Genomic DNA, 144,179 nt, shown 5'->3' with positions numbered 1-144,179 from the left:
GGCTCCTCCCTTGTTTATTATTTGATGAGACCTACTGCATTTTGAGACCTAGGCTTGTTGCACACTATACAGGACTCCCAAATATAGGTGTAGCCGCCATCTTTTTTTACCATATGTCTAAACCAACTGCACTGTGAAACATAGGCCTTTCTCTCACTGTACAGGATTCTCAAATCTAGGTGTAGCCTCCATCTCTGTTTAATATATACGGATACCTGCTACAGTATGAAAGCTAGGCCCACTGGTATAGGACTCTGAATTTTAGACCTGGACATATATCGCCCCAACACAGCAATCTCGAAGCCTACGGTATGTATATCTGCACACCACTAGTGTGGGCACAGGCCACAGGCATGGCCAAACATCCATGCACGATAGAATACTGCTATGGCCAAGCACATCCGGTCTAGTGCACACATAGCCATCCAGACTGAAACACCAGACATACCTCAACACCTCTGCCACTAACATGCAGCGACCACTCTCCGAAAGGAAACCAGTTTAGCTGGCCTCACATAGACTCTCTCAACAATAGCAATCTATCTCTAATGATCAACAGCACCCATCCATGTGTCTGACCTCTCTTGGGCTGCTTAGTTGAGCCTTGCCAGCCACCCAAGTCCTAGAACGGCAAACATGCACACATGCATCTCCTAAGCTAAACTCCCTAGAATTTCCAACCACATTGACTACGGCCACCAAGTGCATTCAACCGAGGAAAAAGCGCATCGAGGCCACACAAGTGGGGAAAAAGTGCTATATAAATAACCAAATAAAATACAATACAATACAATGATGCTTCTTTTTAATCGGTCATTGTCACTTATAATGATAGTAGGACATATATTTATCTGATAATGTAGAAATTGATCACATATACTCCATTATTTGATCTGTTGTGATTCTAAACAAGTATTATGGCTTTATACATTATATGTATTTCATTTATTTGATTATTTAATACAAATTATAGACACAATAATTTTTTGCAGTATATTTTTATTAGCATTTTCAAAAATTAACATAAACAACAATAACCCCTCCCTCCCATCCCTCCCCCCTGGATCTGGATCTGGAGCAGTTTGTTCGAGTTATTAGGGGTAAATAGGGTTGGGCCACTCAATTGACTTCTCTCCCCCTTGTGACATTGGGTCTCTCGATCCTTGTGCCTTTTACGAGTCCTCGTCTTCCTGGTTAGGTACGATGCCCAGGAGAGACATAGCTTTTGGACACCAGGCTCGTTGTGCGCTGTCTTTCAGATACCTCAGGAATGTGGCCCATTCTGTACTGAATTTCGAGTGGGTGTCCTGAAGCTAGTATGTGAGCCATTCCATGGCTAGGAGGGACCAGATTTTCACAATCCATTGGTGGTCCTGGGGAGGTTGCACTTTTTTCCAGTTGTGTGCTATTACTAGCACAGCCACTATCATCATTATGATGTAGAGCTTCCGGTGAGCCTTGGTATGTATGTCTCTCAGGGTTCCGTTCAACCCTATCATGGCCAGTCCCTTATTTCCTCCGCATTGTACACTGAGCATCTGCTCAATCGCTGTATGCATGGTCTCCCAGAATTGGTCCAGTTTTGGGCAGCCCCACCATATATGCGCCCACGAGCCAGTTTGCCCACAGTTGCTCCAAATTCCTTGGAACACCTTTGGATAGATCTTGTGGAGCCTGAGTGGGGTTAGGTGCCACTGCACCATTAGTTTTGTCTAGATATCTCGGCCATTTCTATCGTAGGTTCTGTGTCCGCTTCCCATTTCCCCACGTACAGGCCTGTTCAGGGGCTCTTCTCCCTCCTTAATGCGGTTGTACACTGTTGCTACCACCCTCTTCACCCCTGAGTTGGTATTTAAGCATTTCTCAAAGGGTGTGAGGGCCCGGTCCCTGCACTTTTCATGGGTTAGTCAGCCAGTGCCTCAGTTGAGCGTAGGAGAATCTCTGGTTTTCACCTATGCCAAAGTCTGCTTTACACTCTTCAAAGGTTTTGATTTGTGGCCCGGCAAACATTTCCCTTACCCTATGGCACCCCTGCCCCCCAGCTGCCACTTATAAAATGTTCCTGTCTTGAAGCCCGGGGTGAACTGTGGGTTGTCGAAGAGCGGAGTAACATTTTTTTCACTACAATGCTTACAAAACATTTTAACATTGATGTACTGGGCGGAGGACCAGTATCGATAACAATGGGTGAGAGGATGCGGATATAAGACCTTATGATGCAGGGGAGGTAGAAACATGATCCAGGGACAAAGAGAGGAGAGCATGATATAGAACAGGATAGCAGAGGAAGTGATACATTTTTGGATGAAGGGGTGAGGGATACATGTTGTGAGGATGCCGTTGTATAGGAAGGGGGAGAGGAGAACAAGGAGTTGTTGTGGCATAGAATGCTGTGCAAGTGGTTCTTCAGTAAGGAGGAGAGTTAGAAGGTTGGATTTACATAGAGATAGTGTGTAAATAGAGAGAGGAATAGCATTCCAGTGTAAGAGAGCTAGGAGAGGCTGAAAGCAAAAATGAGAGGGTCTGCAAGAGGTATGAGAGGAGGCAAGGAGGTGAGCCGAAGGTGATCTTAGGGAGTGAGGGGGAGAGTAGGAGTGACATGAGCTGATAGGTATGGTGCGGCAAGTTTGTGCAAAGTATTGAATATGATGAGAATTCGTTTATACTTTGCCCTCTGTCTCAGAGATAACCAACCTAACTGGAGTGCGGGGTCCGTTATCAATTCCATCTGCTTTGAGGCACCAGTGATCCTGCTGGGCTGCTGTAGCCTCCCCTAGGAGGTAGGTGTGTTTGCCCTTAACCATGGCACCTCCTGGGCACATGAGAAGAATTTTGGGGTGATTTGGAAAAGAAAAAAAGAAAAATTACTTTCGAGCGGTGAATGCTTTTAAATTCAGGGCTTTTCACCACGCTTCCTGGCAGTCTCTCCCATCTTCACACATTGACTGCTGCATGAAGGGGCCTTCCTTTTCTGACTTTGCCTGCAATATGAAACTACATAAATTTGGTTCTTTTTAAATGGCCACTCTATTTTTCTAATGTGCTTTTGGCATTGTGATTTTGCTGCCTTCCTACATCCTGCAGCTTCATTGGCTGCTGAGTGGCTTCAATGGACAATTGGGGACCGGCAGGCTTCAGCCTGCCCCCTCTCCAAAGGCCCACTTCTAAAGCCCCTTTCAGCTTCCCTGTCCGGTCTATATGTCTATATGAGACTTCCACCATGGCCCAAACCCTTCCTGATGTTGCAACCCCAGGACTACTGGACTACTATGACTCTCCTACCTCACCCTACATGGGTTAGTTACTTCCTCTTAACTGCCCTTGTACTCCCTTCTCTGCCAGTTACTTACTAATTGAAGTCTTTTCTGTACTCTTCCCTTACCATCTTACCCCCACTTTCGTTTCCTCTAGGGCAGTGCCTTGCATTTGAATTAAAATCAAACTTGGGTGTGTTTTGCATTTGAATTGAAAATGAAACGTGGGTGTATTCTGCATTTGAATTGAAAATCAAACTTGGGTGTATTCTGCATTTGAATTGAAAATCAAACTTGGGTGTATTTTGCATTTGGATTGAAAATCAAACTTCGGTGTATTTTGCATTTAACTTTGCCCATTGATTGTAACCCACTAGCCCGGTGACTGTTCTATACTGCTGTACTTGCTTACTCCTCCCTCTGCCTCTTATCTCTTCCCACTCCTGGCACTTTCTGTTTCTCCCATCTATTCCAATTGCTTCTCTATCAACTATCCTTCCCTTCTCACTAAGTCTGGAAAGAAGTGGTTTAAAAAGGATATCCTGGCCTCCAACCCAGGTCTCCCTGTCGTTGACACCTATTCCAGAGCCTCTTCCAGACAGACCCTCACTGACATCCTCTTTGTCGTTCCTTCGCCGGATCTATGGAACCCACACATGATCTCTGTGCTTTGCCCTGTCTCCTCCTCTCCCATTAATGGTGGCACTCGTTGGGATGTCCTCATGGCTTCCTTTGACTCCTCCAGAGTCATCCTCAATGTCTACCTAAATGGCACTGTCATGGTCCAAGGTCTTCAGGACAATCTCCTCTTTCATAGGAGGTTCCCTTGCCTCATCCACTTCCTTTCATCTCTGGCTGTCCCCTACTCTCATTCCTCTGCTACCTTGCCCACTCCTCCCTCCTCCTCTGCCCCACTTCAGGTTACCTCCACCCCTAGGCAGGGTGCACCTCTTATTTGTACCCCTTCCGGAAGATCTTTAAGGCTGGCAACCTTCGTCATCTTAGCATTCTCAACTCCGGCTATGCTGTCAAACACTCCTCTGACATCTGCCACTGATGGCTACAAGATCCTCTCCACACCCAGATCCACCTGGCCCAGAGACAGTGTAGCCCTGATCTTTCTGGAGTGGATTCCTGCCACTATCATTCCATCACAGACCTACTCCGCTTTCGAATGCCTTGTATGCAGGCTCTCTCTCTCTTGCCTAGCCACACTCTTACTGTTGCTACTCTATACTGGTCCCCTGGTCAAATCTCCTATTTTATCTCCGAGTGGGCTGACCTCGCCTCCTCCCTCCAGGCCTCTACCACTCAAATCCTCTTCCTTGGGGACCTCATCATCCACCTTGATTCTCCCTCTCCCTCATAATTGCTTTGTGACCTCTGCGATTTCCTCACTCTCTCTGTCCTCCCGTCTGGCCCGACACACTCTGCAGGTCACACACTTGATGTCTTGATCTCTACTGGCCTCCCCCTCTCTATCCCTCTGACTACTACTCTCTCCTGGAGTGACCACTGCCTACTCTCCTCTCATCTCTCACTCTCTTCCCCCCCAAGCCAAGCCCACCCCAACACTGCCACCTACCTTCTCGGATATCCGACCTATGAAGCGTGTGTCAGTTGAGGCTTTTGCTGCAACCTTCTCTCCACCCTCTCCTCCTCTGGCTGACTCACACCCTGACACAGCCCTATCCCTTGTTTACTCTTCTATTTCTGATACTCTTGATGCTCTTGCCCCTGTCATGAGGATCTGCTTGAAGTCTAAAGCCAAGTGCAATTCCTGGTTTGGCTCCGACCTAGCTACTCTTAAACATAAGTTTAGGGTGACTGAGAGGAAATGGAAGGCTTCTTGTTCAAAATCCTCTGACAAACTGGCCTGTCTCCTGCTCCAAAGGCAATACCGACTCTCTGCCTTCACCAAGAAGAGAGTCCACATTCAAGCCTGTTAAACTGTGGCATCTAGCAACTCGGCCAAACACTTTAAAATCTGCAAGGAGCTGGCCAACCCTGCTGCAGTCTCTACCCCTCCTGTTGCCTCCCAGGCTCTCTGCAATACCCTTGCCTCTCACTTTATCTAAAAAACCCAGGACATCCTGTCCACCCTCACTTCGCCTTCCCTTCCCCGCCCCTCTCTGTATATGCCTGCTGACCCTCCTCAGCCACCTACATCCCACTTCTCGTCCTATCCTCATTTTTCCCCTGATGAGGTTACTAGACAAGTCTGATCTATGAAAACCTCATCACAACAGGTTCATCCGTGTTCCTCTAAAACCATCAAGGACCGCATTGACACCCTTGCTCCAGCCCTTGCTGACTTTTGCAACCACTCTTTTGCCTCTGGATCCTTCCCCTCCCCCCTGAAGCACTACATTGTGCATCCTCTTATCAACAAACCCACAGCTGATACTACCTGTCCGGCTAACTATCGCCCAATGTCCATTACTCCCTTTCTGGGTAAACTCCTGGAAAAGCTGGCCATCCCTCAGCTTAACCTTCACTCCGACTCTGTCTCCATGACCACCAATCTGGCTTCAGAGCTGCCAGAAGCACGGAAACTGCTATCCTGAACATGAGTGAGGATGTGCTCTCCAACCTTGATGCTAACATTCCCTCTGTCCTCATCCTACTCGATATTCATCTGCCTTTGACACGGTCAAACATTCTAATCCCCTTAACCGTCTCCATGATAACGTAGGTATCACTAATCAGGCTCTGGCCTGGCTGACCTCTTTCCTCTCTTATCGACCCTCCCAGGTCAAATTTAGGTCCTTCCTTTCATCTATCTCCTTCTCTACGTGTGGTGTTCCCCAGGGATCTAACCTCTCGCCCTGGCTTTTCAACCAATACTTGGCAAATCTCGCCCACTGCATTGTCATTCTCTGCTCAAATTTCCATTGCTACGCTGATGATACTCAGCTCATCTTCAGGCTGCCCTCGGTTACCTCCTCTCCTTCTCTCATCTCTGATTGCTTTACTGCCATTCAAGATTGGTGTTCCGCTAACGATCTCTTTCTGAACGCCAGTAAGACTGAAATCCTCCTCATCGGGACACCTTCTCCATCTTTTCCCCTCACTCTCTGGCCGACCTCCCTTGGCCCTCCTCCTACCTCCAACTGCAAGGCTAAGAACCTCAGAGTCACCTTTGATCTATACTTTCCTTCTATGCCCACATCTCTGAGGTCTCTAAAAAGTCAAACTTCCTACTGCACCTCCTCAGAGATACTCTACCTTTCTTCTCCTTCCCCCAGATGCGCACTGTCTCCCAAGCTCTGGTTCTCTCTAGGTTGGACTATTGTAACAGCCTCTTTCTAAATCTACCTGCCTCTTCTCTCCGCCCTCTGCAACTAATCGAGAACAGGACTGAAAGACTTGTCCTTGGCCTCAAGCCCTGGGATCGTATCTCTTCAACTCTGAAATCTCTCCATTGGCTCCCAGTGGATGTAAGGGTTAAATTTAAAACCCTCTGCATTGTCCACAAAGTTTTCTGGAGCATGGGTCCAAAATACCTTCAGCTATCCCTCCGTAAGTACCTCCCCTCTCGAACTCTTCGCTCCTCTTCCTATAACTCCCTCAGGGTCAGCCATTTTTCTAAGAAACGAGCTGGGATAGATCTCTGTCTTCGGCTGGGACCTCCCTCTGGACTAGCCTCCTGGCCACTCTAAAACTTGAGGAAACCTATCTCTGGTTTTGGAAGCACCTTAAGAACTTCCTCTTTGCTACTGCTTTTGCCCACCCTCCCACCTGCTGATCTGTTCTCTCTTGGCACCGTTCATCTGGACACCCATGTCCTCTGGTCCCAGGTTCCTGCTCACCCTGCCACCCTACCACACTGCCTCCGGGCCACCCCTTGCACTGGGGTCTTTATCTGTACCCATACAGTTCCCCCTTTTTTTGCCTCCTGCACTTAACAGACCCACCGTCTGCTGCCGTAAACCCAGCACTTGCCACTTGGTTGCACTACCACTTTTGCTGATTTTATTAGGTATTTATTTTATTATTATTTATCCTGTTTCTCCTTTGCTCTGCACTTTCCACTTTCTCCCCCCTTCCATGCACTTTACCACTCCCCTCTCCCATACACTTGCACATTCTCAATGTCATTGGGCCTAGTAAGATCGTTGGTTTTGTTCTCCCCTGTTCCCCTCCCTTGGCTTGTCGCGCTCTGAAACACCTATGTATGAGCACGATATAAATAAAATATCATATCATATCATAATGGCAGATTTGGAGATGAAGAGTGAGAAGTTGTGAGATGGTTCGAGACAACACCAAGGGTGTGAGCAGAAACACAGTAAGGAAAGTAGTCCGGAGAGAAGAATAGAAGAGGTGGAGAGGAATGGTAGAGAAATTCAGTCTTAGTGGAGTTGAGCATGAGCATAGTGATATCCCATCCAGTATTTGATGGTGGAGTGACAGTTAAACATTTATGACAATAGATCATCAGTTTAGGAGGGAAAGGAGAAGAATATATGAGTGTCATCTACAAAGAGGAGATAGGAGAAGCCATAGGAGGAGATCAAGATGCCAAGAGCAGAGGTATAGAGAGTGAAGAGAAGTGGTACCAGGACTGACCCTTGGGGGACACCAACAGTAAGGAGGGGTCTGGGGGTTAGGCTATTCCAGGACACCTGAAAGTGTCTGGTAGTGGGATATGAAGCAAACCAAGCGAGGGCCTTGTCCCTGATGCCTAGCACAGATAGCGTTGAGAGAACGTCAGAATGGTTGAAATGTTCCCTGCAAACTCTGACAAGGTGAGTCTCTTGTGGCCCCCATCACCATAAACAGCATTCAAAAATTCCATGTATTGCTTTAAAAAGCAGGTTGAGTGCGCTGAAGCGTGTTTTCACCCCATGGCCAGCCTGCTTCCTGGTTTCACAATATCCCGCCTCCAGGACCTCCCCCCGCCCTGGTTGGTGGTTTCCTTCCAGCCACAACACAGACCTAAAGACATGGTTGCTAGCGCTGCATCCGTGCCATTTCCCTGCAAACCCTGGCAAGGTGGGTCTCTCATGGCCCCCATCGCCATAGTCAGCATTGAAAAATTCTATTTAGTGCTTTAAAAAGCATGTAGAGCGCGCTGAAGCATGTTTTCACCCCGTGGCCTGCCCGTTTCCTAGTTTCACCCTATCCCACCTCCCAGACCTCCCACTCCCTGATTGGTGCATTGCACCCTCATTAAGGACACCCCAGCACAGCCCTTGGCCCGTGCAGCCCCTGCAGCTAAGGGCCCCAAGGCAAAGGGCTCCTCCTACAGAGGCAACTCCATATCTTGTCTGCCGGTGTCAGCAGGGGAAGCCAGTGGCCAGCCGTCAACCAGCAGCTACAGCCAGGGTAGGTGTGGCTAGGGTGGGGGTAGAGCACAAATTCTACCATGGAAGCACTACCATGTTACAAACTATCCTAGCACTGTAAATGTTAGTCTGTATCGTACCTTAGCGCACCTCGCAACAATTCACATCTAGTAAAGTGCCCATTGAGATAATACTGTAATCTGGTTGCCTGTCCCACACACGTAGAATTTGTCCCGTTAGCTTGATTCGCATCTATAAAGTGCCCACTGAGATAGTACGTAATCTCTTTTGCCTGTCTCGCACACTTAGACATTGTTCCTGTTAGCCTGATTTGCATCTAGAAAGTGTCCACTGAAATAGTACTGTAATCTGTTTGCCTGTCCCGCACACTTAGAAATTGTTCCTGCTGGCTTAATTCACATCTAGAAAATGTCCACTGGGATCGTACTGTAATCTGTTTTACCTGTCCCGCACACTTAAAAACTGTTTGTGTGAGCCTGATTCGCTTCTTGAAAGTGCCTGCTGAGAAATTACTGTAATCTGTTTACCTGTCCCACACACTTAGAAATTGTTCCTGCTAGCTTATTTCTCATCTAGAGAGTGCCCACTGAGAAAGTACTGTAATCTGTTTTGCCTGTGCCGCACACTTAGAAATTGTTCCTGTTAGCTTTATTCGCTTCTTGAAAGTGCCGACTGAGAAATTACTATGATCTGTTTTCCCTGTCCCGCACACTTAGAAATTGTTTCGGTTAGCTTGATTCTCTTCTTGAAGGTGTCCCTCTGAGATAATACTTTGATTTCCTTGTGCGGCACTCTTGTTCTTGTTTCATTGATTCACAACTATAAAGTGCTCACTTCGAATTGTTAGCTTGATTTGCATCTAGAAAGTGCCCACTGAGATAGTACTGTAATCTGTTTTGCCTGACCCGAACACTTAGAAATTGTTCCTGTTAGCTAGATTTGCATCTTGAATGCGCCCTCTGAGATAATACTGTGATTTACTTGCCTATCGCACACACTTAAACATTGTTCCTGCTAGCTTGATCCGCATCTAGAAAGCGCCCTCTGAGATAGTTCTGTAATTTAATTTACTGGTCCCGCACACTTAGAATTTGTTTGTTTCAGCTTGATTCATATCTAGAAAGTTCACACTGAGATAGTACTGTAATTTACTTACCTGTGCCGCTCAAACTTTGAAACTGTTCTTGCTGCATTGATGCAAATCTATAAAGTGCTGCTCCTGGGAATTAATTCCTGTTAGATCGATTTGCATCTAGAGCATGCGCATTGTGACTTAGAAATTGTTCTTGTTAAACTGACTTGCACCTAGAAAGTGTGATTTACTTGGTTGTGCCCACTGAGATAATACTGTGTTTACTTGCCTGCCTGGCACACCTAGAATTGCTCCTGCTGGTCTGATTCACATGTAAGGGGTGCCCACAGAGATAGTACTGTGGTTTGTTTACCTGTGCTGCACACTTAGAAATTGTTCTTATTTTATTGATTCTCATCTACGGGGTGCCCACTGTGATAGTGCTGTGATTTGCCTGCCTGTGCCACTCACTGAGAATTTGTCTTGTTAGATTGATTCAAATTGGGAGGGTGTCCGCTGCGATGGTACTGTGATTTGTTTTCCGGTCCCACACTCCTAGGAATGGTTCTTGTTAGATTGATTCACATCTAGAAAGTGGCATTGATTCGCCTTTGTGAGAGTGCACCCAGAGATGGCACTGTGATTTTCTTGCCTGCGCTGCACATCTAGAATTGCTCTTACTGTCTCTCAATTCACAACTAGAAGGTGCCATCTGAGACAGTACTATGTTTTACTTGCCTATGATTTAGGCGCCACTACTGCATCTAGACTTCCATCCTAATGCTATCCTCTTTGGCCCTCTCCCACTGCCCTGGTGTCCCGAATCTAGACACAGGTTGTACATCTAGGGCCAATACATCAACTGTCACTATTGCATCAATCTCTAGGTGCTACCCTTGACCTCCCCCCGGAATGGAGATCCCTGCTCATCAAATACCCCCTCTCCAAACCATCCTGATCCCTAGCCTCCCTGCCCCATACCCCCCCAATGACTCACCCCTCGTGGTGCACAGCCCGTGCTCTAGCACCCAACTTCACAACCCCCCTCTATCTCCCTCCTGATCGCAAACCACAATCCTCCCTCCTGTACATCAATACACCCCGATGCCACCTGCCCACTCTCCTACCACCATTCCTCATCCAACTCTAAGATCAGAGGACCAATCTGGTGCATGGAAATCATGCCTCCACAAGCTCTCAAACCCTGTTCCCCAGCCCACACTTACATCATCGACTTCCACTCTCCCCCTGACATCTATTGAGAACATCCTGATACCCCCGCCCATACACCCCAACCATTATCTAACTCCCAAGCCAGGGGAGCCCTCTGGCACTCAAAACAGCACACAGCCTCCCTCTGAAACAGCCTTCCTGACTCCCTGAAAGTTGAGGAGAACCATCTCCGGTTCCGAAAGTACCTTAAAACCTTCCTCTTTGCTTCTGTTTTCTCTCCCCTTCTCCCCTGTTGAATTCCTGACAGAAACTGCACTGGTTACCTGGTCACCCTTTCTGATCTCGGCCCAGGCCCGCCAGGTGCCCACCTGCACTGCCTACCTGGCAACCCCTGCACCTGGGGACTGTTTTCTGTATCCCTACAGTCCCCCTACCAGAACCTATGTCTGCACTTACCTTACACCTGCCACCAGCTAGCCGTTTTTATTTATCTTATTTATTCTATTATCCCTTGTACTGCACTTTCCCCTCTCCCTTTCCCCAAGCACTTTTCCCTTTCCCCCTTCCCATGCACTTGCACGATCTGAATGACACCTGGCCTAGTAGGATTGTTGTCTGTCTTCCCTTTGTTCCCCCTCCCTTGCCTCATCACGCCTTGAAACACTTGTGTAAAGGTGTGTTATAAATGCCATATCATTTCATATTAAATCATATCACTTCCACACACCCTTGTGCCCCCTGAGGAACTCTGATCCCTCTCATCTGACCTCCCATGCCACCCTCCCACTCCCCCTTAGCCCACTGGAGAACTCACCACCCCCTCGACCAACCTCCCTTACAACTCGCTCCCTCCCCCTTAACCCCTACTCGACCCTAACCAACAACCCCCCTTCATATCCTTTCCCTTCTCTGAAAGTAGCTTGTCTCATCCTTGCTACCTTGCTAGAACGGTATCCTCATCCCTCTCCCCCAATACTCCCCCCACCCCTCTCAACCCATATGGCACCAAAACTCACCAAATTCAGAAAACTTGACTGGTCCTCTCCATCGACCCTCCACTCCTCACCACTTCTGCTTCAGCCCAACCCCCAGCTTTTCCCTCTCCCATCCCCAATCACTCCCCTCTCACAGTTTCCACCCACTTTCTCTTGACTTCTCACCCAGTCGACCTTAACCCCCAGCAACCTCTAGTCTCATTCCAAAATCAACCCGCCCAAATGATCCATTCACCACCCTCCCAACCCCCTCTTGACCCTCTCCTTGTCTCTCACATACCTACCTCTGCCTGCCTACTCTTCCCGCCCCACAGCAATGTAACCCTCAAACCCGAAACTCAAAGTCCTCAGGCACCCAGCCCCTACCGTACCCTACCTCAACCAATCTTATTCACCCTGAATGTTCCTACCACCACCTCCACCCCACCTGGCACCCATGCCCACCAAGCTCCCACTGCGATGAGCACCTCGAAAACCACCTCCCCCCACAAAGTCACATGCATCCTTTTTAATGGCCGTTCTGCAGCAAAAAACAGACACAGCATCTTCAACCTCCTCTCCTCTGACAAGTCCGACCTCATTTTTATCCCTGAAACCTGGTTCTCTGACGACTTTGCCCCAGTAGCACACAAAGCATCCCCCCCCCAGGCTACTGGCTCATTGCCCACAATAGACCCTCCAGAGGTGGTGGAGTAGCAGTCCTCTTCAATCATTGCTTCTCCGTCTCACTCATTGAAACCCGGACATGCATTGCCTCCTGTGAATCCGTTCTAGTAAAACTCACTCTACCACTGACTTTCACCCGCAGGTTCCTCCTCATATACAGACCCCTAGATATGACAGACATTTTGCCAAAAACCTCTGTGACTCAATGGCTACCATTCAAGTAAATCACCCTTCACTTACACTCCTGGGTGACTTCAATAACTGGCTCGATATCCCCAACAACCCCATGACGCATCCACTGGTTGACAGTCTTGATGCGCTCATCCTCTCGCATCATACCACTGGTCGAACACACTCAGGGGGGCACAACCTTGATGCAATTTTCAGCTCCCATGACCTAGTTTATATATCCTGTCCCAAACCACTCATCTGGACAGACCACTATGCCATCCCTTTCCCTATCCACACACCTACCCCTCCTTCTCCAGCTCCCCTGGCCTCCACCCCTGATGTCAAATGCTGGAACAAAGTCAAGATCCTTCCTCACCTAGCCGAAGCCCTGCCTCTTTGTCCACCTGCAACTCTGCCCCCCGATAGACCCTTAACCATTGATTCCTTCAACTCCTGGCTTAAAGACTCACTAATTCATCTCACCCCCTCGCACCCTGTATCCTCATGCAAAGGACCGTCCCCCAAATAGTTCTGCCCCGGGAATGACAAAAAAACAAAATAACTCTCTGCAACGCAAATGGCGAGCATCTAAAACCGATCTCAGCAGAGCACTGCACCACCGTAACTACAAATCCGAAATCCGAAAAATCTACTACAATAAACAAATTCTCAACTCTGGTAACCACAGCAAAGAGCTCCACATGAACATATCAGAATTTGTGAAACCCACGTGCACCTCTACCCAATCCACCCCCATGCAATCACTCTGCGACTCCCTCTCCCTACATTTCTACAACACTGCACTGGATAAGAAGGCAACCTTCAACTCCAAAGTATCCTTCCTCTCCCCCTTGCCATCACGGACCCCCCTGATCTTATTGCCCCGAAGCCCAATTTTCCTACATTCGACTACTTCAAACCCATCTCCAGTGATGAGTTCCTTGACCTACTATCAGGCAGCAAACCGTCCGGATCGCCCCTCAACCCCTTCCCAGCCTCTGTCCTGAAAGAAATATTCTCGTCTACCTGCGCAGGAGATCATGCGAGAGCCATACTAAATTACTCCCTCACCTCTGTCATCTTCCCTGATGCTTTTAAAAGAGCACTCATCAAGCCACTTCTAAAAAAGCCTTCCCTTGACCCGCTTTAGCCCAGGAATTACAGACCAATCTCCAACACCAGATTGCTCACAAAACTCATTGACCGTACATTATACTCATGACTCAACTACTTTGTAGTATCCAACTATCTCCTCAACCCTGCACAATGAGGCTTCAGACCGCGACATGGAACAGAAACGACTCTAATCTCGATCTGGGATCATCTCAAGGTCACTGCAGACTCTGAAGGCTCTGCAGCACTGATTCTCCTCAATCTCTCTGCAGCCTTTGACACGGTTAACCACTCAATCCTCCTTGACCGCCTTCACTCCCTAGGAATCTGTTGTACTGCTCTCAAATGAATTGCCTCCTTCCTCAGCAACAGGAAACAAATAACCCTCCTCTCCCCATTTGTCTCAACTGCTCGATCTGTGAACACTGGAGTACCCCAAGGCGCATGCCTATCTGCTCTCCTGTGCACCCTCTATATGACCACTCTAACAGCAATCATCCGTATGCACAACATCTCCTGTTACAACCACGCTGACGATACCCAATTTATCCTTAAAATTCCAAAGTCAGACACTAACCCACATCCCAACCTTGAATCTTGTCTCTGCGATATTGACCGATGAATGACAATAAACGTACTCCTTTTGAACCCTGACAAAACTGAAATCATGGTGCGCAGCAATACTTCACTTCTGCCACATCTGCTCTCACGCCCCGTCCCTCGCCCACCTCCACCACCCTCCAATATAGTGAAAAACCTCGGCGGCACTATGGGCTCAGGACTAACCCTCTCCCGTCAGATCAACAACATGGCAAAATGCTTTCACTACCACCTGAAACTTCCCAGACGCATTTTTCCCTACCTCTTCTACCCGCAGTTATGTCTATTGAGATGTTGACTATGCCAACTCCCTATACCTATGCCAACTCCCTATACCTCGGAGCTCTGGCATAAAACTCAACAAACTCTGAAGAGCCCAAAACGCTGCCACAAAACTGCTCCTCACCCTGGGTTAAAGAGACCACATCTCAGCAGCTCTCCAAACCCTCCACTGGCTCCCAGTCAGAGGAAGGGCCACCTTCAAGAGCATAAGCCTCACTCACCAAGCAGTGCACAAGACCAGACCAATGTACCTACAAGATAGTTAAAACCATACCTCCCATCTCACACCCTAGGATCAAGCACTGCCCTCCTTCTACTTATTCATACCTCTAACTCTGTCAGGATCGGAGGATCCACTTTCTCAACCTTGGCCCCAACTCTGTGGAATTCACTCCCCTCACATATTCGACACACCCAAGACTATATGACCTTCTGCAAAGCTCTAAAAACGTGTCTCTTTCCGTAATGCCGAACACAACCATATGAGGTGGATGAATCCTTGCAACCCGATGACAAATGCTCAATGAGATCCCGAGCAATTACGCCATTGAATACGTTTATTAAGTCACTACTAAGCAAACACACGCTTGAAATCCGGAAAAGCGAACTCCTTAGATCATAGCTCCACCCAAACACTCACTCTTAGGCAGAATTATATGCAGTATCCTTTGGGGACACCACACACAATTAAGACTACAAGTGACAGTACAAATTCACCTTTGGTACAAGCCTGTACTACACAGTAGAGTGGTTGCAATGGCTGAGCAGCCAGACTTATCTCAAGAGTAAGTGAGCAATATCAATAGTTACACAAAGGACAGCTATTACTATGATTCAAACAAACACTGACTCAAGGTTTAAGAGTAAAAGAATATACATTTATTTACACATCAATTGTAAAACATTTCACTAAAGCAGAGCAATTGAAAAATCACACTCTTAATACACCACACCACACAAAATAGACTTTGGACAAGTTAGGCTCAAAATGAAGTGTGAGCAAAATGGCACTTCAGCAATTTAAAAGGGAGGGAAAGACAAAGTTAGGCAAGAATTGAACAACACCAACAAGTAAGTAAGCAGGGTAATCTAGAAAAAGGAACTACAGTGAGGAAAACAGATTCAAGGGGGCCTGGCCCAAAGTCAATGAACCAAAGTCTTTGCTCAAGAGCACGCAGTTCAGGGTAGTTCACGGTTAAGTCTTTGCCAAGAGTTCAAGTAAAAAAGTTAGTTTAAAGAATGGAGAAGGACAAGCTCTCAGATTGGCAAAAGGTTTCACACACTTTCAACGCGGCTCAATGAAACGGACAACCAGATTTGAACAGTACCTTCAATGGAGACGAAGGCTGTAGCAGAGTCGGACGTTCCTGGCAGGTCCTGCAGGCTCATGGTTCCTGAAGCGACTGTCGGACTGACATGAAGTAGGAAGACTGGAGGGTCCTTCAATGCCCAGGGAAGAAACCAGCAGCAGAGCAAAGCAACAAATAAAAGGTGCGCTCCTTAAAACACAAGCAGGGTCCGTTCCTCCTGGTTATCCAGTTCACTGTAGCTCTGTACAGCAAATTTGACCAGAGAAGGGAGACCTGGCGAGCAGTTTGGTAAACTGGTTGTTCCCACCAGCTCAAGGAGAGAAGATTACTTGAAGATCTTCACTGTCGTTGAACTAAGAAGATTCAGACATGAAGCAGAGCTTCACTGGGCGGTTCAGTCATTGTAGGGGTCCTCTTCTGTCAGCTCCTCTTTGGTTCATTCGTTCTAGTGGCGACTTTGCCTTTCCAGCCTCAGAGACCTGCTTTTTATGCAGTTTTCCCCCATTCACACAGCCTGGCTGTCAATCACAGAGCAGGGTGGCTGTCCGGCCAGGACAGTCACCACAACCAATCAGATCAGAGTGCGACATGGGTCTCCAAGGAGACCCTGTGCACGGAGTCCTAAAACCCTCCTTCACATCCTGTCCCCCACAGACATAGAGGCACCAACGGAGGGCTCTTGTGTAGAAGCCCACGAAAGGACGGGGAACAAAGGAACCAAACCTGATTTGGTGCGCATAGAAAAACACAAAAATACTTTTACAAAAAGAAATGGCGAATAAACCCAATCGGAACCCTATAAAAATGTATATGGCCTTCAGGTTTAAGTTCGAGGCTACCAAGATAGCCTAAAACAATAACAGAGCTATGTAAGATAACCGCGGTAGGAAAAATAGGGTAGTTACCACTGCCGCCAGCCGAGTCTTAATGAAAAGGGAGCGAAACAATGCTCCAAGAGAAACAGATACAAATGGATAAGTATTAACCGTTTCCAGAGCTCTATTTAAGATAGTTTGTACTGGGTCTGTGAGTTTTTAAAAGAGACTAATAAAGTCAATGGCAACTTTACATGTTCTGGGAGACAGTAGTCAGCCCAGAAAATGGAGTCGGAGTTGGGAAGCCAAAAAGACAACCCTGTGTCACTGCACTGAAGGTGCTATGTAACACACAGTAAAAAGATAATGCCTATGGAGTAGGTGAGGCTCCACAGTCTATGAACACAAGAAAATGTTAAACACCATTTAAGAGTGGGGAAAAAGGCTCGCAGTCTTGCCAGGTGAAAAGAATACATCCTAGAAATCCAGCAAAGCTGCTGAGGGACTCAGTAGGTAAAGGAAATGATCAATTCTGGAGAATTCTCCCTAACACTCACTCCCTCCCCCCAGACTAAGGGACAGGAGGATTTAATCCACTCCTGGATGAATCTCTACCTCTACTCAGTTAAAAACATCCCAGAGAGACTTTCTGCATTTTGGTGGTGACATCCTGCTCTCTGCTCAGTGGTGAAATCAAACCCTTGCAGGCAGATTGACCATCTCAGAAGTTTTGGGTTCTCCCCTTTCAATTGCATTAACCATCTCAAGGGTTGGTGGTCAGTTTGAATCACAATAGTAGATTCATACAAGTATGGTCTAGTCTTCTTCAAAGACCACACAATGGCAAAACATTCACGCTCTAAGATTGCCCACCTTGTTTCTGGTTCCTTCAGTTTCCTACTGATGAAGCAAATGGGGTGCTCCCTACCTTTCTCATCCAGTTGACTAAGGACTGCATCTATACCTGTATTGGAAGCATCTGTCTGCACAATGAAGGGTTGGTGATAATCAGGAGCTCTTAGGACTGGAGCTTGATAAAGGACTTTCTTCAGGTTTTCATAAGCTTGAGTGCACTCCTCATTCCATCTAACCTTTTTAGGGAATTCTGGAGAATAGATCACATTCAAGGGAGAAGCTATGGCCCCATACTTCTCTATGAAATTCCTGTAGTACCCAGTGAGACCTAGAAAGCTCTCACCTGGGTTTGAGTAGTAGGGGCGGCCCAGTTGTGTACAGCTTGTACTTTGCTAAGCAATGACCTTATCTCACTTCCTCCTACCTCATGACCAAAGTAGACCACTTTGCTCTGACCAATTTGACATTTGCTTGCCTATATGGTCAGATGGGCCTGCTCAAGAGCCTGCAAAACATATCCTAAGTGATCAATATGTTCTTTCCATGTAGGGCTGAACACTGCAATGTCATCCAAGTATGCAATGCAGAAGTCGTCATCCCATTCAGAACTTGATTGACCATCCTTTGGAATGAAGCAGGTGCATTCTTTAATTCAAAAGGCATAACCTTAAACTGGTAGAGGTCGGCTGGGGTTGAGAATGCAGTTTTCTCCTTGGCATGGTCTGTCAGGGCTATTTGCCAATAGCCTGACGTTAGATCAAATGTGCTGACGTACTTGGCTGAACCAAGTCTATCCACCAGTTCATCTGTCCTTGGCAAAGGATGGGCATCAGACTTGGTGACTGCATTTAGAGCTCTATACTCCACACAGAATCTCAGCTCCTTGGATCCTGCCTTTGGTACTACCGGAACATCTGGACTAGACCATGAACTTGTAGAGGGCTCTATAACCCACGAGAGCAAGCATCTTGTTGACCTCTCCTTAGATGTGGGATCTCACATGTTCTGACATTCTGTAACCTCTGCTTTTTACAGGTAGACAGTCACCAGTGAGGATATCATGCTGGCCCCAAGGGGCCAGGCCTGGTGTAAGTGAAAACAGGGAGGCAAACTAATTTAAGAGAACTTTGCACTCCTCCTGTTGTTCAGGTGTCAGTTGAGAAGAGAGATTGACTCCTTCTATTTTCTTATCCAAAGGTTTGCCTCTGAGGAGGTCAGGTAGAGGTTCACTCTCCTCCTCATCTTGAGCTGAAGCTAGAAGCAAAGCTCCCACTTCTGGTCTCCAGACATATGCCTTCAAACGGTTGCTGTGAAAGACTCTGGAAACCTCCTTAGGTCTGCCTAAGTCCACCAAATAGTTCACCTCTCCAAGTTTGCCCAAAACCTTGAAGGGTCCTATCCATTTGTCCTGCAAGGCTCTCTGCCTTGTTGGCACCATAACTAATACAAGCTGGTCTTGAGTAAACTCAACCATGCTGGCCTTCTGGTCATGCCGATGTTTGACCAGAGCCTGACCTGCGTTTAAGTTATCACTAGCTTCTTCCATCATGTGTGACATTCTCCTCCGGAGACCTATCACATAGTCAGTCACTCTGACTGGCTTGGGGGAAGGAGCACTCTCCAACCCCTTTTTAATCAGGGCAAATGGGCCTCTGACTGGATGGCCATAAAGAAGTTTAAAGGGACTGTAACCAGCTCCCTCCTGAGGGACTTCTCTATAAGCAAAGAGAAAGCATGGCAGTAGAAGGTCCCACTTTCTTTTAAGGGGTTCCTCTAAAGCACCTATCATGCTCTTCATAGTTCGATTAAACCTCTCTACCAGTCCATTTGTCTGTGGATGGTAGGCTAGAGAGAACTTGTAAGTGACACCACTGTTTTTCCACTTGGATTGCAAGTAGTGGGACATAAAATTGGATCCCCTGACGGATATCACTTCCTTAGGAAAACCTTCTCTGGTAAAAATACCAAGTAGAGCCTTAGCCACAGCCTGAGCTGTAACAGTCCTCATAGGTATTGCTTCTGGGTATCTTGTAGCATGGTCTACTGCAACCAGGATAAACCTGTTACCTGAAGATGTGGGAGGGTCAAGGGGACCAACAATGTTGATGCCCACCCTCTCAAAAGGAACTCCCAATACTAGGAGAGGCACCAGGGGTGCCACATTCTTGGCTCATCTCTTGCAAGAGGTTTGTAAAGTCCAACAAAAACGCCGCTTAATGCACTTCCTCTCTGCTTGCCTCTGTTGACCACCTGTAACCCGGTCTACTACACCGTTGTTGTTTTATCACAATCTGTACTGTATATTTTTGCCATGCTGTAACTGTTTTTAAGTCTCCGGCGCCCAGCTACCCCAGGGTTCGGTGCGCGGTACAAATAAATAAACTAAACTAAACTAAACTATGACAGCTCCTACAGAATTTGCCAACTTCTGAGCCCATTTTAGGCCAGTAGAGTATAAGGAGAGCCTTTCCTTGGTCTTTTTGAAACTCAAATGACCAGCCAAAGGTATCTCATGGGCCAACTGTATGAACTGAAGTCTGTTGGCAATGGGCACTACAATTCTTTTGTAGTCCCCAGGGATAGACTCTTCCAACTTCTTGTCCATCAAGTTGTTAAGCAGCCTGTTGTCAAAGACCTTTGAGAGTAGGACACTTTCCTTGTCCTCTGCTGAAGTCTGCCCTGTTGAGTCCACCTTCTGCCAGTAAAGACTGCAGCTCAGGATGGTCAACAGGGTCAAGATTTTCAACCAAAACAGTGTCTTCCTCCAGATCTGGTTCCTCAGAAACTGGATGAACCACACATGGTGGCACCTCACACTCTGCCTCAGCAGTTGGAGGAGTGACAGGTGTGACTTTGGACAATCTTGGGGATATCCTTGTTGGTAGCACAGGGGTGCTGTCTGACTTTTTCCTTGAGTTCTTGGGTTTCCCCTTTGCCTCCTTCTTTCCAAAAATAGCAGTGAGCAACTCCTGTGGAGTGGGAGTGATAGTTTCCTCTACCAACTCCTCTGGAGAGCCTCTTAAGGTCCTCTCCCTCTCATGCCCAGTGAGCTCCTGTTTCCTTTTACTTTGAGGCCCGGGGGTGCTTGACACAACTCCAAGAGTTTTCAGGTCATTACCCAACAGGACCCTCCAAGGCACCTCACTCTGCACACTAACAGGTATTTTGGCAGTCATATCATTACACTGGATGAGAGGTGGTAACTGGGAAGCATTTGCACAGGGCCTCCAGCTAACTTGGTGAGGCGTTTGGGTGCCTTAACAACATCCTCCACCTTGAAAAATGATTCATCCACCACAGTTATGCTGGCTCCACTGTCTCTGATGGCAGGGGTCTCCTGGCCACTCACAAGAACACTATCTTTATAATTCTCTTTATTATTATCTGGGATGGAATTAAAGACATCTAAATTCTGTTGTTTCCACAAACCCAGGGACACTAAAGAAACACTAGCTGAGACTCTCATTGGTTCATCAGCCAGTAGGTGAAAGTTTCCACTTGCCATTGGTACTTCTTCCTCTGCGGAGAAGGCTAAGGAGACAGCTTGGACCCCTGAGGGTTTACCCTTACATCTGGGATCCCCTTTCACATGGTCAGTTGACCCACAAACATAACATTTCCCAAATATTTTGATGAATGGGGGTTCGTTCTGACCTCCACCTGGTTTGGGCCCAGATGGTGCACTAGCCTGATTCGGTGTCCCTTGTGGTTTACACTTATCTTGCTGTTTGTGGCCATTTTTTGGATTGGAGGTATCAGAATTCTCCTTGTTATCTTTCTTTGGCTGCTTTCCCTCATCCTTCTTCTAAGTTTCCCCAGAATCCTCGTGAGTAGCCCTGTTGGCAATCCACACGTCAGCAGCTTTATCTAACTTCTTTTGATCTATCTCCTTTGAATCAGCCAAGTGCTGTCTGAGCTCAGGAGAGCAGGCATCATCCATTGACTCCAACATAACAAGATTTCCCATACCTTCATAAGTGTTTACTCTGTAACCCTTAACCCAACCATCTAAGTTTTTCAAACTTTCACATAACCAGGTAGCCCAAGGGGTACCATCATGCTTTTTGAGGGTCCTAAATCTCTTAAGGTACTGGGAAGGGGTCTTCCCAAATCTAGCAATTAAAGCTAGCTTCACACACTCACAATCTACCATATCCACCTCCCCCAACTCCATCACAGCATCAGATGCAACAGTGGGTAGCCTAGAGAAGAGCCAGGAACAACTGAATCCCTGTAAGGCCTTGAATCCCATGGTTATATTCAAACAATTCCAACCAATCCAAAATATCAAGCTTAACCTCATACATACCCACAATTTCTTTAGGCATACAGGGTCTCTTAGGACTGGCAGACCTAGAAGACTCTGGGAGAGAAGCATTTTCAATAGACAACCTTTTCATTTCTAAGCCATGGTTCATCTCCATTTCTCTGAGCTTAAGTTTTTGATGTTTTTGTTCAGTTTTAGCAATTAAATGTTTAAATTCCAATTCAAGCCTCATCTTTTCTAGAGCAATGAATTCAGGACTGAGTGTAGGACCTGTAGGGGACCCAGCGGACAAAGGTTGAGGTGACTGAGCAGGTAAGGGAGCAGTGAGGCCTATATTATGAGACAAATCTACTTCCTCTAACTCATCAATAATAGACACATTATCATCCTCATTATTTTCCACATTTGCTGAGTGTTAGGGAGAATTCTCATTTTATGGCTCATTTCCCTTACATATAGAGTCCCCCAGCAGCTTTGCTGGACTTGAAGGGTTTGTTTCTTTTTACCTGCTAAGAGTGAGACTCTTTTTCCCACTCTTAGGCATATTTGCTATGTGTTTTCTAGGCTATTTTTGTGTTTAATGCCTATGGGATCTTTTCTCTCACCCATAGGAACCATCTTTATGCACATGTGTTACACCTCACCCTCCGTGCAGTGACACAGGGGTGTCGTAGCGACCCCGAAACATAGACTCCATACCCTGGGACTGACTACTGTCTCCCAGGGCATGTAAAGTCCCCATTGACTCTACTAGTCGGTCTCTATGAACTAAACCAGTACACCCCATCTTAATATGGAAGTACTGGAAGGGGTTAACAGTTTTTCCCCTATGTTCATTTTCGAGAGGGTACCCTAAAGTCCCCCTCTACAAAGTTTCTGGCTGGTGGCAGTGGTTACTACCTTTTATATTCGACCGTGAATATTTCCCTATGGGATTTTCCCATTGTTCGAGGCTAACACTTTTACTGACAGCCTCTAACATACTGCCGGTTTATTTTATTATTAACTTTACTCCGGTAGGTTTTATTTGCCAGAAGTGTGATATAATTTCTTTCTCGTGTCTTACTCTAAACTCCTAACCCAGGTTGGGGATCCTTTGTTCGCTCTTTTGGCAGGCTTCTGCTAAGAAGCCCTCCTTTTGGTGCCTCTGAGTCTGGGGTGGGTTTGTTGTTTGGGAGGGGGAGTAGAACCCCTGGACAGAGTTGCAGCAGCAACTCAGATCGCACTCTAGCCTGATAGGCTGGAGGGTCTCCTGCCAAGAAGACCACTCCACTGTGTGAGTGACAGCCAGGCTGTATGAATGGGTCTCTTTCTGCATAAAAGCAGGGTCCTGAGGACTGGAAGAGCAAGACGTTGCCACTGGAACTACGGAACCGAAGGGGAGAGAAGCCACAGACATCTTCAGCATCTACACCACCGGTGAAGCCCTGCCCGATCGTCTCATCACTTTTCTTCCACACGGCAAGAGGAGATCTTCAGCGAAAGAACCTCCTTCCCTTGAGCTGCTGGGGTCAATCAGTTCACCTATCGCTTCCTCGGACCTGTCTTGGTCGAATCGACAGTGTCCAGCACTTGGAGACCGGATAGCCAGGCAGCTATCGACCCGGACCGCGATTAAAAGGAGCTTACCTTTTAAACTTCGTTTGGCAGCACCGCGGCTAGTTTCATCGATGGGTAGTGCAGCGACTCGAACCTTCCTCCACGTCGAGAGCCTCTCTTCTTCTGCTGGACCCCTCGACCTGCAGGAACTACCAGGAACAACCGCAACTACAGGAGCCACTTCTTCACGTTTCAGGTACATTGTTCCGCCAGGCCGTCCTTTCTCCCCGGTAGCCCTAAAGGTGTTTAAATCCTTTATCTACTTGTGGGGTTGGCCGCCCTCTCTCTTAACATTGTCTTTCGCCTCGCATCTACCTCTTCAATATTTTTCTACTAAAGACTTGACTGCAGCTACAAGAACATTTTGCTCCTATGCTCTTGGTCCTGTACCACCGACTCTGGCTCAGGCCTATTGACTCTGGCCGATTTGTTAGATCTGCTATCACTAGATTGGTTTTCAATGAGAAATGTGTTGATGCACCTAAACCTTCTAAACCCCTCTTCCTTCCTACTGTTTTAACTTGTGGAGTGGCATTTTGCTCAGTTTTCATTCACTTATCTTTCTGCTAAAGTGTTACTGTGCATTCCTTGTTCACAAAACATCAGGGAAGTGTTGCTAGGGGGTGTCTGAAGATATTTCGGTCTAACTTGTGCTTTCCCTCCCTTTCGTTAAATTGTTACAGTGCCATTTGTAGTTGGTTTTCACTGTGTCGTTTTGCTCAGTTTTCACTCTACCGCAAACTTGTCTACAATTTAATAGGGAGTTGTATTTACTTTTCCTACTGATGAAGCAAATGGGGTGCTCCCTACCTTTCTTATCCAGTTGACTGAATTTTAACTTACTTTACCAATTGTGATTATGTGTTGACTTAGAAGTGTATAAAATAAATATATATTCTCTTTTTGATACACAGCTTTGGTCAGTGTTTCCTTGCTCCGTAGTGCTGTATTACCTATTGTGTAAACCCGGAATACTGCTCACCTCCCTCTTGAGATAAGTCTGACTGCTCAGCCACAGCTACCAACTAAATCTTTGTGGTACAGACTGATACCAAAGGGGATTTATTGCTCTCACCTGTAGTCCTAATCTGGTGTAGTGGTCCCCAAGGGAACTGCACTGGATTCTGCCTAACACTGAGGGGTCAGGTATTTCCGACCTACCCTCCAGACTTTGCTTCTCTAACAACCTTTCAATCAATTCAGCCTTTTTGCCTTTGGCAGAGAGATTCTTTTCTCTACAGAGATATTTTAGATAATCCACAGAGTAATTAAGGAGGGTCTCCTGACTGTAGCTTTCCATATCAGACATGATTAATATTGCTTTTTTAGTGATGTTTAGCCTTGTGGTTAGTTGATCCAAGGTAATAGCAGCACTCTAAGTGTAATCACTATACTTGATCCTCACCACTGACACCAGTGTTAGGCAGAATTATATGGGAACACCACACACAATTAAGATTACAAGTGACAGTACAAATTCACCTTTGGTACACGCCTGTACTACACAGTAAAGTGGTAGCGATGGCTGAGCAGCCAGACTTATCTCAAGAGTAAGTGAGCAGTATCAATAGTTACACAAAGGACATCAATTACTATGATTCAAACAAACACTGACTCAAGGTTTCTGAGTAAAAGAATATACATTTATTTACACATCAGTTGTAAAACATTTCACTAAAGTAAAGCAGTTGAAAAAAATCACACTCTTAATACACTACACCACACCCAATAGATTCTGGACACGTTGGGCTCAAAATGAAGTGTGAGCAAAATGGCATTCCAGCAATTTAAAAGGCAGGGAAAGACAAAGTTAGGCAAGAATTTAACAACACCAACAAGTAAGTAAGCAGGGCAATCTAGAAAAAGGAACTACAGTGAGGAAATCAGATTCAAGGGGGCCTGGCCAAAGTCAATGGACCAAAGTCTTTGCTCAAGATCACACAGTTCAGGGTAGTTTGCGGTTAAGTCTTTGCCAAGAGTTCAAGATGAAGTTGGTCGGCAAAAAAGTTAGTTTAAAGAATGGAGAAGGACAAGCCCTCAGATTGGCAAAATGTTTCACACACTTTCACCGCGGCTGAACGAAACGGACAACCGGATCTGAACAGTACCTTAAATGGAGAAGAAGGCTGTAGCTGAGGCGGACGTTCCTGGCAGGTCCTGCAGGCTCACGGTTCCTGAAGCGACTGTCGGACTGAAATGAAGTAGGAAGACTGGAGGGTCCTGCACTGCCCAGGGAAGACCCCAGCAGCAGAGCGAAGCAACAAATAAAAGGTGCACTCCTTAAAACGCAAGCAGGGTCTGTTCCTCCTGGCTATCCGGATCACTGTAGCTCTGTACAACAAATTCGACCAGAGAAGGGAGACCTGGCGAGCAGTTTGGTAAACTGGTTGTTCCCACCAGCTCAAGGAGAGAAGATTCCTTGAAGATCTTCACTGTCGTTGCACTATGAAGATTCAGACATGAAGCAGGGCTTCACTGGGCGGTTCAGCCATTGTAGGGGTCCTCTTCTGTCAACTCCTCTTTGGTTCATTCGTTCTAGTGGCGATACTGCCTTTCCATCCTCAGAGACCTGCTTTTTATGCAGTTTTCCTGCATTCACACAGCATGACTGTCAATCACAGAGCAGGGTGGTTGTCCCGCCGGGACAGTCACCACAACCAATCAGATCAGAGTGCGACATGGGTTTCCAAGGAGACCTTGTGCAGGGTGTCCTAAACCCCTCCCTCACATCCTGCCCTCCCTCCCCTAGACATACAGGTGCCTAAGGAGGGCTTCTGTGTAGAAGCCCGTGAAAGGACGGTGAACAAAGGAACCAAACCTGGTTTGGCATGCAGAGAAAAACACGAGAAAGACTTTTAGAAAAAGAAATGCTGAATTAACCTAGCCGTAACCATATAAACATATATGGTCTAGCGGGTTTAAGTTCGAAGCTACCAACATAACCTAAAATAATACCAGAGCTATGTAAGATAACCACGATAGGAAAAATAGGGTATTTACCACTGCCACCAGCCAAGTCTTAATGAAAAGGGAGCGAAACAATGCTCCAAGAGAAAAAGACAAAAAGGGATAAGTATTAACCCTTTCCAGAACTCTATGTAAGATAGTTTGTACTGGTTCTGTGAGTTTTTAAAAGAGACTAATAAAGTCAGTGGCAACTTTACATGTTCTGGGAGACAGTAGTCAGCCCCAGAAAATGGAGTCGGAGTTGGGAAGCCAAAAAGACAACCCTGTGTCACTGCACTGAAGGTGCTGTGTAACACACAGTAAAAAGATGATGCCTATGGAGTAGGTGAGGCTCCACAGTCTATGAACACAGGAAAATGTTAAACACACACAGCAAAACACATGTAAGAGTGGGAAAAAAGGCTCACCCTCTTACCAGGTGAAAAAAATAAATCATAGAAATCCAGCAAACCTGCTGAGGGACTCAGTAGGTAAGGGGAATTAGCCATTCTGGAGAATTCTCCCTAACACTCACCTCCAATATTGCTATGCTTACTCTCTACACCAACACACAATTAGAGTGCAGCTACACCCCTCTATGAATTTCAGCCTAGATGCTCACATGTGAACATTACCCCTTGACCACATCATCATCCTAATAAAACGGAGTTATAACCCATGACAAACTGGCCTCACTGCACACATAAGATTCCTACACAGGCCTAACACAGCCAGAACCCAGTCTTGGTGTCCACCCTCCAGACTGCATACATTCATCTGATATCAATACCTCCACACCTAATGCTAGGATGTAGTTACCATCAGCCAATTACATCAGCTGCACACATAACTGGTGCACCCAAGCACCTTATGACACCTTAATCTCTTAACTGATCCGGACTACGGTCTCCGAGGGCGTTCAACCTACCAGCGCTTTGAGGTCACATATGTATGATATATAAAGCACTATATAAATGTCAAATAACATAACATATTGCAGGCAGCAGAGAGGCTGAAAAGCATAGGACTATATGAACAGTTAGCATGATTAGAGGAAGAGATGTAGTTGTTGACATTGAGGAGAGCTGACTCAGTAGAGTGCAGAGGTTGGAAGTCAGATTGAAGAGAATCCCAGAGGCTGTGTGTGTCAAGGAACTCAGCGAGTAGGTTGAAGCATCACAGTCTAGGATTTCTGAATAGTGAGGTAGACAAAAGACAGGCTGAATGTTGGAGCTGGATTTGATAAGGATAGGAATGACAGTAGCAAAATTGTAGGGTGATGAAAAAGTGGCACTCTCAAGAAAGAAGTTAATGAGGGAAGTAATATATGCAGAAACACTGGGAGCTACGAGTTGCATTATGTGTGGGGATAGAGGGACGATGGTGGCACATGAAGGGTAAGCCCTGAGGAGGCGGTTGTCATGATGCCTACCCCCGGAGCACCAGGCCAGGCCCAGCACCCCCGGGAGCAGGCATCATGCCCCCGGATAAAAGCCCAGTGGCCCCTTATAGGGGCTCTTTGGACTCTGTCCTGGCGCCGTTGGCACCAGGTTCATGTTGGACATCAGTCCTGGCGCCATAGGCGCCAGGCTCATAAAGGAAGGTGTTTTGTGCACTTACCTGATGCAGACCATGCTGCAAGATTCAGGCCTCCCTGAGACCTGAAAGGGACTATTTTTTCATTGGGACTATTTTGCCACTCGGGCGTGGCCAGGGAAGGATACTTACCTGGAACTACTTTGGGGGCTATTTAAGCCACGCCCAGACAGTAGCTCACGCTTCGCGCTCGATCCTGGAACACCTGTAAGGAAAGAAGAGAAGAGAAAGGTGAAAACCAAGAATTTTATCAAACTTCTTACCTGCATCCGGAACCTTCACGCCAGCGTTCCTGAGAAAAGACTTTCATTTAAAAGCACTGCATTGCTCGCTGCAGCGCCGCGCTTCACTCACCTGTCCTCGGGAGTTCTTCTGGCTCCACTGCGACGGTCTGCACCGGTCGCCACATCTCTGCGCCTAGGGGAGAGAAGAAGAGACAAAAGGTGAGCAGAAGGAACATATGAGGAAAGCCTAATTTTCCGCCATAACACTTACCGGTCTTCTGTTGGTGGGCCATCCCTCATTTCGAGTCGGCGCCGCTTCATTGGCAGGTACCGCACCCCGGCCCCTATGGGGAAAGGACAAAAGACATTTCTGGAGGAATATAAAGACATTAAGGGGGATCGCCCCCATCGCTAACTCACCGGAGTTTACCATCGGCAATTCAATCCCTCAACGCATCGCCTTCATTCTGCACCTGAAATAAAGGACAGATCACAGGTTAGGAAGGCAACAAAAAAGGAGGCTCAACACTTGAACTTTGTAATCTTCATACTTACGGCGTTCCGCTTGGAAAAGTCAAGTGGATTTTGCCAGCGCCATTCAGAAAACCAGTGAAGTAACTGGACAAACACGCGCCCCTGCACCAGAAGCAGGATGGAGAGTTCATCCTTTCAAACCATAAGGTGAGCTTCAACCGGGGATTTCGGAGGAAGTTAGAGAAGAACGAAGGGGGCAAGGGGGGAGCAAGCACACTATTCTGCAGACTGTTAATCCCCTTTCTCGTCTGCAGAAGGATATTCCTACGGGCCAGACAAGCAAGATTTGAGGGTCCTGTTCAGTCGGTGTTCCGAGTTCTGCGCATCACGCTCGAAGAGGCCACAGCAACCCAGACTAGACCAGCGCCTCTGTGGGAGTCAGGTGAGCGTTACAGCGGTCAAGAATCTCATCAAAATTGGTGGGGGTAAAGGAAGAGATTGTCACAGAAGATGAGGGTAGAAGTAGTGGAGAAAAGTGAACAGGTGTTGGGATAGAAGGTACCTTGAGAGGGTAGTTTGAATGTTTAAAAATGTCAAGCAAAGTAGAGAGCTAGATCATTAAAAGAAAGAGTTAAGAAGATGGAGGAGCATTTAGGAGGTGGGAGAATTGAGCTGAACGATTTTGGAGGTGCCTAGTTTGAGATCATAGAGATGAGATGAGAGAGATATAGAAGTCACGCTTGGCAGAATTGAGAGCAGAGGAGTAGTTTTGAAGAGCAGTCAAGTGGAGTTGGAGATCCGAGGAGTGTCTCAATCTTTGCCATGTGAAAAGTTTTTTCCTCACTGATATTTTTAGGGTGTGGATGGTAGGTGTAATCCAAGGCTTTGAAGTAGGAGTGAATGCAGTAAGAGAGAAGTGAGAGGAGAATCAAGTGTTAAGAGCAGCGTTAAAATCAGTGAAGGCTTTATCAGTGGATGCAACAGTGAATTGTGCATTGAAGAAGAGAGAGTTGTGTAGGCTGGCAAGGTAGATAGGGAATTTGGAAGAGGGAAACTTGTGCTTGGTAATAGAAGTGATAGATGGAGAGAGAGGAGCGGAAGTAGGAATGGAGAATGAGGCAAAGATGATGGCATGCAGAGAGGGAGAAGGATAGGTGGAGATATTAGAGATAGCGAGGTGAGAGGAGATGCAAATATGGTCAAGTTAGTTACAATCAATTGGAATGGGTGGGCAGAGAGTGTACAGAAGAGAGTGAATGATTAATGAGAAGTGAGCTACAGTCAGTGGATAGAGAACCGGAGCGAAAAGGAATTTTAAAGTTAGAAGTGACAATGACGTGATGATGGGGAGATAGGTAATCAATCAGTTGGGAGAGGTGGCCATAAATTGAACAGAAGGAAGAGGTTTCCCATAGAAAGATATAATATGAATTCTATAGGGAGCAATGATTGTGTATATAGTGTATTCGAATAGGTAGAAATAGCAGGAGCTAGGGGTGTCAGAGAAGTTTGGAAGATGCAAAGTTCTACACTACCACTAATACCAGTTGGGTTTTGATGCAGACTCTGAGGGAGAAATCAAGGTTTCCGTAAAAGTAATAAGGTTGAGAGAGGAAGAATGGGAAAGAAGAAAGTCAGAGTTGAAGGAAGTCTTGTTACAAATGGATTTGGCTTTCCAAAGAGCAGTATAAAGAGAGTGAGATGTAGAAGCATGCCGATGTTGAGTCTGAGAATTAGAGGGGTGCTGGGGCGATGTGGGAAGATGAAGTGTCATGAAAGTTAGGGTTGGGGGATTTGTGATCAGAGAGACTAGGTGAGCAAGAAGAGAGTTGTGTTGAGGAAAAGAGATAATAGGGATAGAAGGAGAGTTGCAATGATTTTGAGCAGAGGAGAATGAAAAAAGAAGTAGAAAGGAAAATAAGAAGTAGGTTTAGAGCAGTGCATGTGGGGGCAGGGCTGATCAAATATTTAATTGGTACTCACAAGAAAGTAGCAGGGCACAGTACAGCAATAGCTCAAAGGCAAAGAGGCAGGAGAAAAGGCTGGAGAAAAGGCTGGAGGTTGGCCCTTAGATGTTTGCCCTTTGCTGGGTCATTGGGGGCTAGTTCACCCAAAGGTAAAGAGTGAAGTACTGGAAGTAGTGCGGAGCATCCAATGGCTGCAATGGGAGGTAGGACCATCAGCCTGCGGCAGCAGATCAGGCGACTGATTGGAGTGGGCTGGATGGTGGATGCCATTCTCCAATTAATGGCAGGAACTAGTGGGGCAGCCACCTCTGCAGGCAGCCACAGGCAGATGAAATGAGTGTCGCTGGTGCTGTTGTGATGAGCTCTGTGTTGCTCTCATCCCAGTTGGAGCCCCTTATGCTGGTTTAAAGACCTTTCAAAGATGGCTGTTTTATGGTCAGAGGTCACATGAGTTGTCTGTATATCGATCCTGGATGCTTCTTGTAGATCCTCTGACAGTGCCTTTGGTGCTGTTGGGATGAGCTCCATGTTGCTCTCAGACCAGTTGAAGCACCTTATGGAGGTGGAAATAACTTTCCAGTGTTTCTTTCCCCTGTTATAGAGCAATAGAATCCAAGTGACACCGTTCTCTATCATTCATCTTTAGGTGGGTAGACATTCCCCAGGCAAAATGGTAGGAGCAAAATCATTTCTAGGGATTTTGGGTCAGTTTTGCTCTAAGAAGCAGATTTCAATTTTAGTTCAGTCTGGTGTTGCAATGATGTTAAATGCCATGCATCTGTGTAAGCAAGGTTTGTAAAATCTTCTTTTGTCTTGATAGTCTTCCAAATGTCAATTGTTAACTTTCTTGAAATGTTGGCACTTTATTGCTCTGGCAAATCTGACTCTCTTCTTTGGGGATGGGTGCTGTTCATGCACTTTCTTCATGTGTGTCATCAGGCTAGAAGAAGGTTTGGTTTACGGTTTCTGTTACTGTGAGAGAGGGATGGAAAGGCTGAGTTAGTATGTGACATGAGAACAAAGGACATGTTAGCTTCATTGATGTATTTACTTTAATAGTCAAATTTTACCAATAAAATCAAACCATTCATTCTTTCTCATAAACAACCTTCATTATTCTGCTATCACAGATACCGGAATAATCTTCTTTCCGGTATTACGTAATTTTGTTTAAAGGTTCTCTTAGATATGGTTTCAGATATTTCCTCCGTCTAAGAGGTTATCAGGGATGACAACTTTTCAGCTGGTTAATATGTACCTACAATGTTCTGCCTAATCTCCCCTTTAAAAATCTTCGTCCGTAGGCAACTAGAGATATCTTGCCAATAACTTCAAAAGCCCCTTTCTAAAATGGTAAAAAAGTACTCTCCTTAGATTGGTTCCTTTGAAAGTTATAGAGATAGACTTGGTCACCTATTTCATACTCTCTTTTTAAGATCGTGTGGTCATGCCATGTTTTCGCATTGACCCCAGACTTCTCAAGGTTTTGTTGATCATAGAAAATGTGAACTGAATATAGTAGAAGTGAAATTAATAAACAACAGCTTCTGTGTTCTGTGTAACAAATGCTGAGGTATTACTATTTATCTACCAATCCTAAGTGTACAAGGGGACACTCGGATGGCTGAAGTAGGGTATGATCTGACAGCTATCAAAACCAGTGCCAATCATAATTCTCAACTGGTTCCATAATCCATCCTAAACTTCTTTATCATTCTAACAATTGTCTTGTTCTATCACACTACCACACTCAGCTAGCTGTTGTTTAGTAGGCAATGTGTAGATTTCTTATTACTCCTAGGATTTCCCACATCTATGTCATTCACTGGTAAATTGACTGCCCCAGTGTGGCTTAATGCATTGAGAAAGACCACTCTGAGAAAGTATATGTATGATAAATAAAGTGTTGTCATTTGAGCCTTACAGTTTGGATCTGAGAGACATTATATTTGCTTTGTGAATTGGCAATTAACAGTCATAATATCTTTATTTTCTCATGCAGTATGAAAAAGAAGTCCAGGGAACTCAGTTTGTAAATCAGACAAAAGAAATGCCTGGCACCTGGAGAACTTGGCTGAAATCGTGCAAACACAAAAAAGCCCCTTAAACATGCATTTTGTTCTCTGACTCATGCGCGACCAGTAGCAACCTCATGGCGGATCTCATTGTCCTTTGAAACCTATCATGGACGTGGTATAACATAATACTTCTGAATGAGTCGGTTACCACCCATTGGTCAACACCAGATTGTGGGTTCCTGACAAAAAATCCATCTCCAATCTGTAACATCTTCTCAAATATATTAGTATTCATAAACCTTACTTTTGTTTCTTTGTTTAGACAGGGGAATACATTCTGGTTCTTGCAGATATTGAATCAATCCACCTTCTATCTGAGAAATAATAAAACCAGTCTCAAGAGCATCTCTATTCCTTGTGACATTGGTTGATTTTCAGAATGAGACTGTGATCATTGGATTTTTCCAAAGAGGAATTATAATCAAAGTAATCCTCTTGCAGAGGTCCAGTTTTGGCTAATGTGTCTGCTAGATCGTTTCCTGCTTTCTTAGGACTCTCTATCTTTAAGGGATCTTTAATAGTTTTCCTCTGAATTGTAATGCTTTTTGACATCACCAAATCATGTATGCATTGGATTAGTTTGCCATGTTTTGAGCATTTGTTGTTAGCATGCACCGTACCTCTGGGTTCCCAATTGATCAGATTTTCCACAAACTAATTTTGGGAACAATCTGAATCTGTAATTATCACTGGTTCCTGGTGTTCAGATTTATGTTATTGAGGATGGCTTGATAGATTTGATAGATGTCTATCAGTTAGGCCACCTTGCTACACATGGGTCCAATTTTGTACAGAGCTGAATGTTCAGAACTGCCATCCACTCAAGCATTTCCAATGTCATCTCACAATTCTTTCTCATTACTTTCTATTATATGTTGAGAACATCCATCCACTTAAAGTGCGAGCATCACCTTGCAGGTGTTTTCCTCATGCATTTTGTGACATGAAGCTAGATATGCCTTCATATTGTCATTTGATTTTACATTGTATTCTTCTTCCAGACAGTGATCTTCAGCATAGTCATTCAGGTCTGCAAGATCCTAAAGCCAGTGAACTATTTTTATTTTGTACATATACAGATTACATAGAAAGAATCCAGAAGTATTCCTTGAATTGGAGCCATTATCATTCCATATCCAATCTCAATGCCAATGTTGATGAGGCTAATGGGAAGTGACAACTATACTTATCAGAAAAGGAGCATGTACCGGTACATTTTTTCATTGGACTGTCTATCAGTGAGTTCATATTTGCTCATGTTGTCACTATCACATTATTCAAATAGGGGATTCAGAGATTGGTTTGGGAATCTTTCTTTACCTAAATATGAATGTCTGCAGTTTTGGTGTCTGTTTATCATTTCCAACCAGCACATGATGTGCAGTTAGCACTTATTATTATTATAGTACACTTTAAGGAATTGGAGTTTTGACAATATTTGATACTGAATTTCAAGAGATACCAGGCCGATTGGTCAAGTAACAATAGCTTTTTTGAACTTCTTGCAAGGTCGGTTTCTGTTTCACTTAGGACTTTCAAAATCATTTAAATTGTGCTCCATGAACACGTCAGCATCCCACTTGGTTGTGAATAGAATTACATTGGCTTGTGTGCAATGATTCTGTACTTTCATGCAAACCCCCATTGTCTAAAAATATGAAGCATGCTCTTGTGATTTTACTGGAACCACCATTTTGAACTTCAAACTTGATTCCGGTGAATCATTAAATATATTTTGAAAGAACAGTAATTGAACATTTGTGATGAAGGACATAAGGACGATTAAAACTATCAGTTCTGGTCGACTATTTGTATGGCCAAAACATTGGTAGACATAGGGGCAGCATATTATTTGTATGAATTTTTGATATTGTACATTTTAATATTATATATTTTATTTTACAAAGTGTATAAGGCTTTAATTAACCAATTGCACTATAAATACAATAATAAAGAGATAAAGGAATACACTCTACTTGAAAGGTTTCCAATTTATATGTAAGTGAACTTTCAGTAGCTGTTGATGTATGCATTTGCCTTTAAGGGTAGATATAATAACAGGAACACACGTTTGTCCAATACCAGAAGCATTTTCTAAGTTTTCATAGTGTCAGTTAACACAGAACAAACGAAATGTGGCTCTTGTTGGAACTTATGTACCTTAACTTCAATCACTATTACATATTGCAAACTTAAACACTTCATTAGACCACTACAACAATGTTTGAAACCATTCTAATCACCCATCTATTTTATTAAGAACATTAGTAAGAACTTTGCAAAGTCATAGGTTGTGCCATATGTAATGGCATCATCAGGGCTTTCATCGGTATGTTCATGGGTTGCACAGTTGAGGGGCTCAGAATTAAGGTGGCATAGCTTTCAACTAGAGCCACATTTGGGGGTTTGTGGTGTTAAACTCACATCTTAACGCCCATACAACTAGAATGTTGTCATTGAATTCCATGGGGTTTAACTGTTTCAACTTTAGTGTATTTTGCCTAATGATGTGTCACTGAATTTCAAGGCTTTTGTCATGCTATATCTCCTACAATTTGTGGAGTTGTATCTTCTTTTATGTGTTATATCATACTCTAATATCTTTTTTCTGATAGAGAGCAAGCGATTGTATTTTCGAGTAGGGGCCAAATAACATAATTTAAAAAAAAAAGAAAAAACCTTCTGGTCCATAAGGAGGCCACACTCAATTAAAAAAAAGTAGTTTTATTATGTAATGCAAAGCAATAGCTGAATTACTATAAAGGTACTACAAGGAAGGCAATAGAACACTTTTAAGAAACAAAAGAAATTCTACTTTTGAATGTGTCCATTGCTATAATATAATCATAACTATAACTACGTTCACAGTCACCACAGCTACCGCCACCACGTTTTTATGCTATCAAACGTTGTGAGCTGGAACCATGTTAAGTTTTTTTAAACAAATAAACAGAACAATACTAACATATTAGCGTCATGCACATTATGAAGAACAGTAAAAAACATGTATGTGTGCTTTCTACTCTGCTCCATATTTCTATGGTTGATTTCGGTGCTGGAATCGAACTGCCATTTGTACTGCCCCACTCCCTCCAGCTTGCATATCCATATGTATTCCTACCAGCAGGATATGTTCATGTTGGCAGACATACGTTGGATTCATGTGGAATCTGCCTGATTTGTACACAAGCTAAAATTAGGCGCATTCAAGAAGAATCCGTTGTAGTTGCTTCCTGCATGCATGCACGTCAGGCAGCGTTTAAATAATATACTAAGAAGTGCAAAAAAGAAGGCAAAAGGGTGATTCCACCTGCTTTTCCATTTTGCAAATTGTAGTCAAATGACAAAGACTTCACTAATGGGACGTGTTTGCTTGTAAGTGCAAGTGTAGCACGTTTCCTGCATGTCATTTACCCATTCAGGAAATTACCCCCATACTGTTCAAATTATTTGATTTGATTTCTTGGTGTGGCAGAAAATGGGATAAGTGGGTAGAGAAAAACAGCAAGTGTAACTTTATCAAACTAAACATATAACTGTTTTTACATGTTTTTTATTATGGGGTAAACATTGTGATCTTTCAAAAAAACAAAAAACAGCTTAACTAAAAGATAAGAAAAATCATTCTGGTATTGGCAGTGGTGTGCCACGCACACCTCACCCAGACCCCATGCAAAAACTATTACCACCTATAATAAAAGGGTGTTAACAGTGGAGTTAGGTCATCATTGTCCTCTCCAGACTGAAAGTGCCATGGTTCTGAACCTAGAAGGTGGACTAGAACAGGATCCTACATGCACTTTTGTGGAGGAAATAGTGGAGGTTCTGGTGTTGTAGGGGGGCGTTGCATTTGTTGGGGAGGTGCCATTCGTAATGTGGATGGCACAGGTGCTGAAGGAATTGATCTTCTGTACTGACTCCTCTCCATCAGCCACACCTGCTGCTCAGCATATTTATTTCTTAATCATCTGTCCACTTTCATCAAGTGATAACGTATTAGATGCTCTACGAGGAGACTGTTCCACGACTTTGTGTGTGGCTAGAGGCCTGTCCATGCTTCCAAATGTGCCCACAGAAGCTGGTTTGGGCAATCTCTGCCTCCACCAGGGGTTGGTATTCTGGCACCAGGTGGTACCTCCAACAGTCAAATGGCAGGCTTGATGATGGCTGGCACTAACAGTGTGGTCCTCGGCAGTCTACCCACTGGATCTTTAACTCTTCCTCCCCAAAGATGATTAACTGCTCAACTTTGTAAGATTATCTGCCACTAGACAATGCATGGCCTGCTCCTGAACATCCTCCACAAGGATTTGCAAGTCTATGTTCTCACTCTACATGGTTCGGAAAATGAACAATTATTTAAAGAAAAAACAAATGTAGAGAACAAATGAACATTAAAACTACGCCCCAAAAAACACCCAAAAACATCACAAAGTACACTAACACAAAGGGTACGAGGGATGTGTAGACAAAAGGAATAAAGGGGTAGGCGAACACATACTTTAAGTGCTTAAAAGCAAGTGAAAAACAAAAATGTCTTTGCCACTGTTCTCACACTATGAAGGAATTGCAATATTACAGGCATGCCAAGTACATGAACTATGCAATGCCCACTAAAGCATTGGGATGGCTTGTTTCTGTCAATCAGAACTAGTGCATTCTCGAATACATGTTTGAAGCATCGCCATGCTGTTGTCAAACATTGCAGAACCACGTATCTATAAGTGCTAGGAACAAACAGACTCAGCCAACTTCCACCAGGAGACACTGGACCATGGAAGAGAACGATGTGATGCTTTTTTTGGACCCTCTCTAAATTCTTCCGACCCAAGACCCTACATTTATTTGTTGTATGTTTTTATTTTTTTATGTGCACATGAACACCACAATTTTGTTAATAAACTCTGTGACATCTAGGTATTCCCAAGAGTCAATGCAGCACATCCATTCTGCTTCCAGTGTTTACTGCCAATGTCAGTGTCATTAAATTCATTTTGGAGAATACTTACCCTTCTTTATACTCATGACTCTTCCTCTGCAAATGTCCATACATTCTTCCTGAGGAACGAACTGCTTTAATCCCCTTCTTATATATTTTTTAAGCTATGTATTCACATGACCAAAGCAGTGTTGTCAGTGTTGGAGTGTATTTAATAAATGCATGTACAAAATCATACATATCAGTGACACACGATGAGGGAGAGGGGATTTCTTTGCAGGAGTACTCACAGTGAAAACATTTATGACATAAGCCAAACTTGGTCCATCCTGGGATGTTACATCACTCATACACACTTTTCTTTTCTAGCTGACTTTTATTAGGCCATATGTTGGCTGAAGTCAGTTCTTGTTCGCCATGAACTGGATGATGAATGTGCACCAGGAGTGAGCACTGTGGACTCCTGCTCCTCAGAATTAATTCAGCAAGGTGACAGACATGAGCTCAGCGGCATGATCCAGCATGATCTGGCTAGATCAATGGAATGTTGAGTAAGCCCAGACGTTGTCAAGGGGGGTGGAGGACCTATGCACCTCAGCTGAGGAGGCTCCACAAAGGAAGAGGTTTACACCACTTGTCAAGTCAAACTTTATTGGAAGGATGCCACCACACGTCACTACTGTCTATAGACAGCGAGGCCGGAACCTTATTCCAGAAGCATAGTCTTTGGGTTCTCGAATCTGCCCTGGTCAGGTGACCAGTGATCTGTAATGGTAAAGAATCTGGAGGGTGAGTCAACAACATCAGGTGGGTATGGGATAGAGAAAGGATGGTATATTCCTTGACTTGCATGCCAATTAATACATTGCCTCTCCTTACGATTACCCGTAATTCATCCATTGGCATGGTTTCGCCAATGTTAAGAAACACTGCATTGCAATATCTCAATATTTCTCAAAGGGCTTTGCAGCATATCCATTTTACTTGTTCTTCTCTGCATTAAGATGGCCCATTGTGAGGCCAAGATAAAAATGTTGCTCTGTCACTACTCTTCCTCTGACAATTTCCCTACATCCTACCTAGTTACGTAAACTCCTTCTTACATGCATTTGTAGCGTGTTTTTCCACATGCGACCATCAGACTGTTGTTACAAATGACTGAATAGTTTGTTAATTTCCCAAAAGTCCATGGGAGCACCACATTATCTTCTGATACCATAAGTTATGATAAGAAAAAAAGGTTTCCCCAAGGTTAGGGAAATCCCGTCCACTGCACTCCATCAAGAGTTTGTAAACATCCCATCAAAAGTTTGTAAAAATCCAAAAGATTAGAAAGTCTCTGAAAGAGCGATTTATGTAAAAGTATTCTGGTTTGTCCTAAATAGAGTTGCAGATTTAGCTGCCTTTTCCTTCTATGATTAAACATTCCATGTACATATAAACATTGTTTTGAAAGTTGATTTTATCATAAAACATGAATTTTTATTCATATGGTGACCCAACGCGTTTTGAGAAATGTTCTCTTCATCAGGGGTCTTCAAACAATAATATGATCTTCAAATTTTCCACAATCATGCATGGACAAAGTTTTCTGACAACTTCCACGAAGCATCATTTTTCAATGTCCCCATGTGTCAACCTAAGGGGATGATAACATTTGGACCCAGTAAGGGAACCCCTCATGTCTCCAATTTCTAACTTTAAATATGTGACCCCGAACTGGCTTCTAACTATACTCACCTCACATCATGAGGGGTGGGAATGCACTTTCCTTAACCTGGAACCATCCAGCTCTAATGGGTCTGTGGAGGATTCTTGTAAAGAGAGTTGTCTCTCTAAAATGAGGAGAGAGAAAGTATACTATTGTGGCCTATCTCATGGTAAACCAATTGAGCAAAAGGTGAAGGAAAAATACAATTTCACATTAAGGTGTAGGATCCACGTACCCTAAGGCAAAAGTGTGTAGTTCAATGGTCGTGTTTGATGCAAAGATCCATATGAGGATGACGTGTCTCATGTAGAACCTATGTGGTGTTAAGAAAATTCCAATAAACAATACTGCAAGTGAGGACAAATATGTTGGATGCTTGAGTTCCTGCACTCAGATTAGCTAAGGGACATAACAAGTTGATACTGTGTGGATCCAGCAAATAAATGTGTGAAATTAGTAACCACAATACCTTATTTAGATGCATGCATGCGTGTCCTTTCTACTCTACATAAATAAAGAATACTTAGTAATATTTATTTTTAAATTTCCATTTAAATCTAAATTGAAACAATTATTTGCACATTAAAAACATGTGTAGTTGTGGAAACAAAGAAATTGATATGAGGCCGGGAAGCCCAAAGGAAACACACCAACACAGGTTACAAAGAACATACAAATTGCTTTATTCAAAAGCTACAATAATTACCAAAAAGTCAATTGACAAACGGATAGCTATTCGTCTCTCAGAATAACAGAAAAAACTTTCAACGGTAGTTCACTGCGTTAGTGTGAGAGACCGTACATTGGGATGCTTATGCTTTTATACTTTTTTATCCAGCTCTGGCTAACTCCCTCGCGGGTTAACCATTCTTAGGACCAGGCCTAGGGTTCGTCGCCAGGTCGATCCCATAATGTATGCATTTCGATCAGTTTCGCTGATACAGTTGTTCATTTACACATAGGTCAGGGACAGGACAAGGTCTCAGTTCGCGACCCAAACAAGTGGCCTGCAGGCATATTATTCATTCATGTATGCGGAGGTCACAACGGCCAGAATCCCACTCGAAATGTCATTCGGCCTCCATTTTGATGTTCAGGGTGACTTCCACATTGCAAGAGAACCTAAAATGGCGGCTAAATCCAAGATGGCGATTTACATAGTACATTAAGGTCAAGACCTTGCCGCGGAATCTATTTACTCAATGTTTTTTAGACAACTTGGTGTAGGCCAACATACATTAAAACAATGCGATTGGAGGTATAATATTATTTCGATTCCGACAGGCCCTCCTTTTGGCCTATGCCAAGTGCTAAACATCAGTCCTAATACTTTTGAAAATATCTCCATGTGCTATCATCCATAGATTCCGCATCATTGTCTGTAATGTCTATAGCCATAAGGTTGTTCATAAAAACCTCTTGTAACATGAATTCTTTAGATGCTGTATCTGGGGCATATATTTTATGCCCTATTGCGCTCACTGCTTGGGCACAACACCCCCCTAACATTCCACACATACTTGGGAGGCATTGAAAACAGCAACAAAGGAATAACAGGATCCCCAAAATAACCAGAATAACGGAAAGCACCTTCCAACCCCAAGATCGCAAAGAATCCCAGAACCAAGTACTAAGGTTCCAGTCTCCTACAGGGATATGTACTTCAGAACTGAGAGTATGCAAGTTCTGTATTGCTTTAAAAATTGTTGGTGAGGAGTCTGGTACGAAAATACAACAAGCGGACCCCACTAATTTGCATACTCCAACTCGTTCTGCCAGAATGACATCTAATGCCATCCGATTTTGAAGTGCTACCAATCTTATTGCCTTTTGCTCTAAGGTCATATTGTAGAGTATGTTCGTGGCCCGGTTGATCAATCTCTCCAGTACCCTTGCTAGTCCCCTAATGTTCTCTGAGTTTGTTATTTGTCCCCAAAAGGGCACAACTGATTTCGCTATGTCCCCCAATACTTGCCCAGGGGTATCTCCGTTGTCGTCTCGCCGCGGGTGAGCCTTAGAAATCTCTAATGTACTTGCTATAAATACCCCGGGTAACAATATTCCTAAATAAGAGGTTCCCTGCCAATCCTTGGGCAACCAGGGAAATGCTAAACTACCACAAACAAAATAAACATGCCCCCCTACATACAGAGGCCTGTTTTCCCCATTCAAATTTACAATGTTTTTACAAGCTTCAAAATCTCCCATTGGCCTACTGCCATTTCTCTGTACACAGAAGGGAACCGAGTCAGGACTATGATTTATAGAATAAGAAGGAGGTACAGCGTCCTTATTGCCTATCGGAGCCATTTTAAAGGAAATCAGAGTTTGAAAAGGAAGAGATAGTTTGTCAGACGGCCTAATAGAAGCGACGTTAGGTTTACTTCTATTTGCGAAAAGCGAGCATCCCAGGGGAGTCAATTCACGCTTCTTGAAATCATTCAAATTAGTTCCATCAAAGTTCCCTGAGATGCTATCATTCCATCGGCCAAAGAATAGTGCTCTAAGAGAGGCATAGCAAGCAGTCGTTACAGGTAGAGGATGTATATACCATCCCAGTCCCTTGTTCCCATGTTGCGGTAAATGAGTACAAATCCAACAATTACTCTTAAAAAATGGCATGAGTAGCATTCATTACTATCATCAGAGTGTTATTATGATACTTTTGTCTATGTCGGGAGTCTCTAGGGGACAGAGTGTGAAGGTGTACAGAGGGAGTCAAAACAGTTGGTACAATCTCGGTCGGTAATAAAGGTTTCAGAGGATAGATTTCTTCAAAATACCAAAGTCCTACAGCAGCAGTTGCAAAAATAACAATTATCATTATCAACACACAACAGTATGTTTTCGGGGCCCAGGCACATTGTTCATTGTCCAATTTGCTCACCCCCTTATTCACAAGTCCAATGCGGGGGGCAGCAGCGGAGGTGGCAGGCATCGTAGTTCCTCAATCGACGACCCCAATGTTCGTTGCTGGCGACGCCACGGTCGCGCGATTTCTTAGTCCTTCCCAAACCTAGCCAGCAGAATCCCTTTTGTTCAACAAAACTTTCTCTTAACAAGAGAATTTCCGATCACTTCCTTTTTCCGAATGCACGCAAAACTCGTGCCGTAGTTCTATTTCCTTGGTCGAAGGTTGTACCTGGTGGTACCCAAAATTGTCTGGTCCGGAAGTAGAGTGTCGTCACTTCCTGAGGGAAGCGACGTGTCGGAGGCGACGGAAGTCGCAGAGCTCGAAATAGTGTTTTCCGGAAGTGATTTTTCAAGAGAGTGCGGAGACGAAATGGACTGTTCCTCAAGCTCCTCAGGCTCAGAGAACGTCTCCGACGCACTCACAGCGCTGTTTGCTACTCCAAGATCAGAGACTGTAGCGTCAGCGAGGGGTTCTGCTTCTTCTGTAATGTGTGGCGTCGGGTGAGGAGGTTTCTTGACGTGCGTCGCGTGAATCCAGTTCTTCTTTCCAGCCACCCGCACTGCTGTCCTGGTGACCAATAACACCTGATGGGGTCCCCGCCAGCGAGGCGCGAGACAGGAAGACCTCTCGTAGGCCTTCACTAGGACCCAACTTCCAGGCTGTATATCGTGTCCTGGGCCCATGAACCGTACAGGTAAAGCTGAGTAAACCTGGTGATAAATGAAATACAGGTTTTTAGTTAACTGGTTACAGTAGTCTACAAGCAATACATTTTCCACCTCTCTCAGGGCTTTAGGTTTCGGGAGACCCCAAATGTTAGCAGGTCTCCCCATCACTACTTCAAATGGAGAAAGCCCAGTTCTAGTCTGAGGTGTGGTACGCATAACTAATAACACAATATGTAAGGCATCTGGCCATTTTAGTTTGGTATCAGCACATGTTTTTGCAAGTTTATTCTTTAAAATACCATTGTGTCTTTCCACCAACCCAGCACTTTGAGGATGTCTAGCTGAATGAAATCGTTTCTCAATACATAGGGCTGTACATATTTGCAAAATTACTGCTGCGATAAAGTGAGGGCCATTATCCGACCAGATTATCCTCGGGAGCCCAAATAGAGGAAAGAATTCTTTTACCATAATCTTTGCAGTAGTCATGGCGGTAGCATCTTTGACGGGGAAAGCCTCGACCCACTTACTGAAGGCACAAATAATTACAAGAACATATTTTAGATTATTACATCGTTCCATCTCAATAAAATCAAAGTGAATGACCTCGAAGGGGACAGAAGGGGGCCCAAAGATTCCCCTTGGAGTCTCTGTCCCCTTCCCCACATTGTGCTGTAAGCAGATCATACAGTTCTGGACGTGCCTCTTTGCAGTCTCCAGAATCTTGTCATTTACCCAAACTTGTTCTAGCATTTTCGTGATCTTCTGGGCACACACATGCGTAGGACCATGTGCCATCGTAACCATTGCCAATACATATGAATCAGGGAGCAACCATTTCCCTTCGGATGTATCCACCCAACACCCTTCGTCATCCAGTTTCCCCATTCCTTCAGCCCACCTTTTAGATTCCTCTATCGTGGCATCAGTTTGAATAACTCGCACAGACCCAATACCTTCATCCATTATGCAAGCATCTCTCATTTCCCTCGAGGCATACATGTCCGTGCTAAGGTCTGTGGCCGTTTGTCTGGCTATCAAATCCGCAAAAGCGTTCCCTTTGCCCACATCATCTATGACTTTCCGATGTGCTGCACATTTTATGATCGTTAACTGTTTAGGGAATGAGAGCGCCGAGAGTAATTGCACTATCAAGGGGCCATGCTGGATCTTGGTCCCATGTGAGGTCAGGAACCCTCTTTCCGACCAGAGCTTTCCAAAGTTGTGAGCCACCCCAAATGCGTACTGACTATCAGTATATATATTCACTCTACGCCCTTGGGAAAGTTCACAAGCTCGGGTCAACGCTATAATCTCTGCGGCCTGCGCGGAGTTATGCGAAATTCTCTTAGTTTCGACAATTTTGCTCAATGTAGTAACTGCATAAGCAGCTGTAGATGTACCATCCGAAAGTTTGAAGCAGGAGCCATCACAAAACAGCTCCCCTTCTGCATTATCCAAAGGAGTATCTATGAGATCTATCCTGCCCTTCGTTTCTTGTTCAGTGGTATACAGACAGTCATGTAATTCTTCGTCACCGCAAACAGTGTTTTGCGGGAAAGGTAAGAGTTCAGCCGGATTAAGAACACAACACCTCTTAATTTGGATATGAGGGGCAAACAGAATTAGTTCATACCTTGTTAACCGTGCAGAGGTGAGGTGTTGCGTTTGGGTTTTGTTCAAAGAATATCAACAGAGTGAGGTACCATCAAAATCAAATCATGGCCTAGGACCATTCCCTCACTCTGTTTTACAGACGTGGCAGCAGCAGCGACAGCGAGCAAACATCTTGGCAAAGCGCATGCGGCAGGATCATGGGCGGAGGAGTAGTAGCCGCACGGCCTATTCTTCCCTCCGTGTTCCTGTGTTAACACAGCCAAAGCACATCCATCACATTCATGCACAAACAACACAAAGGCCTTGTCATAATTTGGAGTACCCAGAACCGGTGCCGAACATAGCGCGGTTTTGAGAAGCTCAAATGATCGTTGATGTTCCGATTCCCATGGCAGTGGCAGAGAAATGCCCTTCTTCGTCAGAGCCAACATCGGTTTTATCACTAGTGAGAAGTTCGGGATCCACAACCTACAGTAAGAACCCATACCTATCAGGGCTCTGACTTCCTTCTGTGTATTTGGAACAGACATGCCAGAAATGTGTTTTATTCTTTCAGATGTCAAACTTCTCCCCTCCTTTGACAGGAGGTAGCCTAAATAGGCAACCTCCTGACAACAATATTGAAATTTTTTAAGCAAAGCTTTGTGACCATTTTTAGCTAGATGAACAAGCAACAGTACAGTGCCTTCTTTACAGGCACTCTCAGAGTCTGCAGCCAAAAGCAAATCGTCAACATATTGAAGCAGCGTGGAAGTAGGTGGCAATTCAAGGGTGTCGAGATGCTCTTTCAAAGCTCTACTATAAATGCTGGGACTTTCAGTATACCCTTGGGGTGCCCTTGTAAATGTAAATGAGCGTCCCCCCAAGGTGAACACAAACAGATATCTGCTTTCTTTATGTATAGGAATACTAAAGAAGGCGTTTTTTAGATCCACAACGCTAAAGTGCGTAGCTGTAGCAGGGATCATTGTCAATATCGTCGTCACATCGGGCACAATAGGAAATTGTGGGGCGACCACTCTGTTAATAGCACGAAGATCGATTATGAACCGGTATGGAATTGTATTGTCGCCTTTCTTATATACAGGCAAGATCGGACTGTCACATAAACTACCTGTAATCTCCTCGATCACCCCACGATGCACAAAATCGGAGACAATGCATTTCAAAGCACGTTCGCCTTCTACTGATATTTTATACTGCGGGATGCGTGGCAGTTTCACTCCATGTTTCAGAACTATTTTAACAGGCTCAATCTGTAACACTCCGACATCATTGTCGTCCACCGCCCACAAACATTCCAGGACAATGCTAAACTCGGGAGGTAAAGGTCGAATCAAGAACTGAGAATTAGGAAGTTGCTGTGGTGAAACCATCAGCCGTACTCCATCCGAAGAACAATGAATTACTGCGTTCAATTTCTTTAACAAATTCAACCCCAGCAAATTCTCTCCACAGTTTGAAGTGAGAAGAAAAGGACAATGGTCCGTAAAGGGACCCAAAGAAATGGATACCGGCGCAGAAACCGGACAGACAGTTTGTATACCGGAAAACCCTACAGAAACGTTTGTTTGCCCTGACAGTGGGATGTTTGGAACCCGAGAATGATCAATGGAGCACTTCTGTGCTCCAGTGTCAATCAAAAACTGGTTTTTCCTATTCCCTACTAATAATTCAACGTAGGGGCCTTTCTGATTAACGGGAATAGGCGAAGGTTCCAAACCCTGCTTCGGGCAATCCTAATGGAACAGAGCCTCGTCAGAAGGAAGCTCTTCAGAAAGGTAGGCAGCAGAAGGGTGATCAAATATGTTTCTCGAGTCCATACTCGAGGTCTGATTTTCCCGTGAAAAAGGTTGGTGAGGATCTTGTAAAAGCTGACCTCTGTCAGGGCCCCCTGCTCCGGGCGGCCCCTAGGTCATCTACCCATACCCCCAAACGCACTGTTTGACCTCTGGCGAAGGACAGGGCACTGTGCTCGCCAATGACCTTCCTGGTGGCAATAAGCACATTGATTAATATTCACAGGACTCAAAGGAGCATTTCCTTTTGGGACGTACTGACCTCTAGTCTGTGTCGTGCCTCCTCTGGGGTTTCTAACAATTTGCTGTAATAATACTTTGGTTTTCAAATCTCCCTTTCTCTTTTCAATTTTTTCCTTCTCATTATTAACACGGTTCTCATAATACTGAGCCATGTGCAAAACCTCAGATTGAGATTTTGCCTGCCAAGCGCTCTCAGAGGACATAATCTGTGACTGGATGTCAGGTAACAATCCACGTACAAATTTGTCCATGAACAACCTCTTCCCCGACTCTGTACCTAAATCCTGTCCACTGAAGTCAGAAAATACCTGCTTGAATCTATTAAAAAATTCGGTGGCGCCTTCAGTTTTCCCTTAGACACAGGCCGTAAGCTTGTCCCAAATAATCCTTTTCTCTGGAATTATAGTTTTTAGTTTAGCAACAATTCTATCAGGCAAAGTAAGTATTACCTGTGGTGGTTTCTCACCAGCTGGTCTTTCTCCATCAATTCTAATCATATTAGCCCACATATCTCCCAACCCCGGCACATCGTCTATTGTCCGAACCTGTTTCCATACATCTACGGGTAGGAGTACAGGGAATAACAAGTCAATGTCACTCAAGGTGAACACAGAGGACTGTAAAACGGACTCTATTTCTTTGTAAAACCCTGTCGGGTTTTTCCTAATATCGGGAACTGATTGTCTAATTGTGTTCACTTCCTGTCGTGAAAACGGGACGTGAACAAATTGCGATATATAATGTGCAGGGATATCCACAGCGGGGGCACCAGTCCCAGCGTTGGCGGGGATCTCAACTTTTGGGACAAAGGTCGGAGGAACCTCTCTCATAGGCAACTGAGATATAGGTACCTCCGGCCGCTTACTAAGCAATAGAGCCAGGTGGAGCGCTAAGGCAGCTGTAGAAGTATCGGGCGAAAAAGCCCTTTTACAAATCCCCAATAATTCAATGGGGCAACTAACCCTCTTCCTTACACATTCCTCTTGCAGGTGCTGTACCATCACCTGAATTACCTTTCTTTGCATTTCTACTGTATACTGACTATACGTGTCATACACTTCATCCGGCGGTATCGATGAATCCGAGATCCATCGAACCGCATCTTTAGTACAAATTCGTACTTCCTCAGGTGCCGATCAACGGCACGGAAGGAATCGTGTCTGTACATATATTCTATCATCTTTGTCGTCCTCATCTCGCGACTTTTCAAAGTCTTTCCTAAACTCAAACAATTTTTCAACATGTCCATATACTTTCTGCTCTGTGTCCCTCGAAAGTGCCAAAGCATTCAGATCTCTCACCCCTTGTGGAAGATCTGAATTTTGTAATCTACCCCACATCACACACAAATGAGTCCCCAGACCTTCGATAAAAACATTTTTCTCAGGAAAACTATTCAAATTAGATAATGTGGAAAAAACATTAACTTGATCACCTTTCTCCATGCAATGCTTAGCCCATGCAAACAATTCCTGTTTCTTATCTGCAGAAACAGTACTACGAGTCACGATCTTTGATCCTGCACCTGGATCGACTTCAGTCAATACGGAGCCACTCGGGAGCAGAGGTATAGGTAAATTTAATAAAGGTGCAGCTATCGGTGCAGAGGGAAGGGGCGCCGTGATAGGCGGAGGAACAACAACCAAAGGACTAGGAACAATAGATTGTACAGGGGGAACAGGAATAACAACCGGAGCGACAACAGGAATGGGCAGAGCGCCCAAAATAGGAGCATATGGAGATGGCGCTGAGGCATCAGGCCTGCGTTCATTTAATAACTTCTCAATCAATTCCTCAGAAACATGGAAATCTTTAGAGGGGTAAATTTTCTGGATCCCGAGTGAAAAGGCTCTATCCATATTTTTAACTGATTCTGAACGCTTTTCTTTATCATACAATAATGCTTTTTAGGCGTTTGTTTTATGACGACGTGCATGCTTAACCCTACTTTTAAGCTGCTGTAATGCTTCTTTCTTCCAATTCTGTAACACATGAAAGGTCTGGCCTTTTTCTTTAACAAGATCGATTCTAAGTATTTAATACGGGGGATCTCAAAACTACCGGTGATTGGCCACTGAAATTCGGAGGCATGTCTGGTCTGTCTGTGCCAAATATCATTAAATACTATACTTCCAATGCCATACTTACAGTACATAGTACAAGCCGGCGACCCCTCCTGTGGTGCCGGGCGGCTAAATTCCAAGGATTGTCGATCGCTGCGGAACAGAGCCCTAAAGCAGCTAGACAATTTCCCAGGCATTTCACAAAAAATTGGTGATACCTGGTCAATAATTGTGTCTGCAGATACAATAAGCCAAATTCAAATTGTCAGGGTTAAATTAAGAGCCGGGTCACGACTGCACCTGACCAAACCTAAGGAGGACCGTACGGTTTATCAAAGAACTTACCTAACAAATTTTACCTTGTGTTTGGTGGTTTCGGCAAATCTGCCCACCTCAAAAATGGACCCTCGTCAAGATGCCGTGTCAGACCACACGACTATCATCCAAGGATCGGATCGTGCAGCGCTGCCGAGGTATCGCGTCTCGATCAGTCGGGCCCACAGAATCACACCGTACGATCCCGGTTCGATAGTCTGCGTCAACCTTCAATGATCCGGCATCAATCTTGAGGGTCCCTATTCGCGCGCCAACTGTGGAAACAAAGAAATTGATATGAGGCCGGGAAGCCCAAAGGAAACACACCAACACAGGTTACAAAGAACATACAAAGTGCTTTATTCAAAAGCTACAATAATTACCAAAAAGTCAATTGACAAACGGATAGCTATTCGGCTCTCAGAATAACAGAACGAACTTTCAACGGTAGTTCACTGCGTTAGTGTGAGAGACCGTTAATTGGGATGCTTATGCTTTTATACTTTTTTATCCAGCTCTGGCCAACCCCCTCGTGGGTTAACCATTCTTAGGACCAGGCATAGGGTTCGTCGCCAGGTCGATCCCATAATGTATGCATTTCGATCAGTTTCGCTGATACAGTTGTTCATTTACACATAGGTCAGGGACAGGACAAGGTCTCAGTTCGCGACCCCAACAAGTGGCCTGCAGGCATATTATTCATTCATGTATGCGGAGGTCACAACGGCCAGAATCCCACTCGAAATGTCATTCGGCCTCCATTTTGATGTCCAGGGTGACTTCCACATTGCAAGAGAACCTAAAATGGCGGCTAAATCCAAGATGGCGATTTACATAGTACATTAAGGTCAAGACCTTGCCGCGGAATCTATTTACTCGATGTTTTTTAGACAACTTGGCGTAGGCCAACATACATTAAAACAATGCGATTGGAGGTATAATATTATTTCGATTCCGACATAGTGATGTCCTATACTGTGTATCTGCTTGAGGCTCATTAGACTGGTGCTTGAACCTATAAAAGCATATTGTTTCTAACCAACCACCTAATGTTCTTTGCTAAAATTATGGGGCTATTTAATCAGTAGCTCAAAGCAGTGACAAAAAGTTCACTTCTCTTTTGCATATATTTAATTGTAGAACAGTTTCTTAGTTTCTTTCCTTTCCACCACTGAAGTTACCATTGCTCTGTTTCCCACTTAATTCTTTCCAAACCGGCCAATTGTCATGTCTTGTCATTAACGACACTTTTACTATCATAAAGGGTTTAGACTCTTAATATAACCTAAACCAGTTAGTAACTTTTAAATAATATAACCTAAACCAGTTAGTAACTTTTAAAGAACATAGAAAATAAGTGCTAATTAAGTGTGAGCTTACTTTCCCTTGCTAGAAAAAAAGTATACTAAAAGAAGAAGTACAACAGTTTACAAAATAAACCATTGTAAATAATGTTGCCACATTTCCACAAGGCTATTTGTAATCGAGCTCGTTTCCAGATCTGGCCGTGACAAGGGTCGCCATATCACCCACTTTATATATGTATGCATGCAGGAAGGTTTTACTAAAGCACAGCTATCACCAGGAGGCCACTTAGCGCTATAGGTACAGTAAGCAGTGGCACCAAGATTAGAGTTTCTCTATACTAATAATCAAGAGATTTTAAATAAGTGATTCTTGAGCCAATTCCTGAAGGTCACCGGATCATTCTCTATTCGTAAAACAGAGAGAAGAGTGGTCCATTGTTTTGAGGCAAGCACAAAGAAGGTGCAACCTCCAAATCTGTTACTTCTATTGGATGGAACTAATGCATTCCTATCAAAGCGAGATCTTATGAGACAACATGTACAATTATGTTGTAGTTTTTCTTTAGAGAAAGTTTAGGTTAGTAGCCAGCAAGGTATTATGGCCCAGGCACATGGCGTTGAAAATAATGTGCTTTTTCACTGAAAGTCGACAATGACAATTTTACTCAAATTCCTTTGACTTATCTTTATCTCAACATTGTATACTCTTTGTAGAGGTAAAGCATAACCCAGAACAGACAACAGCATGTATTGGCATAACCTGATGCAGAAAGGCCAGCAACGGGAGAAGATTATTTACAGGGTAATTCATAGAATTTCGCAGAAAAGTGTCGCAAGCGGCTGGCGCAGAGTGTCCGCGTGCGATTGTCTGCGCCAGGCACGCGCGCTAAAACCGATTTCCGCGCACAGCGTATTCATGGATTTTAGGCTCCCAAACCAGCCGTGGCGCAGAGTATCGCAGCGACCCTGCAGCAGCGCCAGTAACGCCCCCAAGAACGCCCTCGCACAAGGAAAAGCCATCAAAATCGCTAAATCATCGCAAAGGGCTGCGCTAACCCTGGACCAGTCTACAGGGCTGCCAAACAAGGAACGCAAAGCGGGTAACGTGCATATCAGGGGTACGCGTGAAGTTATACATGCGATTAGTCAGGGTACGTGTATTACAGGGGTACGCGTGAAGTTTTACACGCGATTAGCCAGGGCACGTGTATCACAGGGGTACGCAGGAATTATCACACGCGATTTGGCTGGGTACGTGTATTACAGGGGCACACGGGAAGTTCTACACGCGATTCGGCTGGGTACGTGTATTACAGGGGTGCGCGGGAATTCTCACATGCGATTCGGCTGGGTAAGTGTATTACAGGGGTGCGCGGGAATTCTCACATGCGATTTGGCCAGGTACGTGTATTACAGGGGTGCGCGGGAATTATCACACGCAATTTGGCTTGGTACGTGTATTACAAGGGTGCGTGGGAAGTTCTACACGCGATTGGCCAGGGTACGTGTATTACAGGGGTACGTGGGAATTATCACACGCGATTTGGCTGGGTAAGTGTATTACAGGGGTACACGGGAAGTTCTACACGCGATTCGGCTGGGTACGTGTATTACAGGGGTGCGCGGGAATTCTCACATGCGATTTGGCCAGGTACGTGTATTACAGGGGTGTGCGGGAATTATCACATGCAATTAGGCTGGGTGGGTCCTCACAGGTGTTCCCTGTACACCCTCCACGGCCCCTGCAGGCAGCCCACAAAACAGGGGACTACCCTGCACACCTGCTCATGTCCCCCTGCACCCCCACCCCCCAGCAGTGCAGGGGCAGCCTCCACCAGGCCCCCACCCATGTCTCCCAACACCCCCACCCCCCAGCAGTGCAGGGGCAGCCTCCACCAGGCCCCCACTCATGTCTCCCACCACCCCCACCCCCCAGCCACCAGGGGCACCCTCCACCAGGCCCCCACTCATGTCTCCCACCACCCCCACCCCCCAGCCACCAGGGGCACCCTCCACCAGGCCCCCACTCATGTCTCCCACCACCCCCACCCCCCAGCCACCAGGGGCACCCTCCACCAGGCCCCCACCCATGTCTCCCACCACCCCCACCACCCAGCAGTGCAGGGGCAGCCTCCACCAGGCCCCCACTCATGTCCCCTATCACCCCCACCCCCCAGCAGTGCAGGGGCAGCCTCCACCAGGCCCCCACTCATGTCCCCTATCACCCCCACCCCCCCGCCACCAGGGGCACCCTCCACCAGGCCCACATCCATGTCTCCCTCCACCCCCACCCCCCAGCAGTGCAGGGGCAGCCTCCACCAGGCCCCCACTCATGTCCCCTATCACCCCCACCCCCCCGCCACCAGGGGCACCCTTCACAAGGCCCCCACTCATGTCTCCCACCACCCCCACCCCCCAGCATCCAGGGGCACCCTCCACCAGGCCCCCACCCATGTCTCCCACCACCCCCACCCCCCAGCCACCAGGGGCACCCTCCACCAGGCCCCCACTCATGTCTCCCACCACCCCCACCCCCCAGCAGTGCAGGGGCAGCCTCCACCAGGCCCCCACTCATGTCCCCTATCACCCCCACCCCCCCGCCACCAGGGGCACCCTCCACCAGGCCCCCATCCATGTCTCCCACCACCCCCACCCCCCAGCAGTGCAGGGGCAGCCTCCACCAGGCCCCCACTCATGTCCCCTATCACCCCCACCCCCCCGCCACCAGGGGCACCCTTCACAAGGCCCCCACTCATGTCTCCCACCACCCCCACCCCCCAGCATCCAGGGGCACCCTCCACCAGGCCCCCACCCATGTCCCCCACCACCCCCACCCCCCAGCCACCAGGGGCAGCCTCCACCAGGCCCCCACTCATGTCTCCCACCACCCCCACCCCCCAGCCACCAGGGGCACCCTCACCAGGCCCCCACTCATGTCTCCCACCACCCCCACCCCCCAGCCACCAGGGGCACCCTCCACCAGGCCCCCACCCATGTCTCCCACCACCCCCACCCCCCAGCAGTGCAGGGGCAGCCTCCACCAGGCCCCCACTCATGTCCCCTATCACCCCCACCCCCCAGCAGTGCAGGGGCAGCCTCCACCAGGCCCCCACTCATGTCCCCTATCACCCCCACCCCCCCCGCCACCAGGGGCAACCTCCACCAGGCCCCCATCCATGTCTCCCACCACCCCCACCCCCCAGCCACCAGGGGCACCCTCCACCAGGCCCCCACCCATGTCTCCCACCACCCCCACACCCCAGCAGTGCAGGGGCAGCCTCCACCAGGCCCCCACTCATGTCCCCTATCACCCCCACCCCCCAGCAGTGCAGGGGCAGCCTCCACCAGGCCCCCACTCATGTCCCCTATCACCCCCACCCCCCCGCCACCAGGGGCACCCTTCACAAGGCCCCCACTCATGTCTCCCACCACCCCCACCCCCCAGCATCCAGGGGCACCCTCCACCAGGCCCCCACCCATGTCTCCCACCACCCCCACCCCCCAGCCACCAGGGGCACCCTCCACCAGGCCCCCACTCATGTCTCCCACCACCCCCACCCCCCAGCAGTGCAGGGGCAGCCTCCAACAGGCCCCCACTCATGTCCCCTATCACCCCCACCCCCCCGCCACCAGGGGCACCCTCCACCAGGCCCCCATCCATGTCTCCCACCACCCCCACCCCCCAGCAGTGCAGGGGCAGCCTCCACCAGGCCCCCACTCATGTCCCCCATCACCCCCACCCCCCGCCACCAGGGGCACCCTTCACAAGGCCCCCACTCATGTCTCCCACCACCCCCACCCCCCAGCATCCAGGGGCACCCTCCACCAGGCCCCCACCCATGTCTCCCACCACCCCCACCCCCCAGCCACCAGGGGCAGCCTCCACCAGGCCCCCACTCATGTCTCCCACCACCCCCACCCCCCAGCCACCAGGGGCACCCTCCACCAGGCCCCCACTCATGTCTCCCACCACCCCACCCCCCAGCCAACAGGGGCACCCTCCACCAGGCCCCCACCCATGTCTCCCACCACCTCCACCCCCCAGCAGTGCAGGGGCAGCCTCCACCAGGCCCCCACTCATGTCCCCTATCACCCCCACCCCCCAGCAGTGCAGGGGCAGCCTCCACCAGGCCCCCACTCATGTCCCCTATCACCCCACCCCCCCGCCACCAGGGGCACCCTCCACCAGGCCCCCATCCATGTCTCCCACCACCCCCACCCCCCAGCCACCAGGGGCACCCTCCACCAGGCCCCCACCCATGTCTCCCACCACCCCCACCCCCCAGCAGTGCAGGGGCAGCCTCCACCAGGCTCCCACTCATGTCCCCTATCACCCCCACCCCCCAGCAGTGCAGGGGCAGCCTCCACCAGGCCCCCACTCATGTCCCCTATCACCCCCACCGCCCCGCCACCAGGGGCACCCTCCACCAGGCCCCCATCCATGTCCCCCACCACCCCCACCCCCCAGCAGTGCAGGGGCAGCCTCCACCAGGCCCCCACTCATGTCCCCTATCACCCCCACCCCCCGCCACCAGGGGCACCCTCCACCAGGCCCCCACCCATGTCTCCCACCACCCCCACCCCCCAGCCACCAGGGGCACCCTCCACCAGGCCCCCACTCATGTCTCCCACCACCCCCACCCCCCAGCATCCAGGGGCACCCTCCACCAGGCCCCCACCCATGTCTCCCACCACCCCCACCCCCCAGCCACCAGGGGCACCCTCCACCAGGCCCCCACTCATGTCTCCCACCACCCCCACCCCCCAGCAGTGCAGGGGCAGCCTCCACCAGGCCCCCACTCATGTCCCCTATCACCCCCACCCCCCCGCCACCAGGGGCACCCTTCACAAGGCCCCCACTCATGTCTCCCACCACCCCCACCCCCCAGCATCCAGGGGCACCCTCCACCAGGCCCCCACCCATGTCTCCCACCACCCCCACCCCCCAGCCACCAGGGGCACCCTCCACCAGGCCCCCACTCATGTCTCCCACCACCCCCACCCCCCAGCCACCAGGGGCATCCTCCACCAGGACACCAACTTCCCTGGCACTGAAGCTGGTGCCCCTCTGCCTCCTTGGCCGGGAATTGCCACTGGTGCCAGATGTTGTAGTGCCCGACATGGCAACCCCAGAGGCAGGAGTGGGTGGGCAACTGGGTACTGGGGCTGGGCTGTGGGGCGACGGAAAAGCAGTCGGGAGCCTTTGGTTCCAGCAGGGGTGGTCACAGCAACAGCACCCCTGGCTGATGTGCAGGCAGCAAATGGCAGGGCACGTGGGCAGCAGGCAGTCAGGCAGCAGCAGATGGCAGGTGGGAGCGTGCTCAGGGCTCTGGGGGGCAGTAATTTGGCCTCCTGGGCAGGAGCGTGGTCTTTCGTGTGTGAACGCGTGGACAGCTTGATACGTAGTGAGTAATTTCGCACGTGAAAATCCCACACGTCTGCGTGTAAATCGATGAAAGGCCCTTAGCGCGTAAACGCGTATGCGCGTCTATGAAGTCACGTGCACGCGTAGGAAAAAGTTGCGTGACACGTCCGAGTGTCAAAGCGTGTTATTGGTGGAAATAGCCCTACACGCAGAAGTGTCAAAGCGTGTAATTGGTGCAAATGGACCTACACGCAGAAGTGTCAAAGCGTGTAATTGGTGCAAATGGACATACACGCAGAAGTGACAAAGCGTGTAATTGGTGCAAATGGACCTACACGCAGAAGTGACAAAGCGTGTAATTGGTGGGAATGGGCCTAGCACGTACACGCCGCGTAAGTGACGCTGTACGTGTGGGCCTGCATATAAGGTACGTGTAGAACACCAATTCCTTGTACTGCTTTTCGTGGAGAGCGAGTGGGTGAATTCTGTACTTGTCGTTTCACACACGATTTACTTCACGGCGTTTCAAGTTCGTACTCCCTGTTACCTGGGCCTGTTCCCTCAAACAGTGTTCCCTTCTACTGTTGTCCTGTCTCCTCAGACAGCGTACATATCTTCTTTTGGCGGGGGTGTTGCCAACCAAACGCGCTCATTTTTCACGCTCTTTTACCTGGCAGACGGTGAGTCGCGCACGTATCTAACATCTGTGCTTGCCCCGTGTGTAGCCTACCCCTTCAGAGGTCATTCTAGGCTGCGTGTGACACGCATACGTTCATTCTTGTGTTACTGGGTGCCACAGCGTAGTGCAGGTTTTTCTTTCTGCACACGTGGTCTAGGAGGGGTTGCGTGCACGTCATCTCCCTTTTTTGGGCCTCCTGTGCGTTGCGTGACCCGTCATCTTTCCCCAGGGGTTACATTCAGCCTTGCCAGAGCACTAGGGTACAATTACCATCTGGTACCCAACCCCTTTGACCCCCAATTGCCCAGGACAATAGTCTACATCCACTCCCATACGCACCTTAACATCAGTGCCATGGCTGGGAGGCGAGGATTCCGTAAGGGTGGCAAAGGTGGAAGAGCCACAAGTGGTGGCCGTGGTGGATCCGGTAGGGGACGTGGTCGTAACTTGCAGGGTGAGCCTGTCCCCCCATGTGTGGAGGACCAGTCACGGGCACCCATAATCCCCCCCCTCCCGTTGAGGCTGATGTGGCTGACACCATCCATGCTCAGCCCTTGTTGGACCAGCCCATTGTGGCACCAGACCTGGCTGACTCCATGGCTGACTTCCAGGTCAGCAGGGCTACGACACGTGCGCTGGTGCACGTTGATGCCATCATGCCACGTGGATCTGGGGCAGCAAGGTCATGTGCTGCACCAAGGAGGCAGGGCGGAGAGGCTGCAGGGGCAGCTGCGGCTCCATCCACCCCAGCCCTCACACACCCAGCCAGGACAGTGTCGGTCCTAGTCCATGCTGCTGACATTCCCCCTGACACCATCACACTAGAGCCAATGCCTGCACCAACTCCCATGCTGAGTGTGCAATCCCACACTCCTGATACAGAGTCCACCAGGGCTCCTGCCCCTAGTGTCCAGAGCGGCGCAGGACACTCAGGATCACCACCACCTTCCAAGCGGAAGAGGAAGAGTGCTCGTCCGGCACAGGCTGATGCCCCAGACATGGCTACACAGTCCGGCCCGTCCAGGAAGCCCAGCTTCACGGATGACGAACTGAATGCACTTGTCGAGTATGTGTCCGGACATGACAACGAGATGGTCATTGTTGCAGGATCCAAGACCACACCTGCACAACGCCAGGCACACTGGCAGACCGTTGCGGACATCGTAAGTGCCCTTGGAATCGTGAGGCGCACAGCCAATGATTGCTATAAGCGCTGGAATGACCTAAAGCGCAGGGCAAAGAGTAAGCTGGCCTCAAGTCATGCCGCAACTCTAGTGACTGGAGGTGGGTCTCCAGTAGTAGACATGGAACTCACTCCACATGAGACAGTCGCTGGGACCTACGTCACAGAGGAACAGATCCAAGGCGTGGGAGATCTGGCTGATTACGAGGCATTGTCCGGTGAGTGTACATGCATGTGTGTGTCATCCATGTGCATGGTGTGTGTGTGAGGGCTTCTGTTTGTGTGCCAGGTGAGAGTGTGTGCGCCTGAGTCGTATGGGTCAGCCATGTGCTTCATGCAATACTTCCTGCGCAGCTGCATTTGGCCATAGCAGTATCCCTTCTGCCAACAGTAGACATCTAGCCCAACTGCACGCCAGTTGCCCTTGAAGTGTCACCTTGCCACAACATAGTTGCTTATTTTTCACTGTTCATTCAGTCAGATTGTTTGCATTCCCCCACTTTTACTAGCCATGTCGCTGTCCACTAGTCACATGTCTGACATGGCTATGGTAAAGTGGAGTGACTTTGTTACCTGGATATCATTTGTACACACATGTCCCTGTGCAATTGGACCATTTCAGACTGGCAGCTCCAGGTGAAAAATCTGACCTGTTAGAATTAGAAAAGCAATTACATGCGGGAACTGGACTGAATGAATAGGTGCTGCCCTCCTCTCCATCTGCACTCAATAGCAATGGTACATGCCATCTGTGTGATGGCATGTGTGTTTCACCTGGCAATCACAGGCCAATGTGTGATGCCACTGCCAGGCAGCATGCAGAAAATGTGTTCATCTTCCATCTTGGTGTCATCAGTGTGTGCCATTTGCCTGCACTTCATACGCAGTGAGGGTGCATGCATGGGAGGGTTTTAGTCATGTGGGACATGTGTCAATCAAGTACTGGTTCTCTTGCTTCTCAGCCCTCATTGTGTGCCATGGTGCTAATGCCTGTTTCCATTTCTTTGTTTTTATGTCTTTGCAGGGGAAGACGCACCTGATACTGCTGGGGTTGTAGAGATGGTGCAGACCCAGGAGGGGTCAGAGGGCCGACCAACCACCAGTGAGGGATGTGGTGTGGTGGTGGGGGAGAACCCACAAGTGCTGCAGGTCGTGCTCTCAAGGGGTGTCTCTGGCTGCACCTCCCCCGAGCTGTACTCAGGTGTTGATTCGGATGAGACCTACGTGCCGTCGCAGGTGAGTGTTCCAGGGAGGGATTCTGTTCTGTCTCACCCACCTGCACCAGGGTCAGAACCCTCCATGGGGATGTCAGTGTTGGCAGCTACGCCTTTGGTGGTTACGGATGCAGGGTCACACTCCGCGACATCTGATCCTGTTCCTGGCCCAGCAGATCAGAGGGGGAATGCAGTCCTGCAGCCTCAGGCAGTGCCGGCACAGCAAGGCGCAGTTCGCCTTGCCCCAGACAGGTGTGGTGCCCGCCGACGTGGTGGCCATACGCCACCTGGCAATACCGCATGGGAGCAATCCATTTACGGTATGGCAACCCAACAGGCTGCATCATCCGAGATGATGGCTCAGGCCATGGATAGGGTGGCCACTTCCATTGTCCCCCCAGAAAGGCTGATGGAGCGACTAGAGCAGGCAACCGACTCCATCTGCCAGTCACACAGGGAGGACATGTTGGGGTCCAACAGGGACAGGCGGGCGGCACTGGCGACTCTGCAGGAGGCCATCTCCATTGAGTCCCAGGGCCACAGGGAAGCCCTGAGGCAGGAGCTCCTTCACCTCAGGACGACTCTTGTTGAGCTTGAGGCTTCAACACACCAAAGGACAGAACAGCAGCTGGAGCGTCTCACCCGTACGCTCTCAGCTGAGATGCAGGCAACAAGGGCGGAGGTCCGGGCATCCCGTGAGTTGTTGCATGGGGACCTCCGCACACTCATCCTCCAGAACCAGACCTACCACACCCGCATGCTTGCAGCCATGGAGGAGCAGACTAGGGCCTTGCGTGGGCTGCCTCCCATAGTGCAACCACCTCCGGATGCAGCTGCACAGGGTGACAATAGCGACAGCAGTGATACTCCCACAACAGGGTAGCCGTGTGGGCCATGAGCCCCCACCCATGTCTCCCACCACCCCCACCCCCCAGCCACCAGGGGCACCCTCCACCAGGCCCCCACTCATGTCTCCCACCACCCCCACCCCCCAGCAGTGCAGGGGCAGCCTCCAACAGGCCCCCACTCATGTCCCCTATCACCCCCACCCCCCCGCCACCAGGGGCACCCTCCACCAGGCCCCCATCCATGTCTCCCACCACCCCCACCCCCCAGCAGTGCAGGGGCAGCCTCCACCAGGCCCCCACTCATGTCCCCCATCACCCCCACCCCCCCGCCACCAGGGGCACCCTTCACAAGGCCCCCACTCATGTCTCCCACCACCCCCACCCCCCAGCATCCAGGGGCACCCTCCACCAGGCCCCCACCCATGTCTCCCACCACCCCCACCCCCCAGCCACCAGGGGCAGCCTCCACCAGGCCCCCACTCATGTCTCCCACCACCCCCACCCCCCAGCCACCAGGGGAACCCTCCACCAGGCCCCCACTCATGTCTCCCACCACCCCACCCCCCAGCCACCAGGGGCACCCTCCACCAGGCCCCCACCCATGTCTCCCGCCACCTCCACCCCCCAGCAGTGCAGGGGCAGCCTCCACCAGGCCCCCACTCATGTCCCCTATCACCCCCACCCCCCCAGCAGTGCAGGGGCAGCATCCACCAGGCCCCCACTCATGTCCCCTATCACCCCCACCCCCCGCCACCAGGGGCACCCTCCACCAGGCCCCTATCCATGTCTCCCACCACCCCCACCCCCCAGCCACCAGGGGCACCCTCCACCAGGCCCCCACCCATGTCTCCCACCACCCCCACCCCCCAGCAGTGCAGGGGCAGCCTCCACCAGGCCCCCACTCATGTCTCCTATCACCCCCACCCCCCAGCAGTGCAGGGGCAGCCTCCACCAGGCCCCCACTCATGTCCCCTATCACCCCCACCGCCCCGCCACCAGGGGCACCCTCCACCAGGCCCCCATCCATGTCCCCCACCACCCCCACCCCCCAGCAGTGCAGGGGCAGCCTCCACCAGGCCCCCACTCATGTCCCCTATCACCCCCACCCCCCGCCACCAGGGGCACCCTCCACCAGGCCCCCACCCATGTCTCCCACCACCCCCACCCCCCAGCCACCAGGGGCACCCTCCACCAGGCCCCCACTCATGTCTCCCACCACCCCCACCCCCCAGCATCCAGGGGCACCCTCCACCAGGCCCCCACCCATGTCTCCCACCACCCCCACCCCCCAGCCACCAGGGGCACCCTCCACCAGGCCCCCACTCATGTCTCCCACCACCCCCACCCCCCAGCAGTGCAGGGGCAGCCTCCACCAGGCCCCCACTCATGTCCCCTATCACCCCCACCCCCCCGCCACCAGGGGCACCCTTCACAAGGCCCCCACTCATGTCTCCCACCACCCCCACCCCCCAGCATCCAGGGGCACCCTCCACCAGGCCCCCACCCATGTCTCCCACCACCCCCACCCCCCAGCCACCAGGGGCACCCTCCACCAGGCCCCCACTCATGTCTCCCACCACCCCCACCCCCCAGCCACCAGGGGCATCCTCCACCAGGACACCAACTTCCCTGGCACTGAAGCTGGTGCCCCTCTGCCTCCTTGGCCGGGAATTGCCACTGGTGCCAGATGTTGTAGTGCCCGACATGGCAACCCCAGAGGCAGGAGTGGGTGGGCAACTGGGTCCTGGGGCTGGGCTGTGGGGCGACGGAAAAGCAGTCGGGAGCCTTTGGTTCCAGCAGGGGTGGTCACAGCAACAGCACCCCTGGCTGATGTGCAGGCAGCAAATGGCAGGGCACGTGGGCAGCAGGCAGTCAGGCAGCAGCAGATGGCAGGTGGGAGCGTGCTCAGGGCTCTGGGGGGCAGTAATTTGGCCTCCTTGGCAGCAGCGTGGTCTTTCGTGTGTGAACGCGTGGACAGCTTGATACGTAGTGAGTAATTTCGCACGTGAAAATCCCACACGTCTGCGTGTAAATCGATGAAAGGCCCTTAGCGCGTAAACGCGTATGCGCGTCTATGAAGTCACGTGCACGCATAGGAAAAAGTTGCGTGACACGTCCGAGTGTCAAAGCGTGTTATTGGTGGAAATAGCCCTACACGCAGAAGTGTCAAAGCGTGTAATTGGTGCAAATGGACCTACACGCAGAAGTGTCAAAGCGTGTAATTGGTGCAAATGGACATACACGCAGAAGTGACAAAGCGTGTAATTGGTGCAAATGGACCTACACGCAGAAGTGACAAAGCGTGTAATTGGTGGGAATGGGCCTAGCACGTACACGCCGCGTAAGTGACGCTGTACGTGTGGGCCTGCATATAAGGTACGTGTAGAACACCAATTCCTTGTACTGCTTTTCGTGGAGAGCGAGTGGGTGAATTCTGTACTTGTCGTTTCACACGCGATTTACTTCACGGCGTTTCAAGTTCGTACTCCCTGTTACCTGGGCCTGTTCCCTCAAACAGTGTTCCCTTCTACTGTTGTCCTGTCTCCTCAGACAGCGTACATATCTTCTTTTGGCGGGGGTGTTGCCAACCAAACGCGCTCATTTTTCACGCTCTTTTACCTGGCAGACGGTGAGTCACGCACGTATCTAACATCTGTGCTTGCCCCGTGTGTAGCCTACCCCTTCAGAGGTCATTCTAGGCTGCGTGTTACACGCATACGTTCATTCTTGTGTTACTGGGTGCCACAGCATAGTGCAGGTTTTTCTTTCTGCACACGTGGTCTAGGAGGGGTTGCGTGCACGTCATCTCCCTTTTTTGGGCCTCCTGTGCGTTGCGTGACCCGTCATCTTTCCCCAGGGGTTACATTCAGCCTTGCCAGAGCACTAGGGTACAATTACCATCTGGTACCCAACCCCTTTGACCCCCAATTGCCCAGGACAATAGTCTACATCCACTCCCATACGCACCTTAACATCAGTGCCATGGCTGGGAGGCGAGGATTCCGTAAGGGTGGCAAAGGTGGAAGAGCCACAAGTGGTGGCCGTGGTGGATCCGGTAGGGGACGTGGTCGTAACTTGCAGGGTGAGCCTGTCCCCCCATGTGTGGAGGACCAGTCACGGGCACCCATAATCCCCCCCCCTCCCGTTGAGGCTGATGTGGCTGACACCATCCATGCTCAGCCCTTGTTGGACCAGCCCAATGTGGCACCAGACCTGGCTGACTCCATGGCTGACTTCCAGGTCAGTAGGGCTACGACACGTGCGCTGGTGCACGTTGATGCCATCATGCCACGTGGATCTGGGGCAGCAAGGTCATCTGCTGCACCAAGGAGGCAGGGCGGAGAGGCTGCAGGGGCAGCTGCGGCTCCATCCACCCCAGCCCTCACACACCCAGCCAGGACAGTGTCGGTCCTAGTCCATGCTGCTGACATTCCCCCTGACACCATCACACTAGAGCCAATGCCTGCACCAACTCCCATGCTGAGTGTGCAATCCCACACTCCTGATACAGAGTCCACCAGGGCTCCTGCCCCTAGTGTCCAGAGCGGCGCAGGACACTCAGGATCACCACCACCTTCCAAGCGGAAGAGGAAGAGTGCTCGTCCGGCACAGGCTGATGCCCCAGACACGGCTACACAGTCCGGCCCATCCAGGAAGCCCAGCTTCACGGATGACGAACTGAATGCACTTGTCGAGTATGTGTCCGGACATGACAACGAGATGGTCATTGTTGCAGGATCCAAGACCACACCTGCACAATGCCAGGCACACTGGCAGACCGTTGCAGACATCGTAAGTGCCCTTGGAATCGTGAGGCGCACAGCCAATGATTGCTATAAGCGCTGGAATGTCCTAAAGCGCAGGGCAAAGAGTAAGCTGGCCTCAAGTCATGCCGCAACTCTAGTGACTGGAGGTGGGTCTCCAGTAGTAGACATGGAACTCACTCCACATGAGTCAGTCGCTGGGACCTACGTCACAGAGGAACAGATCCAAGGCGTGGGAGATCTGGCTGATTACGAGGCATTGTCCGGTGAGTGCACATGCATGTGTGTGTCATCCATGTGCATGGTGTGTGTGTGAGGGCTTCTGTTTGTGTGCCAGGTGAGAGTGTGTGCGCCTGAGTCGTATGGGTCAGCCATGTGCTTCATGCAATACTTCCTGCGCAGCTGCATTTGGCCATAGCAGTATCCCTTCTGCCAACAGTAGACATCTAGCCCAACTGCACGCCAGTTGCCCTTGAAGTGTCACCTTGCCACAACATAGTTGCTTATTTTTCACTGTTCATTCAGTCAGATTGTTTGCATTCCCCCACTTTTACTAGCCATGTCGCTGTCCACTAGTCACATGTCTGACATGGCTATGGTAAAGTGGAGTGACTTTGTTACCTGGATATCATTTGTACACACATGTCCCTGTGCAATTGGACCATTTCAGACTGGCAGCTCCAGGTGAAAAATCTGACCTGTTAGAATTAGAAAAGCAATTACATGCGGGAACTGGACTGAATGAATAGGTGCTGCCCTCCTCTCCATCTTCACTCAATAGCAATGGTACATGCCATCTGTGTGATGGCATGTGTGTTTCACCTGGCAATCACAGGCCAATGTGTGATGCCACTGCCAGGCAGCATGCAGAAAATGTGTTCATCTTCCATCTTGGTGTCATCAGTGTGTGCCATTTGCCTGCAATTCATACGCAGTGAGGGTGCATGCATGGGAGGGTTTTAGTCATGTGGGACATGTGTCAATCAAGTACTGGTTCTCTTGCTTCTCAGCCCTCATTGTGTGCCATGGTGCTAATGCCTGTTTCCATTTCTTTGTTTTTATGTCTTTGCAGGGGAAGACGCACCTGATACTGCTGGGGTTGTGGAGATGGTGCAGACCCAGGAGGGGTCAGAGGGCCGACCAACCACCAGTGAGGGACGTGGTGTGGTGGTGGGGGAGAACCCACAAGTGCTGCAGGTCGTGCTCTCAAGGGGTGTCTCTGGCTGCACCTCCCCCGAGCTGTACTCAGGTGTTGATTCGGATGAGACCTACGTGCCGTCGCAGGTGAGTGTTCCAGGGAGGGATTCTGTTCTGTCTCACCCACCTGCACCAGGGTCAGAACCCTCCATGGGGATGTCAGTGTTGGCAGCTACGCCTTTGGTGGTTACGGATGCAGGGTCACACTCCGCGACATCTGATCCTGTTCCTGGGCCAGCAGATCAGAGGGGGAATGCAGTCCTGCAGCCTCAGGCAGTGCCGGCACAGCAAGGCGCAGTTCGCCTTGCCCCAGACAGGTGTGGTGCCCGCCGACGTGGTGGCCATACGCCACCTGGCAATACCGCATGGGTGCAATCCATTTACGGTATGGCAACCCAACAGGCTGCATCATCCGAGATGATGGCTCAGGCCATGGATAGGGTGGCCACTTCCATTGTCCCCCCAGAAAGGCTGATGGAGCGACTAGAGCAGGCAACCGACTCCATCTGCCAGTCACACAGGGAGGACATGTTGGGGTCCAACAGGGACAGGCGGGCGGCACTGGCGACTCTGCAGGAGGCCATCTCCATTGAGTTCCAGGGCCACAGGGAAGCCCTGAGGCAGGAGCTCCTTCACCTCAGGACGACTCTTGTTGAGCTTGAGGCTTCAACACACCAAAGGACAGAACAGCAGCTGGAGCGTCTCACCCGTACGCTCTCAGCTGAGATGCAGGCAACGAGGGCGGAGTTCCGGGCATCTCGTGAGTTGTTGCATGGGGACCTCCGCACACTCATCCTCCAGAACCAGACCTACCACACCCGCATGCTTGCAGCCATGGAGGAGCAGACTAGGGCCTTGCGTGGGCTGCCTCCCATAGTGCAACCACCTCCGGATGCAGCTGCACAGGGTGACAATAGCGACAGCAGTGATACTCCCACAACAGGGTAGCCGTGTGGGCCATGAGCCCATGGAGGTGTTTTATTTTCCCAGGATCCACGCAGTTGGGTTCTGGTGTGCATCCTGTCCTCGGACCTCCTGGGTGGCCTCCCCAACCCCCCCGGGCCCATCAATGGCCATTTTTGATTGTTTCTTATTTTTATTTTTATTTTTATTTATTTTATTCCCTATTTTTTTGGGACGATTTGTTGGGTTCCGTGGTTCCTGTGGGCATACGCTGCATTGTGGCTGGGCACATGCAGGCTTGTAATGTATTTGGTTCAGATGCTTGGGTTTGAGTCACACACACCCCTCCTGCTTCCCGTTTCCATGGGCTTGCAAAGGGTGTGCCCAAGTGACAATGAATTACACAGTGACGTTGGACTCCCATGAGCTGTGTGGGCAGTCTGTAGTCAATACTGTGTATACATTCCTAGTGCATATTGCTGTTGTGTTGTACACTGCATGTTGCATTGATGTGTAACTCATCTTCTGTGTCTACCTCCCAATTTGCAGGTCCCTGCCTCATGTCTACACAAGGACCTCTAGTCTGGAGATGGGGTCCATGTTGGCAGCAGTGCACCTACAACTCTACATGGCGCCAACACTGCACAGTTGGTAGTGGTGGGAGTGCAGGCATTTCCAGGTGGTGAGACTACTAATATGTAACATTTGTGATGTCATGTTAATGGTAGTACGTGCTCAAGTATGTTGTTGGTCCGGCATTGCTGTGAGCATTTCAGGTGTTGCAGGTTTCTAATAGGGACACTGTACATAGTGACACTAGTGTCATGTTGTGGGGATTACTTTGTTTACCTGCAAATAGCATGACATGGCACGGTGTGTCATGTGGCGGTGCTGGGGTTGGGTTGGCTGACATGGCACTGTCCTCTTGTTGCATTTTGCAAGTGGGTATTCTTTTTAGCTGCTTGAATGTGTAACTCCACAAAACTGCATTGGTGGTGTCTGTGTGGGTAGGGATGCACACATTGTGACACTTCCAGGTGAACAATCTCAGGCTGATATGGTATTCACGGTTCATTCTCCAGACATTCAGGATCAGTGTCAGGTTGAGTCCTCATTGATTGTCAGATGGTATGTGCCAGGGCAGTGTGCACTCCACAGGGGTGTGATTTCTATGTGAAGTAATTAGCCACTAGCTGTGTGCGGGCTGCCTCCCCACGTGCCCTTTCCCCTCCCATGCGCAGCGGCTGTGCATGTGGTTGGGGATGTGGGGCCACCACCATGTCCACGGCCAGGCCCCGGCGTGTTGCAACGTTGTGCAGGACACATGCTGCCACTATGATCCTGCACACTACTGGGGGAGCGTATAACAGCTGGCCGCCAGAACGGTCAAGGGAGCGAAAGCGTGACTTTAGCACTCCGAATGTGCGCTCCACTATGCCCCGGGTCGTAATGTGGGCTGTGTTATATCTTACCTCGGGTGGCGTGGTGGGGTTCCGAATTGGCGTCATCATGTGGGGGCTGAGAGGGTAGGCACTGTCCCCTGTGGAGGTGGTGATTGGTATCATTGGTGGGGTTGTGACCTTGCTCAGTATCCAACATGCATGCATGTGCAGTGGCATACATACTCACCAAGCAGCCATGTATCGCCATGCCGCCCAGCCTCTAGGTCCCGGCTTAGGGTGGACATTCGGTAAATGAAGCTGTCGTGGGTGGACCCAGGATAGTTGGCATATACTGAGGTGATGATTCCCTTGGCATTACATGCTACCTGCACGTTGATGGAATGCCAGTGCTTGCGGTTCCTATAGATGTGCTCAGATGCCCTGGGGGGACGTAGAGCCACATGGGTGCAGTCGATGGCACCTAGCACTTTGGGGAATCGTGCCACACCGTAAAAATCCAGGGCGGCAGCATGCCTTTCTGCAGGTGTTCTGGGCAGGTATATGTGCCTGCGGACTGATGGGCGTGCAGTGATGATGTTCAAGACCTGGTGTAGGCAGCGTGACTGGGTGGCCTGTGACACCCCACCCACTATGGCACTTGTCCGCTGAAATGATCCAGTGGCTAAGAAGTGCAGTACATTGAGGACCTTCTCCAGGGGGCTGAGTGCTTGGGAGCACAGGGTGGGTGATGTGAGGTCATCCTCCCACTCACTCAACAGGTCCAGTATTATGTGTGGTGGAAACCTGTACCTCCCATACACCTGATCATCAGGCATCCCAAAAAGGCTGGTTCTGGGTGTGAATATTCTGGCCCTGACTATCCTCCTCCTCCTCCTTTGGTAGCCCACTGCCACTGCTGCTAGGAACGGTATGTTCATCCTGGCGTCTGAGCTTATTATTGTTAAAGTGCGCAAATTTATGCTTTGCGCGTGTTCTAGGCGAGCGTGTGACCTGCGCACCCCTGGAATCCAGTTCCCAGCCCAATAGCGTGTGGAAATTCCCACGCACCACGGGATACAGGTGCGCTGACGTACTTGCATGTGTAAGTGCCCGCGCACCCATGAAATACACGTACATAGGCCAATCGCGTGTACGTGCACTTTTGTCCAATTACACGCTGACGTGCAGTATTTCCACGTGTGCTCCGTCATCACCTGCTGAGTGGGGAACACCCGTGCGGGTCACGTCACAGACGCGCTTACGCACTGAGGGACTCTGGTCCAATAGAATCGCGTATGGGTGCTGACGCGCTTACGCGCTAAGGGCCTTTCCTCGGATTTCACGCTGACGTGCAGGATTTTCACGTGCCAAATCACTCCGTATCAAGCTGGCCACACGAAAACACACGGAAGACCACGCTCCTGCCCAGAAGGCCGAGTTACTGCCCCCCAGTGCCCCGAGCAGCCTCCCACGTGCCATCTGCTGCTGCCTGCCTGCCTGCCTGCCTGCCTGCTGCCACCGTGCCCTGCCATTTGGTGCCTGCACATCAGCCATCTGCAGGGGTCCAGTTGCTGTGTCCACCCCTGCTGGAACTGAAGACTCCCGACTGGGATTACATCGCTCCACAGCCCAGCCCCAGGACCCAGTTGCCCACCCACACCTGCCTCTGGGGTTGCCATGTCGGGCACTTCCACATCTGGCACCAGTGGCAACCCCAGGCCAGAGGGGCAGAGGGGCACCAGCTTCACTGCCACCGAAGTTGGTGTCCTGGTGGAGCATGTCCTGGGGCAGTATGATGCCCTCTTTGGATCGTCCCGCGCCAGCAAGGAAGGACGGGAGAGGATCTGGGCCGACTGTGTGGTTGCCATCAACGCGGAGGGGGTGGCAACCCGCAACGTCCTGAAGATCAAGAAGCGCTGGGAGGACTTGAGGTCCAGGACCCTTGTGAAGGCCCGGCGCCTCGTGGAGGGGGGCCGGGGCCACATGAGTTCCATCCAGATGAGGGTCCTGGAACGCGTACACCCAGCGCTCCACGCCCAGATCCTTGAGAGGGAGGCCCGTCTGGAGTTGAGCGGTAAGTGTCCAAGCATTACTGTGTGAGACAGGGCATGTTGCGGTGTGCTGGTTCTATGCTACTTGCCTGTTTGTGTGCCATAGGCCATGTATGCATGTATGTGTGCAGGGACATCATGGTAATGCATGTGCGACCAGTGATGTGTGACCCACATGGTTGTTGCATGTGTTCAAATGCCGCATGGGGAGCCCTATGCAGATTTTGAACATGAGAGCATGCCAGTCTCTGTACCTGGACATGGGTGGGGGTGAGGGATGAGTGCTGATGCCAGGCACATATATGGTAGCCATGTCTGTGTGCCTGACCTGCGTGTCTGTGACTTGTGCATGCCATGGATGCATGACACATGTGTGTGACAATGCACAGATTCAGTGAAGCAGCCAAATTACCCTTGTATCCGCTGTGTTTGGGGCCAGATGGATGTGACTGAGGTGAAGTGTGTGCATGTGATAGCCATGAGCCATGATGCATGTGAGTTACATATCATTGAATGTTTCAAGAGTCCATTGGACATGCATGGAAATGTCCATGGCATGCACAATGCCTGTTACTGTGTGTGTTTTGCCTGGACTGACCCATGTGTTGTGGAGGGACATGATGGAAGTGTACTTTGACAGTGGTGCTCATCTGCCATTGCTTCCTGTCTAGGGGACCATTGTACAGTGCCCTGATGCTTGTGTTCTTTGTCTCCCTCTACGCAGCGGCTAATGAAGAAGAGGGCGGAGACGGCGCTGTGGAGCAAGGCGGCGGGGATGCCCCCACGGCTGCAGCGGAAGGGGTGGGTGAGCCCCCACAGGGGCCTGCTACGGTGGGAGACGGTGAGGAGCCATCCAGGTTGGTGGTTTGCACAGAGGAGGAGGAGGCCGCCACTGGGGCACACATGGGGCCTGGTGGGGGCATCCCTGCTGGTGCAAGTGGTGCAGTCCAGGGCCAGGGGCAGGAGGCAGCACAGGTCACCATGGAGGGGCCTGTGCATGTCGCTGTCCCTGACCCTGTGAGTGCACCACCATGCACCAGCAGGGATGGCCCGTCCCAGGCCCGTCCGCAGGTAGAGGGGATGTCCATGTCACCTGACTCCCCTCCACCTGCGGATGTGGGAACCCCTGGCCGTGAGGAGAAGGTCCTGATTGGGGTCGCCATGCGCACGGCTGTGATTCGTGATGCCGTGCGTGCTTCCCAGGAGGAGCACGCACGTCATCACGAAGTGCACCGTGCCGACGTGGCCCAATTGGGATCGGCCATGTTCGGGGGTTTCCTGCATGTGTTGGCCAATCTGGCGGCCCTCTCCTCCTCTGTGCAGGCTATACACCAGTCGTTCTCCTTGCCGTCTTCCGGCCCAGATGCCACCAGGGCCCCCTGTGGACCTGCCCCGACCAATGCAGCCAGCTCGGTGGGGATCCCATCCCTGCCACAGTTGGGAGTCGGAGGTCCAGCAGGGGTGGACAACACAGCAACTGCACCCCAGCAGATGGAATATGTGACAGCATCATCGGGCAGGGCACGTGCACGACGGCGTCGGTGGTTTCCATCAGCCTGGATGCTGTCGTGCTGGCAGAGGCAGTGGCGTCGGAGGCAGCAGCAGGCTCGACGTGGGAGGCATCATGGCTCGGGGCCATCAAGATCAGAGGGGCAGGCATCGGCCGGAGGGCAGGGCAACCCTGGGATGGTGGTGTCTTCCGTGTGGGAGCAGTTGGTTCAGCAGATAGGTGCGGAGCGGCAGCGGGCGGAAGAGGAGCGGCTCACCATGGTTAGGGCGGAGTTCTCCATGCGTCGGGCGTTGAGGTGGGCTGAGTGCCTCGAGGAAGCTCGCAGGGAGTTTGAGCTGGACATGGGGTTATCCCTGCGAGACCTCGGGGCCAGGACAGAGTCCCGCCTCCAGGACATCGACATGGAGTTCGATGATGCCCTGGCCAGCAACATCACCGAGTGAGCCGCAGGACTTGCCCGCTGCCTTTGTATATAGTTATTTAGTTAGTTAGTGTTAGGTTTCCTTTCTTTATTTTTATTTTTTTGGACCGCTCGGACAATGGCCACTTTTTTGTATATATTTTTTTCATTAGGTAGTAGTAGGTTTCATTTATGGTGTTGGGCTCATGGACCCTGGAATATTCGTGTATATAGTTTGCTTTTTGAAGAAACATTTTTTTTATTAATTATTGTGTTCACCATGAGGAAATGGTTTTTCATTATTTTCCTTCCACATGATATTGCTTTGGACGACATTTGTTTTTGGATTACTTTGTTTTTTTTATTTTTACATTTGTTCTCGGACATGGACCATTTATTCAGTTATCCCCATTGTTGTATGTTTGATTTGTTTACTTATTTTTCATCTTTAATACATGTTTTTTTAACTTTCACTTGTGGTATTTTCTCATTGGTTTCATACATGTCATGATATGGGTTTTGACATTCACTTGCACCCATTGTGTATGTGTGTGTGACGGACATGTGTTCATTTACAGACTTGCCATTGGGGTTGTATCATGTAATTGCATTCACTATGTGGGTGGATGCAATCCTTGCCTGGGTGTTTGTGCTGGGTATGCTGCCCATTACTGCCATGATTGAGTATCGTCAGGACCTGGGGGCAGGGGGACATGTGTGGGTGCCTGGTGGAGGCTGCCCCTGCACTGCTGGGGGGTGGGGGTGATAGGGGACATGGGTGGGGGCCTGGTGGAGGGTGCCCCTGCACTGCTGGGGGGTGGGGGTGATAGGGGACATGGGTGGGGGCCTGGTGGAGGATGCCCCTGCACTGCTGGGGGGTGGTGGTGGTGGGAGACATGGGTGGGGGCCTTGTGAAGGGTGCCCCTGCACTGCTGGGGGGTGGGGGTGATAGGGGACATGAGTGGGGGCCTGGTGGAGGGTGCCCCTGCACTGCTGGGGGGTGGGGGTGATAGGGGACATGGGTGGGGGCCTGGTGGAGGATGCCCCTGCACTGCTGGGGGGTGGGGGTGGTGGGAGACATGGGTGGGGGCCTGGTGGAGGCTGCCCCTACACTGCTGGGGGGTGGGTGTGGTGGGAGACATGAGTGGGGGCCTGGTGGAGGGTGCCCATGGTGGCAGGGGGGTGGGGGTGGTGGGAGACATGAGTGGGGGCCTGGTGGAGGCTGCCCCTGCACTGCTGGGGGGTGGGGGTGGTGGGAGACATGAGTGGGGGCCTGGTGGAGGCTGCCCCTGCACTGCTGGGGGGTGGGGGTGGTGGGAGACATGGGTGGGGGCCTGGTGGAGGCTGCCCCTGGTGGCTGGGGGGTGGGGGTGGTGGGAGACATGGGTGGGGGCCTGGTGAAGGATGCCCCTGCACTGCTGGGGGGTGGGGGTGGTGGGAGACATGGGTGGGGGCCTTGTGAAGGGTGCCCCTGGTGGCTGGGGGGTGGGGGTGGTGGGAGACATGGGTGGGGGCCTGGTGGAGGCTGCCCCTGGATGATGGGGGGTGGGGGTGGTGGGAGACATGAGTGGGGGCCTGGTGGAGGCTGCCCCTGCACTGCTGGGGGGTGGGGGTGGTGGGAGACATGAGTGGGGGCCTGGTGGAGACTGCCCCTGAACTGCTGGGGGGTGGGGGTGGTGGGAGACATGGGTGGGGGCCTGGTGGAAGGTGCCCCTGGTGGCTGGGGGGTGGGGGTGGTGGGAGACATGGGTGGGGGCCTGGTGGAGGATGCCCCTGCACTGCTGGGGGGTGGGGGTGGTGGGAGACATGGGTGGGGGCCTTGTGAAGGGTGCCCCTGGTGGCTGGGGGGTGGGGGTGGTGGGAGACATGGGTGGGGGCCTGGTGGAGGGTGCCCCTGGTGGCTGGGGGGTGGGGGTGGTGGGAGACATGGATGGGGGCCTTGTGAAGGGTGCCCCTGGTGGCTGGGGGGTGGGGGTGGTGGGAGACATGGGTGGGGGCATGGTGGAGGCTGCCCCTGGATGGTGGGGGGTGGGGGTGGTGGGAGACATGAGTGGGGCCCTGGTGGAGGCTGCCCCTGCACTGCTGGGGGGTGGGGGTGGTGTGAGACATGAGTGGGGGCCTGGTGGAGGCTGCCCCTGCACTGCTGGGGGGTGGGGGAGGTGGGAGACATGGGTGGGGGCCTGGTGGAGGGTGCCCCTGGTGGCGGGGGGGTGGGGGTGGTGGGAGACATGGGTGGGGGCCTTGTGAAGGGTGCCCCTGGTGGCCGGGGGGTGGGGGTGGTGGGAGACATGGGTGGGGGCCTGGTGGAGGGTGCCCCTGGTGGCTGGGGGGTGGGGGTGGTGGGAGACATGGATGGGGGGCTTGTGAAGGGTGCCCCTGGTGGCTGGGGGGTGGGGGTGATGGGAGACATGGGTGGGGGCCTGGTGGAGGATGCCCCTGCACTGCTGGGGGGTGGGGGTGGTGGGAGACATGGTGGGGGCCTTGTGAAGGGTGCCCCTGGTGGCTGGGGGGTGGGGGTGGTGGGAGACATGGGTGGGGGCCTGGTGGAGGGTGCCCCTGGTGGCTGGGGTGTGGGGGTGGTGGGAGACATGGATGGGGGCCTTGTGAAGGGTGCCCCTGGTGGCTGGGGGGTGGGGGTGGTGGGAGACATGGGTGGGGGCCTGGTGGAGGCTGCCCCTGGATGGTGGGGGTGGGGTGGTGGGAGACATGAGTGGGGGCCTGGTGGAGGCTGCCCCTGCACTGCTGGGGGGTGGGGGTGGTGGGAGACATGAGTGGGGGCCTGGTGGATGCTGCCCCTGCACTGCTGGGGGGTGGGGGTGGTGGGAGACATGGGTGGGGGCCTGGTGGAGGGTGCCCCTGGTGGCTGGAGGGTGGGGGTGGTGGGAGACATGGGTGGGGGCCTTGTGAAGGGTGCCCCTGGTGGCTGGGGGGTGGGGGTGGTGGGAGACATGGGTGGGGGCCTGGTGGAGGGTGCCCCTGGTGGCTGGGGGGTGGGGGTGGTGGGAGACATGGGTGGGGGCCTTGTGAAGGGTGCCCCTGGTGGCTGGGGGGTGGGGGTGGTGGGAGACATGGGTGGGGGCCTGGTGGAGGGTGCCCCTGGTGGCTGGGGGGTGGGGGTGGTGGGAGACATGGATGGGGGCCTTGTGAAGGGTGCCCCTGGTGGCTGGGGGGTGGGGGTGGTGGGAGACATGGGTGGGGGCCTGGTGGAGGCTACCCCTGCACTGCTGGGGGGTGGGGGTGGTGGGAGACATGGGTGGGGGCCTTGTGAAGGGTGCCCCTGCACTGCTGGGGGGTGGGGGTGATAGGGGACATGAGTGGGGGCCTGGTGGAGGGTGCCCCTGCACTGCTGGGGGGTGGGGGTGATAGGGGACATGGGTGGGGGCCTGGTGGAGGATGCCCCTGCACTGCAGGTGAGTGGGGGTGGTGGGAGACATGGGTGGGGGCCTGGTGGAGGATGCCCCTGCACTGCTGGGGGGTGGGGGTGGTGGGAGACATGGGTGGGGGCCTGGTGGAGGCTGCCCCTGCACTGCTGGGGGTGGGGGTGGTGGGAGACATGAGTGGGGGCCTGGTGGAGGGTGCCCATGGTGGCAAGGGGGTGGGGGTGGTGGGAGACATGAGTGGGGGCCTGGTGGAGGCTGCCCCTGCACTGCTGGGGGGTGGGGGTGGTGGGAGACATGAGTGGGGGCCTGGTGGAGGGTGCCCCTGGATGGTGGGGGGTGGGGGTGGTGGGAGACATGAGCAGGTGTGCAGGGTAGTCCCCTGTTTTGTGGGCTGCCTGCAGGGGCCGTCGAGGGTGTACAGGGAACACCTGTGAGGACCCACCCAGCATAATCGCGTGTGTAACTTCCCACGCACCCCTGTAATACACGTACCAAGCCAAATCGCGTGTGATAATTCCTGCGCACCCCTGAAATACACGCGCCCAGGCTATTCGTGTGTGGAAATTCCCGCGCACCCCTGAAATACACGTACCCTGCTGAAATCGCGTGTTAAACTTCCCGCGCACCCCTGAAATACACGCGCCCAGGCTATTCGCGTGTGGAACTTCCCGCGCACCCCTGAAATACACGTACCCTGCTGAAATCGCGTGTTGAACTTCCCGCGCACCCCTGAAATACACGCGCCCAGGCTATTCGCGTGTGGAACTTCCCGTGCACCCCTGAAATACACGTACCCTGCTGTAATCGCGTGTTAAACTTCCCGCGCACCCCTGAAATACACGCGCCGAGGATATTCGCGTGTGGAACTTCCCGCGCACCCCTGAAATACACGCGCCCAGGCTATTCGCGTGTGGAACTTCCCGCGCGCCCCTGAAATACACGCGGCCAGGCTATTCGCGTGTGGAACTTCCCGCGCACCCCTGAAATACACGCGCCCAGGCTATTCGCGTGTGGTACTTCCCGCGCACCCCTGAAATACACGCGCCCAGGCTATTCGCGTGTGGAACTTCCCGCGCACCCCTGAAATACACACGGCCAGGCTATTCGCGTGTGGAACTTCCCGTGCACCCCTGAAATATATGCGGCCAGGCTATTCGCGTGTGGAACTTCCCGCGCACCCCTGAAATACACGCGCCCAGGCTATTCGCGTGTGGAACTTACCGCGCACCCCTGAAATAATCGCGTGTGGGACTTCCCGCGCACCCCTGAAATACACCTACCCTGATGGAATCGCGTGTGGAACTTCCCGCGTACCCATGAAATACACCTACCCTGATGGAATCGCGTGTGGAACTTCCCGCGCACCCCTGAAATCCACGTACCCGGCAAAATCGCGTGTGAGACTTCCCGCGCACCCCTGAAATACACGTACCCTGCTGTAATCGCGTGTGGGACTTCCCGCACACCCCTGAAATACACGTACCCTGCTGTAATTGCGTGTGGGACTTCCCGCGCACCCCTGAAATACACCTACCCTGATGGAATCGCGTGTGGAACTTCCCGCGCACCCCTGAAATACACCTACCCTGATGGAATCGCGTGTGGAACTTCCCGCGCACCCCTGAAATCCACGTACCCGGCCAAATCGCGTGTGAGACTTCCCGCGCACCCCGGTATACATGCACACATATTTTTTGTCAGCGTGTCCGTGTTTGTGGGTACCCCTTTGCACGTCATTTGTCCTGGAGGGCCACAGTATTGGACATTCATCATGGCAGTATATGGGTGCTATTTGTTGGCGCACCTTTTGGCGCACATTTCTTACAGCTGCAGAGACGCTACCGCCTGCTTTCTTGTGGCGGTCGTTTTTGTGCCTGTGCGCTGGTTTGAGCGTGCGCTTTTTTGCCCTATTCTATTCCATGAATACGTGTTGTAGGCGAGCGTGTGGGCGTTCCGCGCACTTGTGCCCTGTACTTCCCCCGTGACGCCCATGTTTTTGCAAGTCGTTCCCCATTCCGAGTGTTACGCCCGTGTTCCGCCTACTTTTGTTGCGTGCGCCGCGCTATGTGCGAATTTCGCTGTGGCCTGTGCGATTTTCGCTGTGACCTAGCGCACGCTGTTAGATGGCCTGTGCGCCAACGTGCGCGGCGCACTTTTTATCGCACATCCGCTGGTTTTCTCGCGCACGGACTTCCATGAATCGACGTGCGCTGCTTTTCGTGCGATTTTCGCACTTGCACTGCGATTTTCGCTATTCCACTGCGATTCGCACGTTTTTGCCCACTTGCGCCGCGCTAATTATTCCATGAATCGGCCTGTTAGTCTTTACATTGTCGAATATGTTTTACAGACTATAAGGACGCCCTTATATATGTTAATTTATTTATTCATTTAAATTATACCAGTTTACACATACCACAAAACAAGTTAGCAGCACCTTAAGAGATAATTAGACAGACGCAAGTAAGGAGATGCACAAGCACATGTCCTCACTTGTGCCAAAAAAGGAGCAGCCCAATACACAAAGGGAATCTGAATTCAGATGGAGTCCCCTCCACCTCCCCACCTTTGGTGGGCACATCAAGCAGTTAAAAGTGCATTCTGTATTCACAAACGAAATGCCTTTTGAAATAGGTTCAAATCATAACAGGGTCATTTCTGACCATTTGTGACCATGTCATGATTTCTTTTTTTGTATGACATCTGGCGGTTTAAACCATGGCTGTTGCATTTCCATCACACAAACAGGGATGGAAATTATGTTTTTTCTGGGCATTTTACCGAGACAGGCCTTTCAAGGGCCCGTCTCGGTGAAATGCGCTCCCAGCAACCACAGGGGGGCTGCATAGCACCTCTTTTCACTGTTGTCCATACTCTCCTGAAATGATCAGGTCACCTGTTAAAATATGTACACCGGAACATTACACAGAGCAAAGCACACTATCTGTGCTCCTTTCATTTGCTGTTCATTTTTTCGAATCTGGCCAAAGGTAAAAAGTGTGCCTACAAGTGCACTTATGTTGAATAACACAATGTTCAGCAATGATTATTTACATGTTTGAGCATCTACAACTTGGCCGCCTAAACACTATATAGTAATTCATAGAATGATAAATAAAAATTTAAAAAATAAACACAACATTATCTTGCTGAAATATATGATGGCAAAATATTTTTTTTAAAAGAAAATGTAAAGTACATTTTCGAAGTGGAATGCCCGACTAGCAATGCTGAAAACACGGTTGTTCATAATATCTTCATAAAGTAAACCTGATCATTTGCTGTCCTTACGTTTAAGTAAATAAAATAGGTGAAACCAGAAAGTCCTACATGACCCACACCATGAAATATGACTACATCTGTTGAGATATAGAATATGTTTTACATTGTAAGTAACTGAAAGAAACCATTGCACAATGCTATATGTGACTATAAAAATAAAAAAACGTTTATGTATTTTTTACTTTTGCAGAGACTATGGATCTGTTAATTGTTAAATCAATACACCTAATTTTTTATGCAAAAGCACAAACTTTTGTAGAGTCTCACGAAAAAGCATTATACATGTTTTCCATCTGGTCTAATTTAAAACAGTGTGTTAACAGTGTGGTGCCATACAAACCACAAAAACTGTCTTTTCCAACCTAAATCCTCTACTACCTCCACCAAACTTGTTTTTATCATTTAAGTAACATCATTTGAACTTATTTACTCTACTAGCATACTGAACTAAGTTGTGTATTATAATTGCTGTAATTAACTTAAACACTTTCTTTCCTGTCAAATCAAATAAATAATCATTCAATTTCTAGGCAATGGAGACTTGTATGAAAGTACCAAATCATTGCACACAAGCCAATTTGTTTCACCTTGCAGCCAAATTGTATAATATGTACTGATGATGCTGAATCATTCATAGGGCAAGGGTTTTGAAACTCCTCTGTCAAAGAGAAACCTGGCATTGTACAAGGTTCAACTTTTCTGTTTTGATCTATCACTCATCAGCCTGGTATCCTTTAAAAATCAGTATCCAATAGTTCTGACACTGCAACTACCTTAGTGAAGATAAGTTACACACTTAGAGCAGATCAAATCCGGGTAGGCAATTGCAACCAGGTCAAAAACTGCACCCATTCAGAGTTAGGCAATGAAACTTACACAAACTCTTCTGCAGACACTGTAGATACAGTCTGTCGTTGACAGAAGCCTCTCATGAGGCAGACCAATGAAAAAGTCCACATATTCTATTTTCAATTACCTCCAATACTGTCATGAGAACTTCATGAGCATAATGTTGCACATTTTCAGAAGAATAAGCATGTTGTGACCTTGAAGCAACCAGATCAAGAATTGAGAATGCACTATGCACCTCACTGGGTTCTGACTCAATCAGCCTTTGAAGAGTGCTCAAAACACCACTTAGAGTATGTTCTGCAAATGTATTTACTGTTTGCTTTATTTGAAACAGGAAAGTTAAGCTCGAGTTTCAAAAGCATTCTATACCTGACATATTGCCAAAGGTATATTTAGGATGTGCGTGTGTGATGCATTGTCATCTTTTTGCATATCAACAGTTAGTAATTTCTTTAGGGGTATCCACACAGCACACATCATGTGTGTAATCTGCAATACATTTAACATCAATAGCAACATTTGTCTCCTGAAATGCAATAAAGCATAGCCCTTGCAGACTTCAAACAAGGGACAAGGCCACATCAGCTATGCCTTACCTAAACCCAAAGCAATCTGTATCAACCAATAAGACCTCTAAGCCTCCCTATAAATCTTAAACCTTGAGACTGCTCTACTGAAATTGAAACACAAGAACAAACGTTTACAAGTGCATACTCTACATTCAAGTTACATAACAAATATACTCTACAGTTGGACTACACTTCAATGATCTTTTCATTCTCAAAGGCCATCATTGCAGAATTGTAACATTTACATTCTGAACCATTAATCACCCAGTCAACTTGTTGTATGTGTTTTGCTGTCCATCCATCATGGCCTATGGAGCAGTGCATTGTTCATGATATTTGTGGTAAGTATGTCTACCTATTAAGGTTTGCCTCCCACCATCGTCTAGCATGCACTTTGAACAATGTTCACTCTGTCTTGATATTCAAGATCGATAGATTGCCTCAGGTTGACAATTTTTGGCAATGTAAATAACTCCAGAGATTCACATCTCCTAAACAGACAACAGAGTTCTGAGCAGCGTTACTATGGACAGTATGAATCACTAGTTTCCTAAAGGAGCTGAAGGCAGGAGATCAACAAAAGAAATTACACGTTTAACTCCAAACAGTACTTCATACTCCTTCTTTAGCAAATCCTACATTCAGTAATGTGTGAAAGCTATCAATTCCCTGGCTACAGTGCTAATGTCAGAAAACATGTGAACATTGATTTTCTGGAGTGCCGAGCCTACCTAATATGCTGCTTCTCCAGAGAAGTTCCTGAATTCCAACTTACTATCATCCTCCTCAAGCTGCTCAATATGTGGTGGAGATCAATGCCTCTAATCTTAAATGTTGCGAAATCAGTGGGCGTAGTCACCACACAAAAGATTGTGCAGCCAGTTTCTTGCCTGACAAAAGCTGCTCAGGATTTGAACCAAACAACTCTTACTTGTACCTGATTTCCTGTCAACATATACCAGAAAAGGGCAATACTATTGGCAAGAGTAGATTCTGCATCCTGCTGTAATCCATGCACGATGACATTAGATAATTTATTATAAACTATTATCTGCTCATTATCTTTCAAAAGATGAACTTTCCAGATCAATATCAGAATCTATTGCTTGATGCATAACATTCTCCATTTACAAAATGTCAATTTCAACATCAATCTTTACAAGAGGTTCATCAAGGGCATATTTTCTACCACTGTCAGACCCTTTGTCAAGAGCTACTTGGTAAGTTTCATGAGTACCAACCTAATCTTCTTCATTAGACCAAGGTTAGAAAACCATTAAAAATCAAAATAAACAATTCCTTTGTATCAAACATTCAGCAAGGCAACGTAATTTGGTTGTTGAGAGATGGGTTTGTCATATCTCACTAGGCATCCAAATGCATCGATTATCAGTGTCACATAACACTTTATGATGCAAATAGTGTTAAGATATGTGATATAAGCAAAGTTCTATCATAGCACCTATCTATCTATATATTTTAATTGCATAACGCCACTAACCCAAAGGCCTCAGAGCAATGAAAAGACACACGTTACAATAGAACAGAAAAAGATTCTATTTAGGCAAGCTCTCATATATTTGTTTATCTTTAATCGTTTTCCTTTGTGGAAGAGGAGAGCCTTCAAGTTCTTTCTGAACTGGGACAGCAATGGTATGTCCTTAGCAGGATTGGCAATGAGTTCCATGTAGCGGGAGACCATGCATTGAAACTGGTGCCTCCTAGATTTTTGAGGTTAAAGCGTGGGCAGGCCAGTAAATAATTAGTATTACATCTCAGTGTGCATTTTAGGAGCTTTGGGGGACATTACCAGAGAGGCACTTGTGCGCAAGGGAGCTTGCCTTATGCTGGATTATTTGCTCTACTGGGAGCCAGTGTAGCTTACGACGTGCTTCAGATACGTGCGCTTGTTTCCCGAATCACATACTGCACACACCGCTCCGTTTTGAATGGTTTGAAGATTTAATATTTTTTATATTTACTAGTGGGGTACCGACCATTAGGCTGTTGCAGTAGTCAAGTGTAGCATTGACAGTGGCAGAGGATCCTGCAGCCTTGTTCTGTTCTGAAAGGTATGGTCTGATTTGCCACAACAGTTTTTGTATGTAAGAGCACAATGTTTTAAGATATGCTACCTGTTTATTAGACATTTAATAAGAGTCTAAGTAGATGCCCAGCATTTTCACGTGCTGGGCCACCGTGATGGTGTTACCTGCGATGTGAAAGTGGTTGTTTTGGGGGTTCATTTTTTAAAATCTTGGACCAGCTCGTTTTTTCAGGGCCAGTGAGTTGCAAGCCATCCATGACTGTATTGCAGATAACATTTTGTTCACTCTTTCAAGATCTCTGGAATAGACCCCTGAGAGCTCAGTGAGGATCTGTGTGTTGTCTGCATAGTTGGCAAACTACACACCCAGACTGTCGAGTAGGTCACACAAGGACCTTCTGTATACAGTAATGGGGATATTCATGATCCCTGTGGCACACCACAAGTCAGTGGTATGGAGGATGATTGATTGTCATTTTGAGTTACCCTAGTCTGTCTTCGCCCAAGGAAGGACTTGAACCATTTAGCAGTGGAACCAGAGCATTTTCCTATTGTGACCAGATGATCAACCAGTAGCTGTCGGGTGTCTTGACCCACGTTTGTGTGGGCTTAGAAAATCCAAGATGGCAGAAAAGCCCACATTTGCGCCAGAATCCGGGAAAACCGTGCAGTTTTGCGTACACCAAAATGGTCGCCTGACCTGCCACCAACCAGTGCAAAGAAAGATGGTTCTGTTCAAAATCTGTTTTTGTTAATGTCAACAATTGCTAAGATCATGGGCACGAAACCACCAAACAAAAATCCAACTCTGGTTGAGTGTTCTACTTTACTCTACTGCAGATCCACATCAATGCCATGTCAAGCAAGGATCATATACTATCAAGTAAAATCCTTTCTTTTTTGAAATGTATTAATTCAAGACAGCTCCCAAAAATAGGTGCAGTACCGGCATTGGACACTAACCGGCGCTAGCGATCTAAACTCTGATAGAAGAACTGTATTTCAGGAGTTGCAAAAGGATCCTGAGCTAGCTGGGACTTCAAAGGCTTGCTGATTAATGATAATTCTCAACCCCTGCTGTTCCCAGGCCCTCACAAAAAGGCAGCCTGATTCAATGAACAGTTCAAGAGGCCTTCTGTTCCTGGGAAGTCTTAACACCTAGCATTCCCAGCAACAGCCCAGGATATCACATGGCCCTGTTGATTGGGAAGGAGGGGACTTCACTGCAGCCTGCAGGAAACAACATAAAAGACTCTTTCAATTGAATCGAATATGCTGATTTGATGTGTATCTGTAAACAGTGCTTTGCCTGGAAGGAAGGACTTGTGATCTCTGACTCACCAAGTTTCTGGGGGTGGACCCAGACACTTTTGTGAATTGAAGTGAAGGCAAATATATGTTTTATAAGAATACTGATAACTAATTGTAACCAGATGACAGAAATGTACAATTTGGAGATCCTTAATATGAAAAATGTACCTACAATTTGAGTCTAAACTCAATTCTGTACGATGTTTTGGGACCGAACCCCGCTATTTATTAATATTGCAGACACTGTGCTTATGCTAGAGACCTAGTAAATTACTGTAATATGCCCAGAAGGGGGGTGTACCTCTGTGGAAATTCGGGTAAAAGTCCAATATTGGAAAACCAAAAATGAAAATAAGTTGTCATTTCTGAACCCAAGCTCTTAGGAAGATCAGAGTTGGGCAAGCATGTACCTTAATTCACCTGCAATGTGCACATGTAATTTCAACAACTTGTGTATCTGGGAAGCATGTGTGGTTCTGAAAAATCGTTTTTCTAAGTAAATGCAAAGGGGAGGGACTTCAGCCAGCCATAATAATAGCTTCACTCTGACTCATCCTGACTCACTACTTAGTTCCCGAATGAGAGCACAGAGAATTCTCTAGCCTATCAGGATCATGAGAGGGTGGGGCATAGAAAGTCAGCCTCCCCACCCACTTTCAAAAGACATAAAAAGAGCCACTAAGACCCAGGAAGGGACATTCACTTTCCACTTCAAACTGATTTCTTACAAAGCATTTTGCCGGACCAGACAATATCCAGAAGACTCCAGAACCAGAACTTAGAAAACCAGACTCCATATTTCAGAACTTGCAGCAGAGAGGCCTAGTCCAAAAGCTGAATCCTTCTCAGCAGGCCTCAGAAACCAGCAACCTAACCAAACTATTCAACAGCCGGGCGAGCTGTTTGATTCTGGCCTAGAACCTTGGGCCAGAAACACCCAGAAAGCAGAGCTGTATGCAGTGCCAAGAACTTTTTCCAGAACCAGAAATCCAGACCAGCAGAGCAGAGCTGACCCAGATCGCTGTGAGCAGAACCGGTACCAGAGACCGTCCGTGGCGATAGAACCGCAGCTAAACCTGTTGACCAGATCTGTGACGGAGGCCCATTCCTTCCAATACTAGGAGTGAGTATCCTGAAAACTGTGTCAGAACCAATCTCTTAGTCTAAAATAATCTGATTCAAACCATTTTAACCTGTCCAGAACTGCATCATAGAATCGTGTGTCCATTCTCCGATTTTAAACCTGTAAAAGTGTCATTTTGTCATTCTGAATCATTATTTCATTTCTGAAAAACTACCTTCACAAAAAAAGCTAGGATCCAGAGCTTTCCAACGAACCCAGAACCAAAGTTCTATTCCTTATAGTTCTTCCATAATCACGCTCGACGCACTCGGAAAAAGTGCCACGAATTGCAACTAGCTGAATTTCACCACTTGTAAAAAAAATTGCTGCTTTTGCTTGCATTGCTGAGATTCGTTTTCAATCTGATAACCATTCCTGAATAATTGGTAGTGTCGACCTGAACCAATCTTAAGTAGCTATCACCTACCCTGAATCTCCTATACAGAATTGAAATCATTTTTAGCATATTTTCACTTCTTTGCAAATCACATTTAAGTATTTTGCCTGTGTTTTAAAATCATCCCTGTGTTCTAAGCTTGCTAGGGGGGAACTGTAATTTGTATTGTATTGTGATAGTATTCCTGAAAACTGTGTGCTCCCCTTCCATCTCCTTATATTGCATGGGGGGGAGTGAATTGTGCATTATTTTCCACCATTGCATTTCCTTTAATCCATAAAAGCATTCTCAGCTACCTAATCCTCTCTATACCAACTCCTAAGTAATTAGATAAGCGTACAATTGTAATATTATCCATTGTTGATCAACATTATCTTCATAAGTGTGTTATCAAATATTAATTTATTTATAAAGTGTGATATATATATATCTTGTTTAATTTTCCAATAAATTTGTAAATTGCAAAACAAACCTACTTCTTGGCTCAGTGAGGTCAGGGGGATTCAAAGAGAGGGGTGTTATATAAGGGTTTATCATCCAGATTATAACTTGTCATAAACATATATGAATAAGGGCTTCCCTTGGGCATCCCAGACCAGGCATTGACTTAGTTGGAGTGCTAAATTGAAGTAGCTTAACATAGCTCAGGGTCAACCAGGTTGAAAGCTGCCGACAGGTCGAGCAGGAGTAATGGTGCAATTGTGTCCTCATCCATGATTTTTATAATATTAGATTTGAGATCCAGCAGTGCTGTCTCCATCCCATGTTTAGAGTTAAAACCAGATTGTCGGAGGCCTAGTAGTTTACGTTGTTCAGCATATTCACAGTACTTTATGCAGGCACTTTTTGTCAAGATATTTCAGTATTAACAGAACATTAGTAAAAGGGGCAAGATTTGGATGCACTGTTGGATCTAGGTTGTCCTTTTTCGAAGATGAGTGGTCAATGCTTCCATTAGGCATGAGAGAACCTGGGCTTTGGTGAAGGACATGGTAATGGTTTTAGTCACCCACAAAAGCACTGGGATAATCCAATCTTTGAACAGTGCTGCAGGAAACATATCACCTTTGCAGTACACTGGTTTAAGATTTTGCACAATGCTTTGTACCTCCAACTCTGAAATTCCTTTGAATGAAAAGGGTGTCACAGAGTCAGGAGGTTTAACCTTCGTTTTTTCTGCTTGGGGCTGGGCAGCTTGCTCCCCCATTGTCGCAACACATTTGGCAAGAGCGTCCTGGTTGCATGTCACCTTCCTGACAAATTCAATTTGGATGTTTTGACATCATTCATCACTTCCCATGTGGTGGGTATTGGTGTTCTTTCCCTCTAGTTTATGCAGAATGGACACAAGCTCACGTGAGCTAGATTTGGTGCTGGTGATTCAGTATTGAAGTTAATTTGTTTACTGTTTACGATACCTTTTTTATAACTGTTGACAGCTATTTTATATGTGAGTGAGCATGAGTTTTTTCTCCAGCTGCGGTCTGCTTTGCGTATGTCTTTCCTGAGTGTGATGATCTCAGTATTAAATCAGTAGTTATGCTTGGTGATTCTGTTAGGTTTCACAGGGCGTACCAGTGCCATATTGTCAAGGGTACTGTTAGTGATTGTCCTGAAGTGTTTGGTGAGGTTTTCCAGGATTGTGTCATAAGGCCAATGAGCTAGTTTGTGGAGCAACACCGTGCAGAAATATTTAGGGGTCACTCTTTTTGTATTTCTGACCATGACAGGCTTAGTTGCCTCAGGGGGGCTGAAGTTCAAAGTGTTAGGCAGTAGAATATTGAAGAGAATACACGAGTGGTCGGACCATGGACTGCGGCCACTTTGCTTGATGAGATTCTGTTGTTCCCCATTTAGTATCCAGTCAAGTGTAGGACCTCCACTGCGTGTAGGACTTTTAAACATTTTCGAGAAGCCTATTGCCTCTAGTTGGTTTAGTAGTGAGACAGAGTCAGAGTCTATGGGGTATATAGATTGAAGTCACCTATAACCATGACATGAGCAGATGACTCAAGCACCTAGAATAGCCAGCCATTGTTCTTCATACTCTATTGTTTTGTTAGGTAGCCTATATAGGATTATTATGCTAATGGTGGTTGTCACATTGATGCTTAGTTTAACCAACATGGATTTGCAGTGGTCAAGATCCAGTATTGTTGTGCTGTGGATTTTAAGGTGGTCTTTATAGCTATGTGCCATCCATCCTTGACACAATCGGTCTGAGCATATGATGTTATATCCGTCAGGGGCAAGCGTAGCTGACTCCTGGAGCCAGGTTTCCGTGATCGCCATTAAGTCAATTTGTGATTCCAGTACATAATCAGTGATCTGGAAAGCATGGCAGACAACTGATCTTGTGCTCAGGACTGCTGTTCTGCGATGTACCTGGGGGTTAGTTAGGGGTTTAGCAGTAGGAGGTGTTTGTGGGGTGGAACCGGGGCCCTTGGGTGCTGACATGGGTGTGGGAACTGTGGAGAATATCTGATGTGGTGGAGGGTTGGAGCATGCCGAAAAAAATGGTAGTTGGTGTGGTTACTAGGGTTTTTTTATGTCATGTTCAGGTGGCACAGTACAGACACGGTGGTTGGTGTTTGTAGCAGATGCAGTCGAACCATTTGAGACTTCATCAAGGTCCAGTTGTAGGAAACGAGCTATAATTTTCTGTTGCTCATGCCTGTTTGTTTCCGGAGCACCATCCACTTCTGAGGGACACACATGCCCTTGGCATGCTGAGTATTGTAGTTTCTTCTGCCTTTCTCACACAGAAAGCGCAAGGCAGAGCAGAGATAAACCTGAAATTAGAGGATGACAAGTGCAAAGTTAGTTCAGAAGGCAATTTTATAAGAAGTTTTAGTGGGAAAGCCAGCAATTGAATTTGGGGGATCTGAAAAGTCAAATTATCTGGGGAAACAAGAAAAAGGCAGCACAATGATAATTTTAGTGCGGCACACACGAAGGGGCTCTCTATATACTAATAGCACGTGTGCAAACCGAGCACACACTGCAGCGCTCACGCACCTGCCGCGGGACACAAATACCCTTGGGATGCTGGATATTGTAGTTTCTTCTGCCTTTCTCGCAAGATGAGCACAAACCAGAGCAGCGACAAACCTGAAATCAGATGATCACAAGTGCAAAATTACCTGCGACACCTAGTAGGCCCAATGCAGTTCAGAAGGCAATTTCAGAAGCAGTTTTAGAGGAAAAAGCAGCAATCGATTTTGGGGCATCTGATGTCAAATTATGTGGGGAAACAAGAAAAAGGCAGCACAATGATAATTTCTTTTTTGATAATAAGTGTAGCTTAGAATACATTTTTAGGAAATCTTTGCTGTCAGGTATTCTTTGAACCAGGACTGCAATTCCATAGTGTGGTTTAAGGCACATTTCACACTGGCAACCATGTCTCTGGTTCCGGAAGCACCTCAAGTCTTTCCTCTTTGCTTCTGCATTCTCTTTTCCTCTTCCCTGCTGATCTCCTGTCTGATACTGCACTTGTTACCTGGCTACCCTCTGAACCACAGGCCCAGGTCCCTGCCCTCCCAGTTGCACATCTGCACTGCCGCCTGGCAAACCTGCCAACTGGCAAACCTGCATTTGTGGCTGTATCTGCAACCCTAGAGTCCTGCTAACTGCATTTTGCAACACTTGTTGTCTGCACTCAACCCCTGCACTGCCACGTGCTGGCCACACTTCATGTTTTTCAATGTTTTCAAACCTATTTCCTGCACTTGCTCCTCCCCCCTTCCCCTGGCACTTCTCCCCTTTCCTCTCCCCTGCACTTGCGTGATCTCAATGTCACTGAGCCTAGTAAGATTGTTGTCTTGTCTCCCTTTGATTCCCTCCTTTGCCTCGTCGCGCCTTGAAACACATGTGTATAGGCGCGCTATAAATAAAATATCATATCATATCAGGCATGGCCACGCTTCAGAGAAAATGTGTTCTAACCTGACTGGAAGGACAGAAACAATTGCCTAGGTATGTCATGATAGCGCTGTCCATTGGCTATGACACTCCCATGGAATATTGTTTTATACGTAATCCGATGACACTCAGATCCTTCTCACATTAGCAGAGGCTCTGGATAGCACCATATCTTGGTTTAGAGAGTGTATGCGGAAGACTATGATCTGGATGCATTCAAATCAACCGAAATGCAATCTGTCTAAAATTGAAGTCTTTGACTTTGGCACTGGTTCTTCCGTTTCAGGAATATTTATTGGCCAAAGGGCTCAGGACATTGTCTCAAACCTGTTCCATAAACTCACAATCTGGGCATTTTTTTAGACTCAGAAAATCCATGACACCACGGACAAGTGTCCTCATGAAAACATGTTTACATAATTTAAAAAGGCTTGTCACCAATTGAAATTATTTTCTATTGAAAAAAAAGTATCCTGCACAATGCCTTTCTTTCTGCTTATCTGGACCATTGCAATGCCTTATTCCTTGTCTGCCTGGGAAGCAAACTGATCATTGATTCAAGACACAGTCCATCTCCTCTGTTCCTTCTGCTTTTTATGACAAAATCCTATTACATGTATTTACTTTATTTACATTACACATCGTACATTTACTTTATACTATGCATTGCTATGGAGACAGATCAGTGGGTTCCATGCTCCCAGCTAAGATCTCTGTGTGAGCTGCAGGTCTCAGGCTTGAATGCCAGCAGGGCCAACTCATCCTTTTAACATTTCAATGTCAAGTACTAACGTCAGTTTGGTAATAATAATTGTTAGAAAGTTGTTGTATGCACAGGGGTTTGACAAAAGTGCTACATAAATAATATGTTATTATTCCTTGAAATTCTGTTCTTCCCTCACAGAAAGAATGGGTGTGCCAAGGGGAGTAATAGGTCTAGAGCTGACTATAGGTAGCGGAAGGCAAAGAGGCAGAAAAGTTGAACCAACCTTTAGGGAAGGGAAAGCGTGTTCTCTATTTCCCTTAGGAATGCAACTTTTGCTCGGCGATGAGGAGGTAGCATTCATGGGGAAGATATGGGTAGAATGGTAGGCCCTTGGATAGAGATGAGGAAGGTGTGTTTTGAAAATGTTCCCTTAAATATGACCTTCTAAAAGAGGCCTTGCAGCTGGTTGCATAACTCCCTTTGGACCTGACCTATGAGATGATATATGCTAGCAGCAATACATATCAGTTATCCTAACAAGGCATCATGCTTCCAGGTTCTTGTGTTGTTTGCTTTAAACAAAGAAGCTAAACTTATTCTTTGAATACAACCCAATTGTAGACTTCCATGACGTTATTCTTCTGCCGTCATATCATATGATTTTTGCAGAGTTATTCAAGAATGAAGAACTGAAGTGAGCAAGCATTTTTAAGTGATCAAACGTTTGTACAGACATTAATTATTAAAAACATTCAATAAATAAACTGTTAAGGATTTCAATCAGGCGATACACTCTGCTCCCGGCCTAGTGTACAGCACAATGGAAAAACGTATTTAAGATATAGATTCAATTATTTGAAAGATGTATCACTCGTATCACACCCCTTATTTAAGAATACCCCGGCTCACGCTGGACCAGGAATCAGGCTGGTTTGTAAAAGGTATTATCTATTTATTTAAGATCAAAATCACAATAGATATTTTAATAGGTAAACAACAATCACCAATGGGGTGACATAACACAGAATGACATCTTTAATACACTGGTACTAAGTTATGAGCAAAACAAATGCAGCACAGAAACGAATACTTTTGTGTTGGTTTCAGAGCTCAATTGTTAGAAATTCCCCCTGCAACACTTCTCAACCCCCACCAATAGGCAAAGCAAAGAGAGGGAGGAGAGAGCAGGTATTCAGGAATAGTACAGGTCAAACAGTGTCTCACTTCCCCTTTGCCCCCCTACACAGAGAGAGAGAAACGAAGTGGGCTTTTCAACTGTCAGAATGACTTTTAAAGTGGCTGAGCAAGACTCTAAATGTGTGGAGAAATGCTTAAATTGTTGTAAATGCCTATGGGAGCCACTTTGAACAGCTGCACACAAGTAAAAGCAATGATTTAGTCAGCAGAAAACCTTTGCAATCTTAAAATCCAAGTCGGAAGCAGTTTGAATCTAAACATTTCTCAAAGTGAACATTGGTGGCAAACTTTTCCATGCACAATATTCGTGATAACGGGAGAACCGCACTGTTTTGGGCTCTATGGATAGATGTGGATGTTAGTTACAAGTAGGAGTTGAAATTTAATTTCTATCACACAAAAAGGGAGTTATAGCGATTTTAGTAAAGGTTGTTTTTGTGAGATAGGCGCGAGAAAGGAAAGAGTCTTTAATTTTAAAATCGGAAAATATTGGCTATGGACTAGAGCATCCAAGCTAAGCCACCAGGATGGCACAGCTAAGAGTCAGGAGTGATTCGTGACTCAGTCCTGGTTCCTCGCTGTTCACCTTGGGGCGCTAGGCTGGTTACTCGAATAAAATTAACAGATCAAGCTGACAAATGACTAGGAAAAAGATGCTTTTACAGATAGACAGAAAAATATTTCACTACAGATTTAGACAATGTTACTGATTATGGAAGTAAGGATAGTTCAGAGGTTATGAGGGGACAAGATAATGCACAGGAATTAACAATTTCTAGCTTTCTCTTAATACTCACAAAACAAAAGGGATTTAAGATTTTTGACCGTCAGGATTCTGGACTGTCAGGGTTCTGGACCTATCAGGGACTGACAGCTGGGCACATCAGACTGGACAGGGTCAGCAAGGCGCTCTGGTCACAGCACAGCACAGGACTGGACGGGATCTGCCCTTCTTGGTTCTGAGGATATTTCAATTCCACAGGCAAGCAGTAACAGCACAGCCCGGCTGTATTATGATGCTTCCCCTAGGCTTTCGGGGTTCTTTTCTAGAATTTGAGGCCTAGCTGAGGTTGGTTCAGCTATGCAATAGGCCTTTGCTTTGCTTGGCCAAGTGTCTGGAGTTTGGAGCAAGGAAGATGTAGATTTCAGCAGCAGGGTGCTCCGCCAGCATCAGGAGGGTGAGTGGATCTGTCTGTCCCTATGTCTGGTCAGCTGTCTCTATTTATGCTATAAAATGACATCATAAAGGGGGGGTGTGGGCCGGCTTAGCTAAGCTCGCCCCTTTGTGCTGAGATAAGGTCAAAACTTCATCTTCGCCTTGCAATTTGAGTGATTGGCTCAAGGCTGGGTGATGTCAGGTTTTATGATATGCTTTACAATCCTCACAGACCTCCCTTTAGCCATTGGTCTCTAAGTCTGATTTTATATTAAATGTACATTTCTACATTGGTCACCTTTATACAAATCACACATAAAGATGCCATATTTTACATAACAGCCCTTCCTCAAAACCCCGCAGTGGTGGGATCTTGTCTACCCTTTCTACAGATTTTTGCCATTTTCTCTATGAACACACTTTGCGATTTTTCAGCAAATTTTCAAAAATATGCGTGGTTAACATGGGGAAATGCGTGTACATTTTCACAATTCTAACAGTAATACATTTTGCGTAAAATCACATACCTTGCCATTCCTGTCCAGAACATGTCACAAAGTTCTGCCGCCTCTTCACACGTGCAGCCAGAAATTAAATTAACAGCTCTGTCATTTTTATATTTTTATATTTTTCACCATTTTGGATAGCAAGTTATAAGTCTTTTAAAATGTGTTCTTTGTTCAGGTTCAGCAACAGATGGTCGTTTGGCTCCACCCCTTTGTCTCTCCTGGGGGCCCAAGGCATCCCCTTCCTTGCTTGCTCCTTCTAGAGGCCATTTACGACCCCTTTTCACACTTCCATTTTCCTGGGCTGGAGGATGTCCATTGTTTAGTCCTGGGCTAACCAGCAATTAGCACCTCCCCGTGAGTTTCAGCTGAGAGGAAGGCCCTCCCTCTAGGAAAAAAAAAACCTGCCTTTGCAGTTCTTGCAGCTCAGCCAGGTTTAATTTAATTGTTACATTCTTTTGGCTTTTCCTTTGCACAAAACAAACTTGTTGTATCAAATGACAGATAGAATTCTCATTCAAGATTTTAACCTATGGGATCAAAAATAACTACAATATGGGTTATTATCAGTAACAGGCCTCTTATATTGCAAACATTTGAGTTTTAGTTTATAACATGTTAAAGTTTAATCAGGAAGGCCCCTGACAGCTGTCATCACAGGTAGCCCTCTGCTACACAGAGATTGTTTTACAGATCCACTGGCAGGCCACTTTTGCTGTGGAGATCTCTTTATGCTCTTAGCCATTCAGGACCTTGTAAGTTCACAGTGATTCCTTAAACTAAGTGAATTGTAGCACCCAGTGAGAATTTTGAATATTTGGAAGGTGTTCTGTACCGGCATTCTGAAGTTTCAGAAGCAAAGAAAAGGTGATTTAAAGCAATATTTGGAGTTTCATTTAGCAAAGCACTGCTTTTTCCTTCTGCACTCCACTTTCAATTGTTGTAGAGCCCAGTGACACATTTCAGTAGTGAGAGCTCTGTTCCACCACTGACAACATGTGTGGCAGATTGGGCAGCCATCTTTTTGTGCATTGAAAAGCGCGATTTTCAGGGGTTTTGGCGCGCACAAGTGTTTTGCGGCCATTTTGCTGTTTCTGGCACACCATAACGGAGTGATGCAGCATAGCAGAGCAAAAGTGGGTCAATACATCCCACAAAACACATCTACAATGAAATGTGTATACTTTACAGAGAATTCACTGTGGATTTTGCGACATAGTATTAAAATAACATATAAGTCAGAAATAATGTTCAATACTATTGTTAACTGTTAAGAAATAGTGACAGGCCACGCACTCTGTTGCCAGTCAAGTTTTCCTGCATTGGCTTCTCCTCCAAACGCACGTTTTCATGACTCCATCAATCTTCAGGGAGGCTGTGTTTCTTTTCCCTTTCAGGCGTGTCTTCATTTCCTTTTCAGGTGTAACAAGTTAATTGACTTTAGTGTCTCTAAGGATTCTGGTACGCACTCTGTTGCCAGTCAAGTTTTCCTGCATTGACTTCTCCACCAAAGCACATTTTCCAGTCACCTGCAAGTGAAATTAAATGCAAAAAATACAAGTAACAGAATCCTTAGAGACACTGAAGTCAATTAACTTGCTACACCTGAAAAGAAAATGAAGACACACCTGAAAAGGAAAAGAAACACAGCCTCCCTGAAGATTGATGGAGTCATGAAAACGTGCGTTTGGAGGAGAAGTCAATGCAGGAAAACTTGACTGGCAACAGAGTGCGCGGCCTGTCACTATTTCTTAACACTATTGTTAACTGTGGTGGGATAGACTCCTATCCAGCCTATGGTTTTCAACTAAAACACATTAAGAATAACTTTACTAAGGTCAAGATGCATTACTCAAGGTATAGGAGCCCACCCGAGGGGGGATAAGTGCTTCCAGCATAACCATGGACATTGCCAGGAATGTAGCACACATCTTTAGTATTGGCCCACACCTACATTCTCACTGCTTTATCACCCAACCATTTCTTGCTTTCACAGTTTCAGTGATATAGCACCCAGCTCTTTTGTGATAATCTACAAAATATAGTCTCTGGGACATTGCATCTAGCTTGCTTCTTAAACTCACCTGCCAACAAGTGCTTCTTGCCCCTTGCCATTGTGTATGTGCCAGGCATATATATTATTAACCTCTAGCTGTGGGTCACCACCCTGGACAAGCAGATACCTTCAGGTACAATCCTATGAACAAAGATTCCTTCCCCATTGCTAAGACTGTTATTGGCTGTATCAGTTTAACCCACCAGACATGGGACAACCTCCAGATGTGCACTTCCTCAAAGTCTGAGATACTGCCTTCAGAGAGCTACAGAATATCTCCTCCAAGTTGGTTCTGGTCTGAGACATATTTAAATCCAAATATTTCCCTGGCACCCTCTCTGCGCTCTTCATCATGTGGTCAGTTCCCTGGTCTGTGGCCCCAACCGACAAACTGCATGCCCTTGTATAGGTCTCATGGGCAGTTTAATTGTCTAATCTCATGTCTCCCCTTCCTCGATTCTTGCGTTTAAATCTTTATCAAGTGTTGCTATTGAGGGTTCCCAGGCTGTGGATCCTTGTCGCCTTTTGGTAATTAGGAATAGTAAGGTGGTGCACGGTGACAAAAGAATACTTTAAGGTTTGCACTGCTATTTTGAAGTCAGTCGTAATACTCTTTCTGCTATGCAGCAACTCTGTGTGAGCCAGACTCTCCCAACAGCAGCTTTGTGTATCAGAATGAGGGGAAGACTTTCTAGTCCTACTCAACCGTACTGGTACCATAGATGTGCGCAGCACTGGCTGCTGACAATAAGAGACATGATGCCCTGGGACCTATGGAGGAATACTGGGGAATACCTGGTATGCCGCCTCTGTATCGTTTTTTCTATGGTGGGTCCACAAATGTGGTTCCCAGATCCCCTCCTAGTAATACAGGAGGATTAATGAGTTACGCATTATAAAGGAGGATTAATGAGTCACGCATTACTATTTGAAGGGTTATGAATGCCAGAAAATCCATATGCCTATGTTTCTGAAAACCTGTATTTCAAATTTCAAAAGCCTTAAAAATGGTCATGGACTCATGTTTTTTTTGTGTCTGAATGCTAATACAAATCTATAGGACATTTACATAATCCCCTCTTCCCAAAGCAGATTCAATGAAACTAAAAGGTACACTAATCAGATGCATTTATGATTTCCTGCAATTAAGCACTGTTTTTGTGTCAGTTTTAATTTAAGTATCTCATTACCCACTCAACAACAGGCAGAATAAATATCTGTACCCCGCTCATCATACTCCAACATAGCACCATCTCTCATTCTCTCTCACTCACTCCCCTTATCTTTCCAATACAGGGAATATCTGTGCTTCAGTACTAAAGCCTTAATGAACTCCCCCCTTCCTGAAGATGTTCTGCGATGTGAGATAAGGGTGATTGCATACCGTGGAATGCTAATCAAGGTTAACTGAATTCCCAACTTCATTTCAGGTAATTAAAATGTTATTTCATTGAATTGAAATTAAAACAATAGTGCACAATTCTCTCACCTTGTTATTTAGGGAGGTGTGCATGCAGACAAGATGCTGGAAAGATAATCTGGAGTAGCAGTTCTGATCAGGGTTCCATGTGATAGAGGGGTGTTTTCTGCAGAGCAGATCCATTGCACAATCACTTCACCACCATCTTTCTTCTGTACGAAAGCCACTCCAGCCGTTGCTGACAGCAGAACAACCAGAACAAAGACACTGATCTTGATGGATGAGAATAGGTGTACTGGATTGTTATGGTTAACATAGAATGAGAGTTGTACGCCTGCTCCAAGGTGGCAGAGTCCTGTTGTATGGAAGCACACTGTCATTGCTTGTATCCTGCAGGAATTTTGCCATCACACTGAGGGCACATTGTCCATACGGAATGAAGAAGGGGGACCTGCATAGACTCTGAATGGGGGTGCTGGGGTTCTGAAAGACCTTGTTAATTATTGGTGTTCAGGCATACTGTAGCAAACATGTGGATTCAGAAGTGCTACCAACCAGCAACAGTGAATACATAAAGAATAAACATTGCCTTCTTGGTAGAAGAAATAACAGTTCACTGCTTATAATTGGTAGATAACCCTCTCCAAGGAGAAAATACATTTTGTGGGAAAATATTGTGTATTTCGGGCCAAAAGCAAGACATAAAACCTGGACCTTTTGTTTCACCCCTGGTTCCAAATACATGTTGTGTACCTCAAGGTTCCACGCTCTTACCAATATTGTAATTATTTATATATGTTGCCTTTAATGTCCATCGTTACGAGATTTGATATCTGCTTTCGGTCATATACTGATGATGAAACCTGGACCTTTTGTTTCACCACTCGTTCCAAATACATGTCGTGTACCCCAAGGTTCCTCGCTCTCACCAATATTGTTTATTTTTTATGTATTGCCTTTAATGTGCATCATTCTGAGATTTGATATCTGCTTTCGGTCATATACTGACGATATTCAGCTATATTAAAAGATCTCCAGCCCTAACAATTCTTGGTGTCCAGTCACTGTTTCGAATAGAAAAGTTTCGAAAAGGCAAACTTGCAAATCTTTTTTTTCAAAATACAAATGATTCGAATGACAATTTGATCGAAAAAAAATTGAAAGTTTGCCTTTCGAAACTTGGGTTAGGGTTAGGGTTGGGGCTTGGGTTAAGGTTGGGGGTGGGAGGGTGTTGTGGGGGTTGGGGGGCTGGGGGAACCCCCCCAATATACACTAAAACCTTGCAATGTTACATGGAGCTGTCCAACCCTGTAATTTCAGCACTGGACAGCTCCATGTAACGTTTCAACATTACAAACAAAAAAGGCATTGAAATTCTACTTTTAACATGTAAAAGTGCATTTCGCTTGAAACCAATCCATGACTATTGTCAATGGATTGGTTTCAAAAGAAATGCACTTTCCATGCTAAACATAGCATGTCGTACCTTTTGAATTCAAAACTTCTGTTTCGAAACTTTGACTGTTCGAATCTTTTAATTCGAAAAAATGACCATAAACCCAATTCTTTCGGCTAGATTCAGTCATGTCTCGCTCAGATCAAATTATTGATAGCCAACAATCGCCTCCATCTTAATCCCTCGAAGGCAGAGGTTATCTATTTGGGCCCGTCCTTCCTAAGTTACCACAGGGTGATCATGCCCCTATAGTTGGAGCAATGGTCAACTCCAAACAAGTCTATGGGAACGCTCTGTTTGTTGGACTCCTGAACTATTTGATGCATCACATTCTGGTTGTACAAAATGCCACTGTCTGTCACATTTTCAAACTTCCCAAAACCTCTCCAATATCTTCTGCCAGATGCTCTTTGCATGGGCTTCTGATACATCACTGCATCAGCTTCTAGATTCCATGCTTGAGATCTTTGTGTGTTTATGGGATTGCTGCACTGTACCTATCTGACTAATTAAAGCTCAATATTCCTGTACGCCCACAGTGTTCCTCTGATATTTTACTCCTGTCTATTCCTAAGAGCTGATGCATGACTTGGGGCGACCAGCGTTTTTCAGTAATAGGTCCACAGTTATGGAACAAGCTTCCTTACACCCTAGGTATTCTGCTATATTTGCACATGTACTGTAAACATCTGATAACCTTTCTGTTTGCCGTATCTACTGTTCTTGTTCTCCCAGTCCTACCTCACCCTATCATCAGCTGCATGATATATCCCTTTCAGAACACCTGCTCCCAGAGGCAGAATCATCTCTGACTGGTGCTCTTGTGCGCTATAAAAGTTCTGAAACTCAAACTAAATTCTCAGCAAAAAAGATATTAAAAAAGGTTAATATTTCGTTGTATTGATATTGGAAACTGGCTCTTTTTGTTCATTTCTAATGATCAATTTGAGTATACAATGTAGGCATGTGACACTTATCTTACTAAGCAAAGGAAATTATCAAAACCATATCAGTTATTTACTTTTGTACTTTTTTGAAAAATACCCCTATGAGAAAGGGGAAGGGGGGAAAGAAACACCAATGATGATTCCTGACTGTGTGGCATGAAATCAAAAAGCATTTTGGAAACATAAGACTGACCGCAGATCTTTATAGGTGAAAATAATATGTCTATGATGAAAGGGCTTTCTGGTTCAATCACTTCTATCTAAGCTTTACTTCAACATGTCATAAAAGCGGAATACAATATCAAAAAATCATATTATATAAAAGGTCCTAAATACATTAAACCCATCTCATCACACATCATGCATATTCATTCTGAAAAAAATATTTCTAATTTGTTTAAAAAAGGACAATTTTGACTATACTTATTGATAATTAAATGTTTATAATATCAATTAATATTTTTATCCGCTGGCTCCATTATCTTTGGTAGCACTCTGAGCCGCATATCCAACTTCAGAACTGTCGCTATCTCAACTCATCCAACTTAATCTCTAAATTACACTAATTTGTAAAATAATCAAATATATAACCGTTCACCCCATCCCAAATGGCATAATTCAAAAGAATGAGAGCACTGTTCTATCACCTGGAAAATGTGTGTTGGAATTGGAAAGCAATTCATGGACCTTCGGTATTAAATCTTGGTATTGTCATAACCGTTATCTTAAAGACATCACTTTGTTGTCCAATAACAATCCTCTAGTTAACTTTCTTTTAAAAATTGGATTCAAATGGCCTTATGTTATGCCTAAATACCGGCTTTGTTCTACTATTAGCGTTTTCAGGAACTTAGCTTTTGTATTCCAAGTCTTACTTAAGTAGTGGGCGACAGAAAAGTTAGTATCTACATGCTTCATCTTTTTGCGGTACATTTCTGCAGCAGGAATGCCACCGATTCCATAATTTTTTAGGAAGGGTATAAGATTCCTGTGCCTTATATATGCATATGAGCTAGGGTTTCCTTCCTTTCAGGACAGAAGGGGCACCTCTGCGAGCCTTCTGGTTTCCAAGTGCACATGTAGGCACCCAGAACCAATATTCCTGCTCCCAATTTAAACAGCAGGGTATGTGAATATGGAGCTTTCAGAAGATCCAGACATTTGTCTGCGTATAGTTCATCTTTTACATGTAGGAATGTTATCAATAAACTGTAATTGTCCGGCCTATAAGGAACAGAGTCCCATTTGGTTAACCCGGCTTTACAGGTTCCCTTGGAGGTGCCATCAATCATACTCAGTGTGGTCCAGTGAGCCCTGCCAATCAAGTCACAAAGCATCTTGATGCGGCCGAACCATGGTAGAGTCCTGCCATTAAGTGAATTCATCAAGTCTAACATTGCTTCTCTATATTTGCTTAGTTCTGGGGAGGACAAGAGTCACAGCCAGCATAAAAGTGGCCCCATCTTAATTCTAGGTGAAGGATTGAAGAAGGCGTTGCACCCCCTATATGGCCCAAGATGTCTGCCCCAGTGGTGTTTATTGTATCTTTCCCATGACTGTGACAACTGTTACTCCAGTGCGTTTTAAGAGCTGTTGTATTTCTCATTTGCAGACCTAATTATGCACGGAAATAGTTAGAGAATTGTCTAGATAGTTAGAGAACTGCCTCAAGCCCAGGGACCGTATCTCTCCAGGACTGAAATCTCTACACTGGCTCCCAGTGGCTGCGAGGATTAAGTTCAAAACCCTCTGCATTGTCCACAAGGCCTTCTGGGGCCTGGGGCCTAAATACCTTCAACTCTCTCTTCCTAAATATCTTCCTTCCCGAGACCTTCGCTCATCCGTCTCCAACTCCCTCAGGATCAGCCGCTTCTCGAAGCAACGAGCTGGGGGTAGATCTCTCTTCGCGGCAGGGGCCTCCCTCTGGAACAGCCTTCCTGCCTCCCTGAAACTTGAGGAGAACCATCTCCGGTTCCGGAAGCACCTCAAAACCTTTCTCTTTGCTTCTGCTTTCTCTCTCCCTCTCTCCTGCTAAATTCTTCACTGAAACTGCACTGAATCTGCAACTGGGCCACTCTCAGCGACCTCGGTCCTGGGCCCACCCACTCTCCACTTGCACTGCCTCCCTGGCAACCCCTGCACTGCGAGACTGTCTCTGTATCCCTACAGCCCCCCCTTCCCAGCTCTTGTCTGCACTTACCTTGCACTTGCCACCAGCTGGCCCTATTTATTTATTTTTATTCTACTCACTTTATACTGCACTTCCCCCCTCCCCTTGCCCCTGCACTTCTTCCCTTCCCCCTACCCCTGCACTTGCGCGATCTGAATGACACCTGGCCTAGTAGGATCGTTGTCTGTCTTCCCCTTGCTCCCCCCTCCCTGCCTCGTCGCGCCTTGAAACACTTGTGTATAGGCGCGTTACAAATGCCATATCATATCATATCATAGATAGATCAGGTTTATCATAATTCAGCTAATAGTGCTTAGAAGCAATGCTCCGTTTTCAATGATAATAACTTGATTATGACCAGTAACCTGAAGTAAATGTGCTTAAGCAAAGCTATTATTCAAAAGCAAGCAATGCTCTTTCGATCTTTGCAGATGAGGCAACAATTCAGGACTAGCATTTAAAATCAATACTTGGTTTTCAATGATTATAGCTTGGACAGCTATTCAATTAAATGCAAATACATTAGGCAAGTGTACCATTGTTTAGCTATTTAAATGGATACCTACTTGGAAAGTCCCCACTCAATAGAGCCTTGGCAGGAATACATCAGAATGTGTATAGGCTTTAGAAGTAATTTCACTTTGGCCTTTTGTTCTCAAAATACCCTGAACCTGTACGATGAGAAAAACTCTCAAGCTGTTTATTTCTTGATAACATACATGTCATCTTTGCTGGCATTGAAGCATCAGCATTACAGTATCAGAGGGGTGATTTGGTGAGTGTAGCTGGCAAGATTCCAAAAGCTTGGAGACAACTAACAGACGCTTTGGATGAAATTGAGAAAGGTCATTAGGCAGAGTTGCAAAAGCTGGCTTGGATACCGCATACCTATCTCACGCCAGAAGCCTGCCCGCATGTACGATCACGGCCTATTGGAACAATGCTTGCTGGAAGTAATTGTGGTTTGAAAGTGGAGTGTAATGCTACGCCGCCGGTTACTTCAGGCATAATCTCAAATCCAGGAGCAAGACTAAGCCATTGGATGGGATTAAATCGTTTTTGCCAGAGGTAGATTATAAAGGTATTTACTGGAGGAAAAGGTGATTTATGTGGTCATTACATTGAATTAGCTTTATATGGCGATCTTGCACAGATCTAGCTCTCTCGCTCTCTCTCTCTCTCTCTCTCTCTCTCTCTCTCTCTCTAACGCTATGCCACTGTCTCTCAATTGAACTAACACAGTAAACTGCCTATTTTTTTAAATTGTCCAATGTTTATTTCTAAAGATAACTTCCGCTACATATTGAAGTTATAATAAGAAAGTTACACATGACTTACTGAGTAAAGCATATTATCAAAACTGAGAATAACTATATCAATGTTTTTCTGATAGGAGGCTATTAGGCTTGCAAATTAGAAAACTGAAAGGAAAGGCACATCTATATTGCGCCATTATAAAACGCTTCTGTGAATCAGGCCCAATGGCTTCAACATCAATCAACTAAATAACTGGACCTCCAGTATTTAAAATCTCAAATACTTCATGCAATGAACCATAAAATAAGCAGTGATGGTATCTATTCTGGCCAGCTGAAGTACAATTGGAAGACATTATTCTATAGGAGATACCCACATATGTACTACAACCTGGCACAGAGTTGTTCCAATCATGACAGTTAAATGGGCAAATGTGTATAATAGACCTATTTGCTTTGAGTACATTGGCCGAGAGAAAGTTATACCGTCAATAGACACAGGGCAGCAGATGAAGTGCAAAAACAATCTCTTCACTGCACAGTAAGTACTCAATAAATGTCCAAACAAGTTTATATAGAAATATCATTTGTACCGAAACACAGTATACGCTAACAACATACAAGCGAAAAGCACAGTTTGAAAGGACTGATGTGATATTAACCGAGGCGGCGGGCTGACCTTGTTGGTAACGGCCCGCCACCCAAGTTAAGGGCCTGAGCAAAGCTAGAGTCCCTTAACGAGGTTGGCAGTGCCATTGTAAACTTACCTTTATGTTGAAGATCGGCTCCAGCAGTGCTGCCAGGGAAGTCCATTTTCTATGTTGATGACGGTGACATCATCAACATGGACAATGAACTTCCCGAAGAGCATGACTGCTGGACGGTGTCCGGTTAAATGGTCGAAAATAAAATATCGAATGACCATTTGATCGAAAGTCAAATGGTCGGAAAAAAAATGGTCAAATGTATTTATTTATTTATTTATATATTTTTTTTGTTTTGTTTGGTAAAAAAAAATAATATAGAAAAAGGGGGTTTTAGGGGGAACCCCCCCATAAAAAATAAAAAAAATAAAAAATAAAATTCGACCATTTTTTCGACCATTTGACCCTCGATCAAATGGCATTCTATCATTTGGTTTTCGACCAAATGACTGGTAACCGTGCTGGACCTGAGACACACCACACAGGTAAGTTTTCTTTTTCTTTCAGAAAAAAGGACACCATTAGCAGGGGAACTACACGGGTGGTAAATGCTGAAGGGTGAGCAGAGAAGGGAAGCGCACGACACCAATTAAAATTCACGGATGGCAGGCTTTCCTTGGTGAATACAGCCCGTGTTCCAAACATTATTATTGGTGGATGACGCCTCCCAGGGTGCCAATGAATGTTACAATGGGTAGGTGTGTATTACAATGCACGCGGGATTCCAACTATAGATCATACAATGGAAATAAAACACAAAAACAGACTAAGAAATCGTTCATTTAGTCAAGGTAATACGAGTTGTCATAACATGTATATTGGGCCCAAGGTAAAGTGTGGTAGGCAGTCTTAATGGTAGTGTTGCTGGGAATGACCCACAAACCACTACTTTGTGTACATTCATATACCTTAATTTATATAACTGTGATACGTTCAGCCGGTCTTTCGTTTGCTTTGCCTGGGTTTGTGCTATGGATGCATGCTTTTGACTTGTGTTGGAAAGGAGACGATCCTTGCCCCCCGCGTCACTCCAGGAACATAACATATGTAATAACCAAGGAGGGAGGTGCAGCCACCCTCCACTGCGCTCTGTTGCATCACATCCCATTAAGAATAACACATACACGACAGCCCGCAGCACCGCAATAAGAAGCCATTTTGAACTAGGCCCAGCGCCATTGTTTCTACTAGGCCTGAAAATCCATCTCTCTGTAGAAATGCAGTTCTCCCATCCCCAGCGCCTTGCACAGCCATCCCACACAATCGCCTCCCCCTTGCCACCTCCGCGTGAGCCCTATTCTCACGGAAGCCCAGCCATGCCTTGTTACAATCCCATAGTATCATTTCTGAAAGAATGTGCTCTGCGGAGAGCGTGAGACAGTGACAAGTAATAAGCCCAAGTGCCCATTAATCTCACCTAAACTGCCCGTGCCCTCTCAACCCCCACCCTGCCATGCCAGAGCTCACCAGCTCCGACCCCACAGCCCCTTTCATGCTGATACACATCAGACCTGCCCACACCTCAATCACTCCACAACCCCCACCACGGCCCTAATCCCGTGTAGCAGTATCTTTCCCCAAAAGCAACACACGTCCACCTTTATCACTAGGACCCAAGAAGGACAGATGGTAGATCAAAACTTTTGGGATGGGCTCCTGGGTGCGAGGATTGCGGTATCAAAGAGAATCCACAGTGTGGAGGTTGGAATGCCAATATATTAGCTCATTTGGCCTAAGTACCCCCATTCATGCAAGAGTATATGTGTGCCATTATTTCTGCATTAGCAGTTCCTGTTGTTTAGTTTAGTTAGATAGATATGTTGCTCCCTAGCCCTGAGCTTTACACCGCACAGATGAGCCCAGCTGACCTACGTGTGCCAAGAGCGACTGCAAGACCGTGGGCAATTAGCATCTTGTATCCCATATAGTATCAACTGTTCTATATGCCACTCTCCAATCTGATACAAGAATGTGTACCCTATGCATGTCATCATCAGTGATGCTGTGTTTCCTTTTAATGTGCTGCCCGTGTAATGTTTCAGCAGAGTTTTTTGCTGGCAATTTTTATGATTATATAAACATTGTTATCTTTGCAACTCATCTCCTGGTCTCATTCCCGTGACAGGGAGCTTATTACATTTTTTTATATTGGTGACCCAAGTTTTTTAATTGAATTTCATAGGTTTTTATCAGTGCAACTTAACCATAACGTCCCTTTAACAAAGTTTTTGCATTGAATTTCATAGGTTTTTTATTAGTGCAACTTAACCCTTTAACAAAGTTTTGTCTGTCAATTTTATAGGTTTTTATTGGTGCAACTTAACCATAACAGCTCTTTAACAAAGCTTTTTTTAGAGAATTTCATGGGTTTTTACCAGTTCATGATAATATTCTTACCCAATACAGCATAATTTTTGTCCAATTTACAAAATGTCACCTTTAAAAATCTGGCATTTCCCACCTTTTGGCATCATTTTTAACACTTCTATATTTTTTCCCACTGTTTCTGCTTCCGTCAACGGCCACAAACTTTCCGGACAGTGCCACGTGACCATGCGCTCGTGTACAGCATGATGACATATCCATGAACGCCTTTGCACTTCACGTTCAGGTCCATGCCTCGAGGACAGTTTGGAACTGCATTTTCTACTGATATAGGAACTTTCAAGCTCAAAATGTACCCTTGCACAGCCCCTACACCTATTACTATTCATTATCCACTAACAATATACTACAAAGCACATACTTGGAAGAATGGTATAAAAACTGCTATTTATCTTAAAAATGTCATCAGCTATTGCATTCCCTCCTGCCCAAGAGCCACCACTACTCAGTGAAATGCAGTGAATGCAGCTTTGTACTCAGTCGCAGACTACCTGGACAATACTCCTATGAGACCACCTCCATGCGCCAACACACCAAATCCAACCACTGCAATGCTCTCAGAAAGATTGTTCCTTTCTTAGCAAGTAGGAGGCTGTCTTCCTCCACATCATCTTCCTCAACCAATAATGTAACCAAGCTGCTTTCTTCTGTGGGACACAAAATCCTACCAGCTACCTTGCAAAAAATAAAATAGGCTGTTGATCTATATCTTACGAAGACAACAGTCTTCTGTATATTCTGCAACACACCACTCTGCAGGGGGAAGCAATTTCAAAGTGCTTTTGAAGCTGTAATCAAGGAGCATGAGAAACGCTAATAAATAAACAACGAGGGCTTGGGACCATTATCCTCCATTCCAGGCCCTGCAATGGGGGTTAAAGGCCATTAGAACCCCTGGGTCCCAAAGTGGGAACCCAGGGTACTAAAAAATAGATTTTCCTTCCTGCAGCGGGATGCCATAGGAAGGAAAATCCTTTTCCAAGATGGCCACCATGGAAAGGGAATGCGGGGCTCCATACAGAGCCCCTCTTCCCTTTCCATGGCAGCCTGCTGAAGGCGAAGACAGAACCCTATGACCATATTACCACAAGCACATTTTTTCCCTTTCAAACCTATCCCACTTTCGAATAACTCTACCATGTAGCCAGTCTCAGGTGGACATGGCCACTTTAAACCCATTGTCCGTCCCTCATTGCCAGTAGCCAGATCGTCCAGGTCATGACCTTATACCATGACCGGGACAATCTGGCCACTGCCCATGGCCACAGGACTTACCTCATTCACCAAAGGTATATCACTAATTTTTGAAACTACATTATGACTTTTGTCAAAAAATAAAACACAGGCACATTTGCAAAAACATGAAATCAGGTCCTTTCCAATGCTCCTTACACAGGTTTGCTTGAAATCCGCCGATGTTTTATTTTTTCAAAACTGTCAAAATGTATATACATACAATAGTTATAAAACATAGCTCCCACTTCGGCAAAATCCATTCAGATGTTACACAAACATTCAAGGTTGGGTCTATAATCTTTCTGAAAATGTTTGTCCATATTCGTCAAACGACAACAAAGTTATAAGCCATCTAAAAATGTTGAGTCCCCCTCTAATTTAGCCCCCTGTGGAGGAAATCACACCAAACTTTAAAAAACATTTATATCTAGATTTAAAATCGTTTTGCAAACTTGTGTGCATATTCATCAAATGGCACCACATTTATAAGCCTTTGGAATATTTTGGGAGCCTCCCTCTAATTTTGCCCCCTCTTGACAGAATGCCACCAAACTTTGCAAAAATGTGTATATCTAGATTTAAAATCGTGTTGCAAACTTCCATGCAGGATCATCAAAAGGCACCACATTTTCAAGCCTTTATATTATTTTGGGTCCCCGCCTCTAATTTTGCCCCCTCTTCATAGAATCCCACCAAACTTTGCAAAACCTTTCAGAACCAGGTCTGAATTTCATGCAGGTTCATTGAGTGGTGCTAAAGATTTAAGCCATCCAAGAATTGCTTTTCACCAACCCTGTGTCTGCGAACTTCACAGGGCTGTTCGCAAACATCCAGACCGTTTTACTGACTTTTACAGTGAAAAATACCCATTTTGTGGCTTCTTATGGCCATATCCCATCCTCATCATCCATTACCTCCCCAGAGATTGTTTGATAAGTTTCACAAATGCAATGTTGTGTTTTTTATATGTTTTTACCGTGATGTCTGCAGACACCAGCGGATGACCGCGAATCCAACATGGCGGTCGTTTCCAAAAATATGACGCACTTCACACTTTTTATCATGCAATCAGTGGATGCATCCAATGCCCGCTGACATCACGTCACCCTCTGGACAAATCGGAGGCCTGTCCACGGATCGAACAGGTAAATGAGTCCGCAGACGGAACTCAGATATCACAAATTTTTTGGGACTTACTTTTTGATTGTTTAAAAAACAACTACTGGATGGATTTCCACCAAATTTACAAAAGCACACTTTCGGGACCAAGCCGCCGCTCCTGCCACAAATTTGGTGAAAATACGTCCAGCGCTTTGGGCTGTAGGCATGAGCAAAGTTTTTTTTTCCATTCGGTCTATGGAAGAAAAACAAATTGGGACCCCCTATATCGTTGCCGCCCCTTAACGAAACCTCACCAAACTTGCCAAAACAGAGCAATATACTTTTTTTTAAAAGTTTGGTGAGGATTCGTCCAGATGGAGCGAAGTCATAAGCTGCTCAAAAAGTTCTCTTCCTATGAGTTGAGCAACTTAACCACGACTACACGGCCGCTAACACAGGCCGTGTAATATATGTATCTATATATTGTGATTGTGTAATATACCAACACATATGAGATTTGGATAGCAGCGTGATACCCTGTGTCTAGAGATAAAGGTCCAAGGAGAAGGGGGAGAGTGAAAAGAAATCCAAAAACAAAGGTGGGGACCCCTACATGGGCATCTGGGGTGAGTTCAATATATACTAAACAGATAAAAATTCAATAAATGTGTTTCAGAAAACGCATACTGAGGACCAGAGAGTGTGTTCTTATTAAAAATATATCAGTTTATTCTGTTACAATTTCATAAAATACATCATTTTTTAACAGTTATAAGTCAACAATTCATTTCCAATCAACATATATTTTTGAGAACAAAAGGTTTTTTGTGCAAATAGTGCATTTTTGTGTAAACATTTCTCCTATGTGTATATCACTAACACACTATTCTACCATTCATCTTCACAATCAAATCTTATGTTATAATGGTGGACTGTCAAAGTAGGAAGATTACTACTGTAAAAGTTATTGAGAATGTCTCTATACAAACTAGATTTGATTGTGAAGATGAATGGTAGAATGGTATGCGTTTTCTGAAATACATTTATTGAATTTTTCAGCACATAGGGCATCCTCGCTTTTTAGTATAGGAGAGTGAAAAGAAGACATCCTCCTCCCCGTACGAGTCTTGAAAAAGGGAACTTGCTAGAGGGAACCAGAATAGTAAGCTATGGGGGCAGAAATACGATTGTCCCACATTTGAAAACAGCTCCCCTTGTACAGGAATGCATTAAAAAGTACCATGGAGAGTGGTTAACAGAAACGAAAGGGGAGGCACTATCACATGCATGGCCAGAGGGTGGATCCTTTGATAAAGGAATTTTAGAGCACCTGTCCACATTTCTGACAGCTAAATACAAGAGGAAGCAGCTGCAAAACAGAAGGGAAGTATTAGATTTGTGGTGGATGTTCTAAGAAACTCTGATTATAAATAAAAAGGAGAGAGGGTCAGAGACTCCTAAAGCAGAGAGAGGTGAAGGGAAAGACAAAGAAATGGGGGAAACTGAGCGCAAATGATTGAATCCATTACTCACAAAACCAGCAGAAGGGTATTCAAATCCTATGTATGTTCCTGGGGGGAATACGTCAGTAACTCCGAGCACGGCTCCGCCCCTTCCTTATGTCCCATCGACCACCACATCCGCACCTGCAGGAGTAGGTATCCAAAATCTTGAGGTGGTGCTAGCGTCCACCTGCACGGAACCGGCTCAATTACGAGTCATATGCAACCCAACACAAGAATTAGAAGAGTACCCCCGACCACCACTGGGTGCACCACCAATACAGGAAGATGACACAAAGGGTGTTTTGATGGGTTCAAATGGCAGGGGCATTGTGATGCTGGAATTGCCTTATGGAGGGACAGGGTTTCCTGCCCTTGCCTAGCACATATCTGTGTGTGTTTTCTCTATGATTTCTGCCACTGAGGTCCATTGTATGGAAAGGGGATGAAAATAGCCTTGCCTCATTTTTTGAGTGGATTAATATCCAGACACAGGAGATAAAATTCACTACGCAAAATAGCAGAAGTGCCATTAACTTTCTGGACTTAACTATCTTAGTTAAGAATGGTGTACTGCAATGCGACCTCTTCACAAAGGAGACTGAGAGGAATACCTTACTTCATTACAAAAGCCATCACCCAAAAAACCTAAGGGATAATCTCCCATATGGACAATTTTTAAGATTAAGGCGTAATTGCACTGAAATGAACTCATTTCAAGAACATGCAAAAAAACTCAAAAACAAACTACAAGACAGAGGATACCCCAAAAAACTTGTCAGTCGGTCGACCAAAAGAGCCAAATATACTCCCAGGGAAAGTTTACTAACACCCAAAACAAGAAATCCGGACCAAGAGGATACCATCACTTTTGTCTCCACCTTCGGCCCTGACACAACCAAAATTAAAGGACTTCTGAGGAAATTTTGGCCCCTGATTCAATTAAGCCTGCCAGAAGAGAAAACACCTAGAATGGCGTTAAAAAGATCCAAAAACTTGAAAGACATACTAACACATGCAAGATTGGAAAAGAAAACACAAAGATCAACACTTTGGAATATGCGGGAAATAATAGGGCACCACCCCTGTGGCACCTGCACAGCCTATCGCTTTACCAGAAAAATGTCTTCTTTTAAGATTGGCGAAAAAGACTGGGAACTTAGGCAGTTTACTAACTGTAAAACGGCCAATGTAATTTACATCATTGAATGTCCTTGTGGGTTACGCTATGTTGGAAAAACAACCAGACAGATCCACAAAAGGATAGGAGAACATAGATCCCGTATCCGATGTAAATCTGCCGCTGCCCCAATGGTACAACATTACATTGAAAACCATCACGGCCCTGACGATATCCTATGGTGGATAGCAGATGCAGTACCAAATACGAGTAACACCATCAACTCACTTAACCATAAAGAAGCATGGTGGATTTTTAAATTGAAAAGCACAACCACAGGGCTTAACGAGATAGACCCCACGTACTTCAGCAGATAATTAACCTTTATCAAAGCTGCTCTCTCTTGCCAGGTTACTATTCCCCCATTTAGGGTTCTCATGCCCCCCGAGATCCCATAATTCAGGGCCCCACTCAATCACTGATACCATCTTAACAATAGTTGCGCCCCATAGAATCCCTTGTTAGGCGCTCTACCTCCTTCATGGGGATCCCATTCACAATATAGGGCCCCCTGGCACTTGCCTACATCTGTATACAGCCACAGCTTAATGTTCTCTATGTTTATTGCGCCCAACTGCAACTAGCTACTCACATCAGACCGACACCCAGCTCACAAAGGTCTACAAATAATCATAATATATTACAATTTTCATATAGCAATGCTATGAGCATGACTCCAGAAATAGTGTTTCGCTGAATTACTCACACACAGAAACACTACAGACAAGCGGGCCCACGCATGCGCACCCACGAATAATCTACAGTTCTAACACTACTCTCGGCGCGCATGCGCAGTCAGGGCAGCCGTGCACATCTCGGTACCAACACTCAACAGAGTGCTCCAGTCGCAGTCTCGAAACGCGATTACACTCGCTAGCATGCAGTGAGCCTACACCTTCATTTTCAAGGTAAATACTCCTCCTGTACTTGCCTGTTCATACAATTTTTATTTCCACTATTCGTTCTAACGAGGCGTATGCATCTCGTTCTCCTCACAGGTTCATGTTAGGCAATCATGGTAACTAATACCCATCCAGCCTCCATTACGTGCTGCTCCAAGTGCTCGTGAGCAGCCATCTCACTGAAACCCCGCGGGTTTTTTTCCTGTGCCTCACCGCTCAGTTACAACGCACAAAGGTGAGCGCCTGTTATTTTTTGTCTAGTCTTAGCTCATTCCTGCGCTGTTTTTTAACCGTCACTAACAGCATCCTTACCCCTAATTCCTGCAGTCACCTACAGCCGGAAAACAGAAAACTAAATCATTTGGCATAACAGCAGGTCACAGCTATTCCAGTCCAAGGGAGTCCTGCAGCCCCCAAGGTCAGTCCCGTGTACCTCTTGTCCCTTATTTTTTAATGGTGTACCACAAATATGGATTTATTATGTCATGTTTTAACCAATACGTTTTTACACCTCTCAACCCAGTCACTAATGGAGACCCCCTGCTTCTCCTTTTAGGGAGACCTACCCCAGGCCCAAGATGAAGGCATCCAGCCGAAACGTCTCATCGACCAGTATCTCCAAATTCCTCCTGGTCCCTACTTCTTTTTAGATCAATATCTAGACGTCGACCACCTGTTAGGTCACCCTCCAGCCTGGCTACACCTACCCAAGAGCTTTCTCATTAAGTGCTTATGTCTTGGTTGTCATGTATAGATTACATGCTAATCACTTGTCACTAAGGTGGTGGTTTCACAGTGTTTCTTCTTAAACACTATTTTGTCATGTTTTTTTTAAAAAAAATTACCTTGTCTTAAACAGATGCTTAAGGAAAAGTCAAGATTAATAATTAATCTCCTTATAAACTCTGTATTTTTGCATTTTCTGATTGTGTTCTTTCAAAAAAAGTTTTTCCCTTCTCTTCATTTAATTTAAAAAAATTATTGATGCAGTATTACCAATTGCATCCAGCAGCAAAATAAATTACAAAAGCTGTAAAATTGCTATCTATGTGTGTCTGAAACTCCCTTTGGTACATTCTCACATTTATAGTGTTTGTGTATCCTTCCTGACATAATAAAAATAACCCAGGCCTACTTAAGTCAAATAATAGGCCCTCAAAATGTTATACGACAGAACAGCCCCCCATTGTTGATCTAGAATACTTAGCCCTTTTGTTCTGCCTTTGTCAGGCTATCCCTCCAGTTACCACCATTCTGGACCTCTGGCAGTGCAACTCTACATGTTATCTTTTGGTGAACAACACCCGTGGGACACCCTTATGGCACCCATGGGTGGGGGTAGACCCCTGTACACATTATTTGTGTTTTTTGGCATCTGTGTGTTGCCCACAGAGCAGGGTATGGGCTGGTGGCAGCTACATGATGACTTGTCAGTGGCTCTGAATGTCCTCAATTCTTTGGACACCCAGGCCCTGCTATAGGAATCAATGGATTCCTGATAGAAGACACAATGGCCCCTGTGGCCTCTTGGTTTCAATTGCCTCTTACCTTGTTTCCCAAAGTACTAGAACGTCATGGAAAGTCCTGTCTCTGTCCCTTCCTTCTGAATGGCTGTTGGGTAGAAACACCATATATGTCTCTGTTGTTCCCTTTGCTCCTGACTGGCTGTTGGTTGGAAATACCAAATAAGCCTCTGGGACTGTGGGACTGCCTCTTGTCCGACTGTCTGGAGCCTTACCATGGGTTGTGTATTGTGGGTAAAACCTAGGGGTGGGTCCTGTGTTAATGGAGTTGGGAGTCAACTCACATTCTCTGTTGTGGGTGACTGTTTTCTGTGTGTGAGACACAATGAATGAGACAGCCCTGACCGAAACTGACATTAATGCAACGCAATGAGCTGAAAGGCTGGTTACTTACCCCAATCCACATTCTTTGTTATGGTTGTCTGGGTGCAGTGAATGGCCTGAATGCCTGTGAGCCTGAATGGCTGCCTGCCTGCATGCATGAATTTCCTTGATATGATATGATCGTTTATTTACATAGCACCTATACACAATGTGTTTCAAACACCTTCTGTGTGATTGTCTGACTGAGTCTGGCTCATCCAGAGTGAATTGGGAACACACGTGTAAATCTGGGGACCTCTCACTTACCAATTTGTTTAGAAGATGAAGTCGAAGCTGAAGCAAGAAGAAGCTGTTCCTTGAAGGCCAGCTGGAGGAGAAGTCTGCTGCTGCAATGTCATCAATGTAATCCGAGGGCTATTGTGTCTCCCAAGGACTGATCCAGAGAGGACCTGTGAAGGAGACCTCTAACTGAGCTGTGACAGACCATAGTGCAAGCTGCTGTTCTTCATCCGAAGTGCACTGAAAGCCAGTCCTGTGTGCCTGCCGTCCAGAGAAGGGGTATTTGTGGGTCCTGAAGTCCATTGGTTTCCCCCGGGTCCGGAGGTGCATTTCGAGACTGCTGGAAGTCACTGCTGCTGACCACCCAGAAGAGGGGGAAGCCTGACATAGTGCTGCTGGACACCCAGAGCTGTGAAAGTTCCAAACTGCCTAAGAACATTTAAAAGGTTTTCTCACCATCAGAAATTAACGATATCCAGAGAGTCCAGACTTGGCAAGAGTCCAAGGTCTACTGCATTGGTCGAGTCGCGGTCACCAGAAGCTGTCCAGAGGTCTGTCCCGCGGCTGCAGCATCGAAGAAATGAAAACCAGAAAACCACAATATTCCGAAACCCAACACCAAAAGTGACCTATGCATCCATCACCGCCTGAAGTCATTGAAGGGTGCCAGGGGTCTTATTCTCATCTGCCCGGCCTTTAAGGAGACACAGCAAGTGAGACTTCTACAGTCGGAGAAAACGTTGATCAAATGAGAACACTGCGAAGAGTAAAACTGCTGCACTTCAGAACAACTGTGGTTCCATTTATCCTCTTGGACTCAGCATCCCAGTAGCTCCTTCTTCCAAGGAGGGTCCATCCTAGGAGTTAAATGAGAAACTCTGCCACTTTGCATCCCAAGGCACCAAAGGTACTGTGAAGAGGAAGAGCATCTTCTAGCCTGAGGAGTTGTCAGGGGTCCCAGATTCATTTTGGATCCTGTTCTCCTCTGGCCTTTAAGGAAACCTGAGGTGGTAGAAGCTTTTAAAAGAAAGCAGAAGGTTATTGAACAATATGGGACTGGACTGTATGAGACAACATAAGTTACTCCCTAACCTTTCCATTAAAGGTTGCCCAGGTTGGGGGATCTTCACACAGAATTGTCTATCTAGTCTAAAGAAAGCATTCTGCCACTGTTCATAGCTAACCTGCCTTTCTTCCCTATTCTATGCTGTTACACATCCCTTAGGAATCCACCTACCTATTTAAAACTGTCTGCAGTTATTGCACCTATTCCTGGATTTAAGCAATGTATGCTACCACAGAGAATGTATATATTTTCCATTCTTTGAATAAGTATTCCAAGTATAAAGTGTTATTATTTATATATATATATATATTTGGTAAAGGTAGAAATCTTGTTTTATATAAAGATATAAAGAAGATGTGTTATCACCTATCATAGGGTGTGTACATTCCTTTGTGGGGGCTTTGGAGAAACACTGTGCTTAAGAACCAGCCTGCATCACCTCCTGAAAGCTTACTCATGGCTGCCCATCCACTGTCACCAAATTGAAGGCCTTGTTGGGGTGTTCAGTTCCTTTACCCAACCATATACGGGGCAGAAGTACAGATACCTCCTTCCAGTATTTACAGTCATCATGTGAACTGGGGTTTGATTAGGGTGTTCCTAGACCTGCAAGTCAGATTAGACGCATTCTGTATTAGTCGACAAATGTACAGCAATTAGTTATACGTGGACCACTGCAGCTGGGGAGTTAATAAAGAATAAATGAGGAAGAGAGATAGAAGAACAGCAGATGGACTGCAAAGCAGCTGGAAAGAAGAATATCTCTGGAGCAACAGAGATATTAAGCAGAAGCAAAGAGAATTGATGGCTGCAGCAATAATTTAGACAGAACAGTAGTATTTATTTAGCCAAGACACAGACACTCTCACATTACAGAAATTACATGAATCCAGCAGTTCCATATGAATAAAGAGACTCTGGTCCGGTCGATTAAAAAATAACAGCTAAACAATTATTTGATTGTAAAGAAGAAAGTGTTTGGAAATGAACAAATAAACATTTTATCGTGTGCTTCATTGTATTGCATTATTTATTGTATATGTTGTTAAATGGCTGAACTAAACAGTTGTTTTATAAATAAAAGAGGTTGAATGGGACCGTAGGTTATGCGGATCAAATCCAGAACCTGTGGCTGCTCCCTTCACTAGGAAAATATTCTCCCTGGATGTGATGAACACCTGGGCCCATCAAGTATGATGACCCATATTGAATGGTGATACATAGTGGCTCAACACTAGACAATACTTCATGCAGCTGTATCCACTCCATCACGTGAAGCTTTTGGAGCAAATCATTATTATTATCATTATTATTATTATTAATATTACAATTAGGATGTTCATTGAGTACAGACGTAGCTTTGGGAAGCATAGGGGGAAGAACACAGTGAGGGAAGCAGAACAACAAGGGAGCAGGGAGCTAACAGTAGTGGATGGGGAATGCAGGCAATTTAGCAGCAAGAGTTCTACTAACAACCACAGGGAGCAGATCACCCAGTCTCTGGTAAGGTGGGGAGTGGAGGATGTATAGACCTAGGTGTAAAGGAGGAATCATTCATTCAAGAGGAGGGTCTTGAGCTCCTTCCTGATCTGTAGAAGTCAGGGGGCAATTTAGATGTTGGCACAGATGATGTTCCAGAGTCTTGGGGAGTAGACAGATAATGCTTGCCTTATGCTTCTTTCCTTCCTGCACTGGCAGAGTTGAAGTCTGCACATGTGCCTACTTCTGGTGGATCACAGGGCTCCAGAGATGCTATGTTTCTCAGTGAGGTAGCCTGGGGACTTCAGGGTGACGGCCTTGTAGATGGTGCAGCAGGATATGGAGATGAAATGGGCCTGCAGCAGGGGTAAGTGCAGTTTGAAGAGGCCTGGGATGATGTGGTCGAAATCGCAGTCCTTTTATAAGTAGTGCTGCAGCATGAAGGACATCTCTCAGGGGTGCCATGGTAGTCCCCGGAAGGCCTTCCACAAAGCAATTGCCCCCATTGAGGTAGGAGACGATCAAGTCATGGATGGCAGATTTGAAGTGGAGTTCTGGGAAGAAGGACTTAATCTTCCGCAGGAGAGAAAGTGAGTACCAAGCGGTTTGCGTCTTTCTTGCTATGTGTTGTTTGAAGAAGTGTCTGTCGATGTTGGACCCAAGGGCCTTGGCGCAGGTGGACAGCAGGGTGTGAAGCCCACAAGGTTTATAGCAGAGAGCCAGGTCTGGATGTCAGGGTGTTTGGTGTTGTTGGTCAGCAGTAGAACTTCAGTCTTGGAGGGGCTGTGCTTTAAGTAAGCACTGAACATCCACAACTGGAGCAAATATAGCAGCAATGTGTGTTCACCAAAGGCCTGCTGCAGGCTAGAAAAGAGAGCAATACCTTCAGTGTTACTGTAAAGTACAGTAGCCTAAGGGTGCCAGTGAAGTGAAGGGATTTTCTTTGCTAGAGAGGCAACTGCGTTGCTTGTGGATGGCAATTAATGACATCTAGCTCACCTTCAAAATCTTACACTATCTTACACAACTAATTACTGTATGTTCTCTACTCTTTCACTCGCTTCATCCTCTTTTACAGTCTCCTCTTTCAATGCCTGCCACGTGATTGCAATTGCTATTAACATTTGAAAAACTCAGCATCTGTTCTTGAAGACATCTGCATTAACCCTTGAGTGCAATGGCATGTGGCACCATGAATCTAAGCCTCTGTCAAAACACTATCACATGGCTGATTACCATTAACCATAACAACCCGGTTTGTCTTGACCCTATTTTGCATGTTTAAGCACGATGGCTCGAATGCTCAAGGAATTTCTAGAAACATATAAAGGAAAATAATATTTGCAGTGTTCAACATTTAAAGCACAGCCATGTATTGTTCACATCTATCACAATACACGTTGAGTTTTGTTATTGTGCCTGCTTGTTCCTGTACACTGAATATTTCACAATCATTTCAGTCCACTTCTCAAATGCCGGCATTTATATGAATGGAAAGCAACGTTACACATGCACTGCTTTTCTTCTGTTTATGAGTATGCTGAGGCAGTATAAAGCATATCCAAGGCCATGATAATATAATAAGGCATTCCAGGTTTACATTAATTGCACAGGAATGTGTTTGTACTCTAGGAAGCAAAGGCAGAAGAGAGGTTCATTTATTACGCCTTGCTATTGACTGTTTTATTGCGCATGGAGATTAGAAGGGTGATTTAGCAATGTGCGCCTGCACGCCGCTCGTGTGTATGCTTGTGTTAGTTTGCGTGTGTGTGTTTGTATTACGCTTTACTGCTTAGTGGATCTGGTTGAGGGCAGATATGTCACAATCGAAAGGTGTAATTATGAGACATTTTACAGTAAACATCCAGGTTCGTTGATATCTCTGCACGTTTCCTTTTATAGTTTTCTATTAATTATTTGTTGAAAAACACTCTGAAATGTTTGAATTATTATTTTTCATTTGAAAGAAAGTATTATGCGAAATAACCGGTTATTTCAATCTTTGGAGTAAAACCAACATCAAAAAACACCATCTCTTGGAACTGGTGCTTTACAGTGTGATTGTGGGACTCAGGCTTCTTTTGACAGGTAATTGCCAGGTACCTTGCGGATCAGTGCCCTAATCTTTATGGGTAGCCTCTGATCTGTTTTTCTTTTCATTTTCATCCCATCCCCATGTCCGTTTCAGCACCTGGGACCTTCCATGACCTCCAGTGATTGAAAGCGCCGGCTCCTGCAGACAGAGCTCTTGAGCTTGCATGTCGCATTGCCTTATTGATACTAAGCAGAATGGGACATCTGTTTGCCATCTAATACAAATTAGAGATGGCAAAACATGCCCCTTTATTTCCAGAATATTATGCAGACCTAACCTTGTACTGTTTGATATTTGTGATTGAGTGAAATGAAAATCAATTTCTGCTTGAGATCAAGGTCCTAAAGCTATTTTATGATGCTCCAAGCGAATATTCTCGGACAAAATCACTCCAGATATTGCAGTGCAGTTCAGTAAAACTGACGGTGAGGCATTGGTCCTAAATTGGTAGAGGGCATACATGCATAATTTGTTGTGCATCGAAGGCAGACACATCTGTTGGTAATTGGGATGTGGGGATGTAAAACACATGGACTGCTTGAAATTAGCGATACCATGATCGGTATAACCGATATTGCGTCTAGCAGAGCCCCAAAGCGAACTCAGAAATCAGAGTTTGGAGAATCAAGTCAGAATAGATCTCACCTTAGACGGTCAAGAGTAATGAGATCACTACAAATGCCAAAGAAGCACTAGGCGTATACCCCCTCCTCTGTTTCCCAGAAAAATAGTAAACGTGTTGCCTTTGTTCAGAGACCGTGGGATTCATTCACAAAAGTGTATCTCAAAGTAAGTGTAATTTACTCCTGAAAACAGTACCAATTTACTAATGTTTATGTAGCAAATAGTTGACAAAGTAGTATATATATATATATATGTATATATATATATGTATATTCAGTGAAGCAACGTTGTCAAAGTGACGTTATGGTTCATTTGCCCTAAGAAAAACCTATCAAACTCAGTGCAAAAACCTTTTCAAAGGGACATTACAGTTACTTTGCACTAATAGCAACCTATCCATATTATGGTTACAAGTAAAACCGAAACCCCACACAAATTCACATGTTATGGTAAGCTAAGCAACCATAAGTTACACCACCACTGTGCACTGCAAGGACTAACACCCGTGCCATCAAATATGACATCACAAATGTCATTGATGACATCACTGATGACATCACATGTGTGGTACCCTCTTTTTTTTGTTCATTGACATATCTACACCAGGTAGTTTTCTTAACTGACAGATAGGAACTAAAAATTCAAAAGATACTATATTTGTAGAACTTGCCCTTCTCATATGTTCTTACAGTACTTTCCTGAGGGTTCACTCACATAATAAGGTACATATACATAGGGGAAGAAGCAAGCTTGAAAGACAGAAATCATTTATGTTCATGAAGGTAAGCAGTTAGGTGAAGAACATTTTCTACTAATACTGCTAATTTGTTTTCTTACTTTACTTCCCCTGTACATGCTGATATTTCTATGCATTGTGCTCTCTTTATGTTTTGTCTGCAGTAGTATAGTTTTGTAGTAAGTGGGGCTTCATTACCTACTTATTACAAGTTTCAAAGTACACACAACTCTATTGCAAAACAAAAGCATGTACAATTTTCCTATCCAACATGGCAAGATTATGAACAGTGCTCCTCTATGGAGTATGCTGCACATAAAGCCTATGTTTCTGCATGAGTAGGTTCCAATACTGCAGAGAATGCTGTAAGGCAAGGGTGTTTATAGCAATAGATTGCATAATGAACTATGTAGCTCATGATATTTCTCCCAATGACTCCTGACAGTCTTGTGCCAACAGTATAATAAGAATCCCTTGTACAGACGTTTCATGCAAAGTAAATGCACATGTGATGCCATCAGTGATGTCTTCAATGACATTTGTGATGTTATCTTTGATGTCATGGGTGATAGTCCCCATCAAACCTAGATTCCACTTTCCATTCCACTGAACCAATACATCCAATCTACAAATGGCCTTGCACATCAATGTGCAACGTTCGCCAAAACTCTATCAAATGTTTGCAGCAGTTCCTTAATCACTATGTGAAAGCCAATGACAAAGGAAAAATGAAAATACTGCAAACTCTGGACTCCTCGCCAGTGCGCAAATACACAGTACTACGACGACATTCCTTAGCCTGCTTTTCTGGACCTGCTTGCAAAAGCACCTTCGACCATAGCAGAATGTTAGCAACACACCATATTACTGGACGAAATCTCATTTACAAACTGTACTATGCAAAAGTCCAGCTTTAGCACTGGAACAATTAAATGATATTCTCCTACACAGTACAGCCAAACAGCTGCGCAAAGAAATAGACCACATCCAAAGGAAATATTTTGGAACTGAAGAGCACTTACAAACTGCAGCACTTTCAGAAAACAGTAGCGACAACTTTGCCGATGTCAATTTTCTATGTCACACATACAAAAAAGAAATATGAAAGTTAAAAAGAACATCTGCTGAAGTGCCAAATCAAGTATGTGTGTGTTGTCGCAGAACTTCCTATACAAAGAGCACAAAAACTATACATATAAAGCACAAAATAGAAGACAATGAGGAATCCCAATGATTTCAATTAGCTCTCTACCTTATAGCAGAAAACAAATACAAAATTACTAACACCTCCATACTGTACACATACTACACTGCAAAACTTGTCAGTAATAATTTGGAAATATTTCCACTGCCAAAATCACTCCAACAGTTTAATTTGTATGAGAGCATTATAATCCAAACCATGCACCCATTTCAAGCAACTTTAATCAAAAACTGCAAAATTGCCTCCCACCGAATTACTAAGAGGCATTTGTAGGAAAGTAGCTTATTTACCATTAGATCTGAAAGAAAATTTAGACACTCAACGAGTACAAAGGCCAATATAACACTCTTTGATTGTCCTGGTAAATGGTGTACCTATAAAGGGCAAAAGAAATTGGCAGCAACTAGTGGATTTAAACAAAGTTAGGAAAGCTTTGCAATATCTTAAAAAGAACAATGAATACTATAAAGAAATAAACATTGAAGAAAACCTGAGAGAAACCAAAATAATTCCAGAGTCCTCAAAAATTGGCCAATTGGAACTTCTAGATCCTACTGCAGCCTCCAATATTTTAGATCACTACACAATTCACCCACTGCACTCGAAAGACACCATAGACGATGCACTGGATCAAATCAAATGCAACAAGCCAAAGGATCGCCAATCAGTATATGGAAAAAAAGTGTAGAAGCACAAGCCTTTCCTCTACTCTTCCTGGCTGGAAAAGATGGAAGATGTGATGAAAGATACACACAAAAAACAGCATCAGAATACCAATCTTTACGAATGTATTCTACAAATCTCTTGACAAACATGCGTGGTACGAAAGAGTACTGGATCCTATGGCATGCAGATGTATGGTGTATGCTACGCAACCTTGGCCCGCCCACATGGTTTGTCACTTTAAGTTGTACAGAGTATGCATGGGAAGACTTGCACACTTTCCTATGCATAGCAAACAAAAACAAAACAGGCATGGACATGAAAACACCACGAGAACGGTGCTCTCTTGATCCTGTTAATGTATCAAGGTACTTCCATCATCGCTTCATTGCCATGCTGCACTTCATTTGCAATGCAGCACTTCCTCCCCTCAGAGAAGTGGAACACTTCTTTTGGAGAAAACAATATTAAGCCAGAGGAGCACCACATATCCACATGCTATTGTGGATTAAAAATGCTCCTAAATTTGGTGAGGACAGTGATGCAACTGTTTTGCAGTTCATTCACACAATCCCTTCAGAAAGTACACATAGTGACCTACACGCAAACATTTTGCAGTTTCAAAGGCAAAAGTGTGGCAGGTATTGTCACTGCCAATATAAAAACAGAGGCAAATACTACACCAAATGCTGCTTTGGTTTCCCTAGACCAGTTTATGCAACAGGGCAAGTAATCAGCTTCATGTCCTTGGTTAGACACAATGTGAAAGGGAAATAACCTAAAAACTCATAATGCATAAAAATAACTGAAACTTCAAAGTACACCAACGATTACAATGCAATAATTTCCCTCCTATGGAATGCAAATGTAGATGTACAGTACATTGCAGACAGTTCCACTGCAGTTGCACAATATGTCACAGCCTACTTAGCCAAAGCATAGAAAACAGAGCTGAAAGACCTCTGGGATGATATATCATCTGACAAAACACTGTCATAGAAATTGTACAGCTTTGGCATAAAAATGCTCTCCTATAGAGAATTTGGCTGCTACGAAGACACAGACAGTTTAACCGGCGTAGCCTTATATCGGAAATCTGAAAACATAGTGGGGCTAAGCCTTAGTCCTGCTGCATCCTGAAAAATAGCTATGAAATTGTACGAAGACATAGAAACAATAGCCAAAAACGATCCCAACAGCCAGGACATGTTGAAAAACAACTTATTGGCCACATACTACCCAAACAGGAGTATTACTTTAGAAACCATGTGCCTGTACCACATATCCCAAAACTTTGCATACTAAATAACATTAAACCAGATGATAAAAAAGGTAACTACAGAGTGGAAAGTTGTGAGGGCAGCCTGGTGAAACTTACCAAGTGCAGCCTGATTAATCATATGAAGTTGTCATTGAAAACTCTTCAACACAAAGAACTGCAGTAGATGGCTGTACTTCAACTTTTCAAACCATGGAGAAAAGAAGAAGATTCATTAGGCACCCATGACTCCTATGAAGATGCTTTCAATGCAAGTGAAAGTACCATAACAGATATAAACTTGACACGGTATAAAACCATGTTGGACAATGAACGCCAACAAGAAGAAGAATTTCAAGCACAACTAAATGTAGACACTCCTGAGATCAGTGAACCCTCTGTGAAAGGATGCCAAGAACCACTTGGACAGCCACTCATAGCAAATGAGGCAGAATTAGCCATGATGGAAGTACAGAACACCATGTGTCAGTATAAGCAATCTGCAGAAGACTTTGCTCTACTAAAATTACAACTAAACAATAAGCAGCGTATAATTTTTCTAGAGGTAAGTAAAAAAATTGAACATGATATTCAGCACAAAAGTAAAAGTTGTACCTGTGAACACTACACACCCATACTGCTATATGTAAGTGGTGAAGATAGTTCAGGAAAAACATTCTTAATAAAAATGATCAGTAAATTCCTCCAACAATTAACAACCTTTCAGCTGTTCTAACTGCCCCACAGGTTTAGCTGTATACAACATAGGTGGTGTCACTTTACACCGATTGCTGCTCCTTCCAGTAGAAAACCAAAACAAATTAGACTACTACAAACTTTCAACAGAAGCTGCTATGGAGCTACGCAGAGTTTTGAAACAAATGAAAATGCTCCTCATAGATGAGGTGAGCATGGTTTCGAACCTAATGTTAGCTTTGATTCACCTCAGATTGCAAGAGGTCCTCAAAACAGACTACAACGATCTCTTTGCAAGGAAACATGTCATTGTTTTCGGAGATCTCCTTCAATTAACACCAGTGAAAGGTGAACATAACTTTCAAAACCTTCGGCCACAAACTGTGCCGTAAAACCCTTGGAAGCATTGGGAATGTAAATCTCTGGCAATATTTCCAATACAGAGAACTAACTGAAAACATGCGTCATTCTGCAGACCTCACCTATGCCAACATTTAAAAAAACATTTGCATTGGTGTACTATTGAAGGAAGCACAGTTTACCCTAAATACCAGAAGCATCCACAAGCTATACAGCCATAACGCATGTGCTACTGATGTCATGGAACAATTAGCACACACAAATGTCAACTGTATGTCCTTAATGCCAACTCTACTCTAGCAAGCTGTGCACAATTCAATGAAACAATGGTGAAAAAATAAAAGCAACCACTAGTGCAAATTTACTCCACAGACAAACTGGACCTACACGGTATGACAATACCTATGTGTCAACAAGCCACAGTACCTCTAAATACCATAGAAACCTATATCTCCAACCCGGCTGGGTTGGAGAACATTTTAACATTATGTTTAAACTGTATAGTAATGCTGAAGCATAACCTTGACGTAGAGCAAGGTTTAGTCAATGGAGCACTTGGTACAGTTTTCGGCTTCCAGACATACCCACATGACACGTGACAACAGCATTCAGTTTGTCAACATCCAGTTTGACAAACTTTCAGAAGTTAAAGAATAGGATGCATAACTGCTCAATTTGTTCTTTTCAAAGACATGTATGTACGCAGAGAACAGTTTTCTCTGTCACTAGCATACGCGACTATTCATAAATCGCAAGGTCTAACCTAAGAAAGAGCATTAACTGATATTGGCAGCACAGTCTTTAAAGAAGGCATGAGTTACATAGTACTTCTAGTGAAATTCTATATCTAGTCAATTTTGATGCAAGTGCACTGACATCCCTTGCATCATAGAGTACAATAGATTACGTGCACTCTACACACCCTATCTCAAAATGTATCCTGTTCTTCAAAAACACAAAGGTTTCAAAAGAAAACTTGTGCAATCAGAAGGTCTAAATGATCTCCCAACAGTACCACCAAAGAAATTGAAATCAGTTCATAATGCATCAACTACCAAAACACAGAAAAATGGACTGAAAAAGACAAAATATACCCAACTCCACACACAAAGCAAATTACCTCTTCAAAGAAACCCTGTGCACTTCCATCAATGTATTCAGACACAGAACTGGCTGGTCCATTCAAATTTTCCAATACAACTGGGGTAAATAGTTATGCAAATGTAACAATCAATGTTCTATTCCAAAAGTCAGCAATTGCTGAAAACATTTATTTGAACGGCTCAGACCAGTTGTGTTTACAAATGCTAATCCTTCACAGAAATGCAGTAAACAATCCTGAAAACACTCACAGTGTCTCAGGAATAAAGCAGGAATTGGACTACTGTGCTGCAATGGTGAAATTCACGTTAAACTGACAAGAAGATCCACAGGAATTTCTAATACACTTACTACAAATACTGGAAAGCAAAGACATACCCATAAATGAAATCTTTCAGATTTCCTACATGTGGAAACATACATGCACGCTCTGCAACCATGTCATTCAGGAACAAGTCCTTAACAAGCGATGCATCTATGTATCTATACTTAGCTGTGATTCCATTCCATTTCAGCAACTGGTACAAAATGCAAACCATGGCATATTGTGTACTTTTTGCAATTTTGAAAATAGTTCGCCCTTACATATCCAATCACATAGCCAATACGTAATATTGATGCTTTTAAGATACAATGGGCCTCATTACAACTTCGGCAGTAGCCATGCCGGTAAAACTGACATGGCTGGCACCAGGGAATGGGCAATTACCGGGTCATTACATCTCTGCCGGACCTGGTATTTGCCTATTCCTGGGCGCTGGTAAAAAATGCTCGCCATTCCCATAGAGCCCCATAGGGAAGGGGGAGGCCAGATGCACCGGTACCATTTAGAATGATGCCTGCGCATCTGGCATGGTCTGCTCACGTGTGCGGGTCCGCCCGCAGGTCAGTCATGGCGGGCAGGAAGGCACCCTCAAGCAAGCAAGCTTACCGGTACTGTTTTTACTGTACCGCAAACTTGTAATGAGGCCCAATGCAGATCGAACCAAAAATAACTGCAAGCTTACTACCTTCACACACAGCCAAGTGACACAGCCAGGTATCACTTGGCAAGAAAACCTTCACAACAGTAGCCATAGTCTACCACACAGGCGACACAACCAGTGCAGGTCACTATACTGCATACATTAGAAATCAATGGTCATTGTTTGAATGCAATGATACTTCCATTACTCCAAAGCAGAGATTACCAGGAAATCTGGCGAATGCCTACTTAATATTCTTGAAGCCAAAATGTACTCACTGATGTACAAAATTAGAATACCCTACTCCCCAACACCCACCAGTACCAATGTAAGTGTACAAAAGAAGAATTACCTAATACACTGTAGAACTAGAACAACTTAACATATAGGACTATCCAACAAATCCAACACTGTGTCTGTTGTAAAATTGTGTTCCTCAATGAACCCAATGATTACAGGCAGAAAAACAATGAGTGTTCAAAAATCACACTGATATTGTTTGCTGCATGGTACTTAAAAGTAAAGCTACTAAATATGAGGGTTGTAAATTATCCTCAGTAACCTCTGAAACCACCAACTACTCAAATAAGTCACCACCTGTCTAACAATGGCCATACCAAGTCAATAGATATGCAAACTCATTACGTAAACCCATATTGGTGCACCAGCACTTCAGAATGTGGAAAGGTGTGAAATTACCAACAAGAATGAGCGTCCTTCTAAATGTACCCTACAAAAATTAGAAACTGCAAACAGTCAGAATACACCAACTGGTATCCAACTGCAACCATAATACTTCAATATTACATGCAGCATTCAAACTTCCAAACCCAACCTTCAGCAACCACAGTGCTACAAATATATCCTCAAAAACATCCAAAGTATGAACAGATACAGTACGCCAACAGGTATGCAACTTCCCTCACAATTCTGCAATATCACAGTGCAATGGAACAATACTTGCAAAACATCAGCAGCAACCAAAAGGCATGAGGAAATATTACTGAAAAAAGGAAACAAGTAAACAGTTAGAATGCACCAACTGCTATAGGACTACAACCATACTACCAACACTTACAAAACAGAAAGCGTACACCATTGCAATTCCTCCTACTGCAACAGTGCACCTTAAGCCTTGCTATAATCAGTGCAGACATTACTGTAATGGACTGTACAACGTGACAGCAAATACATTTGGATTTTGTTTTATGCAGCATGGATTTTTTTTTCCCCTACAGACCCAATGATTACGCAAAGAAACACAGGAATGGTGCACATTGCACAGTACACTTGTTTAAAGCATAGTACTTACAACGTACTAATTATGAGGGTCCACAAAGGGTAGAAATATTTGAAATGCAATGAAGTATAGAATTATGAAATACCTGCTCTAACATGGTATGTTTTCTTTTTCCACAGAGAATGAAGGAACTATTACGACAACATTTCACATACCATCCACAAAAGCTGCTCAGGTTCTCCACAATAGAAGTAATAAGTATACAATTATTGGTGTTGTACCTCTTTATAATCTCCAAAGTGGAATGCGGCCACATATCTCTTAATCCACATAGCAAGGTCACAACATGCAATGTACAGCTGTATTACACTGTTCTGCGTGTACCGACGGCCTACAATCTTCACTGCACACCATGCAGCCTATGGCCTGCAGCCATGCACTCAGTATTGTAGACCCTGGCCTTAAGGACCACAGCACAGTACGACCATGCATAGAAACATCTACCCACTTACCACAAACCCGACACATAACACAGCCACCTACCTCTTAGCCACTTCAGTTTATATAGTATTACATTAATTCCACACAATGGACAACCTCTTTGCAGAATGCCCTCTTCACCCAAGCCTGTAATAACTGGACACATTTAATATAGTATAGTACAGTAACCTACCCAATAATCTGCACAATCACCACAACCCAAACATAAAAATGCATCCATATGCCTTACGTAACTGTCATATCTTCTGTAAGATGTAGCATCTTGCATGCCACTGGCATCGTTTAGACCATTAGTACATGTTTGTTATGTACACCATTGGACATGAATGTATGGAACACACAATAGAGTGGTGCACATGGGGTACACTGTGGCAACCATATTTGAAAGTCTGCTGTACTCCTTAAAAATAGAAACGTCTGCTTCAGTTTTTTAAATGTGAAATGGAGACACAAATTTAAAACCATACCCCACTTACAAACGTTGGAGAAGTTGTAAAGTCATTTCTTTTTGTTTCATGAACAAGAGCCCCAAATACCTCTGTGGCAAAAGACACCAAAGTGTGTAAGATGGCCGTGCCACCCACGCTTGCGCAGCCAGCGTACACACAGTCTGTCAACATACACCGGTGATTGGTAAGACACTGCACATATAAATAGTACACACGGCTCAGAAATGTACATTTATGTATTGTGTCATCTGTTCATTCATTGCACCATGTATAAGGTACCATCATGTCTCCATGGACGTAATACTAACTTCAACGTAACTGCACCACATACATTCAGGAAATTGTAACACATTGCCACCTGAATTTTTATTTTTAGGTGCCTGGTGGTTGGAAATGGAGACCTAACATACCTCTCTTTCAACAGGACAAACGCTCATTGTAAAACAGCCTTGAGGGTTACGTATGAATTGCTCTGAGGGCAGACATTGTATGAAAGTGTTAAAATAAATCAAAGATAACTTGCAGTATGGTCGCAGCACACATTTTGTGGAAATGGAGTCTGCGACTGTGCAATATGGCATACGGGAGCGATTTCCCGTCGACACAGTATAAGCATGGAATTGGCAGAAGTTATGTAAGTACAACTTTACAGAACATGTTTGTAGGGATTGAAATTTAGTAAGATACAGTTCTGTATGAATAATTATTAATGTACCATCCCATAGACTTTGTTTGTGTGCACAGTACTGGGTTTTGTAACAATAGTCTTGCATGATGCGTTACAGTTTCATGTGTCCAGCATGCATCCGAAATGACTGCTATGATTGTTGTGTGTTGTGTTCCCATGGTTCTCCAGCCCATTGAAATCTATACATAGAGCACAACACTGAAATTAAATGCAGTGCCTGCACTGAAACTGCAGACCATATGTTTGACCGTGTGCTGAAAGAATGGCTGTATTGCCCTTATAGTGATCTTGCAAAAACTTGAGATTTGTGTGCACCTTTATTGTATTAACGGGAAATAATAACAGGCAGAGGTGCATATACCACTGGGCCGGGACGCAAAGGTCGACAGCGAATACTTTACTGTTGGATGTTTTGGCAAAGCAGCTCCTGCATTGTCCTGCAATCGGAGTGGTTCCCCAGGGTTTTTTTTTTATTTTTATTTGTATGTTTGTTTGGGTCCATACAGAGAGAATGTGTCATGGGTCTGACAACACTTGCTGCACTGACATCTTTTGTGAAAAGGAAAGGCATTAAAGAAGGGTCTGTTGACAATGAGTGAAAGGCAATTTGTATATATGTATCCGTGGAAGGAGAGTGCCACCTGAAAAACAGACAGCAAGCTTGTGGGTGAACATCCGACACTACTCTTTAAGACACATTAGCTCATGACAAGGTCCATGACCCAGCCACCTAGGGCCCGTTGTGACATCCTTCCCTCAGAGCCCATGTCCTTTATGCTGCCACTGAGAACGGCTACTGAAAAATGTTCTTATTCCTCTTTGTTCCCAGATACATTGTACCTTACTGCGCATATTACCCCTTCCAATTGGCAACAGGTGGAATGTGGAATAATCATTACAAAATTACCATAAATGCTCTGTTTTCGCTCATCGTTAACTGGGACGACCGCTATGGGCCAGTATGTCCATTTGGGTATCCGGCAATAAGAAGCAACATGCAAACGTTTGATGTAAGACGTCACAGAGACAACAACTGTCACCTTTCCTACCTTAAAAAGAAAGTGTGTTGTCCCCCTAAACCACCAAGGACCATACATTATTCCTTTTTCTAGTTTTCCAGATGACAAAACAAGTACAGAAAAGCACAGACAGCATTCTTCACTGGATGTTTCCTGCAAAATGAAAAAGCGGTTGTTTCAGGGAGTTTACACTGTTTTGGGAACATTGGATGAAAAATTCGACCACTTGCAACAGTACACAGTGTTGCGGATAAATTATTGAACGATTCTCTGACCAACTACTATGTATAACAAGACAGGGATTGTACTCTATTTGTGAGCTTGTCTGTGTTAGCTTCTATTTATGATCCTGTTTTGTGTACCTAGGTCCTCACATGGCACGTCGGGCTACGCTGGCCACGAAGGTTATGAAAATACCACGAGTACACGGTTTGAGCAACTACTGTCACCAATTAAAGTCAGCTATGGAGCGTAGTGTTGTGATGCAGTGGGGCGCCATCACGTAAAGTTAGTGCAAGCGATGGACACATAACAATAGCATAAAATGGCAATGCCGAGTGCGTTTGTTGCGCATCTCAAAAAGTACATAAAAGAAGGTTAATAATAAGATGGGCAACAGGCCCATATTTAGTGGTACTTACCCGCAGTGATGGTTTTGTCCGCTGATATGCTGGCACTCTCTGCAGCCCTGTAAACATGGTGAATTTGCCTTCACCCCCTGCCCGATGGAAACCTTTTGGTGCCCTCAACTCACACCTCTGTGTGAAGATTGAACACCAGGGGAGAAAGGCGGTAGGGGAGCTCTCCCAAGATGTGTGGCATGCAGCTCTCCCAGGATATGTGCCATTTGTCGATGTTGCTCTGTGTAAACAGAGCATTGCAATGGCAGCAGGTAAACATCAATAGGGTCCAGGGGGGATTTTAGCAAGGACTATTCACCCTTAAGAAATGTGAACGCGGAGGCTATACAAGTGGCAGGGCAGTATGTTGTCTTTCAAGTAAGACTGTAATTTTCTGAGCGCAGTGTAACTTTTTTTTTGCACATTAGTGTTTCTAGTACTAAAGTACTTTCCATGCTGGATGGGGGAGAAAAGAGTAACATCATACTCATGTTGCTGAACATATTTCTATGACCAATTAGATAGTGCAAGAGTAGGTCATTCCGAAATGCTCCTTCTCTTATAATGGAATATGTTTTTTTCCAAAGCATTTCTATAAAGTTCACAGTGCATACATAGGTTTGTCAAGGAGGCCTTCAACTATATGTGGGTAGCTGCGTATATTGTCCATATTTTAAATGTGTAATGCAAAGGAAATCCTGTCATGTGACTACAGCCTCCGGCCATGTACCCAAGAGGCTAGACCTTGGCCAAAACCACTGCAATGTAATGCAGCCATGCAAGCGAAGATGTGGCCAGTTACCACAGCCCACACACATAACACAGCCACCAATACCCCTACCCAACCCTGCAACATAATACAGCCATGCATGCAAACATGCAGTCAGCACCCAAAACTGTAGGACGTGCTAACAATCACCACACGCATTCAACCAACAATGTATACACTGCTCACAAACCACACACACAAGCCAACAATGTGAAAGCTACGTACAACCACTCAGCAACCTCTTTGGTGCAAGGCCTCCAGCCATGCACCCAAGGCACTAGGGGCTTGCCACACACAAATAGTACACCCTTGGCAAATGTCCTCATACCATCTGCAATCAACTCTACATCTGCAATTGAGCCTGCCTGCAGTCACTGCAAAAGCTACTTGCCTGAGGACCTGCCCACGAATTGCTGCAGTTCTTGCAGACAAGGTGCACACACCACCGTCTTCTTCCACTTATGAACCACTTTTCACTCCCCCACCTTTTCCATCCCCTCTTCCCACCACCAGATGCTGGAAAGCATGTTCCAAGCCCTTTCGGCGCCGCACTATCCTCTGATACAACATGGCAGCGTTACCCAACATTATACCGCACAACACGCTTCCCTCCAGCCAACCACCAGACACGTCCAATGTCCTCTGACATCACACCACACTGCAGGCATATCAGAGTTTTGACTGAAGAGCGAACAGGGACATGTGACTGCGGAGCATAGCCAGATATCACTAATTTATTGAGATGTACATTTTACCTGTTTTTTTTAGAAAGTACTGGATGATTTGCACCAAATTTATAAAAGCATGCTTTTGAGAACGAGCTGCCGCATCTGCCGCAAATTTGCTGAAAATCCGTCCAACTGTTGGGCCGTACGCGTGCGCAAACTTTTTGTCCATTCAGTCTATGGAAATAAAAACATGTTGGGACCCCCACTATAACTTTGCCCCCCCCTGGAAGAAACCTCACCAAACTTCAAAAAAGAATTCAGAGCGGGCTATATATTTTATTATTTTATTTTGCAAAGTTTGATGCATATTCGTCCAGGGGGAGCAAAGTTATAAGCTTCCAGAAAAGTGGTCTTCCTATGGGTTGAGCAACATAACCATAACTACACAGCTGATACTGTGGGGTGTGTAATGTACAACAAACATTTTTTCCTTCAACATATATATATATATATATATATATATATATATATATATATATATATATATATATATATATATATATATATATATATATATATGTATATATTACACGGCTCATGGAAGTGGCCATGTAGTTATGGTTAAGTTGCTAAACCCATAGGAAGAGCACTTTGCATGTATCTAGTGAGTTGTTTTGCAAAATGTCTTGGCTGTTGGGATCATTTTTGGCTATTGTTTCTATGTCTTCATAAGATTTGAGAACTTGTTTTCTGGATTTAGCAGGACCAAGGCTTAGCCATACTATGTTTTCAGATTTCCCATACAAGACAACGATCTGCGGCTTCGTAGCAGCCACATTCTCTATGGGAGAGAATGTTTATGCCAAAGCTGTACAATTTCTGTGATAGTGTTTTGTCAGATGATATGTCGTCCCAGAGGTCTTTGAGCTCTGTTTTTTCTGCTTTGGTTAAGTAGGCTGTGACATATTGTGCAACTGCAGTGGAATTGTCTGCAATGTATTGCACATCTATATTTGCATTCCATAGGAGGGTAATGATTGCATTGTAATCATTAATGCATGTTGATCCTTCTGTTCTTTTTATGCAGTATGTGTTCTTAGGTGACTTACCTTTGACACTATGTCTAACTGAAGACATGAAGTTGTTCACTTGTCCTGTTGTTGAAACTGGTCTAGGGAAACCAAAGCGACATTTGGTGTAGTATTTCCCTTTATTTTTATATTTGTGCCAACAAATCTTGCCGCAATTGTGTCTTAGAAATTGTAAAATGTGTGCATTTAGGTCATTATGTGTAGTTTGTGAAAGGATTTCACAAGTGGCATATTTCTGAATGAACTGCAAAACAGTGGCATCACTGTCCTGACCAAATGTAGGAGCATCTTTAATCCACAAAAGCATGTAGGTGTGCGGTGCTCACCTGGCTTGGTATTCTTTTCACCAAAAGAAGTGTTGCACTTCTCAGAGGAGAGGAACTATTTCATTACTAATGAAGTGTAGCATGGCAATAAAGTGATGATGGAAATATCTTGATACATTTACAGGATCAAGAGAGCAAAGTTCTCCTGGTGTTTTTATGTCTATATTTGTTTTGTTTTTGTATGCAATGTGTAGGAACTCGTGCAAATCTTCCCATGCATACTCTGCTAAACTTAATGTCACAAACCATGTGGGTGGGCCAAGGTTTCTTATCATACAGTGTACTTCTGCGTGTCATCAGAACCACTATTCTTTTGTACCACGCATGTTTGCTAAAAGATTTGTAATGCTTGACTGTAAAACTGCATCTTTACTTGCACTTTTTGTAGTAATTGCAAAGTAGACATATTTAGTAAATTGGTACCTGATTTCAGTGTGTGTGCAAATAGAGTTGCTAGTTCACTTTCAAAGAGAAGGTGGAATATGTATTTCACGTTTTGTCTGAATCTGGGGTCTTAAGAATACATTCATAAAGAGCGGTATTCTGATCTGTCATTTGTGTGGGTCTTTCATTGTACCTTCCTCCTTTTTCAGTAGGAAAGAGTAAAGGAAAGACTTGTGTTTCTACACGTTTTCCCCCCTTTTATTCAGCATTTGGTAAGTTTGAAGTGCATCATCTATGGTGTCTTTAACGTGCAATGTGTGAATTGTATAATGGTCTAAAATATTGGATTCTGTAGTAAGATCTAGAAGTTGAAATTGACCAGTTCCTGACGAGTCTTGAATTATTTCGGTGGTTTCCCTAACGTTTTATTCAATGTTTATTTCTTTGTAGTATTCATTGTTGTCTTTTAGATATTGCAGGGCTTCTCTAACTTTATGTAAGTCCACTAGTTGCTGCCAAATTATTTTGTCTTTTGTAGGTACGCCATTTACAAGGATAATCAAAGATTGAGCTATTGAACGTTGCACTCCCAGAGTGTGTACATTTTCTTTGAGATCTAATGGCAAATAAACTACTTTGCCATGAATGCCTTTCAGTAATTCAGAGGGAGGTAGTTTAGCTGTTTTTGGTTGAAGGCGTATTATTGCTTGAAATGGGTGCACTGTTTGTGTTATAATGCTCTCATACAAGTTAAGTTGTTGCAGTGGTTTTGGCTGTGGGAATATTTCCAAGTTATTAATGATAGCACGTGAAGGTATTTGGTTGTTGTCAAGTTTTGCAGTGCAGTACCTGCAAAGTATTGAGGGGTTAGTAATTTCCTATTTGTTTTCTGATATAAGATTGAGAGCTAATTGGAACCACTTGGATTCTTCTTTGTCTTCTATTTTGTACTTTATGTCTACAGTTTTTGTGCTATTTTTATCAAAAGTCCTGCGGCAACACAGCAGCATTTCTTCTTCCATGATGGTATTATTAAACTTTTCATACCCTCGTCCACTGCTAGGTATGGCAATTGGGTTTGTTTGCTTTTGTTTGTATGCTTCTTCATTGAAATATGGTTCTGTGCTGGTGGTGTGACTCCACTCACCTGCACAGATGTTTGCCATGCTATCTTTGTTATATTCCATTTGTGGAGAAGGCCTTGTTGTAGTTTAGTAATTCGTTTTGTTAGTGGTTTCATTCTGTTTAAAACTAATATGAATAATGTCCTTTTGTGAAGGATTGCACTGTCTTTGAGAGCTTCCAGGATTAGTTTTCTGTGGTAGGTTTTAAGGGTTGAGCATGATTTCTCCCCTGTTTTTCTAAGGTTCTGAAGGACTCTGTGGTGGAAAATGTTTTGTAAAATAATTTTTTTTGGTATGCTTACTTGTGGCTGCATAAAGATTTATAGGTGCAGTTTTAGCACTCGTGGTAGCTGCAGTCTTTTTAATACCTTTCTGTTTAGTTTTACATTTTGTAAGAGGAGTCAAAGTTTCTTTACTGCAAGCTGCTTTAATTTCACTTAGTGACTGTATTAGCTGTTTTGTTTGAACTTTTTGTATACATTCTGCTAGAGCTGGATATTTATTTTGCACACTTTTATTTTGATTTGCTCTATTTCTGTGTTGCTTTCTACAGAGTTGCTTTTTGGTGGGCATTCTTTGGTGTCTGTTGGAGAAAAAAAGAAAGTGTGGGTTGGGACGTTGTGCAATGTATGTGTGCATTGTGCATGAGTGTCTGAGTATGATGATAGGCATGTATGGAAAGGTGTGTGATTGTGGAATGGGCTGTTACTTCTGGTTGGGAATGCTATTCTCATATTTGTGTGTTACTATACTGGTGTTCAGATGACAATACAGAGTGTGCAACTGCTGAGGTGCAATCAGTAATACTTAATCTAATGCTGTAGGGTTGATACAATTGTTTGTTCTATAATACTAGAATACTACAGTGGTTGAGTAAAGAACACTACGACAGTATTGCACTAACTTTGTGGGATGCAAAAAGTAGGTTTCTTCTGGGTTCTGTCTTGTACTTCAGATTTTACTGGTTTTCAGGAGTCTGGTCTTCATTGCAATTGTGAAAGAAGGAAGATAGTACATATGTGTGTTAATGGCACAGTAATTTCATAGCTTAGTTACATTTGCAGAAGGATTTCTTTCTAGAGGTACTGTATGTGTTAAATTGAATAGCTTTGTATAAGAATGGGGACTTTGGAGCATCCGCATCATTACTAAGGGGGTTAGTGGAATATTTATAGGTGTGTCCTATGAGGTGCACTTTTGAAAGTGTGTGTTCCTGTTGTACTGTTTAGTGTGGTAATGGATTAGTAGAAGTTGTAGTAGTTGTAGTAGGGCGAGAAAAGAAGCTCAGAAAGATGTACAGATTGAAAAAGAGAATTTCATTTTTTTGTGGGTGGAATTCCATTAATTATTTTGTGCATAGATGCTTTCTACATGAGTGCTGGAAACCTTTCAGTTCTTGACTTTTTTATTCACATTTCTATTAGCACTGTTCTGAATGTACACTTGTATTTGTTTGGTTTTGCAAGAATGGCAAGTGTCAGGCACTCTGTTTAAATAAATGCATTGTATGTACTTGTAATGATTTGGTAAGATACAAGCTGGTTTCCTGTTTTGTGTGCATTCTAGGAATTTCATAATAGTGTGGTAAGGGGTAATTGGTTGTGAAAATTACAGAAGGAAATAAGAGAATAATAGTTTGGACATTGCAATGAGTAATATGGGTAAATTAAAATTTGGAAAGCAGACAGATTTGTACGTGAACTTGACTGTAGGAGATGGGAGAAATTACAGTATTCTTTTTTTGCAGATTATGCAGGATCAATGACAGGTACCCTGTTCATATGCATATATAAAAGAGTTGCAAATGTACTGTAAACAAAATATTCATACCTCTAATTTGTATTGATGTATGTAGATGTGGATGAATCTGGAAGCAGACATCTTGGAGCGTTGTACAGTAGTTTTAGCTGTAGTTGCTTTGCAATCACAGGGGACGTGTACTCACAGTGATGACCAGTTAATCTAAAGTGCTGACTTGTGATGACAGAGTTATATGTAGAGTTCTTGGACGTTATTGGTGGATGCTTGTGTGACTGCTCATGTGTAGCCAATGGGAGAGTGGTGCAGACAGTGATGTGGAAAGGGTAAAAGGGCTGCCCCTGTGTTGCGGGGTCCGTGGACACCGCAGAAGTTTGCGGACAGGGCGTGCCAAGTAGGGGGCTTCTCAGCATGCCTGGCATGGAAAGGGGACTTTGGGGATTAGCCGATCAGGTGTTGGAGTTGTTCTTAGAGGCTGTGTGCAGTGAAGATGGCAGAGGTGAAGAAGTGAGGGTGTTGATAGTTAGAGATTTGTTTGTAAATGTTTTAGAGAGGTATGCTATGTCTAAAAATATGGCTGCCCATTTTGGTTTTGAAGGAGTGGAGCTTTTGTGGTCAACGGTGCCTGGTTTCAATATGCAGGCAGTGGTTGGAGTTTGTAAGAGTTTCTCCATGTGGCACAGTCCAGATGTACTGGTACTACATTGGAGTGCTGTTCATTTGGGATACATCAGCGCTCCTAGTTTGATGAGTGCCCTTGAAAAATTGGTTCAGGCAGTGATGGTGGTTCTTCCAAGTGCCAAGTTTATTTTTTCTGAAATATAACCTAGGTTAGTATGGGACAATTGTAATGTTTTCTGTATCCAGCAAAATGGTGCAGGGTGTTTGGTTAACAAAGGCATGTCTGTTTTCTTATTTAGAGCTGGGATGTTGTTTTGTAATAATGACAATATTGATTGTGTTAATCATTATTATTTCAAAGCAGATGGCATTTCTTCATCCACATTGGGGAATGCCATGTTATTTGAAAATATAAGGAATGCTTTACAGAGGATAATGTGAACACATCTGGAAGACAATAAGTGAAAAAAATAACAAAATTAAAGGTATTTCTTTAGAAGCACCTTTAAAAAAAGGCTCTTTTCAGAGCCACCATCAAAGAGGAAATGGAGTGCACTGCTTACATTTTCTTTCCCCACTCCCACAGATTTCACGGTTTGTCAGTGGACACTGCGGTAGCCCACGGATCGCACGTATTACATACAGGGATTTTGAGGCTGGCTGGCATGCAAATGAGACTGTGCAAGCCAAGGGATTGTTTTATAAGGTTTACTAGGTGTGATGTGTAAGGAGAGACTTTGGCAGAAAGTCTGTTTCCTGAGAGGAGAGCAGATAGCTATAGGTGTTTCTGTCAGAAGGCAGAGTGTGTGGATTTTGGGCGACTCCTAGATAATTGGTTGGAGGTGCATGCAGAGCGCTGTGGAGTTGCTGCACATCTTGGATTCCCTCATGTGAATGTGCACTGGCACGGAGTGCGCAGAATGAAGTGACTGGATTTGGTTCCTCTTTGTGCCACTTTGATGACACACCGTCATCCAGACATTATTATTATTCATTGTGGAGGGAATTGTTTAGGACATGTCTCTAGAATCTCCTTGCAGTTCGCAATGAAAGAAGGACTTGGGAAAGTCATGGAAATGTTTCCAAACTCCCGAGTCATTTTTTCTCATATTGAGCAGAGACAAATGTGGCTGTGTTCTTCTTCATTTGGTCCACAAATGGAGAATGCTAGGCGCAATGTCAACAAAGCTGTTTGCGCTTTTTTGAGAGATTTTGGCATGTCCTCTTTTCACAATGAAAATATGTTTCGTAGAGCCATTTTTTGTCGCAGAGATGGAGTACATCTTACTTATGCTGGCAATCAGATTTTTCCGCAAAATATACAAAATGCAGAGCAACCCTTTTTGGAAGTATAGCAATCTTTTATCCAGTAGGTGTTGACCACTTGAAGTTTTCAAAACACAAAAAAAACACAAAAAGGGTCTTTTCAGAGCCACCGCTTACTCCCGGAGAAGAGTGCAATGGTTTTGGTTGCGCAATACCCCAAAAATGTTAATGTCCGCGGACTGTCGGCGGACTTCTAAAAATGCACAGGGCCCTGCAGCATTTCATTGGCACTTCTATTTTTAAACTGTGAAAGGTGTCTCTGAAAATAGCCTTTTTTTGTTTTTTGTTGTTTTGTATTTTTTTTTGTTTTTTTTTAACAAGACACACGAGGAAAGGAAGGGAAGGGAGGGCAAGGAAGGGGCACCAACCACAGGGATAAGAAAGGGCAGGTGGAGAGAGGAAGATGTTGGGTGGGCCTCACTTAGGTAGGTGGCAGACTTTCTCATGCTCCTAGAGCATAGCCTCGCAAGCACTTCGAAGTGTATTCCCCCTGCATCGCAGTACATACACAATACAGTGACCCTCGAAAGGTAAGAGACTACTGCAATGCGTATGACCTGCGAGGCTGGTTCAGGGATGCGTTGCCCCACAGGAGTGTCTCTTGTAGTGGCAGGCGCAGATACGGAGGATGTTGTAGAGGAACTCAACCTACTTTGATTGAAGGGGACAACCCTCCAAACTGCCGCACTGTGGAATGATCTTAGGTGTCACTGCATGGAAGTGGTCCCTTAGCTGTACAGGCCTTGTTTTCTACGCCTGAGTACAATGTTGCACTTTGTGCAGCGCACCTTGTCTGCACGTGCCTTGGGTGCCCTTCCAACAGTGGTAAACAGCCTCCACACCCAAGACTCACATTGGCTGGCAGTAGTAAGGACTTCCACTACCTCATCCTCATCTTCCTCTTCATCCCTCACTACATCTCCACACCCTTTTCTGACTCCAGGCCCTTAGGAAGATGGTGGTGGTGGAGGGGGAAGGGGTGGTGCTGATGCCGGGGCAGCTACAGTAGAAGAAGCCATGGTTGCCATCTGGGATAGATCTTCAAATGTACCACAGCACAGCAGAGCAGGCAGAACTCAGCATCAAATTCAATGTAGGACACCAGCAATGTGGATCAATGTTCTTCTCCAAATGCAGCACAGCACAGCAGGCAGAGCTCAGCAGCAAATCTACTGTAGGACACCAGCAATGTGGAGCAATGCTCTCTCTGGTAGCCAAAAACAGAATGAGGTGCAGCGCTAAGTTGTGATCTTTTATAGGGGTGCTGGGGAGCACTTTGTGGACTGCCGCACTCTCTGCAGATGATTCAAACACCAAAATGGCCTCATAAAGTTCAAAAAAGTATCCAGATCGGTAGGGGCAAATTTGGACCTCTACAAGGGTGACGTGTCATTGAAAACCATCTTCGATTGCTCAAAAATGTGATTTTCGGTGTCCCGGGGCCCAGACCCTGTCCACGGTCATGGGCATACACTGAAGGTGGTGTGGTCACATGATGATGTCACAGACACGTTCGCGAATGGGACGGCTGTCCTTAGGACACCTATTGTACAGAATTGGTTGTATGCATGCGTACCAGTGTTCTACGGACAGGGTATGGGTCCCCAAACTAATTAAAAGTGCTACACACATGTGGCAGACAGTTACAGACAGGCGCAATGTTCGTAGGACCCCGAGGGTGGGATGTGCATGCGCACAAGTGTCCACCGGACAGGATTAGGGTCCCTGAACTAATTAATGGTGCGTCACAACATTGCGGACATGTGGACAGGTTACGTGTTCTACGGACACCTCCATTTTCATTGTGGACAGTACGTACAGGTTAAGTGTCTGTAGGACACCCACATTTTAGGTAATTGTGGACATTTCGGACAGTCGCACTGTCTGGAAAGCTCTCAACCAGCCATTTTTTTAAGCACAGACACATACAAGAACAGTATACATATCACTTTATTAATATACAAAAATATAGAAATTATGAAAGAGGGTGAAGCAGAAATGGAGACATATACAGGGGAATTAGGGTTTTCTACATGTAGTCTGGTAGGGGAGGAAGGGATTGAGGTCTCATCATAACATTTTTGGTGATAGGGAATTTTCAGGGATGGTTGACTGGGACATGGTCAAGTGGTACAGGTGCACGTGGGACAGTGATATTTAATTTTTTCCATGATATGGTTTTCTACAAAGTCTTTCAAATCAAGGAAATTGGTCAATAATTGATCAATGTGTTCTTCTAAGTGCACTCGATTATTCTCCACATTGTCTGTTTGCTGTTCCATTACTACATGATTTACTGTTTTTGGAGTATTATTCTTATTTTCTGTATGTACTGTTAAAGGAAGAAAAATGCGTTAGGTACATGTGAAATAATGTGTATTACTTGGCTCACTTTGAAAACTGCAGTGTATACCAGTAGTATCACTGACTTCTCTCATTTCATCCCGGGGAACATTTTCTTCAAGACACTCCAGGGTGCTAGACATTTCTGTGTAAAAATATATACATTATTTTTTAGTGTATCCTACTAAAGAAAGTTTATAACTATAGGATTTAATGTAGTATACTTACCAGTTTGTTTTTCAGTTTTGATGTTACTGCTTTGTAAGTGTGCTGTTGATAGTTGGTTTGCAGTTTCTGTATAAAGCATCAGTGAGGTAATTCTGCTGGAGGCATATGTTATTTTTGTTTTTGGTGTGTTTTTGAACTGTTGGTGTCTTACGTATACAGTTTGTAGTTCTTATTTATTTTTTTATGTAATTTATTTGTATGCTGCTCTTTGACAATGTTCAGTGTGTTTGTTGTATGATACAACAATGTAAGATACCTCCTGAGCTTTTGGACAGTGATGATGTTGCCTGAGCTCGCAGACAGTCTCATGGTCTGTGGACACTACAGCAATTAGCATGGGCCAGGGGGTTCAGTATGTTGGATGGTATATCTATATAAACTAAGGGTATCCTGGTAAAAACCTATGAAATTCATGTTATCTATATCTATATTCAGTGAAAAATGTTTGTTTAAGGGACGTTATGGTTAAGTTGCGCTACTGAAACACTTGTGTATAGGCGCGTTACAAATACCATATTTATATCATACTAAAAAGCTATCAAATTCAGTGAAAATACGTTGTTAAAGGGACATTTTGGTTACAAGTAAAACTGAAAAACCCCTGAAATTCACCAGTTATGGTAAGCTAAGGAACAATAACTCATGCCACTACCATGCAATGCTAACACTAATACCCATGGCATCAAAGATGACATCACAAATGTCATTCATGACATCAATGATGACATCACATGTGCATTTCGTTTTTATGCACAGCCTCTACAAGGGATTGTCATTATAATGTTGGCAGAAAAATATAAAAAAAAATTGGAAGAACTATCATGTGCAAAATAGTTCATTAGGTGATGCATTGCTATAAACACCATAGTGTTACTGAAGCAGGTAAAATGTATGTCTCAAATAATTAGTGATATCTGGCTCTGCTCTGTGATCCCATTCCCCTTTTCACTCTGCGGTCAAAAGTCTGACTGGGCTGGAGTGTGGTGTGATATCGGTGGACATTGGACGCGCCCAGTGGTTGGATGGAGGAAAGCATGATTTGCGTCATCATTTTGGGTGATGCCACCATGTTGTATCTGAGGATAGTGTGGTGCTGAAAGGGGCTGGAAAACATGCTTTGTGGCATCTGGTGGTGGGGGAGTGAGAAGTGGTTCATTGGATATATTTGATTAGGTGGAAGAAGACGGTGGTGTGGCAGCGGTATCCTTGCGTATTGCACAAAATTCGTGGGTACCGCCTCAGGCGAGTACCTTGTGTGGTGAATGCAGGTAGCCTTCATTATGGAAGGATAGGTCCTGAGGCGACCTCTTTATGTGGTGACTACTGGTAGGCTCATTTGTAGATGGAGAGTGGATAGCACATGTCATGAGCATTTTTGAATAGGGTGTGGTATGCTGTGTTGTGTGTGGTTAGCTCGTAGCACCTTGGATGCATGGCTGGAGGCCTTGTACCAAAGAAAGTATGTCCATTGGTTGAAAGTAGGTTTCACATTGTTGCCTTGTGTGTGTGGTTTGTCAGCATTGTACACATTGTTGATTGTAAGGGTGTGGTAATTGTTAGCACGTCCTCCAGTTTTGGGTGCATGGCTGGAGATGATGGAGTCAACAGTCCTGCTGTGTGTTCACTGGGTGAACTGATGAAATACTGTGTGTAGAAGTGTATAGGGTTCCAGTCCAGTGGATGGTTTATGTCATTGGATGTGGCCATTGAGCAGATTAATGAGTACTGAACTCTATTATGATGTATTGGTTCTTTGCAGTCAATAGAGTGTTGGGAGCAGGAGCAATGTTGTGAGGATTTTGTGGTTTGGTTGGAAATAGTAAAATGGTATGTGAATGGAAGTGGGTAGGGGTGATGGAGGCTGTGTTATGTTTGTGGATTCTGCTAACTGGTTACATGTTTGCATGCATGGCTGTATTAAGTTTTGGGGGTTGGGTAGGACTGCCGGTGGCTGTTTGTGGGTTCTGGTACCTGGCCACATGCTCGCATGCATGGCTGCATTACGCTGCAGTGGGTGTGGCCAAGGCCTAGGCTCTTATGTGCATGACCGAAAGCTGTAGGTCATCGGCCTATGTTGGCAGACTCTGTTTGTGATGGCTGCGCACACGTAGGTGGCATGGTCATCTTGCGCTCTTTAGTTGCTTTTGGCAAGGAGATTTTTGGCCCTCTCATTCATGAAAGGAAACAAATTACTTTACAACTCATTCAAAGATTGTACATACTTTCCAATTTATGCAATAGAGTGACCTGAACTGGTTGTGTCGCCTGTGTGGTAGATTATGGCCATTGGTGGGAAGGTTTTGTTGGCAATTGATACCTGTCAGAGTGTGAAGGTTGTAAGTTTGCACTTATTTTTGTTTCCATCTGCATTGTATGTTGAAAGCATTCATATTACGTATTGCCTATGTGATTGTATATGTAAGGTGTAATGATTATCGGAATTGCAAGGCCCACACAATATGCTTTGCTTTGCATTTTGTACCAGATGCTAAATGGAATGGAATCACAGTTAGGTATAGGTACATAGAGAAAGTGTTTGTTAAGGACTTGTTCCTTGAATTACATGATTGCAGAGAGTGCATGTATGTTTCCACAGGTAGGAAGTCTGAAAGATTTCATTTGTGGGTATGTTTTTGCTTTCCAATACTTGTACTAACTACATTACAACTTCCTGTGGATCACCTTGTCTGTTTAACATGCATTTACCATTCTAGCACAGTAGTGCAATTTCTGTCTTATTCCTGACACTCTGTAACTGTTTCTAGGATTGTTTGCAGCCTTTGTGTGCAGGACTATCATTTATAAACACAACTGGTCTCAGCCGTTTGCATAAATGTTTTCAACAATTGCTGACATTTGTAATACATCATTGATAGCTACATTTGCACAGTAATTTACACCACTTGTATTGGACAGTTTGAATGGAACAGGCAGTTTTGCGTCTGAGTACTTTTTGCTTAGTACACTTTGTAAACCAGATTTTTTAGACTACAATGGTGTGGTGCTTACATTTTCATATGGTGTAAGGTACTTTTGCAAGCAGGTCCAGAAATGCAGGTTAATGAATTTCCTGGTATTCCTGTGTATTTGTGCACTGGACAGGAGTTCATAGTTTGCAGTATTTTACTTTTTTCCATTCTCGTTGCCTTTCGTATGGTGGTCGAGGAACTGCTGCAACGACTTGATAGAGGTGTGGCGACCATTACACGTTGATGTGCAAGGCCATTTGTAGATGGCCTATATTAGTTTAGTACCATCGACAGTGGCATGTAATTGTGATGGGGATATTTGTGAAAGCAGTGTTTTTGTTCCATTATGCTGTTGTCCCCCTTTTCATACCCTCGTACAGTTTTATGTATGGCAATATGGTTCCTTTGCTCTTGTTTCTATGATTCTTCATTGAAGTATGGCTGTGTGCTGGTGGTGTGACTCTACTCACCTGTACTGCTGTTGCCAAAGCTATCTATGCTGATATTGCATCTGTTTTGAAGTAGTGCTTGTAGTTTACAAATTAATTTTGGCAGTGGTTTCATTTTGTTTACAAATAATCGAAAGATTGTTCGTTTCTACAGCATTGAACTGTCTACAAGAGCTTCCAGTATTAGTGTTCTGCGGTAAGGTTTAAGGGCTGAGCGTCATTTCTCCCCTCTACTTATATGGGTAAAGGACTGTGTGGAGGATCATTTCTTGTAAAATAACTTTTCTGAAATGCTTCATTGTGGCAACATTAGTATTTGTGAATGCTTTATTACCCATAGTGATAATTGCACTCTTTTTATTACCTTTCTTTTATGTCTACATTTTGAGAGAGGAATTACATTCTCCTTACTGGTAGGTGCTTTAGTTTTCGTTAGTGACTGCATTAGCTGTTCCCTTTCAACTTTCAGCACAAAATCTGCTAGAGGTGGATCCTTACATTCTATGCTTTTAGGTACAGCTGGTCTATTTCTGCGTTGTTTTCTAGAGTTCCTTTTTGCTAGGCATTCTGTAGCAGCTGTTGCAGAAAAAAGGAACGTGTGGGTGTGCAAATTTTGTGATGTATATGTGTGCAGCTTTGCATGATTGGATGAATGTGAGGCTAAGGATATAGATAGAGGTGTGTGATTGTGTAATGATTTGTTAGTGTAAGGTGGGTACACTATATTGCTATGTGGGAGTTAATATAATGGCAGCGACATGCTAACACAAAGTGAGGAACTGTTTGACGCAAACACCAGTGGGCTGATGCATTTGTGTACCTGAAAATACAAGAACAATGGACTGTCTCAGTAAGAGGTGAAACTCCATGATAGCATTGCACTTACTTTGTTGGCTGTCGAGAGTAGAATTACTCTGGGTTGCATTTTTAAGTTGACACATCAGAGGTGCTTACTGCAACTGTGAAAGATGATAATAAGAAAATATGTTTGTTAATGGCATACTGAGTGCATTTGGAGAGTACATTACTTAAAAGGGTAGGGGATATGTTGGCAGGAAGACTTACAAGCCGATTCATGGAATTATTAGCGCGGCGCAAGTGGCCAAAAATGTGCGAATCGCAGTGGAATAGCGAAAATCGCAGTGCAAGTGCGAAAATCGTACGAAAAGCAGCGCACATCGATTCATGGAAGGGCGTGCGCGAGAACACCGTCGGATGTGCGATAAAAAAGTGCGCGGCGCACGTTGGCGCACAGGCCATCTAACGGCAAGGTTACAGCGAAAATCGCACAGGCCACAGCGAAAATCGCACATAGCGCGGCGCACGCAACAAAAGTAGGCGTAACACGGGGCGTAACACTTGGAATGGGGAACAACTTGCCAAAATGTGGGCGTCACGGGGGAAGCACAGGGTACAAGTGCGCGGAACGCCCACACGCTCGCCTACAACACGTATTCATGGAATAGAATAGGGCAAAAAAGCGCACGCTCAAACCAGCGCACAGGCACAAACACGACCGCCACAAGAAAGCAGGCGGTAGCGTCTCTGCGCCTGTAAGAAATGTGCGCCAAAAGGTGCGCCAACAAATAGCACCTATATACAGCCATGATGAATGCCCAATGCTGTG

Source organism: Ambystoma mexicanum, chromosome 5p (genome assembly GCF_040938575.1).
Source record: "Ambystoma mexicanum isolate Mex_15411 chromosome 5p, UKY_AmexF1_1, whole genome shotgun sequence".
In the NCBI taxonomy this organism is placed as follows: domain Eukaryota; kingdom Metazoa; phylum Chordata; class Amphibia; order Caudata; family Ambystomatidae; genus Ambystoma; species Ambystoma mexicanum.
This window is presented reverse-complemented; position numbering follows the sequence as displayed.